Consider the following 144,179-nt stretch of genomic DNA (forward strand, 5'->3'; position numbering starts at 1 on the left):
TGTGGAGCCTCATAAATGTAGCTCTGGCTGTGAGCCCATCACCAAGGTGACCTCCTGACTTCAGCAGATTCTCTTTGATCACAATGTGACAGTAAAGTTCAACTTCCTTTTCCAACTCCTGGATGTCTAAATTATTCTCAATGAATATTAGCCATCACCGTGGTTGAGACCCCGACCTCAGCAGCGACCTTCCTAAACTTCCAGTTCCTGTTTTCCTATTGACCATGTCACCTGGAAGTGTAGAAACCTTAGCACTTACCCTGTGTCAACCCCAAGCGCTGGGAGTTCAGTTCCTGGAAGATTTGGGGGCTCACAGCACATTACTTTGTCATTTCTCCTTTCCTATCCTTCTTGGCCTTCTCTACTTTCAATCCCTCAAAAACCATCTAAGTCCTCTCCTTGTCACATCCATGCAACTTTGGAAACTACTTTGTTTTGAGAATGTCCTTTGAAGTTCTGTCTTCTACCCCAAGCATCAAGTACTTATCAAAATACTTCTACCAAACTAATGGAATGTTCCTCTAAGAAAAATCCTGATTACATTTTCTCCCATATCAGTGTTATTGAAACAATAGCATTGTTATTGTATGCTGTATCAAAAGAGGGAAAATGCCAATGACAGTGCTTGCTCAATGAATGTAAGTTCCTCTCCCCCTTCCTCTCTCTGTTGGTCTAGAAGTGGTGTAATCAGCCCTGGCTGCGCATTACAACGATGTGTGGAGCTTTTAAAATACAGATATCTGGGCCCTACTTTCAGAGAGTTTGATTTAAATGGTGGTGTCCATGCATCAATATTTTCAGCACCCAGGCAATTCATTTGTACACATCAGGGTGGAGTTTCACTGATTTGGAACATGGAATCAATGAAGGTGAAAAATGCCAGAAGGTACCAAATCATCAGAAAGAGGTGCTGAAATATTCTACAGTGAACTAATACACCTGATCACCCACAGATCTTCCGGTACAGCTTTCCTTCCAGGTGCTCAGAAAAGTGTGACAACAGAGTAATTTATCCCTGCTCATGCCCATTGAACTCAAAGCTTGTGAGGATGGGAAAATAAATTAGAACATTTAGGCACTTCCCTTATAGCTGTCATGAATATGATGTCTCAGTTAAAAATGTACAGCCTGGGATGAATACTCACTCAGCTCTTGAAACTATCCTTGTAACTACCTTGAAAAATCCCATCCTGATGGTTTAACTTCAAGGGCCTCTCCTGATACCAAATCTTTTAGCCTGGGCTCCCTTGGAAGCATAGCTTAAAGCAAAGCATTGAGCATAATCCCAGAGATCAGGAGAGAAGGACAAGGAGAAATTAGAAGGGACGTAAGGACAGCCAGTATGAGAATTTGTCAGCAAGCGAACTGCCATTGGTGTGACTAATTGCTCAACTTTGTGGATCTATCCCTAAGAAAACATAACAACTGCGTCTCAGCACTGTCCATTGGTCAAGGGAGAGAAAGCAAATTACCTAGTGGGAAATATTGCATGGATTGCTGATCTAGAGTCTGGAAGCTACAGGATTGGGAAACTAGGGACAAGAAAGTCTGGGGAAGACATGTAGACTAACCTATAGGAGAGGGCACAGTATGCAGATATTATTGCCCACCAGAGAACACCTACTGCAGAGGGGTCTCTTATCAACCAGTGGGAAAGGATGACTTATCCTGTGTACGTCAGCCACGCTTTCTCGTTGACTGCCTCTGTGCTTGACAGTGGGCCCAAGAACAGAGTGGTCATGGGGCAGAGACAGAGGTTTGCATGGGCTCTCCCTGGTCTAGCTAATATTATTTAATCTTCAGTGTCCAACCTGCTATCAGCAGAGACCAAGAAGATCAGCCAGCCTTTGGTAGCAGGTTTATTATAATAAACATCTTCCACTCTGGAGAGACGGACATTTGTCCTTACAGGAATTGATACTTAATCTGAATATGGATTTGCCATATTGTAGAGTTTATACATAGTTATATTGCAACAACTTTGGCCCAACAAAGCCAAGGCAAATAAGGGCTCAGACTCCTCAGGGATGAAGGTCGATGTCACCCCACCAGGACACCAATCTAGACCAGTGTCCTCTTGGACTCTGAAACAAGAGTCATTTTCCTAAAGCACAAATTTGATCATATCATTCACTTGCTTAGATCTTTTTAATGGCTACTTAATCAATTTAATATAAAAGTCCAAATTATTTATCTTAGCTAAGAGACTCTCTAAGATTTAACATCTGCTGCTTTGCATCTTTTATCTTTTGCCACTTCCTCCCTCATAGTTAGCTCCAACAACAGTGAAATACTTGCACGTCCTTAAAGTGGAGCCAGGTCTTTGTATGTGCTGACTCTGAACTTGAAACATCCTCCCCTACTTGGTTAATGCCTTCTCAGCCTTTCACTCTCAGAGGAGACAGCAAGTGTTCTTGGATGTTTTCCTGGACCCTCCAAGATTGAGCTAATAGTGGTCATGCCCACTCACCCTTCTCATTTAACTCTTACTGTAGCGCTCTCTATATCGTCTTTCTTGTCCCTGGATCCCCCATTAGACTACGAGTTTCCCAATACTCTTAACACCTAGCGAAAATTAGGCGCTTGACAAAAATTCATTGAAAGAATAAATAAATCAAGTGTCTTTCTTTTCTTTCTTTTAAGTTGTACACTATCCCTTATAATATCATTTGAAAAGATGAGTGTACATTTTTTTTCTCATTTATTTCTCCAATGTATTTAAGAGTAAAATGAAATGAAATATGAACAGCATGAAATTGTTTGGGAAATTCACCAGGGGTAAAGTTTTTTTTTTATCATCAGGCTTAATCTCTTATAGTCAACATTTAGGAAAAAAATTATTAAATTCTATGTGTAGAATCTCAGCCATTTAGCATTATCCTACATTTTTATATTTAAAACATTCTGTTATATTTTTATCACAATAGCATATTGCAAAGCTGAACACACTGCCCCTTGACCATTTATCTCACCGATGGCTTGAGTTTTATGTGATGTCATAATAATTAGAATGTAGACTTCCTAGTTACAGACAGAGAACAGCAAGTCGATACTGCTGTTCCCTCTCAGCTGTCCACATGTGGTCCTCACGGCTCAGTGGCAGTTCCTCTCCCAGTAAAGTACCTGTATTCTACCTGCAATGTGTACATGGGTATCTCCTGAAATAAGAAAAGCAAGACTCCCTCTGCATCCTAATCCAAGTAAGACCTGTTCCTCAATGGCAATCCATCAGGTTTCACTGTAAGGGAGAAAGAAAGAAAAAAGCCTGCTAGAACAACACAGAAACAGATAATCTACATAGTATGGTGGTTGGGGTCATAGGCTTTGGACTCAGACATTTGGATTCTAATTCTTGTTCTGCTTTTAGCTTTTCTAAGCTTCAGTCCTTTCATGTACAATGGAGACAATCACATCCACTTCCTAAGATTGTTGGGCAAATTAAGTAAAATATCAGATGTAGGGTTCTCAACACACAGCACACTCTCACTGTACTCAGAGCAGCTATCACTGATGAGTTCCCAAGAAACCGGGACAATAAGGGGATCTGATCAAAATAATCTTAGGAACCAGAATATTCAGAGAAGGCTGAGGGTAAGGAGAAAGGGATGAAGGGAGTGTGGCCATTTTCTGTAAAGCAGTTTTTATCAAACCACAGTTTCTAATCTGGTGTTTGGAAATCTAGGCAATCATCCTAGGAACCAGCAGTGCAGAAGTAAATTGTGGCAAACCTAGTTATATTATGGAAAACATTCTCAGCAAACTGCAGGGGAGAGATAGCAGGAGGATCCGTGGCTAATGCACTGCTTTTAAAGGGCTTTCATAACTCACCGGGACACATTAGGGTGCTTTGTGCTTTGTCTACTCATACACAGATAGTAAGCTCAGTGACTCACTTGTCAGGCAGAAAACTTGATTAATTTTTTTTTCAGCAATAAACAGAAACACAGAAAATCATTTCCTTAATGTAAACCTAGAATAAACTGGAGGTTAATTTATCATCGATTCATTTCAAATTGGCATAGCAAAAAATATTGCCACCTATGAGTCAAAGGGGGTTTAAAACTTTTTCTGACATAAAAATTACAGATATTCATACCCATAAATAAAACATATTAGTATATTTCTTAGGCTCACTTATTAAGGTTGAAGTGATTACTATAAATGAATACTTTATCACTCCCCAAGCACTTTTATATCCAATACTTCATATGTCTTGAATAAAGGATAACATTAGAAGGGCACAGGAAATATCTTCATATCAAAGATGAGGAAACTCAGTCTCTGAGAGGTTATCTGATCTGTTCAAGGTCACATAGCTAATAAAGGAAGTAACAAAACCTAGAACAAATTCGGTGACCCCAAGCCAAGAAGAAGGCCCAGCGGACCTCACGGCCACCATTGCATGCATGCTGCCAATCCCATGTGTTTCAGTGGATTTTTATTATAAAGGTTTAGCAGGCAATGTGGCAATAGAGGAATTTAGACAAGGGCGTATATTCAGATATCTGATGGATATTTTCCTTACTTGGCCTGGGAATAGAGTGTAAAATAACTGAGAAATTGAATACTTGTCTGTTTCTCGTCCAGACGCACTCTTCATCCTTCTCCATCCAGCTTTGAGTTCTGCGAGGCTGACCTTATGAACCACGTCCCCTCTGACTTCCTGGCAGTTCATCCAACGGGGAGCCCCTGCAGAAACTTGGAGGGAGGGAGGAGGGGAAGCTTTGAGTGTTTGTCCTTTTCCCCAGCTCCCATACCTCTACTAAAGGTCAGAGCTCCGGTCCAGCTGCCCTCTCCAGACAGTCCTCTGTGCCTCCAGGTTTGGGCACCACTCCCTCTTCTTGCCCCTGCAGGGCCAGGGAGCTCAGATGCTACTCCCCAAGTACTGTACCGTCCCTCTGGTACCCCCATACCCTGCCATTGCCTTTAGAAATATTTCTTTAACCTCTCCCCAGAGTGAGCCCTCTGTTGCTTGCCACGATCCTTCTTGACATTACGTTCCAGAATGAACATTGTGGAAGGTGTCTCTTCTCTATGCAAAGATGTGTAATTTCTCCCCCTTTATGAAATGAAACTAACATTCCTTTCATATAATATGAGAGGCATGTCTGGTGTCACAGGTGTACTTGCACCACACGTCCGGAAAGGACAGTCATAGAAACAGACTCTTTTCCCTCCTTGTTTGGGAACAGCATTCAGATTTTGCTATGAGAAGCCACCATCTCTTCTTGCAGTCTCCATAGTTATGGTGGGACTACCTCACCCTGCAGGTGCAGGCATGGTCTGTGAGAGAACTGAGAACTCTGCACCTCTAACCACGGGGACCGGTTTAAAGTGGGGGACAAGTACAGGGGAACCAGAATTATGACTTTTGCCAAAAGTATCAGAAGAGAGTCTCTCTCTTCCCACTGGGTTTTCTAATCTGTGGAGTCTAAGCCCAGAGATGCTGATAGCCATCTCTGACATGCTCTAAAAGCCAAAATGCAAAAGGTAGACCTGGAAGATGGTGAAATGTCTTTCTGGCAACATGAGCCGAGCATTTAAATTCAGCCATCCCTGAAATTGCCTCTGAATTTTTTTCTTCTCTCTGCCAATAATCCTTTTTTCTCCTCTGACAGTCTGATGAATCATTTGATTGTATCCAGAAGAGTCTGCAGCAAAGGAAAATCTCCTGATCTGGGAGGCTTGAAACTTATTCCAATCTCGGTCATTTAGAAGCTTGTGACCTTTGGTAAATTATTTTACTTCTCTGGACTCAGATTTCTTATTTATGATAGGATGAGTTTGTACTAGATGATCTTCAAATGCCTTTCTAGAGCTGAATATGGAGAAGGAGAAGCAGTGGCCAATCTTCCAACTCAGCTAGAGCTAAGAGGAGAGTAAGTTCATTCTGTTCCCAGCACACTTAGGCTAGCAGACAGGCAGTCTGCTCTCCATCCAATAAAGGCTACTGCCAAGGAAAACCATACCCAGCCCTTTGTCACCCCACTGGTATTCCTAGGAGATGTCACCTCATCTTCCTACTTTAATTTGATCAACGAAGTACAATGGGTAATGATCTCTCTTCCAATCTAATCAGCACATCAAAGGACCAGATAAATATTCAATGTCTACTGTAAGTAAGATGTGGTGCTCGGTATCATGATTACTAGTGTTCTATCTTTATGTGTATCCTCCTCGGAAGGGACTGAATTCATTTTTATCAAATGAATGCCAGAGAAGCAAGTGAGTTTTGAAGTAAAGAGGAGGGACAGTTTAGAAGCGTACTTAAATCTACCCATTACATAATCTACTTATTATCTACCCACCCATTCGTCCAGCATCCAATGACCAAGATACTGTTTCTGGGCTGTTCACGGTAGCTCTATCTTCAGCTATTGTTTTCCAGTAGATAAAACTTTCGCTTAAATAAACTAGGCTTATTTACAAGGAATGTAACAGCATAGCCCTGCCCAATTTGCCAAACATTTGTTGAGTTGTCAGTTCGTATGTTTGCATACTATATTTGGATGTTGGAAAGAAACTATTATCATCTTGCCCTGAAAACCTCATTCCCACTGATGGTGAGAAAAACACTTAAATTTGCGCATAGAAGGTATTTCAGTCTCTGTTGGCTTAAACAGTCTTTTAAAGACTCATTTAGTATCTTTTGGATACTCAGTCCAATTCAAGATTGATGTTTTCTCTTAGGACTCTTCTTAGCTATCCACAAGATGGCTCCTGGGTGGAAAGGAAACTTACCTGTTCTCTTTGTGAGGAAAGGGGTGATGTCTACGTATTGATCCTGGTGCTATCTTCTGAGAAGGACGTCTTTCTGCTAGAGCTGTGGCCCTATGGAGTCGGGGTGTGTCGCCCTCCCAGTGTGGATGTGTTTGCCAACCTTGAAGCTCTCTGAACCCTGTACTTCTGGAATTTTATGAGGCTTCCTCCTGTAGGCGCAATTAGTTGTTAAGTCCGTTCCCAGCCCCTCTCCCATCTTTGGAGGATGGTGAGTGGGGCTAAAAATTCTTTGCTTCTAATCATGGCTATTTCCTTCTAGCCCTCATCCAGAAGCCATCCAGGAGCCCACCCAGTCACCTCATTAAAACAAAAGATACTCCCATCACCCAGGAAATTACAAGGGTTTCAGGAGTCCTGTGTTAGAGATGAGGTGATAGGCCAATTATAAGAACAAGAGATGCTCCTAGTACTCTTATCACTTAGGAAGTTACGAGGGGTTTAGGAACTCTGTGTAAGAAATGGAGATGAATACCAATACATAATTCTTGTAAGTCACAATTTCACAGGGTCCCAGCGGCCCATTTTAATAAACCTTCTAGGTGATGCTGCTGTATGTGAAAGTCTGAGAATCAATGCTCCAGACTCTAAAACCATGCCACTCAGCCCTGGACCCCAGGCCTGGCAGCACAGGCATTACCGGAGAATTAGTTAGAAATGCAGTATCTTGATGTCCACCTCAGATGTGTTGAATAAAAATCTTTTAAACTAAAAGTCCCAGGTGATTCCTACAACACTACAGTTTGAGAACAATTGCACTAGTGAGTGGACCTGTACTTAACCTGGCCTGTAGGTCATAGGTAGACAGGATGATTTTACACCAAGGAATGTTTTCTTCTCTCTGTGTCCCCGTGGGCCACCTCAAAACTTGGACATCTGAGAGACAATGATCACAGTATGACTCAATTGTGCACATGAAAGTGTAGCTTTATTTTTCTGTTACTGGTCTCTTCTTCCTCCTGAGTCACCAACCTGCTGGCTTGCAAAAAAAAAAAAAAAAAATTATTTCACTCGTCAGTTAAAGATGTTTCCCATTCTTTCTGCTTAAACTGTCTCATTGGATTAACTCAGCTACTTGGGGGGTAAATGCTCAATCTTTCAGGTGTATGCCACCTATCCTAGCTCCTCCCATGATAGCTCTGGTGTGCGAGAGGCTTCCACGAGCTTGTGGTGGTGGGAGAAAGCCTGCTGACACGGAAGTTTGTGCAAATTAGAAAGAGAAGTGTCTTCCTTACGACAATTTCCTTCCGGTGTTGGGAAATTGTGATGCTGTTAAAAACTTTGCTGCCATATGCACTAAAACTGCCATAATATACAAATCTGTGATATCTGTGAAATGATTGATGTCCCATGGACATGGATTTCTTCTACAGTATTAAACCTGCACAACTCTATGCTAATCTTTATTTTAGTACCATATTGATGTGCATCAGGATAAAGATGGGGTTTCTCTCACAGGCTTGCAGCTGCGTGCAGGAAAAGGAAATCACTCCCATTGGCTATTCTCCCCACCCACTCTGGATGTTTCTACTGCTCGTCAGGCCATGAAGTTTAACATTAATTAGTCTCTGACATTTTCATTCCAATTCTTCCTTGCCTCCTCCCCACAGTTCACTAGGGTCAGGAGATCAGACTTTTTTATTTTCTTCCATAACAGGAAGTTTGTTTACATCATAACTGCATCCTCACTCCCCTTGACTTACAAAAAATGCAAAATTTACGTCATCCAGGGTTGGTTCTTGATATAAATTGGGAACCTAAGGGATTTTAAAAATTATTTTCTTTCTTCATAATGTCTGGTTCTTGAGACTCTGCTCACTAGTGACTCACAAAAAATGTTGACGTCCTTTTCCTAGTTAAAAATTCCTTTTTTTTTTTTTTCCCCTGAAGCATTGAAACATGCAAAATACTTCAGTGGGATGAGCTTTTTGGGGCAGCAGCATTTTCTAGATTTTAAAATATATCAGGAAAACTCTCACAAAAAATTGTATTATTTTACCTTTATCTTATAGGACCTTATTGAAGTCTATAAAAAGAAGCCCAAAGACTCCAATGTCTTGATTTTTTTCTAACAACTCCCTGACTTGAGAGCCTTGGTAGTAGAGTCCTAGTATATAGTAGGAAACAGTTCAAGCATTTATTTTGCTACCATTTAATATTATAACAAGGGCTGCTAACTTCATAAGCTAGAGATGTCTTCATAGCCTTTCCATCATGCCTCTTCAGCCTATTCAATAATCTAGAGTCTGCAACTTACATCATTCTCACTTCCATGTTCCACATTCCATCAGGACCCTTTGGGGTTCAAGAAAGATAAAAAACAAAAACCTTACTCTGACTGATTTAAAGAACATGGGGCTTTATTTGGTTCATCTAAATGCAATGTGCAGAGACTGATTGTGTCACAGGGTCCAGCTCCAGTGCACTCTGATGCCCTGAGTTCTCCTTTCTTCTATGTGTTGCTTATTTCATAATCACAAGATGGCCACAGAGATTCCAGGCATCTCATCTGCATAGCACATCACCCAGAGCAAAAGAAAGAGCTTTTGTCGCAGCATTCTAAGCAGGTTAGATCACGTGCCCACCACTGAACCAATCAGGAGATTGGACTGCTTTGATTGGCTTAACTTATGTACATGCTCCACTCCTGAAACCGAGAACCACATGAACTTTGAAGGGAATGTCTACCTGATGTACAAGAGTCTGGGTTATTAGCTGGTTTCTACTTACTCTTGTCAATGAGCCATGTGTCCCCAACAGAGTCAGGGAGGCAGCCAAGTAACACTGAGGTTCAAAGGACCACTGACAGCTTAGATAATGTCAATGTCACTGGTGATCACTAGAGACTGGCAATCAAAGGCCACTCCTCCATTTTCTTGGCATTTTGTCAACCTCCCTAATTCGGGTGTGAACCCCAAAGAGGAGGACAGCCCAGTAATGACTGACATGGAATTTCCTGTAGTTTGGCAGTATGTGGGCTGGGAGTTAACAATTAAGTTGACTTAAAGAGCAGCATTATTTTTTTGTAGCACTGAATCAGTTAACAGATTCATGCCACTATGTAGTCTGCAACAAAGTTAAGTCACTTTGTGAATATCTTACTGAAAATGTAAGGAAAGAACATTCTAAAAAAATTTCTCATGAGTGAAAAATGGAATAGGGAAATCAATGTGACTATTTCTGTTTTCACCAATTTAAGATGAATAAAATTGGTAATATCTGTTTTTGTTTTACTTTGACAAATATAAATACTGTTATATTCATAAAGTATATTAAATATAAAATGTATTTATATTCTTAAAAGGAAATTCTTTCTCCTTAATCTTATTTTCCTAGATTATCTTAAAAATTTTCAACTGAAAACACAAGTAGTTCCAAGGGTTTCAGAAACTGAACCTTGGGGTTAGGACAACGTGTAAAATTGTACCCTTCTTAGTTCATTCCATTAATTAACTTATTTATTCACTGAATAAACAATTCTGATTGTCAGTGAGAACAACCTTAACTATTGTCCTTCTAGGAGTCAGAAGAAGATTTGTAGAGCAAGGAGAATCTCTGCTTATTCCAGACCTTGCTTGGCCTCGGCAATCCTTTCATCCAAGAAGGACTGGACAAGCCCTTCCTGTCCCATGGTGCTTTTGTACACGAGGTGTCACACTCTCCCTTCTTGGATGAACTGCCAGAGAAGCATGGAAGGCATTGCCCTGAAGATTCAAAACAGCTTTCTTTAGCATCAGCAAGTGTCATTTCCAAGAGTGGGTGAGTGGCATAAGAGAGTCTATTTCTTTTGTTATATATATATATTTTAAGAAACTAGTAAAACCTACTATAGTCAGCAGCTGTCATGCGCATAGTTCTAAAGGTTCACAGAACACCTCTCTGTGGCATTTCTGGAGGCACTTTGTAGTTCACTATTGCAATCCATTTATTTGATCCATTTAACTGTCAAAAGAATCAGTCTTTCCAAGTCAATCCATTTGTTGGTAAGTTCAATAGTCCTGGATCCAAGGCAAGAAATTTTGCAGTAAATTTGAATGAGATTGTTTTAGAAAATTGATTACAGTTCAATCAAATATCCAAGAATTATCAATGAATGCAGAGAACTGAAATTAATATAATATTTTTCAAAGTATTGGCAAGGCAGGTCATTGGAGGGTACGATTTCTTGATTGTATTTGATTTGAAATTAATTGAGCACACATTTCGTAGATAACAAAATTTATATTTTTATTCTAAAGCTTGTACCGAACAATGACGTGGAGACTGCCATAGCTCATCCCTTTATATGGCTTGCTGTTTGAACACCTAATTGCAACATTATTTGAGGAATTGTAACCTATTTTTTAAATGTGTAAAGAATTCACTGGTGCTTAATAAAGGGCTTAAAAATTATAGGCAGAAGAAAATAGATTATGGACCATTCTATGTAATAATATGCAAATTCTGTTAAATTAGAACATGATTGATTCTCCAAAGAATAGATTTAAACAATTCAAAATAACAGATGCAATTTTTAGTGCTGAGATCTAACAATAATAAATTAGAAATTAATAATACATGTTGAATTATATCTTGACTTTCAAAGATAATTTCATCATAGTAGACAAAATTGCAAATGGTTTATAGCTCAAATGTCTTCCGTTTCTATTTACGTGAAAGGTGGTCAGTATTTTCTTATATGGGTAAGATAACTAAATAAAGGGCAAGTCGCCAATCCTATATCTACAATCTTTCAGAAATTACACAGTGTAGCCTATGTTCTTTTACACGTGGCCTGACTGATTTTAACTGGCTAAAAAAAAAAAATACTGGATGACATGTGGAGTTTAAACCAAGTGAAATTATGTGATGATTACTGAGCTTTCCAGAGAGCAGAAAAATAAATGATACAAACTGAATTTCAGCACTCCCCCCATTCATTTCCAATTCATAGGGGATATTGTTTCTTGAATAGAAAAATGTCACCCTAAGCTACTCTTTGCTTCAAAGTTCCAAGTAGAACGTGATCGACACCTAGTGGCCACCAACAAGTTCCCTGTGTGATTGTTCTCTGCCAGCAACAAATGTTGTAGGAAAAGGCTCTTTGGAGGGAGGAATCTGAACTCCCACATCACGTCCCCCTGACCCAAGTTTGACCTGATTTTGCCACTGTCAGCTTATTCCTGCAAACAAGGGGCATTCAGCTAGTGCAACAAATAACCTAATTACGTTGTACTGCACCTTTAAGCTGTAGGATATACTAAAGAATAAAAAATACTGTGGGCAAAAAAATTTTTTTTACTTCAATCAAATCAGGTATTTATAGTATGAACAAAGAATAATACAAGACATTTCTGCTATTCTTGTAAATTAACCTTCTGTTATTTTCCCCCAAAGGCGTCTACCCAGGAGATGTAAATAAAACCCCTCAGTCAGAACAGGATTTTTCCAGAATAGCAGAGCAATGAAAAAAATGCAGATAGATATTTTTTACCACAGCTTCCTTGGCAGCCTCTTCTGGCTGTGGGAGAAGAGAGGGAGGACGGGTGGGGGCGGGGGGTGGAATCTTAACACTGTCTCTCTGGCTGCTGATTCAGTAAACAAGAGAATGAAAGCACCCACATGGTGCATTATTTCAGAAGTTAAAGAGGTAATGTGTGTTCTGCATTTGGTTGGTATTAGACATCTTACAAAACAGTACAGGCATGTGCTAAGAGAGCCCAGGGATGGTTTTTGTGAGATGGGCAGTTGTTGGTCTGTGTCACGTGAACATTGGTTGTGTCTGTTGGAGGAACAGCCTTCTGATTCATGGCAGGGTCACCTGATGGACCCAGACAAAGAAGTCTATTATCACAAAGGCCTTCCTGGGTCAGGGTGTTGTAGTAGCTGTTGTGTTTCCATAGCAACCTGTGGATGGGCTTAGCGGGAAAAGAACAGGGACCCTGTGCTTAAATGACAGAATGATGACAGAGATGACTGGCAAAAGGAAGCCCAGGGAAAAATAAAAGTGTTGGAAGAAGAAATGTTTCCATGCCATGTATCATACATTCTATTTTAGAATCAGTACATCTGTTTAAAAATAAATAAATTAAGTTCGCAAAGTCAACAGAGGTGGTTGGTGAATAATTGTTTATTTGATCATGACAAAGAAATATCATGTCTCAGGGAGAGCTTTTTGCTTAAATCGAAAAGAGAAAAAGGAAGAGATGAGTTTGGGGAAGCAGATTTGCTCTGGATGCTCATGAGCAGGTGGAGTTATCAATGAGGTGTTCGTTTCGGATGTCTTTCCGGTTCTTTCTCAGCCATGAAGCTTTCCCACTTTTCTTTTTTTACGTAGGGAAAATGGAGGTTTGGAAAACCTGTACACAGTCCCTTCCCTGGCCTATCCAAGATGGCTAATTGGGTTCACTAAGTTAAAAAATAACTCTGTGAATAAGGAAGTAAAAAGCCAAAAAAGTAAGCAGATTGAAAATGGATATCTACTTGTGTGTTTGTGATGTCCTGAGCGTGTGTCTCCCCAGAATTGAGAAGTCCTAGAAGCAGGCACACTGAGAATGTCCCAAGAACCAGGAAGGATGAAGCGCCTTTAGTTACCTTAGTGGGTGCCTTTAACCACCTGGAGGAAGTCACCATCGTGGTGTGAGCTGCAGCCACCTCCCACCAGCTCACGTGGCTATATTCCTACCCCCAGTGTCCCTCCAGGGACTTTTCCATCTCTTGGGAGCAGTCCATTAATCCTGATAAAGATGAGACTGACTGCTAATAATGAACATTTAGAAATCTCATCACAGTTTACAAAGTGTTTTCACATCTACTTGTTAAAAGCAAGTGTTACTATTGTCCCTGCAGTTTATAAAAACTGAGCCGTAGGGAGAACACACAAATTTTTTGAGGTCAAACAGCTGGTAAGTGAATCAGTGGTGTTCCAATCTAGGTCTTCCGACAACAAAGTCCTAGGTAAGAATACTACAAGGTCTTATTCCTTCCAGAAGTACTTTTACTTTAATGGGGAACTTTAACCAAGAGCTGAAAAAAACTTTCAAAGTTGAAGGATTAACTTTCCAACGTTGGGACAGTAGATAAGTTTGGATCATGTCTACAAGTGCTTTGCCCTAAATCATCGGACTATCTTCCCAGCATAGATTCTCCGTGATTGGCCCTACTCTCATGGGAAGGATAGACTGCTTGGAAGTTTGGGCAGCCTGGTTCATTTGGGAATGTATCTCACAGCATCCTAAATTGATGGTTTTGCCGTTAATCAGTAGGTAGAACATTCTTATTAAAGGTGCCACTGTGTAAGTGCACAGCAGAAAGTTCACGAACTTAATTGTCTGACCTTTTTCGTATGGGCATTTGCTACATCTCTTCATATAAGCAGCAGAGATAGTCTTCATCAGTTCTCTGTAATGGATCATTTTAATTACTGTCTATATGATTTATTATATTTCTAGAGGTATTAACTAATGAACTAACTCTCTTTTTGTCTTTTTTCTGGACCAAAATTCAGTGACTCCCCTCAACAGCTCTTCACGCATATGTCTTTAGCATGCCTAAGAAAAAGAAATGGTAGACATGTTGAGAAATAAATAAATAAACAAGAGGGGGAAAGCAACTCTGGAGGGAAGTGAGGCTTCTTGGGAAGTCTTGTGATCTTGGACAACACACTTAATCTGTATCTGAGTTTCCAAATGTGAGCAAAATTGTTTCTGGATCTTTAACTTTTACAAGTATTCAACTCACAGGCTGCCAATAATTTATCAATAATTAATCAAAGAGCCCAAGTTATTTTAGTTACTCTTCATTAAAATGAAGAGCAAACTATTTCTTTCGTCTTTCAGTGTACGTGTTTCTCAGAGTGCCTGGACACGATCTATTAATTCTCTAAAAACTCAGTGACCAGAAAAATGCAAAGAACAGAGAATGCACATATAGCTTCAAAGCAAGGTGGTATTCTCTTATGTACACACCATCACAGAAAACTGTCCTGGAAAATGTAGTCAGTTTGTGCACTCATTGATTTTTCAGTGTGTGTCTAGAAATTCATTATTGAAAGGATATTAGTCTTTCTTATTATCAGGATTTTTTTTGGGGGGGAGTAGAAGAAACAGATAAGAAAGGGAAGGAAGAGGAGAAAAGAAGATCTTAAAAAATACCTTGGTTAGGGAAAATGGTTACCTAATGGTTACCTACTTAAAACTATGCAGAGTAATTCCCATAATGAGAATTCCAAAGAGTACATTACATCAAGATGCTGTAAATATTCTAAGTCCTTCTTTTAAGAAGTCTCTGAATGTAAGATTTACTATGTCTTCTTTTGGTCTATAATGTCTTTTTGTCTTGACATCAAACTTCTGGTAATTGCAGCTATGTTGTACTTAATTGTAAATTTAAAAACATCAAAATAAAACAAAATTATAATTTGAAAGAAAGTATAGGTCTTTACTCTATGGAAAAAGCCTTCAGACTATCACTCTGATCCCACTTACTTTTTACTTTATAGCGGAACTGATGTGAGTTTCATAAAGCTTCATGAGACCATTTTTTGTTACCCCAAAACACAAAACTTAGTACATAGTGTAGGCTCAATAAATACTTAGTAATGAGTGAGAAGATTAGAAGCAGTATTTAGTAGCTGGGGTTGTTGGAGACAGGTACATACAGTTGGGAGAAGTTATAGCTGATAACCTGAAACCTATAGAAAGAGAGAAAAATCATAAAAACCAGACATATAGATCACTGAATTAAAGACACACAGTCCTATTGAGGTGTGATAAAAAAATACTGTGAATGTTTAAATTAAAAAAAATGTATTACAGTAAAAGACACATTGCCGTTAATCCCCCTCAAAATACCAGCCCTCCCTTCGAACACACTATCCCATCGTTCTTATCACTTTCATGGTCAATTTGACTTTGGGGAAGAGCCAGAAGTCGCATGATGCCAGATCGTGGTTACTGCAGCATCACCATAAATTAATTTTAACATTTCATGTGATTCTGTTATACTTCTTTGCAGTTTGAAACAAAATTTCATGCATTGTTCATGATCCATGATTTATGGCACACTTTGAAACATACCTTCTCTCTACTGTAGCTCACACCTGACTGACTGCACCGAACAAGTTGAAACTTGTTTTACACTTTACTAAGGTTTGACGTGCCACTTCCTGTATTGAAGATTGCTACCTTGTGTGGCACTCAGCAGCAGCATTCACCGTGTGTATATCTTATTAACTTCTGAGGGATTGTAGCACAGATACAAAAACAATTGCCATCAACAATAATGATCCCAAGTTGTTAGGAAAATTTTAAGTTTTGCTTAATACTAATTTAATAAAAGTCAGGGAGCTGTACGGTATACTTTAAAAATATTTCCATTGGAGAGGATATTAAAATATTCACTCAATTGGAACACTTAGTTCCCTCCCATGCTAGATTTCCTTTCCAAAGTATAATCTCGATGGTACAATATTGTGTACCGTAAAAATAATGCCTTGGTTCTATTCCAGGATAGCTAACTCCACAGTATCTTTTGTAGACGAAGAAAGTATGTGTTTTCTTTGTCCTTGCGACTTATTAAGCTTTCCCGTACAGAATTTTAATATATTCCACATATCAGACCTTCCTGTTTCAGTTACAAAACAGTACAGAATTGGATCAGCAACACAATTTAAACTTGTTAATGCAACCGTGATTCTATATATTTTATAATTCTGCTTCCCAGACTTATGGTCAAATGTATACTTATTAATGTTTACGTCACGCTCGAAAATGCTGCGAATCAGCAACATCAGATGAAACGGAGTAAAGCACAAGACAAAAGTCAATGTGATAGTAACAAGCAGTTTTATGATTCTTTTCTTCTCAGTCTCTTCCGTGGCCTGATTATGCTGCACAGCTTGGTAGACTCTCTGGTTGCAAACTATCATGATGACCAACGGTATTGCATAGCCTGTGCATGTCCTAAACAAGTTGAACCTAATTTGCCATTTCTCCAAAGGGTATTTGTCATAGCATAGAGTAAAGTTAGACTTTTTGACATTACAGTATTCTATGGCTGTCTCATCTTCCCACAGAATGACAGCATTGAAGACAGTTTCCAATACCCAGATGGATAGGCTGACCACGAATGCAAACCTTCTGGTCCTTAAGAAAGAAAACTTCATAGGGTAGACAACTGCTAAGTACCGATCAACAGCAATGCAGGTGAGGAAAGCTGTGCTGCTGTAAAAGTTCATGTACATGAAGAAAGCAGTCCCTTTGCACAAGGCAGGAGAGAAAGTCCAGTTGTCTTTATTCCAAGTGTAATCAATCCACAGAGGGAGAGTGAATGCATACAGCAGATCTGACAGTGATAGACTGAAGAGGTAAATTCCTAATTCATTTTCCTTCTTTGCTTGAAGAAAAGATACACAGAGAGACCCAATATTGGCTGGAATGCTGACTATTACCACAAAGATGTAAATGATGGGAAACAAATAGTGATCCAGTTCGTGCTGTTCATCAATACATGTGGAGTTCATTTTTTTTTTCTTTTTAAGGTGGCAATTACATTTGTTCTCAGAAGGCAAATAGCAAAGTAAGTCTTGCCTCGTTGCAGTTTGTGTCCAACATCTAATTCTCTTTTACAAGATTTTTTCAATTTTTCTTTGCTTCCAAAAGTTCTGATTAAGTCATCAATGCTTTTAAAGAATGGATGATCACTTTTCACACAGATGTCGATGGTGCGAAGTCAGAATCTGTGCTCCTGGTAGTTAGCTAAGGGGCCAGTTGATTCTAATGAGCAGACATCCATGTGCTCATTTTGACAGAATGCTGATGAAGAATCTTCAAGGATCATCCCCAGTTTGTTTTCCTTCATGAAACTCAGGTGATTGGTACAAGCATGAATACATAAGCTTTGTTTTCACAGAGATTGGCATCTCTTTTTAAAATTCCTTTGTCTCTGAAATGAAAGATGAACTAGAACAGTTTATACGTTTAAAAGATACATCCTGATTTTGAAACAGTCTTCTTCGATTTCATTTATCGAAGGTATCAAAAATGTGTTAAATTACAATGAAGGTGTTTAAAAGGGAAACAGTCTAATTGACTTCGAAAATGAAATCAAGTTGAGATAATTTACCTACTTTAAATAAGAATTATCCAAGGAATGCTAGATTAGAGGGAACTATATTTCTCACTGGACATGATCTAAGAGCACAATACTAAAGTTGAAAAATCATTTTAAGAGGTAATTTAAAAATATATGAAATTCATTGATTTGTTTGTAATCAGTAAATGCTTTGAGTGTATCATAAACTATATGATTATATGATTTCAAATTTTTAATTTCATATGCAAGCTAGGTATAAGGCACTTTCAAAATCAGCTTATTAACCAAGAACATATTGTTACAAGGAATTTGATAAAGTATTTTAAAATATTGCAGCTTGCTGAAGCTTCATAAAGAATTAGATAACACTATCACTTCTGTTTTTTCTTTGCTTCCTTTGTGGGTTAACTCATATTTTATCTTTCTCATCTTCTTGTGAAATAGGGGACAGAATGTTCTCAGTTCTGGGTAAAATTTTGTGATCATCTTGTTTCTACCTTCATACCTGTTTGCTTATTAGTTTAGTTTCTTTTTAAAGGTTTGATGTTACAGTTTCATGCAGTAGGAATAGAGAATCCATCCTTCTCTCCATAGTGGAGTACAGAAACACTTCTGTCTGTATTTCTCTGCTAGTGGGACCCATGGGTGCCTTAGATGACTCATCTGCTGGGGGTATTCACAGAAAGCTCTGTAGAGTCACTATGCAGGGGAAGGAGGATTTGCCTTCTTCCTGTGTGCTGTGGGGCCTAGACGACATCTAAACCACCTCTTGCAAGTGTCAATGAACCCTAAGCACAAAAGAGACCTGCCACCGCAAGGCACAAGGATTCTGATAGTAGAGTAATCTATATCTAGAGTACATGAAACACGCCACTCTCAAAACAAAATAGAGAACTGAAATCTAGTTTTATAACACCTGAAAATAGGAATTGAATGTGAGAAACAGGCCTTTAAATCAATAGGTGAACCTTCCAGAGAGGGGGAAAAAAAGTGCGATGGACAAAACAGGAAGTAGGAGCTGAGATCAGGGAGGTAAGTGAGCAGTAAAGCTCTGGGTCTCCTCGAGGCTCACGTGGAGCTGGAGGAACCAGAGCCTCTGAATGCAGAGCAACTGCAGAGCAGGTTGGGGTGGTCCTGGCCCGTCTCCTGTATGCTGGGATCCGGCAGCCTCTGCCCTCAAGCAAAGGGTGAACTAGAAAATAAACAAAATAAGACAAACTTTACAGATATTGGCAGACAGCTGGGCAAGTTGGCCAGTTCCCCGTCTCGGCTTTCTTTCTGTGAGGAGCTTGAGTATTCATGGCCTCTGGCTGGTCCTCACTTGAGAAAAGTGTCTGAGTCTACACTGTTAGTTTCAGACCAATAATGGATGAATATTGGAGCTTCATTAGTCATCAGGGAAATACAAACTAAAACCACAGTGAGATACAACTACACACTCACCAGAGTAAATAAAATGAAAAAGGCGGAAAATACCAAGTGTTGGTGAGGGTGCAGAGCACCTGGAACTCTTAGACAGTGTTGGTTGGAAAACTATCTGGCACTTGTGCATTCCGTATGGTTCAGCAACTCCACTTCGGGGTATATGCTCAACAGAAATACATGCATATGTTTACCAAAAGGCATGTGGTAGAATTAGAATGTTCACAGCAGCACTGTTTGTAATATGCCGCCCACCCCACCAACTGGAATGCTTATTAGCAGGAGAATAGATAAGTAAATTGTTGTATATTAACACAGTTGAAATCCATACATCAATGGAAATGAACAAATGAGTACGACATGCAATAACATGATTGGAGCTCAGAAACATAACGTAGAGTGATAGGAAAAGGCAGGCCCCAAAGAGTATCTGATTAAAAACCAGATAAAGTTAATTTGTGCTGTTGGAAATCGGTGTAGCGGTTCATTTATTGAGGGCTAGATGTTCTGGGTACCATTTTAAATGGCATGCATAGTTGTTATAATTTATGTTTCACTCCACCTCTGTACTATTTATTATAACAAATGAAGAATTGAGCCACATATTAAGCAATTAGCCCCAAATGACCTATCTGATCTTTGGTAGAACTCAGCCACAATCCTAGATTATAATGCTAGAGCCTCTTAACTATTTTGTCTTTTGCCTTTTATATAAAAATGCTTTAGAAATCTGAAGTATTTCTGCAGCAATACAGACTGGCTTTGTTGAGAAGGAAGACAGTATTTCTTTTTTCACCTAAATATAACACTAACAGATTAGCACAAGTCTTTTAGCTATAACAGTTCTAAATAAAGACAATGACTTGTGAATAATCATTTCTGCAAATAAGATATAAATAAGATGTTTCCTCACGTTTTCTAGAAGACATCACTTTTATGTTCTCTGTAAGACTACATGGGCTTCAAATAAACTTGTAAGAATTACCATCTCACATCATGTCGTCACACTCAGTGACGATGTGTTGTTATGTTTCCATATATCTGTCAACATGTTTTCTTTGAAATGTTAAAAGTGTTTCTTTTCAATAAATTATAATGAATAATGTAATGGTTTTACTTAGACAGGCTTTTCTTTTTCCTGCATTTGATTTTAGAAATAGATGTCTAAAAGGAGAAAATGCACTGTTACCACACTAAGAGAAAACAATGTCCCAATTCTTAGAATCATGAGGCTGAATTTTGAAGTTTATTGTTTACTTTAGGAATCCTCTGTGAGTTGTTTTAAAGTTGAAATTAATTATCTTTCGCCACTCATAATGTGGTAATGAAGAAAACATAAATAAGATCGATTGTGAGATATCTATTATCTATCTATCTTTCAATCATCTGTCATCTATCATCTATCATCTATCACGACAAGTAGGAAGAACCATTGTGCATGTCTCATCCTTCTCAACAAAGCCAATCTGCATTGTTGCAAACAACCATGTAAAGTGTCATATTAAACATTTGTTATAAAACAAAGAGATAAATCAGGTACTAGTTACCTTTGGGGAAGGTCTGGGTAATGACTAGAAGAGGGCACTAGAGGACTTCAGAGAATTTGGTAATGTTCTGTTTCTTGATATGAGTGTTGAATCCTTGCACAGGTCAGTTTGTAAAAATTTATCAAGCTGTACACTTAGGATAAGTACATTTTTCTGCATGTATGTACATTGCAATTAAAAACTTAAAAAGTGGACTCAAAAGGCTATGTGAGATGGAATGTAAAGAATCTTGACAAACAACCAACTTCTGTTTTATCTGCCGATGGAGCATATATGCCTTCCTCAGAAAGGATGTTATTTAACTTCTTTCCTCATCAATAAAAGGTAATTCATAGAAACAAAATAAAACAAACAATAAATAACATAGATAATATGAAAATGAATGCACCAAAGATAAACGTTTATTATATGAACAAATAGATACTCTAGGCACCTGGAAGAAGTAAATACAAATCATCCCTTGAGGAAAGCTCCTCAACCGAGGCTTCAAAGAATTCTAACAAGTTCTAACAAACATGAACTTGTTCACACACACACACACACACACACACATGCACACACAAAAATTAGCCACTATATGTGAGATTCAGCAAAAATAAGACGAGTGCCAGATCCACAAATGTTTTCGAGAGAAAATTAATAGACATAATAACACAAAACAAGTGTGACTGCCAGCTGTGGAGAGCTGATGAAGCACGTGGAATCCTTAGATTTATGAAGCCCAGTGAACCCCAAATAGGATTACAAACAAACAAACAAAGATGGAAATCTACACTGAGAAACATTACAATCAAGCTGCAGATCAACAGAAACTAAGAAAAAAGAGCCAGAGAGAAAAGACAAACTAGCTACAAAGGATAAAATTTAGACTAACAAAAGACTTCTCAACAGCAATAATAAGGGAAACCAAAAGACAGTGGATTGATATTTCCAAATTGCTAAGAAAACATATGACATCCTGTAATTGTGTACCCAACAGAACTAAATTTCAAAAGCAGAGCAAAAATAAGGCCATTTTTAGATAAACCACCACTGAAAAAATTTACCCCTAAAATCCTTATTAAAGAGACATCTAAAGGATGTAAGAGAAGATTGAAAATGACACTAGAAAAAAAGTCTGAGATGTATGAAGGGTTGAAAAAGCTGCTGAGGAGGGACTCTGATGGGTACACGACATCACATCCATTTCTAGGCACACGTGCCTGGGCAAGAACACCTGAACCATGAGAATATCCTTTCTTGGAACCAGGACTGAGAGAACTGGGTGATGGTCAGTGGGTTCCCCTTCCTCCGTTAGCCATGTTACGTAATAAATCTGCATCTTTGCTCTTAGAAAAAAGATATGATGAATAAAGTGGAAAGAATGATGTTAGGAGGACTTCCAAAGTTCTCAGTAGAATATATGACTTTCTGTATAAAAACATTTCCTACCTTAACTAAAACAACCACAAGACCCAATGGTTTGATGAAACAGACACTGGGTATCTTCTCTGCAACACAGACAGTGGTTATGAAGGCTTGTGGGTATGTGTGTGGTGTCTGGAGACTGTCTGAAAAGCTCTCAACAGCTCTGGGGAGATTTGTGACCATATGTGTTTCGCCACTTCTCTAAGTTTTTGCAGATGTAAGATAGCACCCACTTCACAGAGTTGTTGTGAGAATTAAATAATATGATATATGAATTAAAGTACCTAGCACATGGTCAGCCTTCAGTATATTATGTCAGGTAATACTATTGTTTGAATGACAACACCAGTAGTTTATAGGTGACCTTTGTGCTGTCCTCTACATTTCCTAAAAGGAGGTCATCACTGGCCATCTACGCAGAGCAGAGCAGAGAAGCCAGAGGCACTCAAAGTGTAATTTGTACAGTGACATTTCACATATGATACCAGCTCTGCAGATAACAGTTGTTAAATGAATGTATGAATCTGAGATTTTTTTTTATTAGTTTCAGGTGCACAAGACAAAGTAATACTTAGACGTTTATCATTTATCTCCCTCACACTGTGGACCCCCCGCCCCCCATCCACTATCTCTCTGACATCGCACCGAGCCATTCCATTTGAATCTGAGATTTTAATGGAACACATAATTCTTATTATTCATACATCTTTTCAGGTATTATTTTGACTACTTTAATCAAACCTTGAGAAAAATTGTTTTTAAAACCAGTTCTAAACATTTTGGATTTTTAAATTTTTTAATAATTTTTACCAAATGCTAAAAGAAAGCAATCCACAGGATATTAAACTATATCTGTTCTGAACCAGCTCCTAAAATAGCACAAATCATTAATGACAACGATCAAAAGATAAAAAGTGATATAGGAAACATTTACCTTCACTTATCATTTTAATAGCTACTTGTTAAGGCTCTACTATGTGTCAGACACTGTGGTAATCACTTATTCAGTAAGAATTAGTAATCGATATTTATTAATAATGGAAATGTTCTTTCCAATTTTCACATTATTTCTGATGGTATGAAAAGTATCACTAGACCATTGTACTGATGAGGAAATGGTGCCAGCTAGCTCTACAGCCAGGAGCTTTCTTGGCTGTAGAGCTATGTATCTTCCTAACCGCTTAATTCAGTTTGCCAATAAACTGCTTCCTGAAGAGGAAAGAGAGTATAAGCATTCCTCTTTTGTATCGGATAGTTTTACCTATTTCTAAATGCAAACGTTGAAATCCTTTTACCCCTGCTCAAAGTAGAGGAAACCAGGTGTCATCCTCATTTCTCTCACTCTTGTAAGATCTTCATTACCACATTTATACAACCTAGATAAAATGTGGCAAATATTACTGACAATCATGCAAACGTATGTTATCTACTTAAAAGTCTTATTTTATTTTTTAAATTTGATACTTACCCATGTTTCTTGGGGTGACGATTTTGTCAACCGAGGAGCCGGGTAAATCCACTTGCATCAAGAAGAGAAACCAACACTCTTGAAAGGACAGGAAATTGCACTCACATTTCATCATAAACCAATGAGGAAGCAACATCTTAACACGTAGGACGTACATTATCCAAGTTTGAACAAAAAAGTCTCTTAAAGACTTTAAAAGATGTTTTTGTTTATTATTTACTGTAGCAGCATTTTAATAACGCACTTTTCTCTTTGCATCTTAATTACAATTGCATTCTAATACATGTGCTTTAGTAGTATATGTACTAGAATTCATTGATTCACTCACTCATTCATTTATTCTGTCCACACGTGTACCTATCATACTCTTAGGACACTGCTGGGAGATATTTAGGACCTGGCTACAGGCCAGGGGTGTCCAACCGGCGGCCCGCGGGCCAACTGCGCCCACAATCCATTTTCTATTGGCCCGCAGCAAATTCCAAAAATATATTTAGTTTACTTAAATAAACCAGGTGAGGCAATCCGTACGTCACCTCGAGTGAGGGGCCCGGCTGTTTGCGTATTTTACCGCATATGGCCCTTGGTAAAAAACGTTGGAAAAAGTTTGGACACCCCTGGTCTAGGCCATAAGGAGCTTATCACTTAGTGAAGGAGAAAGGCGTATTCAATAGTAACTATAATACAATGACAGATAGGTAAGTATACTCCAAGAGAAGTACAGAAAGACAGGATGAGTCATTGAATGTGTGAGATGGGAGACAATGTTGTAGATGGATTCAGGGTGATTAACTTCTTTGGGAGATAAACAGGAGAGGGAAGATGGGGGCTAGGTGTACAATGAGCATATTTTATTGCTTAATGGATTGCAGGACTAAGGTAGCCAATTTTGTAAAGTCTTTTTTTTTTTTTTTTTTAAAGGGACCAGTTGGATTAGCTATATAGTATTTTATTGTAGAACCATTTTCTCCTTTGATTCTCCCTTTGGAATGGAAGGCAGAGATTGTTAAAACCATGCTAAAATGAGTTTGAATCCTGCCGTCATAAACTTTTATTAAAAATGAAGGGCAGAGTATTACTTGATAAGGACAGAGTTAATCTGAGATGGAAAATTTTAACTTAAAAAACTGTAATCAGGACTATTTGAATATATTTTGGTAAAAGGACATTAGAGGTTGTTGTTGGTAGGGTTTTTATTTTTTCTCCCCAGAGATAGAAAAGATGTCTTGTGATATAACCACGACTCTATCTTGAGGTTATTCAGGATGTAACAGGGACATAAAGATTTTTCCAGTACTTCCTTTGTAGGTCTTTCATTGAGAACAATGAAAGTAATAACTTAATTAATAAAGTACACTCGAGTTTGCAAAGTAATTTAGCATACAGTAATGTGAAAATTCAGAATACTTTATATTTTTACCGAAATAATGAAATATTTAAACATAATGTGGAAAATAAATAATAAAATCCTCAAACCTTTACAAAAATGAAAGTAATGATTTTTCGTTACTTGTGACTTGAATCCAGAATTTTCATTTTTGTTTGGTTTTGCACATCTGCTTATCTGTGGCATCTATACATGGGTATTTCACGATTCTCAACATCTCCTTTTTTACCTCAATAGACTATACTTCTGCTTTTAGGAAAAGGGTATTTTTCATATCAAATATTTATGGTTTTTACTTTTCAAAAAAAGGATGTAGTTAAAACACAAGAAACACAATAAAACTTTCACTTTTGATTAAATAGAAAAACTGGGCTGACATATGCTAAAATATTGCCAGTTCTACACAGTATTAATAACTTTTAATAAATTTCCTTTTTATTTAGCCCAAAATATTTGGCAATACTGTACTTTCAACCACAAGGCTATGTAAAGAAGAGTTGGAAATTTGAGAGCTGTTGAGTCTCTGTGACATTTTAAACTCCAAGGTGAGAAAAAGCCAATTAGAAGTTATTCAAAATACTACTTATAGGGGTTTTGCATTCCTGGTGTGCCAGTTATCTGGTCTTCTGAGGCCACAAAACGTCACCCAACACTGTCCAGTGGCCGGGCACTTGGGCCACCCATGTGGAAAAGAGGAAGAGAATGTGGTTCTTTCCAGTTCCAACTTCTCCATGGGAATGACAGTGCAAGAGCTTAATCTGCTGATGAAGGGTCCTTTGTCAGGCCACACTGTACACTTGGTGCCATTTCACTAGTTAAAGCAGCAACTAAGCATGGCAGGGTATGTTTTGAAATATGGATATATTTCCCCATACATATTTCCTTTTACTCCATTCCCTCCCCTATACAATCAATTAGTCCTTTTGCATTTCTTGCTTCTTAGAAGGACTTCTTGGCAAACAAAGCAGAGGATGGTGGGGAGAAGACATTCCTAGATTTTGATTTTCAAAAGATTTGGGTAATTCAGGAGAAATGAAAGGACTGGGGCACCGACAATATGCTTGAGAGAATACTTATTGAGATAAAGCAAAGCTTCTCACCCCCAAGAACAGAAAAAAGTTTTTTCTGCCTAGTGGAGGTGGGGCTTAGGGCTGTGAGAGAGTTAGTCAGGAGAGCTCAGATGTGGTGGTCTGAGACAGGGACGCTGCATCCTGAATGCTTGCACCCTCTCCCCAGCAAGCTCTGAGGTGGGGGTGGGGTGAAAGTTACCCCACATGAGTTGCATGGTCTGGGGAGGAGAGTGGACCTGTGTCTCATATTCAGGGTGAAGTCCACATAGATGGTGAGATTCAAGAGTACGTGTATGAGAGGCCTGAGACAGCCTCACCAAGTTCACTGAGCCCAGCACAGCGAAGGCAGAGTACAATGGCTTCTGGAAGGCTGAGAGGGGCACACAGAGGTGATGAAAAGCCTCAGGTCACCTCCTGGGGCTCCCAGTGGCCCAGTGCATCATGGAAGCAGCCTTGCTGCCATTGACGGGGGACAACTCAGGTGAGTCCTCCGTAGGCTGACTAATGACGACCAGGGTGAGGGTTTCTCAGGAGGCCAGCGGGGATAGAGGACAGCCTTGGCAACATGCAAACGCCCTGGATCTTATACGAATTTTTCACCCATATCTCTTTGCCAGTACCTCATAATATAACTGTATTTGGAGATAGGGCATTGTAAAAGGTGGCTAAGTTAAAATGAAGCTTTAGCATGGCCCTAGTCCAATCTGACTGATGTCCTTAATAAGAGGAGATTAGACACACAAGGAGACACAGGGATGCACATAGAACACAGAAAAGACCATGTGAGGACACAGAGAGAAGGCATCCACCTGCAACACAAGGAAAGAGGCCTCAGAAGAAACTGCTACACCTTGATCTTGAACTTCCCAGCCTCCAGAACTGATTCTTGTTCAATCACCCAGTCTGTGGTCTTTTATTCTGACAGGCCTGGCACACTAGTATAGGTGAGACCCAGGGGAAAGGTTGTACCCTGAATGGACTGTGATTAAGTTTCCACCACCTTGGCAAACGGGATTGAAATGGAATTTTAGTTGACTTACAGAAAGATAAAGAGTATTCTACTGCTTGCATCTGTGTTTATGTCCTGAGATTGGAATCCACAGCGTTAAGATCACACATCTGATCCAAGGTGTGTAATTCAACAAAAAAGCCTTCGTATAAGAGGCAAAAATATTTTTTTCATTCCTTACCAAGGGCTTAAAACATAACTATTAGAAAATCTTTCTTTTGGATCTTGAAAGTTTTGCCCTCAGGCTTCGTTTCTAAAGATACAGATATTCCTGGGAGGGGTAAAACATGCAGTTGTCAGGTAAAACCCTAGTAGGCTACTACATTATGGCAAAACTCCCCAGGATCCATTTACATTGATTCTCCAAATATGGTTCTTAGAGTAGCAGCATTTATGTCACCTGAGAATGTGTGAGAACTACAATTCTCAGTCTCACCCCAGGTCCAGGGAGTCAGAACTCTGGGGTTGGAGTCCAGCAATGTGTTATAACAAGCCCTCTAAGTGATTCTGATGCTCCAAAGTTTGAAAACAACTGGTGTACAGGATGGATGTCTGGGTAAGAGACTGTGAGGGGTGGGGAAAAACAGAACCTCTGGAAAGGGAGGAGGATGGAAACACTTGCTGTTCAAATTCTTTCATGGTTTGGGTACTTTAATCCTATTGTCCTCTCATCAGTAACTGAATTCCCTTTTGCATCATTGTGCCCTTAATTCATTTGGATCCACCCTTCTAAAAATTTTGGAACTAATACAACCTTTCATTAGAGGCTAGTAAATGTTTTTGACTTCAAGGTTAAGTCAGAGCATGCTTAAGTTAGTAATTGCTAAAATGGAGATGTGTTATCAAACACATCTTTAATAGCCTAAATACCTTTTCAGAAGATATATATTTAATGTTTGTAAATTATAGAAATAAGTTTTAATGCCTTTATCATGCCCACTTATAAAAATAACTTAACCAAATGTTAAGAAGACTATTAACTCCAAACAGTTTCCTCTGATGTATTGTGGGTGTGCAGACTGCTGATTAACTTAATTTGTGAAGTCAAGATAATAAGTTTTTGTGGAAGTGTCTGTTTGTCAAGTTTGTTATGGTGGTGATAGCCAGCTGATAGTTTAAGATTTAAGATCCAAAAAGTGTTTCATGAATTCAGGTTTCACCAAGGCACACCATTAATATTTAAGAAGGTTCAATCCAAAAGACAGGGCAGAAAAGTACAGATGATTGGCAAAATAATTGAGTCAGCTTGGGCAGAGAGACTAGAGACAGACAGGAGGGAAGATATGGAGCCAGCTTGATTGGTGTGGGTTCTATGGCATCGGGACTGGTGAAGGTAAGTTCTATTACCCACAGCTATGGGTAATGCCAAATCCATAGAATGTGCAGAGATTATCATGAAAATCCAAGAGCGAAAGGGATACCTGCAATTTTGGAGAAAATAATGTTAGTTTTTATTCTCCCAACTGCTTTTTTAGAGGATGCTAAATACATATCTTTGCAAATGTGCAGTAATTGAGTAAATTCCTTACGGTGGTTTATAATACCCATTTCTTTCAATAAGCTAACCAAATATTAGTAGCTGCAGTATTTAATACTACATCATACGAGTGATTTGCTAAAATGCATCTTGGGTATGTGCAGTGATTTTAAAATATGTCTGCAAATTCTTTGACACTCTTTCCAACAGGTGAAGCCTTATTTCCCTCGCTTTGAGTGTAGGCTAGACTTACTGCCTCACTCCTACGTAGTGAATAGAATAAAGCAGAAGTGATGGTGTGCTATTTTGGAGAGAGGTCAGAAAAATCCCATGACTTCTTCCTCTTTCTCTCTCTCTGATCATTTGGTATGAGGGAAGCCTGCTGCCATATCATGAGAAAAGGCCCACATGTGATCACCTGCACGATAACTGCCATTTCCCTTCATCTCACATCTTGAGCAAATTTGAGTGCTGTGCTCAGCAGTCCAAGGATCTTTCTTTCTCAGCTTGTATTTCTTGTTTGTTTTTTAATTTTATTTATTTATTTATTTATTTATTTATTTATTTATTTATTTATTTATGTTAGACACTTTCATGCCTAATGGTTTTCTAACCACAGAGTAGATATTTTCTCTGGTAAGTAATTATTTTGGTATAGAAACTAGTAGGAACTAGTGGCATGTCCTGAAGGCAAGACTACATTTTCTGTTAAATATTCTGTTTCCTCTTCTACAGATTTCACACATGGCACAAATATTTGTGCCGTCCAAATATAAGGTGCAGTGATGTGCTACAGCATGACTAATGCTTGGTATGGTTTCAACTTCCTGATTTTCTGAGTATGGTATTTTCCTCTATTATCACCTTGATACTTCCCTTCTGGTCACATTATTATGCATATGTTATATTCTTATCACAGACATAAAATCCCAGGATTGGTAGGAAGCTTAGCATTTACTTGATTTATCATCCATAGCTTGCATCTATTGGTGCTCCAGCTCATACTTAAAATATTCTTAGAATAGATCGATCAGATTGCATTCTGGGAAAATAAATGTATTGAAGTTGGATAGTTATTGACTTGTATCATAGAATGCTGGTGGTAGGGAAGGTAGAGAGTTCGGATATGTGCTGTATGGGGAAAAGAAGAAATGGAAAAAAACAAGTAGTCCATATATAGGGGACTACATAACTTATCATCCAAACTACAACATTTTTGAGGGTGAAAGGGGCACTATTTATAATTATGTTGGGACAATAGTCATAGCTAGGAGTGTCCTTGGGAAACCAGATTAAACCTATAGTAATTTTAGAGAAAGAACAAGTGCAGTTGCTTTTTCTGCAGCTTCTCAGAGTCTCTGTCTTTTGCTCCAATACCAAGGAAACCAGAAATCTCAGACCAATGCTGGATGTGACAGAAATTCCAGAACAATTCACAACTTCCCTACCAATTTAGGGTTATCCGCCTGGAACCATTTCAACTGGCAGTGGAAAGTTGTATATGAAGCTAAAAGCTAAATATATGTAGTTACCAGAATGGAGAACCTTGTCAGCTAATGTTGGCCAAGTGTGTAACACATTCAGCGGAAATTTACCGAGTGCCTATTACCTTACTTGTATTTCATTGAATCATGTCCCCATGATTGATGTCCCCATGTCCCCATGATGATAAGAGTGGCTGCTCTTACTGTTTCATCTTACATGAGAGGAAACTCAGGCTCAGAAAGTTAAGTGACTTGACCAAGGAGACAGCTGAACTGGAGCTTGATTAGGGGCTGCAAGGTGGGTCCTCTTTCTTGTAGTGCCACCGACTTGCACGCGCTACATGTGCCTTGAGATGCTGGGGGACGTGCACTGTAGGCCCCTCGATACCCAGTTCCCTCAGCAGGCCTTGAACATCCATCTGCTCGTCACTAAAGTGCTCCAACAGGGAAGGACGGAGAAGAAGCGAAGTGAGCACACGTGAAGGCGGGGGCCGACCCTGACAAAAATGCGACCAGAAAAGGCTCGCTCCGCCTTCCCAGAACACTACAGCGGCGGTATGGGCTACCTGTAGACCACACTAAAGATGGCGGCAGCCTCCTCAGCTCCTCCTGCCCTTTTCCATTATGGCGGCGACGGGACCCGCCTCCCTGGGCGCCGGAGTCACGTGACCCACACAATGGCTGAAAGCCTACTCCAGGCTTCCCGGCAACGCCGAATGAAAGCCATGACCGCCGCCGCCGGTGCGGCGGGACGAGCCGTAATTCTCCTGCTGCTGTGCGCCCTGCTGGCGCCCGGCGGCGCGTACGTGCTCGATGATTCCGATGGGCTGGGCCGGGAGTTCGACGGCGTCGGCGCGGTCAGCGGCGGCGGGGTGAGTGGCGAACTGTGGGATGCGCGGGGCGCCGCGGTCTCGCCCCACAAGCCCCTGCGGCGCAGCCCCGCGTTCGGACGCCCTCCAGTCGAGGCCCCGCTCCCGGCTGGCGCTTCTCGACCCGTGGTCGCCGCGGGCCGACTGCCGGGCTGGGACCGGCGCTTGCTCGTTTAGGATGAACCTATAGAGGCAGTTAGGTTTTAACAGATGATGACCCCGAGGTCTACCCGTGTAAATGACAGGTCTAGATCCTGGCGAAGCTGGGGCTCGAACCCTCACTGTGGGCAACGGGGCCTGGGCTAGGTTTGCCGCCGAGGGCGCTCCAGGTGTCGCTCCAGAAAAGTCAGGAAGCCGGGGAGCATCTTTCTGGCGAAGAGGATGCTCCATTGGGATGCTTTGGCTCTGCTGCTGCTTTTTTAGGGAGATGCGTCTGGGAGTCGGAAGCTCTGGACGGCTACGGCAGGGTGCGGTTGGGCTCTTTCAGAGGGGCTAGTGCTGAGTAGGTTTTTGTTTGGGGGAATGACAGGTGCTTCGAGGCCTTAGGGAAGGTAAGGGTCCTGGAATTGTCTGGCACTCCCCCCCCCCCCAAAATGGCATGCTATATTAGTGTCAATAGCCTAGGATTATTTACTGTTGGGGCACTGTGTTGCCCGCGGATGGTCAAGGCCCAAGGGAGAGTGAGTTGCCCACTGGACCAGTCAGTGCCTTTGTGCCTCCTTGGTGGCAGTTTTTGTGTGCGAGTAGGGGGAAACATTGGGTCAACAGCCAAGCCAGTGGCTAGTCACCATCAGGGTGCACAGAATCACCTGGTGTACTTGTTCTGGTCCCTTCTCACCCCCATTCTGATTAGTTCTGGAGGGGGCCTGAGAATCTGCATTTTAATAAACACACCATTTGATTCTTATGTTGAGTATTGGGAAACCTTTTTCCTGATTCAAGCATCTCTGGAGCAGGGGATGAATTTTTCTTTTTAAATAAACATTTAATTTTAGAATAGTTTTAGATATGCAGAAAAGATGTCAAGACAGTACAAGATTCTTCTAAACCCTGTAGCAGTTTCTCCTGTTAGTAGCATCCTACATTAGGATGGTACATTTGTCACAACGAATATTGATAATATTAGTGAAAGTCTGTATTTCCCTTCATATTTCCTTAGTTGTTACCTCTTTTCTAGGATCCCAATTACATTTAATTGGCATGTCTGTTTAGTACTCTTTTGGCTCTGACAGTGGGATGAGTTGGTGTTATATGGGCATTCCGTAAAATTTAGGTGAAGGGAGACAGGAAGGCTACTACAACTTTGTGCAGGATTATGTGGGCACAGCTGACCATTTTCTTAGCTCCCTGGTCATGCTGTCAGGTGGCCTTCATACGTTGAAGCTTGCTTCAGTAGCATGATTGTTCTTGGCGTTTGTTGGGTTGAGTCAGAGGGAACTTGTATCCTTAAATACAACTCACAACCGGCCTTAAGTGCTTGCTTGCTGGGTGGATGTTTTGTACAGGTCTCAGCCTATTGATAACCAATGTTGTGGCTGGACTGGTTCTTGTTATGATTGTGGTGCCCTCAGCAATAACAATAACCACCAGGAAACTTGTGTGTGTGTGTGTGGGGGGGGAGATTTATTACTCACAAATTCTGGAAAGTACATACTTGATTGCTCCATATCTCATTGAACACCTGGGGCTACACAGCGAGTTTGCAGGTAGAGGAAGAGAGGGGGTATGGGTCTGGAGGTCTGCTTTTATTGGGGTTGAGGGTGGGGGCCTAGTGTTTTGCAGACTCACTACATTGGTGAATTTAAAACTTAAAAGTGCCCAAATGGTCAGTAATTGAAATTAACCAAAGAAGCCTCAGCTCCTCACCGCCCCTAAACCTGGCCCTTTATCTAGTTGTTGACTGGCAATGTGATTATTAGAGATAGCCATCTTTTAAGTGGATGCCTCTTTGAAGTAAATACCTCAGCAATCAAAGCTTATCAGGCACTTGCAAAAAGAAACAAACTATCAGGGCTTACTATACAATCCACCCTTGATACTGAAGCATCAGAGTGGATGATGAGGACATGAACTGCCTGGGTAGCTGACTTTGTAACCTAGGAAGTACATACACATCTAAGTAGGATGATAGTAGCACTACTATGATTTACAGGCAGTAGTCTCAAGTCCAGTCTAACCGTTGTCCCAAGCTTAAAGGGTCCTGCTACGAAACCAGGTCAGTGATCTAGGGGTTCTAAGAATCTGTTCAATGGTTTTGGTAATATTGTGAAATATTTTAACATCTTGGGCCATCTGGTGTAAGTAGGTTTGAACCTGTCCTGAATTGGTGATTGCTCCATAGCTCATCAAACCAGTCTCTTAGTCCTAAGAATGGATCAGTTCAGTTTAAGGGTTGTCTCTCATTTCAGGAGGTGTTGATGCAGGGGGGGCTCCCAAAGTTAGGCCTATATGACTCATATATTTGCATCAAGTTATTTAATAAGAGGCATTCCTATGGAAACAAAAGAAAAACAATGGTTAATGGTTGGACTATAACTACACTTTGAGTTCTGAGGGTAACCAGTTGACATAAAGCTCAAAGCATCTTCAGATGGAGTGAGGGCTGTCAGTGACAACTGACAGATTTCCTAGTTTGTAATTTGAATGTCTCTGGTGGTCATTCTTACTGGCCTATGAAACAACAGACACAAAGACTATACGTGGAGCTGTTGTGATTTCTCTGAAGTTCATAGGTATCAAGTTGTCCCACTTTAGCTTGCATGGCTTCAGGAAAAGGGCAGTTTTGGTTCTCAGTGATTCCGAGTCAGAAGGATGGGAGAAATATTGGAAACGTTAGTTTGAAGAGTTCTAGCCAGATACTGAAGGAAACAAGAAGAATTCAGTATCCAGCCCAGTCTGCAGGTAGAAAACCTCAAAGACTGGAATCTTATATCCACAAGGGTGTGCTATAGGTTTTCGTTGAAATAAAATTTTTCTCTGTATAGTGACCCCATTATCAGAGATAAAGTGGGACTAATTTGTTTGCAAAATAAGTCTAGTCTCATTAAACTTGTCCTGATTATTTTCATAAGTGCAGCAAGAATCATGATTGACCAAAAAGGTTCTTTTAAGTGTGCTTTGCTAGACCTTTTCACAGGAAACTTAGATTGGACTCTTAAAAGTCTCTCAAAGAGAATAGGGATTTCTGGTCAAGACGGTAGCGTAGGTAAACACTGTGTTGCCTCCTCTCATGACCACATCAAATTTATAACTAAACTACAGAACAGCCATCATTGAGAATCACCTGAAGTCTAGATGAACCAAAGCCCTACCTCTAAGGTATATAGAAGAAGTCACCTCAAGGTTGGTAGGAGGGGCTGAGACGAGGAACAGCCTTGCCCCACACCTGTGTGTGTCTGTTAAAAATTGGGAGGGATATCTCAGCTCCCTGAGGAGCAAGAGGTCCCAGCCCCACACCAGGCTACCCAGCCTAGGGTTCCAGTGCAGGGAAGAGAAGTCCCCACAACTTCTGTCTGTGAAAATCAGTGGAAATTGTGGCTAGGTGAGATGGAGGGTGGCTGGAGTCCCAGGTGATCCTGTTAAAGGGTCCATACATGGAATTACTCGCTGATGGACTCCCTTGCTCTGATCTGTAGCACTGAGACAGGAGCTTGAAAGGCATCAGGTAGATACATACAGGGAGGATCTCAATTGTTTGGCTTCAGGGCAAGGGCTGGAAGGGGCACTTTCTCCCAGATAGAAGTGCTGGTAGAATCCATTGATTCTTTGTTGAGCCCTTCCCCAAGGCATCTCCAAGCCCAGCTTGGTTAGTGGCCTCTTCAGATTGCTTTGTGGCTCATGCCAGGTGGCCCCAGGCAGGACACAGCCTGCAGCTGAACTTGATCTGGCTGGGCCCCTCCCAGGAGTCCCAGGGGTCAGCAGGCCACGTGGCCAGCTTCAGCTGAGCCTGAGCACCACCTGGCCACTTCCAAGAATGACACACCCAAAGGTCACAATGGGCAGGCACCAGAGCCCTGCTAAAGTGAATCCTGCTTGGTAAGGTCAGTGCCAGCACAACAGCTCCTCCACTGTAGTCGTGGCTAGTCCTCACAACTAATGAGCCCTTCCATTGTTGCGTAAACAGCAAAAAGGGTCATTCCCTTCCATTGGTGTGTAAACAGCAACCATAGTTCAACTATTATAGGAGCACACACACAACCCACACAGGACACACCTGGAGCACCTGGCTCAGGTAACCAGAGAGACGTGAGACATTGCACACCTACTACATAAGGCCACTCTACCAAGACCAGGACACAGAGCAGCCCTATCTAGTACATAGAAAACACAGACACACACACACACACACACACACAGGCAGCCAAAATAGGGAGACAAAGAAGCATGTCCCAAATAAAAGAACAGAACAAAACTCCAGAAAAAGAACTAAACAAAACAGAGACAGCAATGTACCAGATGTCGAGTTCAAAACACTAGTTATAAGGATGCTCAATGATCTCAGATCTCAAGGAGAACTTCAACAAAGAGATAGGAAACATAATAATCAAGAAACAGTCAGAAATAATATAAGAACTGAAATGAAGAATACATTAGGGTAATCAACAGTATATTAGATGAAGCAGAGGATTGAATCAGCAATTTAGAAGATTAAAGTAGCAGAAAATACACAATTAGAACAGCAAAAAAGAAAAAGGAATCCAAAAAAATGAGTATGGGTTAAGGGACCTCTGGGACAACATCAAGCATACCAACATTCGCATCATAGGGGTACCAGAAGGAGGAAAGAGAGCAAAGAATTGAAAACCCATTTTAAGAAATAATGACAGAAATCTTACCTGATCTGGCAAAAGAAATAGACATAAAAGTTCAGGAAGTGCAGAGAGTCCCAAACAAGATGAACCCAAACAGGCCCACACCAAGACACATCATAATTAAAATACCAAAGGTTAAAGACAATGTTAAAAGCAGCAACAGAAAAACAGTTACCTACAAGGGAACTCCCATAAGACTATCAGCTGATTTCTCAACAGAAACTTTACAGACCAGAAGGGATTGGCACAAAACATTCAATGTAATGAAAGGAGGACCAACAACCATGATTACCCAGCAAAACTATCATTTAGAATTGAAGGACAGATAAAGAGCTTCCCAGACAAGAAAAAGCTGAAGGAATTCATCACCACAAATCCAGGATTACAAGGAATGTTAGAGGGACTTCTTTAATACAAATTAAAAAAAATCAAAATTATGAATAATAAAATAGCAATAGCTATATATCTATCAATAATGAAATATAAATGGGCTAAATGTTCTAATGAAAAGATCGGGTTGCTGAATGCATAAGAAAACAATACGCTTACATATGCTGCCTACCAGAGATCAGTTCAGATTGAAAGACACACACAGGAAAGAAAAGGGATGGAAAAAGATATTTCATGATAATGGAAACAAAACCAACAACAATAACAACAAAAAACTGGGATAGCAATACTTATACCAGACAAAATAGACTTTAAAGGCTATAACAAGATATAAGGACCCAGTAATCCCACTATCCAAAGAAATCCCAAATGCTACTTCAAGGGAACGTGTGCATCTATATGTTCATTGCAGCACTGTTTAAAATGGCCAAAGTGTGGCAGCAGCCTGGGTGTCTGTCAATGGATGAATGGATAAAGAGGAGGGGATACATGTACCTAATTGACTATTGCTCGGCCATGGAAGGTAATGGGTTCTTGCCATCTGTGGTAGTATGGATGGACCTGGAGGGTATTGTGCTGAGTGGAGTATGTCAGACAGAAAAAGACAGAGGCAGTGTGATTTTGCTTATGTGAGGAATCTAAAGAACAAAATAAACAATATACAAACAAACTCATAGATACAGAGAACATTTTTATGGTTGCCAGATGGGAGGAGGTTTGTTTGGGGAGGTGGGTGAAAAAGGGGAAGGGATTAAGAAGTACAAATTGGTTGTTACAAAATATTCATGGGGATGTAGGGTATAGCATGAGGAATATAGTCAATAATACTGTAATAACTATGCATGGTGTTAGATGGGTACTAGATATATTGGGGTGATAGATGGGAGGGGGTCGGGGGGCTGGGTGAAAAAGGTGAAGGGATTAAGAAGTACAAACTGGTAGTTACAAAATTGTCATAGGGAATATAGCATAGGAAATATAGTCAATAATATGGTAATAACTATGTATAGTGCCAGGTGGGTATGAGACTAGTTAGGGGATCACTTCTTAAATTATTATAAATGTCTAACCACTATGTTGTATACCTGAAATTAATACAAAATTATACTGAACATCAACTGTAAATGAAAAAAATAAAAAGGGGGTGGGGAAAAGGTGATAGGGAATATGAACTTCAAATTTCCATGTATAAAACAAATAAGTCATGGGGATGTAATGTTCAGCATAGGGAATCTAGTCAATATTGTGATACCATGGTACGGTGTCAGATGTTTTGCTGGACTTATCATGGTGATCACAGGTATATAAATTTTGAAGAACTATGGTGTACCCCTGAAAGTAATATAATATTGTATATTAGCTATATTTTAATAAAAATCTTAAAAGCCAAATCTGCCAAGGTTAGGAAGCCAAGCCAAGGACTTGTCATCAGACCGTCTGCAATTTGTATAGATTTGGACAAATTCCTCTTTTTTAAATCTCCAAAATATCATGAGGTTCTTGGGCCTGCAGGAAGTGATCTTCTTTACATGACTGCTGGGAACTCAGTAAACAAGGTACTAGGTTAATTTTTCTAAGAGGCTTTATTGGCTCCATAAGGTCAACCTTAGTTCCTTAAATCTGTCTGGTTATATCTGACTCTATGTACATGTATATCTTTCTCAAATATGGCAGTTCAGTCAAAGCCTTGGTAATATACCCAATGTTGCCAATTGTGTCCTGTTATAAGGAGGACAAATTCTTATTGAACTTATGCAAATAACTATATTGCCAAGAAAATAATAATACTGTTTCCAAATTCTGGAGGGATCAGGTAAGGAGAAAAATTATTTCATCACTGTTTACAAGTATATACCCAATTGCTGTAAGTCATAGATAGCTTAAGAAAAAGGTTTCCTTAAATCTGGAAAAAGCCCAAAACATTGAACCAACAATGTTTCAAATAAAAAATTATAAAAATTATAATCATCATCATCAGTCATTTGGTCCCTGTAATTCTTGTTGATTTTTTGTTAGCAGTTCTATGAATCCTGTTTTACTTTAGGGTTCTGTAAATTCTTACCCAGTTCAGTGGTATGATTTGAAAGTTATCATCACTCTGTACTGAGTCTCCTTGAAGATGAAGCACTTTTGCAGGAACACTGTTGCCAAAGCATCAGAGTAAAACCATAAATGTCTATAAATGACAAAAAGACTTAAAAATGATCATGTTAAAAATCTGATGAGAATTCATTATAACGAAGTCGACAAGGAAATTTGATTGTTTCTGTGACATACACCATTTTAAGATAACTAGAAACACAAGTGACAACTTAATACCAGGACATAGTAGATGTCAAGGAATTTCATATAATATCTGGAACACTTGTGTTAATAACATATATTCATAAAAATATAACTTAAAGGAGATTTAGCATTGCTTCTTATTTGACAAAGTTTCCTATGTAGTTTAATGTATCAAATGAGCCTAGTTAGTTTTGAGGCTCTATTTACAAGGAGAGAAACAGAACAAACTCTTTGAGATGTTCAAGGGCCTCCCTGGAACATCCCAAAGTTAGTGTGAAGCCAAAAGGACTTCATTTAGAATTTGACTGGGGGGAATCTGTCAAAAATATCAACAGGATTTAAAACACGTGATTAAACAGGATCATAGGTTACTGTGAAGTACTACTTACCATATAACAAAAATGACAGTCTTGAATGTGAAAGTTACAATTGTAAAACAAACAAACAAACAAACACCTAGCTCTTTTAATAGAGAAGACTCAGTATTTTAAATTAACCAAAGGCTTGATAAAGACAACCTGAAGAATAGGAAATTATTTTGATAAAACAGAGACGCTTTGTTTCCTTTGTAGATTACTTAAAAGGTAAAGAAAAACCTTCACAATCTTATCAAGAGTAGACCAATAGTCCAAGAAAACTTTGTCCTTTTAGCATATGGAAGAAAATTCTAATTTAAGTTTTAGTTTTATATAAGTACACTATTTATAAAATGTTCTTTAAAAAAATCCTTATAATAAACTTACTTCATTTTTTTAGCCAGCTTGACTACACAAGGTAAAATTCTCTTCCTCTGTATTTCTCTTTCCCCAACTTTCTATATCCATTTAGTTTGTCTACTTTAGACAAACTAAAGTAATTTTGTCTACAAAATTACTTGCATTTCCCTAAACAAAAATACATCTCCAACCTCATACTTTTTCTTATCTAAAATACATCATACTTTCCTTACGTGGAGATGTTTTCCTTATTATTTCAAGTAGTTTTAATTACATTTATTAATTAGAATTCTTAACTTAGAAACCTTGATTTCTAGTGAAAACTAGGAAGTAAGCAATTGTAAACTGTCTTATTATACTAGCATTCTGTAAATTGTCAAATTTATGAATGCATTTCATAATTTCTAGAAGCATGTGCCTCTTCTTTTATAGTACAGTTTTTCAGCGTAGCACAGGATATGTTTCCTAACAGATCCAAATACCTTTAGTTTCTCTGTAATAAGAAACCAAATGTAGATAAACCTATGTTCGCTAATGAATGTTTTAATATTTTGTATTATTTGACAGTGATCTATATATTCAATGAATTTCTATTATTTAACTTTAACTTAGCCAAACTCTAAGGTTTTAGGTTACCAAAAAGATTTGGGTAGCTGTTTTTAAGTAGACATGCCATAAAACATAATTATTGTTGAAAAATGGGATGCCTTGACAATCAAAGCCTAAGCCAGGCACTTGCATTATAAAATGAAAAGGCCAGCTCTCAGGGACTACACCACAGTGGATAACTTGATCTGTAGCCAGATCACAGATCTGACCTTTTGTTGTGGAAAAAAATTGTGTTTTCTCCTAACTCAACAGATTCTTCTTGATTTTTTACACTTTTATTTCCTGATGTGGCAACCTCCCTCACTCATAGGTACTGTCACATTTTTCAAGGTAACCTGTGGACTAACTGGGCTAGTATATTTGCTTTTCACTATCATTCTTTTTATTTTTGTGGTGCAAACCTGGAAGAGCTAGTATTTCATAAAATGCGGACCCCTCTGTGCTAATATCTTTACTTGTGATATTAAACTTGTGTTTAAACTTGCTGAAAAATGGAAGACTTTGGTTCTGTTTATGAATTTGGTTTAAAATTATTACAATGAGAAGAATTGTTTCACAACTCAGAGTAGGTGGATCTTATCTGTTCTGATAGTACCCCTGTGCATAGTGCATTTTTCATCTTAGAAGCTCAAATGCTGATTGAATGAAAATGGTCAAAGCACTGTATTTGCACCCCGCTATAAACTTTGCGGAGTCTCTGGTACCTAGCACAGTTTGTGGCGGTGTTTGGAATGTTCTCATTTAACCTTCACATCTAAAAAGGAAGCCATTATGGTGTAGTAGTTATTAAGAATGTGGATTTAAGAGCAGATTGCCAGGGGTCTGTTCTGGACCCTGCTACTCGCCATACAGCCTTGGTAAGGTTAACCTCTGTGTCTGTTTCTTTTCTGGGGACACAGTGGCACCTGCCTGGTAGGAGCATTGTGAGAATAGATGTAAAGGATGTAGACTGGCATCTGGCACATGACTAATTTTGGTTACTATCATCCTATTTCATAGATTAGGGAGGAGGAAGTTGACCCAAGGACTTCAAATGAAAAACTTGTTCCAATTTGGGTTATAATGCCTGCCATTTACTGAGAGCTTACTATGTACCAGCTACGGTGCTAAGGCTTCTTCCTGGTCTGGTTGTAAATAGTTCCAGGTCTCATTCAGGAGTGTGATTAGTATCTTGGTAATTTGTTATTGCTCGATGGTGCATTTCAACATGTGGCTACACTACTCCTAATTAACTATTGCCATCGACTAATCCTTTTGCATCGGGTGTGACCTTAGGCTTGCAATAGCATAATGATGTGGTAGGTTTGTTTAGAGCTGGCACTTTCGGTGTTAAGGATAGGAGTGCAGAAAGGGCAAAAATGATCCTCCCAAACAGCAAAACACACCGTTCTAACAGCATAATGCAGGGCAGGAAGCATGTTTATTGGGTCGAGGATGGGTTGGTATACATAGACAGCGTTCGTTTACTTAAAGATTACTTTAAAAAATTACAGTGCCCAAAAATCCAAACAAGGACAATTCAGAGGTGAAAGTCAGAAAACCTAAAAAAGCCCACTGTCTTCATTAAAATTTTGACTGCAAGAAACGTAGACCAGGAAAACAGTTTATGGCCTAACGCACTAGTTCTGTGAACAACACATAGAGTGTATCTCCACCAAGTGAAACTTAATCACCTTATTACAATTTAGAGAGGAAAGGCAGCTTTTACTATCATAAGGCATGTATCATCAATGCCATGAAGCTAGTCTGTCAGTTGTAATAGCTTCTATAAAATACCACAGTGAAATTGCAATGAGCTGAGAAAATGGGCTACTTTAGTTTTTGAGCATCCGTTAGTCTGTAAGCTCTTTGAGAACAGTGACTGTATTATTGAAAACAATTTGTATATACAATGCCTGTCAGTTATTGAGAGCCTACTATGTGCCAGCTACTGTGCCAAGTCCTTTGCATCCATCTTATTTTAGTATTAGAACAGCTGAATGAGTAAGATAACTTACTTTACAATAGTTTGCCCTTGATAACATAGCTTGTAAATGATGTAATCAGGATGCAAGCTCCATCTGACTCAAAGCTTCCTATATTATGTTGCCTGTACCAGTGCAACAAATGATAACATAAAAGATAGTACATAAATGTTTATCGAATAAGAGAATAAATAGGGATATGAGCTTAAATAAGACATAATCCCCGTCGTCAGGTAACTTAGACGTGAGACAGAAGAGTAAAGCAGTGATTAGGGCTCAGGGTTAAAAGAGGTCTGGTAGAGATGTAGACCTGGTGCCAAGGGAGACCATGGGAGAGGAACCTAAATGAAACCAGTGGGCAGGAGCAGAAGGCATCCTTCCATGAAGAGGTAGAGTTTGAGCCAAAAGCTGAAGGATAAATTGAAATTGGCTAAAAGAGGAGGTGGAATGCATTCCAGAAAGAAGAAAGAAAAAGTGGTGTGATTTATCTAGATAGAAGGTGTGAAAGTGATAAGGGGTAAAGCGTCAGAATTAGGATCCAAACAATTAAGGGATCTGGGAATAAAACAGAGCAATTTGAACATTATCCTGAAAGCTCTTGGGGGAGGGGAGGTCTTGGTAGGTTTAAAGAGAGTAGTTTCATGATTAGATTTATGTTTTGGGGAAGATTAATCTGGCAAGTATTGTGGAGGCAGATGGGAGAGCCGGAGGCTATGTAGTCTCTGCTAATGATTGAAGAGGGCCTACATGAAGGCAGTGGGATTGAAGAGGAGGACATGGACTTTTTGAGATATTAAGGATGTCTTGGTGACTGAAGAGGGATAGGAAATTTGGTGGAAGGGGGACCCTAAGTTTATGGTTTAGGCAGATTGTTGTTCTTTACTAAGATAGCAAATGCAGGAGAAGGAATAGATTCAAGAAAAAGTGCCACGTTTGGTTGGGGATGTGTTGAGCTTGACATGGCTAGAGAGTATACTGCTCCATGAGTCTGTGACTCAGTGGCAAAGGTCCTGGGTGTGAGGGAAATAGATATGGGCACGACTGAAATGTCAGAGGTAGCATATATGAGAGTACAAAACAAAATGTTGAACTCCATAGAAGTCAAGTGTCTTGCCCTTGTCATACACCTGGCAAGGTGTCAGTGGCTCAGAACCTAGGGCTCATCTGGCTGCTAAGCCTAGTGATATGCCAGTGTTTCATGATAAAATCTATCTCCTTTCTTCCCCTTGTTTATATTGCTCCCCGAAGGATATGTTATTGCTCAATTACTGGTTTTGTGACTTCCTTGTTCCAGTAGTTATCAGCCATGGTTTAGGTGCGATCAGGTGTTGGTCCCTTCATCTCCCATCTCTGTCTTTCCATGCATCCTGATGCTAGTCTGGTGTGAGGTTTTCTTAGTACATTTTGGCCTGGGGATCACTGCATGGTCGTTCTTAACAGTAACAGATAGCATGTATAAATTTCGAATAAAGAAGAGGAGAGGAGTCTTTCCTTTTTTCATTGCTGCTTGTAATAAATATTTTCCTGCAAGAGGTTGAGGGGGAAATTACTTGCGATTCATCTTTCCCACCCTGGCCCCCAGATATGGTATTTGACAAATGGTCTTAAGAGAGAGAACTAGTTTCATTTCTTCTAATAGCTACCCTGAGAGTCAAGGTCCTCAAGATAAATTTGTAATCATGAGGTTCATCAGTAGGCTTAGCAAGCTTACCTCCCAGCCAACCCTCATCTCAGGAGAAGAGAAACTTGTTTGTTGCTTGGAACCTGTGTTTTAGCTGTTGGACAAATAATAGATCTATTTGCCCAATGATGGGCAAAACAGAGATAGGCAAACAAATAACCTGAGACCTTCCACAGCTCAGCTTTGCCTAAAAGCTGGCTAAATATGGGTGTGCTCCGTGGAATACATAAAACACCAAGAAAAAGTATTCATGATTGGATTTGTTTTATTCATACTTTTGAAAACTTTTTTTTAGGCAACTTCCCGACTTCTAGTGAATTACCCAGAGCCTTATCGTTCTCAAATATTGGATTATCTCTTTAAGGTAATGGAAAAAGAGTTATTTAATAGTATCTGTGATATTTTAAAAACTATGGTGAATATCACCCATAGAATTTATCACCTTCAAAATTCTAGGTTTGTTTTTTTCTTAATGGCAATTTACTTTTGGGATAAGTTGCTATTTATTTGAAGTTTTGCTTTGGTTTTCTCATCTGTAAAATCAAAGGCAGCAATTAGTAATTGTCTTGAAGTATATTGTCCTTCATACAATGAATCACAGTGTTAATACTGTTACTTCTTTCTCCAGCCAAACTTCGGTGCTTCTTTGCATATTCTAAAAGTCGAAATAGGTGGTGATGGGCAGACAACAGGTAGGAGTACTTGGGAAATGGACTTTCCCCCTCCCCACCTCCAACATTTGAATCTATGCCTAAACTTATGGACTGTGATTTTGGAATATAAGTGATGCCAACATTTTTGATACTGATTATTGCTTAGTAAATTGTTCCTTATCATTCCTTTTTCACTCTAATTATTTTTAAAAATTGGTATCAAGATACGCATTTTCCCATTAAAAACAGCATTTAGACTTCAGATTGTATATTTAGTTGAAATAATCAGTAGTAAGCAAATCTATAGTTTTCTAAAACCTATATTCACTAGAGAGAGCGTGGGTATAGTTTGGAATTGTACTGAAAAGTTAAAAAAACAAAGCTTTTAATATTGTGTAAACATATAAAGTGTTATTAGCTTTAAATAAAATAGGTGGTAAAAATATAAGTAATCAGTATTTCAGATACATAGCTCTATTTTTTCTTTTAAAAACAAAATTATTTTTAATCACTAAATCTTCAGCCTTCGTTGCCACCATTTTGGTTGGTTTTGTATAATGCATGTAGTCAATTAAAAGTCTTTAGGCCTCTGGTTTCCAAGAAGAAGAAAAAGGAATTTAATTATCTCAGTGATTATATATAGTTTACTATTTATAGGTCAGATTCCATTATAGGGAACTCTAGAGTACCCTATACTCTTGTATTTTTACTCTTGTGTTCCTGTTAGTGATTTGGAAGTAAGTTTTGTTAAACAGATATATCTGTGAGGTGGTGGTAGTGTTTATGTTGAAAGAAAAAATGCAAATTAAAATAAAAGGAAATCCCTTGTGAGAGGACCTGTGTTATATTGTCAGATCCTTTCATGTATAATTGATAATGACCGGCCAGTTTCATGTGCTGAAGCTAAATGACGGGGAGACATACAGACACAGGTAATTCTTGTGAATTCTGATGTTTACCTTTAAGAACTGGGCAAGGGCCACTCTTCTCGTGAGGCCTTCTTATCAAGGTCAGGTGTTTGTGAGGCCTGGTGACACCTGAAGGCTGGTGTCAGCTACCTACCTTGACACACTGTAAAGGCTAGTATAGAATTTTTCTCATAATGGGGATGTGTACTCATTCCTTTTTCCTCAAACCTCTGTGGTCTTGGTATAAAAGGCACAGTATAGGTGCAAGGAATGAAGTATGAGAATTGGGGCCCAGGCGCCCAGGGATTCACGGCTGGGATTGAGAAGCTGAAAGTAGAGGCCATGTGAATTTAAAGTTGAACGTGGAGATTTGAAAACCTCAGAGAGACCAAAAGCCCAGCAGAACGTAGTTCTAGGAGTTTTCTAGTATATGAGGTGATACCACCTCTCTTAACACTGCTTATAAGAGAAAGGTGTGGTTTTATTATTGAAGATGTTTGCACTGTTTAGGATAATGAAAAAAGATGAAATAATGGGCTTTAATCATCCATCCTCAAGTTATGAAAGATGTTCTTATTTGCCCAACTTCAGGATTGGAACTGGAGTACGACTTTTGTGAAACGTGTGTATGTGTGCCAGGGAGAGTGGCCCTACAAAGCACCGTTAATGGGTAGTTTCCTCTTTTCTGCTCTCTCACATTCAGATGGCACCGAGCCGTCCCACATGCACTATGCATTAGATGAGAATTATTTCCGAGGATATGAGTGGTGGTTGATGAAGGAAGCTAAGAAGCGGAATCCTAATATTACACTCATGGGTAAGATGTGAAGTCTGCCATGCTTTTGCAGTCTGTTTTGCTTTAACTTTTTAAATCCTGAATCATGTATGTGGAGTCTCTATTAATACTGAAGTACTAATAATGTTGTTACTACTACCAGTATGCAACTAGCAGCAAGACACAGGCCAGGCACGATCCTCTCTGCCCTTATATAGTACGTCTGATCTTTATTACTCTTCCCATTTTACAGAAGAAGCAGTAGAGGCTCAGAGAGGTTACGCCACTGACTGAAGGTCAGATAATTAGTGAATGGCAAAATCAGACTATTCCATCCTGGTGGGTTTTTTCCTCCTTTTTTTGATGCTAAACTGCTTTGCTCAACATTTCCCATCAAAATCTGTCAAAGGGCAATGCTATTTATAAAATGGTATATTGCATGCAATAGTATATTCCAGCTATTTGCAAAGTTGTATATTACACGTAGCAGCAGACCCCATTTCTAGACGCGGTACATACAAAGGTTCTTTGTTTTGAAACCCACCCCTGTGATTGTCATTGTTCCAGGCACTGGCGATACTGACCAATCCAACCCTCAATAACTGCCCTTGGGCAGCTTAGGTTCTAGTGGCAGAATCATTGGATGATTTGTCAGATGGGACTGTATTCATTTCAGTTCTTCTGTAACAAAGTACAGACTTGTGAAGTATTTCAAACATACACAGTGGTGGCCTATTTCATAATTTGAAATGAATTCGATTTTTTGAAACAGGCTTGCACATTCAGACTAATTTCAGTGAGATTAATGAGATCTATTTTATAAGCTTGATTTCAAGTGATTTTAAAAATCATTTTCAACCGTCGAATTAGAGGACAAGCATGTTTTTCTAAATTAAAAAAAGAATGAGGAATGTTCTTTGTAAATGGACTTTTGTAAGAGATTCCAGAAATGTTTTGAGCAGTGAAAAGCATCATTGACTTCAGTGTGTACTTGCCTATTGGGTGGCTTTCTAGGTCAGTTCTCATTTAAATGTAGAAAATCTGGCATGCTGAACCATGTCCTAACAAAGACGTACACATGGTGGGCCTTCAGAATGTATTTGGCATTTCATTGTTTTAAAATTCTCCATTATTTCAATGTCACATTTCTTGTGTAGATACACTTAGTCTTTCCTCTTGATTTTAGAAAAGTAAGCATGTTGTCATTTTGATTTTGCTACTTTCAGTGGTGAACTAGACTGATAATATATAAACAGTTAAGGAACTTAACTGTTGAGCTTATTTTAATGCATTAGTAACAGAATTAGGATTTATAATAGTAATGAGTGCTTCTCTACTCATTTTTTTTTACTTAAAAATAATAATTAGGGTATTGGAAGAAAGTGGATTATTTAATCTGTATCATTTAGCAAATGAATTTTCCCCTATTGAGTCATTGGCATTTACGTTGCTGTAAGGACAAACTAGTTTTCTAAATTTGATTACCTAATTTATATTTTAAGTGGCCTTAGTAGTTAATGAGGAGTTTGTTTTCTGCTTACCTCATAGGAGTAATTAAGCATAAGCTTTCAGAACTTTTTGATTTGACCTTAGAAAACAGAAATTGGATATTGAACATCCTATAGCAGGTGATGGGATGTTAAGTTAAATTGTATGTTCTTTCTTTCTATTGGTAAGTAAGTATCTTTGAGAGAGGTGTTTGTTGTTTGTTTTTATTTCTTTTTCTTGAGAGAGCGTTTGGAATTATTGACTCTAACTCTAGGGATCAATAAGGAATTCTAACATCTGTCACTGGAAGGCATTTTGAGAATTTGTGCATGGTATGTCATCTTTCCTTTAGTCAGATCTGTATTGGCTTTTTGTTGAGCCTGTGTTCGTTTTGGTTTCTTTTGCTTTGTTTCTAATAGTGTCCGCACTGTTATACCCACTCTACCTTTGTGTCCTCCTTTCTCTCTGCAGGGTTGCCATGGTCATTCCCTGGATGGCTGGGAAACGGTTTCAACTGGCCTTATGAAAACCTGCAGCTGACTGCCTACTACGTCATAACGTGGATTGTGGGTGCTAAGCATTATCATGATTTGGACATTGATTATATCGGGGTTAGTAATGGAGTTAAAATATGCTTCACTTTGGGAAGTTTATTTGTACTTTTTAAAAGTAATTTGTTGCTGTAGCACTTGGTTGACTAACCATTTTGTGTCATGATACTAATTTGTTCTATTGGTGTCTGACAATAACATTAACTGTAATACATGTGACCTTGTGTTCCTCCTCTTTGCCCATTTACAGCCTTCCCACTTTTGAAAAACTGTGCTGTGTTACCCTCTGAACTATTTTTTTTTTTTTAATGTTTGTTTCTGGTACCACCCCAGCTCAAATTCTCCTTCAAAGCTTTTCCTAGTTTTTCTAGTTCTTACAATACTATGTTTACTAGATAGTTTAATGATTAATCCTATTTTGCGGTCTGAGTCTTCTATTCTAAACTAGGGTGGCAGACTTTTCCTTAAAGGATCAGAGAGTAAATGTTTTAGGTTTTGTGGGTGAAAAGGTGTTATTAAGGATATTAAGGAGAAACTTACATAACCATTTAAATTGTAACCTTTAAAAACTGTAAAAACCATTTTTAGCTCTCAGGCTATAAAAATACAAGTAGTGTGCCAGATTTGGCAGGCTGGCTGAAATCTGCGTACCCTTGTCCTAAAATGTTATTTAATGATTTAAAAAATGTAAATTATGATGTTTTTGTCCTTCCAGCAGGTAACTGGTCTGTTGGCAGGTGGGGGCGTGCCTCAGATTGCACTGTATCCTCAGAGCCTCACACACACATACGATGGGTCTCCATGTACTTTTGTTTATTAAATGTGCCATCTGTCAAAACTGATCTTAAAAGTTTTCATGCAATCAGCAAGGCAATTACTGAGCTCCTACTGTGTTTCAGGTACTGTAACTATTATGTTCTAGGGATACGAGGATGTGTAAGCTCTTGAGGAGTTCAGTGAGAGAAGTAGACCCGGCAACAGATAAACGGCAGTGTCATGGGATGACATAGGACATGAGGATGAGCCAAGGGCTGGAAGCCAGAAGCAAGAGTACCCTTGTTGTTACTATCTTTCTCTCTAAATTATGACTGCAAATGTTTGTATTTGAGAAATTTCTTACATGTTAAGGTATTTTTAACCCACAATGAGAGTCACTGTAGGTGTGGGTCGAATAGCATCCTATTATGGTAAAGTCACACTTCGAAGCTGTTTCTGGTCAATAATGGCCGATTCACATCTTGTTTAGACTCTTGATAATTCCACGCTAAGGTGAGGAGCTTCTTTAATAAGAATTCTTCCCTGTATCGCTGGAGTAAAACGAGTTACAGGGCCTGGACTCCAGGCCCTTCCCTGTCATTCACGGTTTTCTCAGCAGCAAAATGAAAATCTTGCACATTCCTTTTCAACTCTAAATCCCCATGCTTCTTGTTTCGAAACCTAAGAGATTTGTGTATGTTCCTTTTATCCTCATTAAGGTTTTGCTTTTGCGCTGTAGCACATCTTTGTGATTCTCTGTGTGTGTTAAAAAAGTCACTTCTGTACGGTGTACACATGAACACCTGGTTTCAGGGGTGTCTGAATTATTAGCGCAACCCCACGTCTGTCAGGTCTCCAGCGCCTCCTGTAGTTCCCGGCACACATTGCATTGTCAGTATTTGTTGACTGAATGAATATTCGATTTTTAGAAATCTCTGCACTAAATGATTCTTTGAAAACACCCACCCAATATTTTAATACTTTTAAAAATAGTATTTTAATTTAAAAAAGTTATGTTGTCTTACAAATATCTTTAAATTCTATAACCAGGACATTCCATAAAGTAAGAAAAAAATGGCTTTCCAGGTGATAGGAAAGACCATGAGAAAAGTGGTGTCTTCACGATGATGTCTACTTTCTGACTCTTAAAAATTTTGAAGTCAGACTTTTCGACTTTTTGTTTTGCAGATTTGGAATGAGAGGTCATTTAACATCAATTATATCAAGGTATGTACAACTTTAAAATCTCTTTAAGTTACTAGTGAATAATTCCTTTATGGTTCCATGGAAATTAGTAGTCGGAACCGTATTTTTTTTAACAGCGGTTATTTGTTTTGCTAGCTGTGACATAAAATTCAAGCAAAATCTTAATATTTATATTCCCTATTAAAGCATATGTAATTCGCTGTAAGCCCCAAATTGCCTCTGTCTGAAGAATTGTGTTGAATTTTCCTATTTTAAAATTTATTATTTGTGGAATTACAATAATCATTATAAAAACAGTTGTATCATTTTAGACTTTTAGGCCCTAAAGAAATATAGTTTTCTTCTTTTATTATCTTACATCAAAATTTCTGGTACATTGTCTCATTCTTATTTTCTTTGGAATGCCTATTATATTGGAATATTACATTTTTCTATTTGTGATTAGCAAATAGGTAGCAACTAACATTTGCAAAGCATATGACTTTGAGCCATTTTCCTAAACATTTATCTCCATTTAACTCTTCCTACCTCCCTTATAAGGTAACTACTATTATTGCTATTTTTCAGGAAAAGGGAAAACTGAGAATGATAACCCCTTCTGTCATTTGAAAACAAGGGCATTTTAACTTTCTGGTGGAGATATTCTCTAGTTTACTTTGCAGTTCCATTTGTCTTGTTTTGTGTGTCTTTTGTCTAAGGAATATAATTTTGTGGTTATATTTTGTTTCAGTTGTTAAAACATTTTCTTTAAATCGAATGTCTTCTGTTTTAAGCACTAAATTTCTTTTATTTTCTCATTTAATTGATCAGCAAGTATTAACTCAACCCCTAATTTGTCAGGCATTGTGCACATACTTGGAATACAAGGATACAAAATACTATTTCTGCCCAAAAGGAGTTCACATTTGGGTGCTACAGAGTCCCATACAGCCAACTAAAAGATCAGGCATAATTCCTCTAGCACAGTGATGCACGTAAAGGATTGTCAGGAGGTAACAGAGAGGAGGTGAGATTTCTGCTTGGGTGGACTAGGGAAGTCTATTGGAGCGGTTGACATGTACTTGGAATCTTCAAGGTAGGATGAATAGGAGCTCCCCAAGTTGCTCAGGCAGGAGCATGACACTGCAAATAAGTGAAGACTGAGAGGTGAAGGGATTTGGGGGAAGGGCAAATGGTGAAGGATGGATTAGAGAAGGGGGAACTGAGGGGGCACTGAGCTATTAGTAGGCCACCATGTTCACTGGAGTAATGGCACATTTGAAATAATCCTTGGTTGTGGGATTTGATAGGATTGAAGCCAGAGCCGGGTAACTCAAGGTCACCTTCAGGCTGCAGGTACTCTAGTGCTGTGGGGGTGGGGTAGTTGTGGGAGGTGTGGCAGTGGAGCTAGTGTAAGACGGAAGCACAAGGTTGTTGGTGGGATGTTGTGTCTGCTTGAGCACAGGTCTGATGAGAGCAACAAGAGCACAGAGCAGAAGCCAACCTGTGCATACGACTGTATAACCCTATAGCCAGGTACGGTGCCACAGCAGGGACATACTAGTGGAAAGTGATGAACTTTTTATTTACCCAAATTTGCCATTTCATAGCCAACTTTTTTCTTCTTCTTGTGTCGCTCTAGTTGTGTTCATTTCATTTGAAGGTAGCATTAAAAGCATTAGAATATGCTTTCCTTTTTTTTTTTTAAACTAATGATCTGCAAGGAGGTTTTATTTTTTTAAACTCTTATGAGTCTGTTCTGATTCCATTGTGTTCTAATTCACCTTACCTAGTTTGAAAGGCTAATTGTCATTTTAAACAGTTCAGATTTCATTTTCTTTTCTTTCAAACTTTAGTTTACTTGCAGAAAAATATTTCAGGACATAAAATCTTTTAGTTTGTAACTGCTATTTTGTAGCAAGATTTTATTGGACTCTGTGTCCTGTGTGTTAACATGTCTATTGAAAAAGTTCAATAATGGCAGTTGAATGTAGGTATTTAGGTTCGATAAGCTTAATGAATGTATATTCCATATAGTGTAGTAAGATGGCCCCTAGAAATAGTAAGGATTTGTTTTTAAGAGTAGAAATCAATATAATACAACAAACAATTTATATAAAGAAGGCAGGGCTATTGTTTCTTTTATTTTTTGTTTTTTGCATTGTATTTATGATTTATTTTAGTTTTCAGTGATGTGGTTTTTAAATTGTGTCTGGAAAATCCCATATGTAGGATCTGAGGGTGGTGGATAGAACTGGATATGTGAGTCCCTGGACTCTCACTGGGTTCAAGCCGAACAGCTTCCCTTTCCTTTATCTTATAAATAGATAACTTTTGTTTTTAGGAGAAAGGGATGGGTTCTACAATGAAAACAACATTGGAAATGTATTAGGTAAAAGTTTGCTTAAAAAAATTCTTCTATTCATGCTGACTTTGGGATGAAAACGTATTTAAAAATACAACTTATAGACTTGTATATTTTGGAGTGTTATTTGTATATACTGTATACAAATGTGAGCAATTTTAGAGATGATGGTCTAGGAATAGCATTAGAGAAACTAGATATATCCATAATGATAAATGCAAACTTGACTAAGTTGCTCTCCCTCCTCTCTGTAAGAATAAGAAAGAATTTCAGGATGATGAAGCTTAAGGTTGGTCTTGTAATAGAGGGATAGAGATTCTCAATCCTACTGAATCTTGAGCGTTGCTCTCTATTTACAATAAGGACCTGTTCATACTACTTCCAGGGTACCCTGGGAAACTTGTTTGAAAGATGAACTTGGATTGCTACTCTAATTCTCACCTTGTTTTTTTTTTTTTTTTTAAACACTATAGTTCATCAGTTCTAAGAAATCATCCATTTAAAGTACAACATAGAATTGACTCGAGCTTTCATCATTTGCTTCCTAAAAGAGCACATTAATTGATTGGAAAATTCCTTAGTTCAGAAAAATTAGAATGTGAAACGAGAGGTTGTGAAACTCTTTGTTGTTTTCTGATCTTAATTAACCCAACTGATATTTATTGAGCACCTGCTACCTACTATGAGCAGGACTGTTCCAAGTGGCACAGTAGTGGGGCTTATTCGTACCCATTCATCAAGAACTACTTCTGTTTTGAAATCTGGTCCTTCTGCTCCCTGGTTAAATGATGTCTCCTCTTCTCTGCTCTTGTTTTACATATGGGCAATCTATACATTTTGTCGTGTACTTATTTTCTGGTACACCTTGTTAGTTTTTGTGTCTTGGTGAGTGTGTTTATTGCCTAAGAATGAGGACTGCATCTTGTGTTTCTTTTAGGGACTCCTGGTGCACAAGCACGTACTGAGTGCCAGTGTTGATTTATTTTCTGTTAGAATTTAGCTTGTTGCTTTTCATTTTCCTGGGTAGAAAGTCCTACAGGTAGGTTTTATTTCCTGTCCTGTCTATACCTGTGAAAGACTTGAGGGTAACGATGGGATATTTCGTATTTCTATTTCTAGTATAATATAAAATATTAAGAACTACGATAGTTTCAGTAATGGCAGAATATTTGAAGACATTGTAAAATAATCAAAATAAAATTATAGATTAGCATTTTACCAAATGATGTTTAGTATGGTCCCGATTTTATTATTGTGTCTACATAAGAAAATTCCTGAAAGGATGCATACCAAAATAATAGTGGTCATTTCTGTGTCGTACTATTATGATTTTTTTTTTTTTTTTTTTTACACTTTCTACCCTCTCACCCTGATTTTCTCTGGTTAACCATTTCATGTCAGAGGGAAAATCCCTCTAAAACATTTTTAGCTCTTGAGTATATTTTATTTTTAAATTCCCACGAAGTAAGTTATCTTAATGAAAATACTTTTATTTTACTATTAATCTTTTACGTACACAGGAGGCACATTTCTCCTGGGAAATAATATTGACTCCATCCTCCAGGGTGCTGGTTTTTGAAGATGCTTTGGCTTTCTTGGTTGTAATTCAACAGGTGAAAACTCATTGGTAACCTTTCCTGTGTTCTGTTTATCTCTCTGAAAGGTTTTAAGACAAATGCTGGACTATCAAGGTCTCCAACATGTGAAAATCATAGCGAGTGATAATCTCTGGGAGCCCATTTCTGCTTCTATGCTGCTTGATTCCGAGCTCTGGAAGGTGATTGATGTTATCGGGTAAGGAGCGTTTTCCTGGGAGAACGAAGTTTCTGGTTGCTTGGGCTGGATACTGACGGTGCCTCTGTTGTTGCCCTTTCTTCCCATTTAATTACATTTTCGGAAAGTAACTGTCCTGTATTTACTTAACTGAAGCCTATGCTTCTGATTATTTCATTCCATTTTCTTGGAAATGTGTGTGACCATGAAATGTATTGGTAACTTTTAAAAAATTACATTAATGTTTGCAGTAATACAACCTGGCTTTGTAAGATGAAAGGGCAGGGTAGTATTTAAATTTTAGAAATTACAAAAAGCAATGTCGTGAAATGAATTCCTAACTCTCAGACTTCCTGTGGTTGGGCGTTCTCTCATGAACACTTACGTACCTGGTGTAGTGTACTGATTATGGCTTTTGTCATGTCTGCTTAGCAGTGTGGCTTTGACCCTGCTCCTTAGTCCAATTCTGCCTTTCAGCCCTTTGCATCTCAGCCTCACTGGGTTCCAGCAAAATATATGTAGTATTTACTCGTGTGTGTGTGTGTGTGTGTGTGTGTGTATGTATAAATATATATGTATGTATGTTTTTGAGAGATTTTTTAATTAAAATTTTTATTTTCAGATAATTGTAAATTTGTTTGTAGTTGTAAAAAATAATACAGAAATATCTCTTGGAACCCTTCCCCAGTAGGATGGTTCATTTTATGTGTCAATTTGACTGGGTTAAGGGATAATAACTTGAAGTTTTCCAAAGGTAGTTTACTCTTTTTATTCAAGAAAAAACTGCGTGGGTTTTTATTTTTTTATTTTTTGTTTTTGTCTGGGAGTAAATGCCTATCTACTGGGTGGGACAAGGGAGGATGTACTATTTTATGTAACATGAGGCCTGACAATTAAGTTCACGAACGTGTTACAACGCTGTTGCTCACCTTTTTTGATATCAAATGGATGATTCATTATGAATTTGTACCAACCGGACAAACAGTTAACCAAGTTTACTATTTGGAAGTGCTGAAAAGGCTGCATGGAAAAGTTAGACGACCTGAACTTTTCACCAACAATACATGGCTCTTGCATCACGACAATGCACCAGCTCACACAGCACTGTCTGTGAGGGAGTTTTTAGCCAGTAAACAAATAACTGCATTGGAACACCCTACCTATTCACCTGATCTGGCCCCCAGTGACTTCTTTCTTTACCTGAAGATAAAGGAAATGTTGAAAGGAAGACATTTTGATGACATTCAGGACATCAAGGGTAATAGGATGACAGCTCTGATGACCACTCCAGAAAAAGAGTTCCAAAATTGCTTTGAAGGGTGGAGTAGGTACTGGCGTCGGTGCATGGCTTCCCAAGGGGAGTACTTCAAAAGTGACCATAGTGATATTCAGCAATGAGGTATGTAGCATGTTTTCTAGGATGAGTTTGTGAACTTAATTGTCCGACCTCAGAGACTCATTAGTCTTATTTTTGACTTCCTTCTTACTCTTTCCTTCCTAGTGTCCTAAGCTCTGTACTTCCCCTGGGAAGTCTGAATCCTGGTCCCACTTTATTCATCTCTTGGAGTGTTCTAGGCCGTGGCATTCTCTGCTACCTCCATCTATTAATATCAACATGCTTCCATACATATTATGGTTTCCAGAAACAGATAGAAATTTCTCATCCATCAGTGATTTTCCTTCCCATTTTGTATATTGTTATAGGTTTATCTCATTTTAAGGGCATCCTGAGACACAACAGTGGGAAGGAGATGCTTACAATCAGTCTGACATCTACCTGGAAGCTGTCCATTGTTCTACAACAGAAAACGTTGGAGAAGACATGTATTTTTAGTCACTCAACAAATACATATAAGCGCCACATTTTGACCTTTTCCCATTTTCTCCCACCTCTTCTTTTCTAGAGCTCATTATCCTGGGACCTATACAGTAAAGGATGCAAAATTGACTAAGAAGAAGCTTTGGTCTTCTGAAGATTTTAGCACTTTCAATAATGATGTGGGTGCAGGCTGCTGGGGTCGCATATTGAATCAGAATTATATCAACGGCAATATGACTTCGTAAGTTATTAAAAACCTTTTAAAGATTTTTATTTTGAAAAATTTCAGAAGCAGAATAAGTAGAAAAAAGTACAATGGACTTTCATATTCTCACAACCTAGATTCAATGATTGTAAACATTTTACCTTATTTGTTTCATCTATACTTATATTTATACCTAAGCTACATATCTATTTTTCATTATTTGAATATAGTCTGTATTGAATAAAGTAACATATATATATATATAAATGAATAATTATGAAGTAAATTACAGATGTCATGACATTTTACCCCTAAGTATTTTAGCATGTGCCTCCAAAATTAAGACTATTCTCCTGCATGATCACAATATCACTTTGATACATAAAAGCATAAAAGCATTTTTAAAAGTATTTCTAATATTCAGTCTATATTCAAATTTAATTGTCTTCAAAAATGTCATTTATAGCTTTTTTTTAAAGCTAAGAGCCAGTCAAGCATCATGCATTGCGTTTAGATGTAATACCCCTAAAATCTTTTAATCTAGAATAGTTTCCTTCTTTCCCCATTTTTTATGATAGTGACCTTTTGAAAAAATAACACAGGCAACTTGTCTTGTGAATTATCCACTTCCCAATCTGCCTGATTGATACCTCATAATATCACATAATTTGTGTAACTTTTTCCGAAACAGGTTCTAAAAAGAGAATACAATTTTTTTTTAAATTTCTCAGGGAAGTATTTCTTAAATGCTTTTGAGGAGCTTTAATTGTAATTTATAGAGTCAAATTAGCTTTCTAAAACAATGATAAATATAACAAAAGCTAACTAATACATTCTTTTGTGATGTTAACGTGGGCTGATGATATATTATTCTGACAGCCATTGTTCCTTTTCTGTTTTTGAAAGAAAAGATGCCTATCATGAAAAGTTTGGTTCTAATAAATTAATTAATTTTGTATTAAGAGGGATACGTACTCATGGCAGCAAATTTAGCAACTGCATTTAAGCACAAAGAAGGAAACAAAATCCCCCATGTTTTTGCTATCCAGAAGTAACTGTTCTTAAAAATTTTTGTGCACATCTACCCATTTATGTGATACACACCAGGGTGCCAAAAAAATGTAATTTTAAAATGTGTAAAGTTAAAAATTTTAAGAGATGTTAACATTTTGGTCAACATTGCTCCAGCAGTAGTTTGCCATAATCAGAAGTGTGTGGACGCTTATGGTAACCACTTTGAGCACCTCTCATAATTGCAAAAGTCAAAAGTGACTTGTACTCACCTTTTGTTATCAGTATATATTAATACAGTTTTTTAAAATGTGTACTCATTTTTTTGGCACCCTCTCTCTATATATAATTTTAATGCAAAATTGAGACCATACTATATAATGTTTAGTAAATAAGCTGCTTTTCACTTAATAAGGCATTATGAACTTTTCCTCATCTTTAAGTGTACTTACACTTCTTCATGTTTAACGTTTATACATGTTCTGTTACATACAGTAGAATTTCCCAGACTTGCCTTGTCTCAAGTGGCAACTGAGTCACTTGTTTATACTGAATCCTTGGTAGCGGCCCAGACCTGCTGAACCCGCATCTCCTGGGAAGCCTCCTGGGACTCTCTGTTGGTCTAGTCAGTGCCCCAGGTGATTCTGATGCCACGCAAGTTTGGAAAACACTGATGCAGAAAATATATTACACCTCATTGATTATTCTCCCCTTCTTAGAAGTGGAAGTTTTTTCTATTTTAGTTAACAGCTTTGTGCGTACTGAAGTGATCAATTGTATACAGATATCTTTATAGACATCTATGATTATTTCCTGAGGGTGTATTCTTAGAAATGGAATCGATGTCTGGGTCAGAGGCATATAGATTTTTCAAAGCTTTTGTATAAATAACAAAGTGCTCTCTAGATGGTTTGTTTTGATTTATATTTCTAGCATGAGCCAGAGCATATACCATGATCATGGGTAAAATCATGAACGCTCTTAAAATTTTAACTGGTAGGAAGGATTTTTGAAAATTGGAAATTATTTCTACTTTGTGTTGACAGAATTAGAAGGCTTTGATTTTGGAAGAATGTCAGTTTGTCATTTTACTATGGGTGAGGACTTGAAAAGAAAAATTCTGTAAGCTCTATTTTTTTTTTTTTTTTTGTGAGAAACCAAGCAGTATCAGGGTCCAGACCTTCTGTTTTGCCCATGGATTTTCCTGAGAACCAGAGTCACAGTCGTAGGGTTTATTTAATACCAGTTGTGGACATCTGAAAGAATGAACCAAATACAGACCAGCAAGCTGACCCAATTAATATGTTTCGATGAAGCAGAATCATAGTGGTGCTACAGCCCAGACCTTTTTCTATACCCTTCATATGTGTTAGGATATTCAATCCTCACAACAGTCCCATGAGCTAGGTACAATTATTATCCTCATTTTACAGATGAGGAAACTGAGGTCCAGAGAGGTTAAGTGGTGGAACCATGATTTGAACCCAGGCAGTCAGACTCTAAGAGTTCTCATTTGTAAAACTTTGCAACAGCTCTGAGTCAAACTCATAAAATTATGTCATGAAACTGGGGCGTTAAGAAGTCTGTCAACAGGAAAGCAGGTATGGATAAAAGCCTTTATATTTACTCAGATTTATGACATGTCTGGCACTGGTAGGGCATAATCCATCTTCTGGTTATACCATTGTTCAGTAAAAATTGCATACCTCATATATATCTATATTGTTTTATTATGCGATTCACCATTAAAATATTTAGATGCATCCAGCACTGGATTTTTCAAAACATGAGTGAATGTAGGCAGCTTATGTTTTCTTTCTTTGGGTGGTCATTTTTTGGTTATTTGTGTATATTTATATAAACTGTGTTAAGGTCTTTTTACTATATAGGCTTCTAGACATTTACATTTTGATCACAAGCTTTTTTGTTGTTTCTCTTTTTATCAAACAAATCTTTTAGAACAATCGCTTGGAATTTGGTGGCTAGTTACTACGAACAGTTGCCATATGGGCGCTGTGGACTGATGACTGCTCAGGAGCCATGGAGTGGGCATTACGTGGTAGAGTCTCCTATCTGGGTATCAGGTGTGGTTCTGACACCATCTGTCACTCCTTAGATTCCTTTCTAACCAATAAAGCAGAAAACACTGAGAGGGGATTGTCAGGGAGGGGGAACATTTTCCCCTAACCCTCTTTGTTCTTTTGGCTGTCTAATAATTAAATAGATAGAAGACAGATTAACAACAGGGAAAAACAGAACACATTTAATTTTGTGCATAGGGAAGTCTCACAAACGTGGGACCTACGAAGTGACCAAAGCAAGCTGTTGATACACATTTTAGACAAAGAAACAAAGAATCTGTGAAGAACTCACAAGGCAACAAAATAGGCCTGCAGTAGTTAGTGAGGAAACTAAGCGGTTCCCTTACACAGCTTTCTGGGCTCTGAGTTTCCTGTCTCAGGCAATAAGGATATCTCTGCCTTTCACAGGGGAGATTTATTTCCTGCTTTTAGGGGACAGAGAGGAGGGTCAGAATGTCCTCGCACTGGCTGTTGCTCAAGTAACTTTAATTAAAAATAATGAATATGTTACTTTGGCGTATATCTTGTTTAAGTCCTTAAATGCTGAAATTGATTTTTTGGGTGGTGGGGTTGGGGCATGGAATATTGCTCAGCACATTTTCAGGGCCAGCTTTGGAAGTGCCTAATAAATATATGTTGTAGAAATAAGCTCATTTGAAACCATAAAGCTTAGTTTTTGAAATGCATTATTAACTTTTTAAACTTTATTTTTTTGTAGTTATATTAGGATTGGTTAAATAGAGGTGAAGAAAGGTTGGGAGGAGATAACTTTATTTTACTCTTGGAAAAAAAGATCATAAATATTCTTGAACTGATAGAGTATGGTTCATTTATTTTTACCAGTCATTCTAAGAATCTTCCCACAATTGTACCATTTAACTGGACTAATTAGTCCAAAGCTGGAACACGGGGTTGGCAAGTATTTTTTCCAGAGTAAATAGCTTTTAGACTTAATCAGACTCAAATCAGTAGACAATGTTTTTGTTTAAAAGAAACCCTGTTATCACCATTGTTAAATCTTATTTGAGTCTTTCTTTGCTTTTCTGTAGCTCATACCACTCAGTTCACTCAACCAGGTTGGTATTACCTGAAGACAGTTGGCCATTTAGAGAAAGGAGGAAGCTACGTAGCTCTGACTGATGGCTTAGGTAACCTTACCATCATCATTGAAACTATGGTAATTCTTTGTTTTTTGTTTTTTGGATTAACTCACTTTGTTAGTATTTCAAAGACAGTATAAAACACGTTGAACACCTTTTTTTAAAAACCAATTTTTAAAGTATAATTGACATATAATAAACAGTATAGGGGATGGGGAAACTTTTTCCTATACCCTCTCAGGTTCAGTAGCTGGGACCCCCACCAATTAAACTGATCAAAGAGTAAAAGGAGAAAACAAAACAGAATTTATTTGTGCATGCAATGGTGGGAGAAACCCAGTGATGAGTAACTCATAGGGGTGATTAGAATTTGGGTTTGTAGACCTAGTTTAATAGATAATGGGGACAGGTCGAAGGGGCACTTATGGAAAATAAATGACTTTGGAAAGAACAATGGGCTTTCAGGAGAACAAAGGGTAAAACAATCGGTTCGAGTGTCCTGAGATGAGTGGTCATTTCCCCTCCTTCAGGGCCACGAAACCGTAGACTTGCTGTAGGTTTTGTTCTTATTCCTCATTTCTGGGGCTAGATCCAGCCTGAAGAGGAATTTATGGCAGTCTTATTCCCTACAGGTTGCTGCTTTTAGTCAGGAAAGGGAAGCTCATGAAGACTCTTTTGTGCATCTGTTCAGTCTGTATATATAATAATTCCTAGAAACAGGTGTCATTAGCCCTCTCTGTTCTTTTTCAGAGTTGTTTTGGCAATTCTAGGTTATTGGCATTGCCATGTGCATTTTAGAATCAGATTGTCAGTTTCTACAAAAAATAAAAAAAGAAAGCCTGCTCAGATTTTGATTGGGATTGCCTTGAATCTCTAGACCAATTTGGGGACAATTGATATCTGAAGAGCATCAAGACTTTCAACCCGTTAACTAGGCATATCCTCAGACTTATTTAAGTTTTCTTTAATTTCTCAACAGTATTTTGTAGTTTTCAGTGTACAGGTCTTGCACATCTTTTGTCAAAATTTTAACTAGTTCACACTTTCAATTCTATTGTAAATAATATTTCTAAAAATTTTAATTTTATTAGTGGCTAATGTATAGTAATACAGGTTTTTGTATAATGATCTTGTTTCCTGCCAACTTGCTAAGCTCATGTATAATTCTAGTAGTTTTTTTGGTAAATTCCATGGGATTTTCTTTGTAGATGATCTGCCAATAAAAATAATTTTACATCTTCCTTTCCAATATGAATATGTTTTATTTCTGTTTCTTGCTTGATTGGACTGGCTACAATCTCCAATACAATGTTGAATGGCAGCAGTGGGAGCAGATATCCCTGTCTTGTCTGATCTTAGGAGAAGAGCATTGAGTCTTTTACCATTAAGTATGATGTTTTCCATACACATCCTTTATCAGGATGAAGTTCTCCTCTATTCCTATCTTTTTGTTTTTTAATCATGAATGGATGTTGGATTTTGTCATGTTTTTCTGTATTTATTGGAAGCATCATATGGTTTTTTGTTTGTTTGCTAAATTAATGAATTATACTAATTAAATTTTAAGTTGAACTTGAATACACATACTATGAAATTCACCCTTTGAAGTGTCCAGTTCAGTGGTTTTTAGTATATTCACAGAGTCGTGCAACTATGTAATTCCAGAACACTTTCGTCACCCCAAAAGATAACCCCAGACTCATTAGCAATCACTTCCCATTCTGTCATCCCCTGGCAACCACTAGTCTACTTTTTTTTTTTAATTGGGGAGTATTGGGGAACAGTGTGTTTCTCCAGGGCCCATTAGCTCCAAGTCATTGTCCTTCAATCTAGTTGTGGAGGGCGCAGCTCATCTCAAAGTCCAGTCGCTGTTTTCAATCTTAGTTGCAGGGGGCACAGCCCACAGTCCCATGCGAGAACTGTACTGGCAACCTTGTTAAGAGCTTGCGCTCTAACCACCTGAGCCATCTGGCCACCCCTCTGGAAGCTCAGGGGCAGCTCGTTGTCTTCAATCTAGTTGTGGATGGTGCAGCTCACTGGCCCATGTGGGAATTGAACCAGCAACTCTGTTGGTCAGAGCTAATGCTCTAACCAACTGAGCCATCTGGCCGCCCCACTACTAGTCTACTTTTTCTCTCTTTGGATTTGACATTTCATATAAATTGAATTGTACAATCTGTGGCTTTTTGTGTCTGGCTTCCTTCACTTAATGTTTTCATAGTTCTATATCAGTATTTCATTATTTTTATGCCTGTATATTTCATTGTATGGATACATGACATTTTGTTTATGCGTTTATCAGTTGATGTATGCTTGAGTTGTTTTCAATTTGTGGGTATTCTGAATAATGCTGAGATTAACATTTGTGTATAAGAGTTTCTGTGGACATGTGCTCTCATTTCTCTTGAGTAAATAAATATTGAGGAGTGGAATTACTGGGTCAGTTGGTAACTCTATATTTAACATTTTGAAGTTTATCTATTTTATTGATTTTCTCAAAGAATCAGCTTTTGGTTTCTTGATTATTCTTTCTTTTTTTCTGTTTTTTTTTTAATTGGTTTGTCCTTTGATTTTTATTATTTTCTTTCTTCTGCTTACTTTGGTTTTAATTTGTTTCTCTTTTCATAGTACCTTAAGGTGGAAGCTGAAGTCTCAAATCCTTCTTCTTTTCTAATCTAGGTGTTTAGTGCTATAAATTTTCTCCTAAGTTCTGCTTTAGTGGCATCCCACAAATGTTGATACATTATTTTTATTTTCATACAGCTCAAAATTCTTTCTAATTTCCCGTTTCATTTTTCCTTTGAGCCATGGATTATTTAGAAATTTGTTGGTTTTAAAATATTTTGGAGTTTTTTCACAGGTTTTTCTGTTACTCGTTTGTGATTTAATTCTATTATGGTTAGAGAACATACTTTGTGTGACTTGAATCTTTCTGAATTTACTGAGACTTCTTTTGTGGGTAAGAATATGATATATCTTTGTAAATGTTCTTTGTGCACTTGAAAGGAATATACATTTTGTTGTTGCTGGATGACATGATCTATAGATATCCATCCAGGTAGACATCTAAGTTACTTGCTTGGTAGGGTTGTCCAAATCGTCTATATTCTTGTTGATTTTCCATCTGGCTGTGTATCAGTTGCTGAGGATAGGGTATTAACATCTCTAATTACAATAATAATTGTAATTTTTTTATTTTCTATGAAGCCTGGCCCAGAACCTTATACTTCTAGTGCTCTGTGATTGTTGAGTCTCTTCGAGTAAGGATTATGGTGCACACTTCTTTTGATTCAAGCCCATAGTAATGACTATTTAGTAAAAAATTATGTTGGAAATGTGAGAACTACTTGTTATATCTATTTAGCTGAACTTGGTTGTGTACTTGAAGGTTGTACTTAGATGAGATGCCTTTTCAGTAAAAGCATCCCAAGCATTGCTTTTTAGTTGATGTATGTTACTTGGAAAATAGTTATAACATAAAAATTAATCTATGTGTGCTGTGAAATGACAGGTATTTAGCTATGAATGAAAAGTTTGACTCAGTCAAAATGCCAATAAGCTTGACTTTGACTAGGCATACACAATAGACATTGAATAAAGGTTATGTTAAAAACTGTCTTTAAAAATTAGAAATAAACTTATTTGTGTGCCATTTCTGTTAATCTTGGGGCACTACATGTTTAATTTTTTCCCTGTAAGATGCTTTGTACATCATTTAGATAACTTAGTGATTTTTTTTTTCTTTCCTCAGAGCCATACACATTCTAAATGTATACGGCCACTTCTTCCTTATTTCAATGTGTCACACCAATTTGCTACCTTCGTCCTTAAGGGTTCTTTTGTAAGTAAATATGTGGGGCATTATTTTCTTTTGAGAATTTATATATTTTATCACAGGCTAGCAGTTCTTAAGTGAAGTCTTATGTTATGGTTATTAAGAGTTTGCATATGAATGGATAAATGCCTGGTGTCTTCTATCTGCTGATTGGTTTTAGTCAAACACTACCAAAGCCACTCAGAGGTAAAACTCCATGGCTTTGAAGAACACTTAACCAAAGTCACTTGTAAGAAAGTCATTCTTATTGGTCGAAGCATCAATTATGTTATCTAAGGAACTTTCAAACATTTATCTTTGCAGTACTCTGTACAAAACACACACACACACACACACACACACACTAAACCAGATTCTACCTATTTCTACCTACTGTTAGATTTAAATACAGTGCACTTCCGGACTACTAATTGCATGAGAATTGTTTTTTAATACCAGAACATTCTTAAAGAGCTTTTAACACAGGTACAATAATGAGTATCTTTGAAGCAAAGACACTAAAATCTTTTTAAACATTTGCCAAAAGTCTGTAGATTTACAGAAAATAAAATATTTGCTTGAATAATACCTTCCTCCTTTCAAAATGTTACTGTTTAAAATTCGAGGTGGGTCTTTTGGTAAATAGAAATAGAGTGCATATTGTCATTAGTTTATTCCTGCTGGTACTGATTTTGGAAATTCTCAAAGAGGGTGATAAACCACTTAACTCTGTCTTTTTGTGTGTTTTCTCCTCAGAGTAAAATACCAGAGCTACAGGTGTGGCATACCAAGCTTGGAAAATCATCTGAGAGATTTCTTTTTAAACAACTGGATTCTCTATGGGTAGATTTAAAATAAATTCCTATATTTTGAACAGTAAAAGGGAAAAGAAATTTGATTAACAATTAAGAATTTTTAAGTTTATAATTGATTTTATAGCTGAAGTGTAATAGAGATAAAGTTGTCCCCAGCAGTTTTTTTTTTTTCATTTTTTAAATAGAAACCTTCTTCATAGCAATATAGAAGATTGTGTTTTATAGGTGTATTTGTTTTTTTAGGTATTTAGTTTGTCTTGGTGAATGGCACCACCATCACTTGCCTACCCAACTCAGAAATTTGAGTCTCATTTGAAACTTTGTCTTTCCCACTCACCCTTTATATGCTACCACTAATCAAGTGTAGTCGATTCTATCATCCACATTTCTCTTACCCATTCCTTATTCTCCATTCCCATTGCTTGCTTCAGTTCCTCATTATCTCTTTCCTGTATTTTGGAAACAACCTCCTGTTTATCTAGCTTCCAATCTGACTCTCTCCGGGCTGTCACACTTTCACTGAAGTGATGTGTCTAAGCTGCAGATCTGATTTTTATCAATCTCTTGCTCAAAGGACCTCAGTGATTTTTCCTCTAAGTTCACACCCCTTAGTGTAGCCCGTGACCCTTGTGATCTTCTCAGGAGGTAAAACACTGCTTTCCTTTCTAGACGCATGTCCTACTAACCTGGCCTCACAGACTAAACTTCTTGCATTTTGCAGAGCATGGCATGCCAATTCAATTACTTCTGTGACTGTGCACATGCTTTTTCTTCCTCTTAGGATGCCTTCTCCACATGTCTTTGACATTCTTCTTCAAGACTCAGCTCAGTTGTCACTTTGGGGCGTTACCACCAGTCTTAGCGCACAGCCACGTAGGAATATGTGCTTATCTAAACACTTTCCCACGACACTGGACCCCTTGAGGACTGAAGCCCGGCCTTATTTAGCTTTTTACCTCAGGTGCCTACTCTAGTGCTTAGTACGTGATGCTTTCTCGGGAAATGTTTCAAAGAGTGAATTGGCCTAGTCAAGTGCATTACTTCACCTAGTGACACAGATCTGCTACTTTTCCTGGTAATCATTAATATTCTGTGAATCCACCAGTCACTGTCAATGGTTGAACACCCATTATATATTACATTCCAAAAAAAGAGAATGGTCTGTACTTTTTATGCAACCAATTGTTAGAAATAACATAATAAAACTGATTCTCCTGATGGGAAAAATAATATAATTTGGGGTTATTTCGGAGCAAGAATATGGTATTAGATATTTTATAGATCTGACCAGTAATTTATTATTAAAGCAAAGATATGGTATAAACTCCTTTAGTTCAAAGTAGAAAAACAAAGCTGCTCAAATTTCATAAAGTGGTCATAATCTAATGCAAATTCCAGTGTCTTAAGAGGTCTACATTTAGCCTAGAACAGGTATGATAGAGGGCGTGTTTCTCGTAGGTCACTCACTGAGCTAAGAGCACTTGATTATATACACTATCTCATTTAATCCTCACTACAGCCCAATGAAGTATGTACGTGCCCCTTCTTTTTGTAGATGAGGAAATTGTGCCTGAAAGGGATTGAGTTGCTAAGATCACAAATATGATATAAACCTAACTTGCTAATGGAAATACATATTGAACATACAATAAGTTGGACATTGTTTTCTTAATAGTAAAAGGTTTTCTGTGGGTAATACCTGGGTCAACAGTGAGATTTTTATGGATTTTTGTACCTTAGTAAAAAAATTAGTAAAGTCCTAAAAAATAAGCAGTTTTCTTATTTATGTGTGTTGAATATATATAAGCTTTAAGGAGCTTACAGTCTAATGGAAAAGAACAGGCCAATAGAAATAGACTTGGGGTTCATCCAGACTCCCTTCTCTCCATGTAGTGAAATGCTTTTAAAATACTTTCCATAAAGTATAATTTTATAAAGTCTTCAAAATAACTTTAAAAATATTCCGAGGGTCTTGATATTGGGTGTGCCCCTTACAAATGGTTAGGATATGTAAACAAAAATGAGTTTGGCTTATCTTTAAGCTTAGTTTTTTAAAAAGCTGTTTTGCCCAAATGAGATGAGCCAAAGCACCTATCCTTGAACCCGACGTTTTCTCTTTCAGCTCCTGGACAGCAATGGCAGTTTCACCCTTGAACTGCAAGAGGACGAGCTATTCACACTCACGACGCTCACCAGTGGTAGCAAAGGCAGCTATCCCCTGCCTCCCAAGTCCCAGCCCTTCCCACGTATCTATAAAGAAGATTTCAATGTCGGTAAGTTTTTTTTCCCCCCACTAAAACTTAACTTGTTTTTCATTTTTAGCAGTAGTGGGAAGATTTATACCTGACAAGCCGGTGCATGACAGAGTGTCTACGAAAAGTACATTCATTTAGCTCTAAATCTCTATGCGGTAAATGAGACTTAACTTTTGTGTTATTTCACGGTAAATCTCAACTTGAGGACCCTGTATTTTTCAGTGCCAGAAAAAACATAGAGGACACTGTAAGAATGAAAGCTATCATTTTAACTTGTTTTGGGGTGAAACTTACGGTTTGTGACACACTGCTAAGCCCTCTTGTCCATATGCCATGAAAGCCGTTATTGACATGGCCCTTTTGTGTGGAGGTTAAGGCACATTAATACATGTCACATACATGTCTTCTCTCAGTGCTAGCAGACTGAGCGCTGATGGGCAGTTCTGTTATCCTTGGGTAATCCAACTCATTGTTTAGCTAGGCTTGGGAGTTTTAAATTTGCTCTCTCCTGGGTTTCTGGGAAGATCTGCCCTGAAGCTATCAGAAAAAGCTTTTGATTATAGGCAATTTAGGAAAACTGTTTGAAGAGTTAGGCAGTGCATTGTGGTTATTTTCCTAGATCACTCAGCAAGCGACAAAACTTGGTGACTCTTAAGTGTCGTTATATAGCATTACGACCTCACAGACAGGGTCAGGTGGCTCTTTTCTCTGCTCCTAGGACCTGTAGGAAAGAAGTAGGGAGGGAGATTGACATTGCTAGAGAGAGTCAAACTGCCTTTTGCCTCAGGGCTGATCGTTCCACCACTGGTGGAGACTCCTACCACCCCCTCCCCGTGGTCACTGCCACAGGGTCTTAGCTCCCCTTCCCAGGAAATGAACTCCTGGTTGAGTGGAGTATAAGGCCCTTTGGACCGGAAACCTCTCAGTTCTTTGGCTAACACAGACAGCAGTGGCCCTCAGGGGAGCTTGGTGCTTTGTTTTCTTACAGCTCTCTGGAATGACTTCTTAAATCAACCCATTAATTTTGTCAACCACGAATGTCCTAGCAATCGGTTGCTCAGTTCTCTGTTAGTAAAGGTAACTCTTCTGCCTTCAGTGGATGAGCGGGAGCTGGCCTAGTTCATGAGATCGAGGAACTTCAGCCAACACCAACACTATGTATTCTGTGACCTGAAGACTGAAGGGCATTTCTAAGCCTTCACATCTACAATGTAATGCATTATTGGCTGCATGATAAACTAAAAACTGAAAATTAAAGGCTTTGGAACTACTTTATATGGTTCTTAACATCTAAAATGATGTGATGAATGTGAAAACCCTTGGAAAATCATGAAGTGCAAAATAGCTATAAGATATTGCGAATAAAATTGCTCTTCTATATCCTTCATCATCATGAGACTATAATTTAATAAAACTAAGAAGAGACTGATAGATAGCTTAGGCTCAAAACCGATTTTTATTCCATTTTAGAAATAGAAGAAAATTTGTAATTTCTAAATTCTGTGTTTGGCATAGTAAGCCTTTTCTAGTGTTTTCTAGCTGTGATGACTGACTAGTGATTTAGAACCTTATTTGACAGATATTAGAAATAACAAAACTATCTCTTACTGAGCCCTTGTTAGGTGCTGGCTTAAATACACACTTATGTACATTCATTTTTTTTTCCAGTGGTTACATGTATTTTGTGAATCCTCCTGATAGCTTATTTTTATTAGCTTCAGGTGCACAAAACAATGTAATAGACATTTATCATTTATATCCCTCACACAGTGATAACTCCCCTCCCCCATCTACTACCCCTCTGACGTCGCACACAGCCGTTACATTTCCACTGCCTCTGTTCCTAATGCTGTTATACCTCCACTTCTTGTAACTATATATACATATATAAAATTGTAGTTGACATTCGTTATCGTTCAGCTTCAGCTTCAGGTGTACAGTGCAGTGATCAGGCATCTACATCATCCCTGAGGTGGTCTCCCTATGTACATTCATTTTTTACTCTTGTCCTCAACCCCACATAGAAATGAGGAAACTTGAGGAAAAAACAGAGCTTTAAGCAACATGCCCAAGGGGAATGACTGAGCTAGAATTTGAACCCAGATCTGCCTTACTCCAGAATTCATGATCTTTCCTCTTAAGCAATTAATTGCACGGATTAAATTAGTAAAGTCTGTGTGTCAAACTGATTTTTATATCATCCTTATTAAATTACCATACAGTATGGTATTTTAATAAGGATGATATAAAAATCAGTATCTCTTTATTAACCTGAACCCTAAACTTTGGTGATAAGTATCATTTACTCATTTAAAACTTTTTAAAGTGTTTCAGAATGTACCGTATAATGTGAGCGAGGAAAGATTCTGTGGGGGTTTGATATTAAACAGAGAATTTATTATGTTCTGAACAGATTACCCGTTTTTTAGTGAAGCTCCTAATTTTGCTGATCAGACTGGCGTGTTTGAATACTTCATGAACTCCGAAGACCCTGGAGAGCACCGCTTCACACTCCGCCAAGTTCTCAATCAGCGCCCCATTACCTGGGCTGCCGACGCGGCCAGCACGATCAGTGTTATAGGAGATTACAAATGGTATGTGAAACTGGTGTTCTGAATGTAGATCTGACTGAAATAACCTTGTAATGTTGTCAGGTACATTCTGAAGCAAAGACTGTTCCACAGCCCTCCTTGTCCAAGAACCTAGGAAGCGTGGGATAAGTATTAAATATCACGGTGGCCACAAACTAGCCAATTGTTTTGCTACTTCAGTTTCCTTTCTCAGATTTGCCCGGTTTAATAGTGATTATTGCAGGAGCAGACTGATTTTAATATAAAAACTGAGGACTTTTGGACCCAATAATAACTGAGTATTTATTTATAAACAGACTTTGTGATTTGCGTGTCGTTTCCGGTTTTTTGTTTTGCTGAAATGTTGATTTGTTGATCTGGTGTTGCCACCTGCTGGATCCACACTGGAATTACAGTATTTTTAGGCTTTGTAGAAAATGTATTTACCAGGTGACAGTAGATGGAAACAGGAAAAACCAATTCCGCTTTTAGTTGGCTAGTGAATTCAACTCTTTTCTGTAGGCATCTGGTAAAGAGACAAATGACATTTATTCTTCAGTTAAAATACAATAACTGAACCAAAATTTTACCTTCTCCTTTAAGTCACCTATGGAATTCCAACGTACTGGCGTATTATACCTGTTTTAGTTGTTTCTTCTCTGCCTTTTCTTTTAGCTAGTATATTTCCCTGTGAAACAGGAAACACAGGCATTCCAGGTTTAGTGATGTAACTATTTATGCCAAACCATCAAACAGCCATATCTGTACCTTGCAAACTGGAAAGGTAAGGGAAGATAATTTTGAAAAGAAGCTTGAACTGTTTATCTATGGAATGCTGCAGAAAGTCTTTATCTCATCTATATTGTCTTACTTCCTTTATAAATCCCAATTCTAGTCCCAAGCTCTGATACAAACTTTCAGCTGTCCAGAGTTTCTGAAAGCCTTACAGCACCATGGAGAGTTATAGGGGCAGAGTGGAGAACTCTTGCCTAATTTATAACTTTGGTGGCTTGTCTTTTTAAACAACAGAAATGCCATTTATCCCATCATCTTTTTAGAGACAGACTACCTGGATTTTCTGGTCATGTCAGTGGGATTCGTGAGTTCCTTATTTGTTACTAATGGTCTGATTGTAAGACAAGTGGCTGGGTTGAAGTGTCTAAGCCACGGGTCCCGTGATTTTGATCAGCAGTTTGGAAGCCAGTCACCACATAAAGCCTTTGAATTTCTGTAACATCCCTTAACCCCCACATCCATGAATACTATGAAGGGCTCTCTCTGAACCCAAGCTCTCTTTATTTCTGGCTGGGGCTCTAGAAAAATTGAGAGACTCTTTAATGATATAGTAATAACTTTGGAGATTTTGCAGTATTTAAATAGCAATGCTCAAGCTTTGCTATTGCAATGGTAAGGACTGGGGGAAGAGGAGGATGGGTAAATGAGGGGACAGAGGGAAAGAGTGACATTCTGAATGAAAAAGAACCAGGGAACAGCAATTATGCACGTCAAGAACGGACTGTTTTCACCTTTCTTAGACCCTGCTTTCGTTGTGTTATTCCATGGATCAGGAACATGCAGTGACCCTCCCCTGCTATCAATCAGATCTCTCTCTACTTATATGCCTGACTTCCAAGACCCTTGAAAATTTGGTCTCATCCTGTTTACTATGTACTGTTTTTCAGTATCTCCTCCTGTGTATGAGGGAGCCAGATCTTTTCAGAGCTTCACACACCTCCTATGTTCACTCTTTTCTCTGGCTGTGATGCCCACTTGTTGTGGGGAAAGGAGGGAATGAAAACTAAGTAATACAAGACATTGGTCTGCGCTTCCCACCTTACAGATTGAGAACCTGAGGCTTCGGAGTAAGCTTTGCCTACAATCCCATGCTTGTGAGTTCCAGAACCAGAGGGAGAGGCCAGGTCTATCTGGTGCTGGAGCCCACGTGCTTTGGACCACACTGCAGAGCCTCATTTTAATCACTGTCTTTCTTCCTAAGAGTAGGAAAGGGAAAATGAGTGTGCTTCCTCTATAGTGCTGTTTTAGTAGACCAGCTCTCAAAGTATGCACAGTGCCCTGGACTGTTAGAATTGTGTTTGGTGTAGAACTTCCTCTCTCACACTTGGATGTAGTTAAGGACCAGCATGGTGCTACAAGGAGACTTGACCAAAGCTCCTTAAGACTTTCCATCTTGTCAGTAAGCTTTGGTTGGGATCTGAAACTCACAAAATTACCGTTCGCTGCCCTTGTCTCAACTCTGCATCCCTTTGATCCAATTTGCTTAATATGTTGGCTGGTTTTTGTTCTCTCAGCACTACTGAGAGATTATGGTTATGGAAGACTAAACCACACTTTTATTCTATTTCACTCATTATCCGTAAAATTGCCTGCAAGTTTGATGCCGGAATCACTTATTCTGGAATGTAATGTAAAAAAATAGAAAAAGGGAAGAAGTTTGATCTTCTTTCACTCTAACTCTACATAGAATACTTTTGTGGTGCTGACCGTATGTGTAGTACTTTCAAACTGCTGATGAACCAGAAAAGAGGTAGGGAAGTAAGGAACAATGTTGGTCCTTAGTAGTTTCAAGGCGGTGATAAGCTACAGAGAGAAACGCTCCCTCTACTGCGGGAAGATATACAAGAGAGACTGGGATGTGATTTTCCTGTAAAGTCGCCCAGCTCTGATTAGAAGATTAAATGTGGATTTCTCTTATTGTTGTGTACCTGTTGCAGGTGCCTCTTTTTTATATTTTCATTTACATGTAAAAGTCCACTGTCCACAATTCACTGATAAGAAGCAACTGAGAACTGTAAAAGCCACATAATCCTAGATCCATTCCCCCGCACCACTTCCAGTATATTTCTTGGTGGTGGTAGTTTTATTTTAGATCAGTTGCTTGCTTTATTACTTGGCTGTGTTCAGGGTTTCTTTCTCATTTGCAGTTAGCTTTTGAGTAGGAGATGAGTTACTTTCAGGGATCATGTTGGTTTATGGTGGTTGTTTCATGCAGGTCTCCGGTAGCATTTATAAAAGGAAGCCTGAGGAGAGCTCACTGTTAGAGCCCTGATGGTTCCTGGTTGGCTGAATCTTTGCCCTCCTTTGATATACTGCTATCAATCAGTGACCCCAGAACTAGGGTTTTACTGCTCTATGTAGACAGAGATGCTCTGCAGGGGGAAATGGACCTCAAAGTGGGATTCCTGGATCAGCGGCCTCGGCATTACCTCGGAGTCTGTTAGACAGCAGGTTCAAGGCGTCCACCCTACACCCACCGAATCACACCCTGTGGGGTGGGGCCAGCACACTGAGTTTAACAAGTCCTCCAGGGGATTTCAATGCTGCTCAAGTTTGAAAACCCTGCTGTAGAGCCAAGATTGAGTTGACTGTGTCTTTGCAGACAAATAATTTTAGGTCTTTCTTCTGGAGTTTTTAAGTCTTATTAGGCTTAAATGTAAAAATTAGCCCCGAAGTCCTTTATGTTCTCCCAGAGTCCCTAGCTTTGTCTTCACTGCTTCTGTTTGCTGATGGAAATGTAATAAACCTATTTGTTCAGAATTGTGTTGACACTTACCTTTTCTGTATTCCTAGAAAAAAAATGGTGCCTTTTAATATTAGGATGAGAAATAGTTTTATTATAGAGAGACAAGAAATGTTTTCTTAAGAAACTTAAAAGCAGTAAATATTATTTGCCAGTAACTCACTAACAGAGGCAATGAAATGACTTGACTCTAGTCATGTAAAACTTAAAACCATCATCCGTGAAGACTCTTGAAACCCATTCCAGCTACAAGCACAGACCTAGCAAATCACATCTTCATCTCAATTAGAAGTTTGGAAACCTGTGGCTGTGAAATGATGACACATTTGTGCTACTCTCGGAATGGCATAATTAAAAGCACTAACCAACAGTTTCATTCTGTAGGTCCAATGTGAGGATCGAGTGTGATGTTTACATAGAGACCCCTGAAAACGGAGGTGTGTTCATTGCCGGAAGAGTAAATAAAGGTGGTATATGGATTAGAAGTGCCAGAGGCGTTTTCTTCTGGATTTTTGCAAATGGCACCTACCGAGTTACAGGTGATCTAGGTAAGTGACTTCTTCTATGGCACCTAACTTGCTAGGTAATGTGTCGCTGGGTGCATCTGCTTGTTACCTATGGGAGTAATAAAAGGTGCTTGGACAGCTAATTGGGAAAAGATTCAACACACATACGCAAATAATAAACAATTCAAAATTATAAGTCAATTAATTAGTGCAGAGAGAGGCAACTCAGTAAAGGAGAAAATGGGACAAAGCTTTCTCGGGTATTGTAGAGTTGAGCCGGGCTGTCAGGGTAGGGTTTGCATAGACTGGGATGAGATGGTGGGAGCAGGGAGAGAATTCTCTGGAAACACTGTAAATAAAAGCAAGACCATGAGAATGCTGTCTCGGTGCTCATGGAAATATAAAAGGGACTGATTTGCTTAAAATGGAGTAATCCTGTTTCTTAATGTAGTTAAAATTTGAAAATAGCTTGACTTTTCTCATTCATCTTCACTGCCCTTGTCTTATGTAGACTAGTATTTTATCCAGAATAGGTGCGTAGACCATGTGCAAGTTGAATCCCATCCACTTCCCTTTGGTTTTGGGAAGCACACTGCTCTGTTGAAACTAGACCTTATTGGTGGTGACTCTTCTTGATTCGCAGTCTCTTGACTTTCCTCTGGCATTAATAAAAACTCTTCTCTCTTATAGTTTGCTACTCTTATTGCCTCTTCCTCAGGTGAAAAGGGCCCCATAAATAGAATAAAAATCAGAGGCAGTGGGTAGTAATTACATTAGAGTAGAAATGACATAATCATGGTGTGACTGATCTAGAAGGTACGTCGTACTTTCCAACCCATAACAGAGAGCCAGAGAGGTTAATTGATTTGCCCAAGGTCTCAAAATGAGCTAGGCAGGATTGGAAGTAGGAATTTAAATCTGTGTCTTCAGCCCCCACGGCTCTGTGTTTTAAACTGCCCACTCGACATCGCTGTGTTTCTCTCTGGCTCTCAAGTATAATACATCCAAAAATTAACTCATTATCTTCTCTCTGTAATTCTCAGTGAATGCTATTACCATGTGATCAATTATTCAAGCTAGAAATCTTATGGGAGTCTTGATACTCCTTATCCTCCATGTTAAGTCCGATCAGGACTTAGAACCAGAGGTGCTAATGCATTATACTGTAGTTGGTTTGTGAGTTGGCTTCACTGGTTCTCTTGTGAGCTCAGTTTAGGAGCTCAACACACGCTTGTTCAATGTGTGCATGAATGAAGGCTGTTTTGTTTTACATCAGGTGCAGATCTGGAAATGCAGGTCTTTATGGAGGCTGACTTTACTGCATACAAATGCCACCTGAGAACCCCCATTGACTTATGTGATTCTGTGATTTAGATTTTAGAAATCTATCAATTAAGATCATCTTTTTGTGTTACAGCTGGATGGATCATCTATGCTTTAGGAAAAGCTGAAATTACAGCACAGGAATGGTATACACTCACTTTAACTATTAACGTAAGTATTGCTGGTCAGAATGCCTGCAGGTAAAATGTTCTTTTCTTGTGCCTTTGTAGCATTTTCTGTTACCAAATGAGAGGGGGAAATTGACAAAATAATGGAAATAGGCAGAGAATTTGCCATGATACCAGCAAACCATTCCTCCCTAGGACGATAGTATGTGTCACAGTAAACCGACATGAGAACCATCAGCAAGTGGTTCTTTATCACCCCAGTATTTTTTAAAGTTTTGTTTTTGTTTTTTAAACTCAGGAGTAATTGGGAGATAAAGTCAACAATTGAACTATTTTTTCAAGTTGCCTGAACCAAGATTATAATTGGAGCTTATAGGTACAAGCAAAGTCACATACATTTATTTTTGATGGTTGAAAATAATTTGGTTTTCGACTGTCAACACAATATTTTAGAAGCTGGTTTCCATGAATATGTTTGTCAGATGAGATACCAGATTAATTTTAGTACCATGGGCACCTAAAAATGTTTGTCAGAATCACTGTTTGATCATGAGTTATTGATTGGCACGCTTCCAAGGGATGCTGTGTGGAGAGATTCTTCTGTATAATATACTGCTCTCTACCAAGATAGTCCTGTCATAATTTTGTTCAGATTATAATAGGGATTAAAAAGGGAATTCAAATAACTTTTTGAACTTGTTCTCTTCTTTTACCCGACCAAAAAAAATGACTATACTAATTCTTTAGGCGGTATCAAAATGTATTGACTATCTGGTTTGGATGTAGCATACTTTATTTAACTATGTCACACTTGATGAGCATACTTTTGTTCCTCGTTCCTCCCTTTTCTAGTGAATTGAGGCAGTAAGGGCTGCCTTTACTGTAGGTAGAGGGGAGGGATCTCTTATGTGCCTCTTGGGGTGCACATATCCTGTTATTTGTTTAGGCAGACGTTGAGAGTGCAATTTAAAGTGCAATTGCATTTTAAATTTTGCTAGCCAAACTCAATTTTTATAGCAGTTACAATAATATTTGATATTATCGAGTTTTAGAGATTTTTTTTCAAACTCACAGACCTGATTTGTATTTCCTTGACAATTAGGGATTTTACAAGTCTTATATTTATTGGCTATTTGTAGTTTCTCTTCTCTGAAATTAATCCATTAACATTCTTTCCTCATTTTCCTATTGTGTTGTCTTTTTCTGATGAATCTGTATGAATTTATTATATATTCTGGGTAGTAACCCATTGTCGGTTATATGTGTCACAAATATTTTCTTCTGTTCTCTCATGATGTGTATTTTAATTTGCTGATGGTATGTTTCATGAATAGAAATTTTAAATTTTGGTGGTGTCAAATATTTCACTTTTTTTTCATTGCTTTTATGTTTTATTTTGGTTTAAGAAGGCTTTCTCCTTTCTTTAGGTTAGGAACATTTTTTCCCCCCAAACTAAACAAAGTTTAGGATTTTATTTTTTTATTTTTTATGTTTAAGTCTTTAATCCTTCTGGAATTTATCTGTGATTTGTAAAGGGAAGAGCCCGATATAATTTTTCTAAAACAAATGGATAGATAGCTATCATCATTTATTAAGACTGTCCTTTTGCCCAGGATTTGAAGGTCACTTTTTTGATGTAACAAACCATCACATGTGCATAGGCTTGTGTTTGAACATTTCTGTGTTCTTTATATTCCTGTTTGTTTATTATTATCCAACATCACACTTTAAATTGTGTTAACTTCTAAAATCTTTGATCACATGGCTCACTCCCTTCCTTCCTTCAGAGCTCTTTCCCAACCACCTTAGGTAAAATAGCACTCATCTCACTCTCTGTCCCTCTTCTTTTGGTTTATTTTTCTCCAAAGCTCTTATTACCTCCTGACATCGCACACATTCTGCTGATTGTGTGTGTCAGTCCTACTCCCTGCACTAGAACACAGCTCCACAATGATAGGCCTCTACCTGCTATAAGCACCACTGGCTCTCCAGCACCTGGAAAGGTGCCTGGCACACCCACTGTCCCACCAGAGCCCAGTGAATACTCGATGACTGAATGTGTGGCTATCTGGTGGGCTAATTCCTCATTCTTGAAAAAAAATTGTTTTTTTCAATTACAGTTGACATTTGATATTATTTTATATTAGTTTCAGGTGTAGCATAGTAGTTAGACATTTATATAATTTATAGAGTGATCCCCACAATTTGTCTAGGACCCACCTCGCACCATACGTTGTTATTACGATATCATTGACTATATTCCCTATGCTGTACCTCATTATTTCTTTTTCAGAATCATCTTTGCTATTCTAGTACATTTGCTTTTCTATTTAATGACTTAAGATAATATTCTCAGGCGTAGGTGTGTTTGGGCCCAGACAGACCAGCATTCTATTTTCTTGCTGACACATCCTGAGACTTCTAGCAAGTTATTTCACCTTTTTTGAGCTTCTGTTAATTTTTATCTGTAAAATGGAAGTATCTTCTGTCAGGCTGCTTTAGGGTTAAATGGTTTTTATTCTTTCATTTAACACATTTTTATTAAGCATTTACTGTGTGCACTTTTCTAAGTGCTAGGGATATAGCAATGAGTGAGACGGACAGGGTTCCTTCTTTCTTAGAGCCTGCGTTCTGCGAGGACAGAGGTTGGCAGACTTTTCTGCAAAGGGCCAGGTAGCAAATGTTTTACACTTTGTGAGCTTTGTGGTCTGTGTTGTAGCTACTCAGCTCTGCCTGTGTAGTGAGCCATAGATAATAGGTAAATGAACGGGTGCAACTGTGTTCCAATGAAATTCTTTTTATAAAAACAGGAGGTGGCTGGCCTCTGGGCCGTAGTTGGCTGACACCCACCTGTCCTAAGACAGTAAACTTGTACATAAATAAATAATTGAAGGAAAAAATGGGGCAATGAGATAAAGTGGCTCCCCTGCCTGGATTCTCTAGATAGAGAGGTCAGGGGGTATGTTTGAACAGAGACCGGAATGATGAGAAGAGCCATCTGAGCAGATGAGGTCCCTGTGACTGGCCTTGTGCGAAGAGCAGCCAGGAGGTTAGGTTGGCTGACACCTGGGGAGCGAGGGGCTGGGGTGGGAGGCGGAGATGAGGTACTGTTACACCAGGTTTGTGCTTAATATGATTTGTGTATATGAGTCCTTGGTTCAGTGTTCGCATTCACTGCTCCCTGAGTGGCAGAAGATGTTCGATCAGCACTTTTAGAGCTGAAGGTAGCTGTGCATGTGTGCAGTGATGCGAATGTACGTGGCTCTGATTTTCAATCTGAAGTCTCAGTATCTCCATCTGTAAAACGCAGTAACTAAGTTAAGGCCCATTGCATTGTACGACTTTAATGCAAATTTTAGTTTGGGTCTTGGCCTAGTGCTGTGGATCTTTAGCTCTTGGTCCTTGGAAATGAGCTCGTTTTAAATGTTTAGCTGTAATTGGCGTGCTGTGAGTGTATGCTCATAGATGTGCTATCATGATAACAAGAGCAAGCTAGCATTTACTGCTTACTTGTGTGCAAAGCACTTAGCCAGGTAGGAATGACAGCCATCTGAAGAGGACATTATTTTGTCTTTCTCTGTCAGTGACCAGTGAGTCCTTTCTATGGATACTTCCCTTCTTACATTCCTCCCTCCCCAGTCCTCACTGATGGTTACTGTTTTTCTAACATAAGGATGGGCTTTTCATATGACTTTGAAGTGATATTTTGTACATGGGGACAAAAGGGCATTAAATCAATGGACGGTTTGGCTCCAGCAGTCATGTCTTAAGAGCTGGTAGCTGTTAGCCACAACTCGTAAATAACAAATTTTTTTTTGTTTGTTTTTTTCTTTTTTTTTATTTTGGTGGACTCCTGTCTAAACTTTTACAATCATGTTTTGAAAAGTTTTACATTTTTGTCACTTTTACAACATTTTGGTGGAGTACAAGGAAATGCTGAGGTATTCCTTGTACCTTGGAAACTATTTACGTAGGTAGATAAGAATTCCTCTGAGAAAATTTTTCCTGTATTTCCAACTTTTGCTCCAACTTGTGGAATTGTGTGTTGCTGTGGTAAGTCTTAAGTGAGAAGGATATTAGCTCCACTAAGTACGTGGGCCATGCGTTATTAGGAACCAGACTTGAGAGAATCCTTTTCAAGCGTCTCCAAGGGATGCCTTTCTCTCTACCCCAGGATCATTTCTCCTCTGGCATGTTGAATGGCAAGCCTCTCTGGACCAACGTCCGTGTGAATTTCCCGAAGAATGGCTGGGCCGCGATTGGAACCCACTCCTTTGAATTCGCACAGTTTGACAACTTCCATGTGGAAGCCCACCCTGATATGCACAGAGCACCATAAGACGCTCTTTGGATTTTCCTTCTTTTGGGTTTTGGTTCAGAGCCAATTCTTGTTTCGATGGATCACTACGTGAGCTGTTTGGAGGCTAAAAATAATGAAGAACAAATGGGGAGAAAAACAACACATTTTTGCTTGATCCTGTGGGAGATTTTTTTTTTTTTAGAACTAATTCCAAGGGGAAACAGGTGAGTCTTTGATGTCCCCTAGCATTCACACTGTGCACTGGTCCGTCCTTAGGGTGGTCCAGACCGCGAAGCCTGTGTTAATGCTGGGTGTAGCTCTCGCCGTCTTATTTGCAAGTGATCATGCAGATGCAAATAACGCGGCATCACAGAGATGCGTGTATTAATGCTGACGTGTGTCTAAGTGAGCTGATTACATTCTCGTCTTCACGTCATGCTGCTGTACCAGGAAGCTGAGGAACACTGGAAGTGCTGCTTTTTGAAAACCACTTCAACATGTTATTCTAAAAATACATTCTAAAAAGTATTTTTTCTTTTCCTTTTTAAGATGATGCTTTTGAACTATAGATATGATGAGTGGGATGATTTGAAAAAATGCCTCATTCATAAACTACCTCTAAAGCTATGTCTGCAATAATAAATACTAGCAGATTAATTGGGCTGTCTGCATTTTTAAATTGTTTTGGATGCAATTTTTAGTATTATAATCCTTCTAACTCTCTATGAACATTCACCCGGGTGGCTGGAAGAAGAAAATCCCATATAGCCAATGCTGTAAGTAGATCTAAAGATGAAATGATAGCAATTTTCTTGTCTCATTTTATTTTACCTTTCATGGTCTGTCTTCTCGTATGTCACTGGTAACAGACTAAAATAGCTAATGAATTCTTTTATCTCCTTGTACGTGGAAGAAGGGGAACACTTAGCTATTTACTAGTTCATAGAATTGGATCATCTAGTATTTGGTTTGGTTAGATGCATTTATTTCATTAAACTACAAATATATTTAAGTATGGGTGAGCATATTTCTCATGCAGTATAATTTATGTTTAAGAATTAGAGTACCTCCTAGAAACAACTCGATGATTCCTGTGGATAAAGTAAATTCTGGAATTCTTTATAATGAAAGTTTAAAACTTCAATGAACTAATTCTTCAATTTTGGAATTTGTAATGGTTTAACATAGGCTAAACTGGTATGAAGTTTTGTATTGCTATTAAACGCTAGAAAGTAAATATTAAAATAAATTAGATTACAGAGAAAAATTTTAAATTAAAACCAAGTCTGAGTGATTTCCAGTTCAGACCCCTACATATATATATTTTTAAATTAACTTTCCTGAAATATAATTTACAACAATAAAGTGTTCTCATTTTAAGTATACAGTTCAATGAGTCTTGATAAGTGGATACATCCATGTAACCAACACTCCAACCAAGATATCAAAAAAAATTTTTTCCATCACTCCAGAAACGTCTGTTGTACACCTGTGCAGTCATTTCCTCTTACCCCCGTCTCAGGCAACCACGGATCTGATTTCTATCACTACTGATAAGTTTTCTTTGTTTCCAAACACTTTAAAAGTGGCATCATAAACTATGTACTTTTTTTGTGTGAATGGTTTCTTTCATTCAGCATCATGCTTTTGAGGTTTGTCTGCGTTGCTGTGTATGTCAATGGTTTGTTGCTTGTTTCAGAGTATTCCATTATATGGATTATACCACAATTTGTTTGTCCCCCCAGTTTTGGTCTTACAAATAAAGCTGTTATGAACATTTGCGTACAAGTCTTTGTGTGGACATATGTTTTCAGTTTTTCCGGGTGAAATACCAAGGAGTAAAATTGCTGGCCCTTTTGGAAAGTAAGTATATGTTCCACCTTATAAGAAACTGCCATACTGTTTTCCAAATGATTGTCTGCTTTTACCCTCCCATCACAATGTTGTAGAGTTTCAGTTGCTGCACATTCTTGTCAATGCTTCATCTTGTTGTTCTTTCTAATTTTAATCCTTCCTTATGGGTGTGTAGCAGGTGCATTTGATGTTGAGCACCTTTTCATGGGCTTATTTGTCATTCATATATTTTTAGTGTGAAATGTCTGTTCATATCTTTTGCTCATTTTAAAAATTGGGTTGTCTTACTAATGAGTTGTAAGAGCTCTTTATATATTCCAGATGTAAGATTCTTTTTTTTAAAATCATGTATACTAGGTCTGACAATTAAGTTCCCAAACTTGTTGCAACCATGTTGCTAACCTTTTTTGATATCAGAGGGATTATTCATTATGAATTTGTACCAACTGGACAAACAGTTAACCAAGTTTACTATTTGGAAGTACTGGAAAGGCTGTGTGAAAAAGCTAGACAACCTGAAATTTTCACCAACAATTCATGGCTCTTGCATCACCACAATGCACCAGCTCACAGGGCACTGTCTGTGAGGGAGTTTTTAGCCAGTAAACAAATAACTATATTGGCTCACCATCCCTACTCACCTGATCTGGCCCCCAATGACTTCTTTCTTTACCCAATGATAAAGGAAATACTGAAAGGAAGACATTTTGATGACATTCAGGACATCAAGGGTAATACTACAATGGCTCTAATAGCCATTCCAGAAAAAGAGTTCCAAAATTGCTTTGAATGGTGGACAGGTGCTGGTGTCGGTGCATAGCTTCCCAAGGGGAGTACTTGGAAGGTGACCGTAGTGATATTCAGCAATAAGGTACGTAGTAGCACTTTTTCTAGGGTGAGTTCGCAAACTTAATTGTCGTACCTCGTATGTTTTGTTAATTGTTCTGTCCAAGTCTGTATCTTTTGAAGAGAGCAAAATTTTAATTTGGCAGTCTAATTTATCTTTTATTCCATTTATAGTAGGTGTTTTTTGGTGTCCTAAGAAATCTTTGTTGATCCCAAATTTACGAAGATTTTTTTCCCTTTGATTTCTTTTAGAAGTGTTATGGTTTTAGCTTTTACATTCAAGTCTGTGATCCATTTTGCATTCATTCTTGTATATAATGAAAGATGAGGATTGAGGCTCATTTTCCCCCCCATATGGATATTCATTATTTCAGCATCATTTGTTGAAAAGCCCATCCTTTGTCAAAAATCAATTGATCATGTGTGTACATCCAGAAATAAACTCCATTCAGTTAACATTTGATATTATTTTGTATTAATTTCAGGTGTACAGCATAGTGGTTAGACATTTGCATGATTTAATAAGTGATCCCCCTGACTAGCCTAGTACCCACCTGGCACTATACATAGCTATTACCATATTATTGACTATATTCTCTATGCTTTACTTTACATCCCCATGACTATTTTATAACTACCAATTTGTACTTCTTAATCCCTTCACCTTTTTCACCCTGTCCCCCAACCCCACTCCCATCTATCACCCTGGTAAATCTAGTACTCATCTGACACCAAGCACAGTTATTACAATATTATTGATTATATTCCCTTTGCTATACACTACATCTCCATGAGTACTGTGTAACAACCAATTTGTACTTCTTAATCCCTTCCAGTTTTTCACCCATTCCTTCAACCCCCCTCCGATTTGGCAACCATCAAAATGTTCCTTGTATCTATGAGTTTGTTTCTGTTTTGTTTGTTTGTTTAATTTTGTTCTTTAGATTCCACATATAAGTGAAATCACATTGCACCTGTCTTTCTCTGTCTGACATACTCCACTCAGCACAGTACCCTCCAGGTACATTCATGCCGCCGCAGATGGCAAGAACCCATTCCCTTTCATGGCCGAGCAATAGTCCATTATATATGTACCATCTCCTCTTTATCCAATCTTCCACTGACAGACACCCAGGCAGCCTCCATATCTTGGCCATGGTAAATAAACAATGCTGCAATGAACATATGGATGCACACGTCCCCTCGGAGTAGCATTTGGGGTCTCGTCAGATAAACACCCAGAGTGGGATTACTGAGTTTTTGTCTCATAGCTTTTGTTTTAAAGTCTATTTTGTCTGGTATAAGTATTGCTACCCCACCTTTTTTTTTCCATTTCCATTGCATGAAAAACCTTTTTCCATCCCTTTACTTTCAGAATGGGTATATCTTTCAGTCTGAAGTGAGTCTGTTGTAGGCAGCATATATAAGGGTTTTTGTTTTTTATCCATTCAGCCCGCCTATATTTTTGATCAAATCATGTAATCCATTGACATTGAAAGTAATCGATAGATATGTAACTATTGCCATTTTATTATTGATAATTTTTATTTTTTTATTTTTTTGTCTTAAAGAAGTTCCTCTAACATTCCTTAGAATATTGTTTTGGTGATGAACTCCTTTAGCTTTTTCTTGTCTGGGAAGTTCTTTATCTGTCCTTTTATTTTAAATAGTAACCTTGCTGGATAAGTCATGGTTGTAGATCCTTGTTTTCATCACTTTGAATATTTCCTGCCAGTCTCTTCTGGCCTGCAAAGTTTCTGTTGAGAAATCAGCTTGCAGTCCTGTGGGAGCTCCCTTACAAGTTACTAGGTGCCTTTTTCTTGCTGCTTTTAGGAGTCTCTCTTTGTCTTTAACCTTTGCCATTCTAATTATAATGTGTCTCTTTTGTGTGCCTGTTTGGGTTCATCTTGTTTGGGACTCTCTGCCCTTCCTGGGCTTGTATGTCTAGCTCCTTTGCCACGTTAGGAAAGTTTTCAGTCCTTATTTCTTCAAATAGGTTCTCAATCCCTTGCTTTCTCTCTTCTATTCTAGTACCCCTATGATGTGAATGTTGTTACACTTGAGATTGTCCCAGAGATTTCTTAAACTATCCTCATGGGGTTTTTTTTTTTTTTTTTTTAATTCTTTTTTTCTTTTGCTATTCCATTCAGGTGTTTTATGCTACCTTATTTTCCAAATCATTGTTTCAATCCTCTACTTCATCTAGTCTGCTGGTGATTTCTTCTAGTGCATTCTTCATTTCAGTTATTGTATTCTTCAGTTCTGCCTGGTTCTATTTTATGGTTTCTATGTCATTTTTTTGTGCTTGTTATCTCTTTGTTGAAGTTCTCACTAAGTTCCTTGAGCATCCTTATAACCAGTGTTTTGAACTCTGTATCTGATAGGTTGCTTGCCTCCATTTCATTTAGTTCTTTTTCTGGAGTTTTTTCCTGTTCTTTCATTTGGGATGCATTTCTTCGTTTTGTCATTTTGGCTGCCTCTATGTTTCTGTGTGTTAGGTAGATCTGCTACGTCTCTTGCTGAGTGATCTTATGTAGCAGGTGCCCTGTAAGGTCCTGAGGCACAGTCTTCCTGGTCACCTATTCTGGGTGCTCCAGGAGTGTCCTTTGTGTGGATTGTGTGTGCCCTCCTGTTATATTTGAGCCTTGGTTGCTATTGGCATGTCAGTAGTGGGATTGACCCTCAGGCTGATTGGCTGTGGAGTTTGCCACATCCACAGCCTGTGCGCTCCTGTATAGGAGGCTTACCCCATGAAGTGGGATTCACCTCAGTGGGCTCTGGTGCCTGTTGGGACTGCCCTTTGTTTGTGCCACTTGTGGGGCTAATTGGGTGGTTCTCTGCTGTGGTCTGAAGTCAACCTCCAAGTATGTTGGTTCTGGGGCCTCTTGGGAGGGGCTCTGGTGCAGCCTCAGGTCAGCCATAGCCTGTGACCGGTCGGGGACTACCTGGTAGGAACTACAGTGTGATCCACAGTTGGTTGCTGCCTGTGTGGGACCTGAAGGCATGTGGGTGAGGCCACACTGTGAACTGAGGATGCCTGCCACCAGTACTGGGCCTGAGGTAGCTCCACAAAAAGCAAGAACACACTGAGGCCTGCTGCCACCTGCTGCTGGTTGCAGGTTCTGATAAGCTTCAGCCTCACGTGGTAGGGAGTTAGGTGTGGCATAATCACAGTGAGTCAGCAGGGAGGAGTTCATCAGGCCAATTAGATTCGTATTTGGCTGTAAGCATAGGGGGTGGGCTCATCAGGAAAGATGGCATCCACCTGCTGGCTAAATGGGAGAAGGACCTCACACAGGGAAAATGCTGACTGTCCTCCAGGCCGCACTCTGAGGCCATATACCTCAGTCTGCCACCCGTATGCCTCTGACACCCCCAGAGTCACCATTCCCTCCGCCAGAACCCAAGGTGAGTGCCTGGAGTGAGTGTGTGCGCAGGCCGTTTAAGAGGAGGTCTGGGTTTCCTGCAGCCTCTGTCCCACCAGGACAGTCGGAATCCCCACTGTTTTTCACAGCCACATGTTGTGGGGCTCCTCTTCCCGGCACCAGTACTCTGGGCTGTGGAGGCCAGTATTGGGCTGGGTTTCTTGCTCTTCTGTGGGGAGCCTCTGTTGCAGAGATATCTCTCCCAATTTTTATCTGCCACATGGAAGTTTGGAGCTGGCCTGTTTTGCGTCTTCGTCTGTCCTATCTGTCTCACAGTGGCGTCTTCCTGATACCCTTAGCTATAAAACTTCCATTCACCTAGACTTCAGATGGTTCTCCAGGTTGATGGTTCTATAATTTAGTTGTAATTTTGTTGTGTTCATGGGATGAGGCAAGCATAGCATTTATCTACTTTGCCTTCTTGGTTCGTTCTCAGTATTTTGTTTTTCTTTTTTGTAGATTTCCTTTATGCAGGAAAAGTTACCTTCTATTTCCAGTTTGCTGAGAATTTTTATTATGAATAAAGATTGAATTTGTTAAATGCTTTTGTACACCTAAGGAGATAGTTGTATGATTTTTCTCCTTTATTTTATAAGGTGGTATACCACATTGTTTGCTTTTTCAAATATTAAAACAACTTTGCATTCCTGACATATGTCACGAGCAAGTGGGGTTTATTACCCTGTTTATATATTGATGTATTCAATTTGCCAATATTTGGTTTAGGGTTTTTGTGTCTATGTTTATATGGAATATTGGTCTAGTTTTTTCTTGTAATTTGTTTGTCTGATTTTGGTAACAGTCTGATGCCTTATGAAATCAGTTGGGAAATGTTCCCTCCTGTCTTCCTTTCTTTTCTTTTCTTTTTGTATTTTTCAGCTATAGTTGCCATTCAGTATTATTTTATATTAGTTGCAGGTATACAGGTGTACAGCATAGCAGTTAGACATTTCTCTTTGTTTTCTGAAAGAGTTTGTGAGGTTCTTAAATCTTAGAATTCATCAGTTACTACGTAGCAATGGGATTAACTACTAAATGATAATGAGAACTCTAAAAAAGACAGAAATAGCAGATATAGAGACCAGCCATTTCCATGGCTGGGGCAGAGTACCAAGGAAGGAGCCCATTTGGAAGAGGGCTTTCTTTCACAAAGCTGAGATTCAACTCTCATTGGAGGTGGTGTGGCTGTGGCACTGTGGTTGGCATAGAAGTTTGCTGAGATGGTGCATGCCGGGACTGGCAAGTAGGAAACTGCCTTCTGGGGTGTGTTTGAGACATGCCGGGAAGTTGCCTTCTGATTGCTGCTGGTGAAACTTTCTGGGAAGCCACCTCACGTTTGCTGAAAACCAATGGAGGGTAAGTATCACTGGTTGTTTCACCCCTCAGTGGAAGGGGTACATCACTGAGTGTCCCAAGTGCTGCGTGCAGCCACTCGCCACAGGAGCAAGAAGAAAAAAGCACATTATGTAGAACAAGGACGATAAGCTCCTTTGTCCTGAAAAGTCCCTGTAGAACCCTCTGTGCTGTCTGGCAAAAGAGATGGGATGCCAGTTCACAAAGCAGGTCATGGAGAGAGTTTGGGGACTGATATGGCCAATTTGTGCATTCTCTCTTTTAATCTGTTAGTAAGAGTTTTGTCAATTTTATTTATCTTTCAAAGAACCACCTAAATTGTTTCTCTATTGTTTCTTTGTTTTCTACTTCATCGATGGTTGCTTGTACCTTTATTTACTTTCTTGGGTATTACTTTGGGTTTAACTTGCTCTTTTTATCGCTGCTTAAGATGTAAGCTAGATCTTTAATTTTAGATCTTTTTTAAAATTACAGACTTTTAGCACTGTAAAATTTTCTCTACACTCTGATTTAGCTGCATCCCACGTTTTGATATATCATGTTTTTATTTTCATTCTTTTCCAAATGTTTTCTAATTTTCCTTCTATTTTTTTTTTTTTACCTTAGTGCTAATTAGAAGCATGGTGTTTAATTTCTAAATATTTGAGGATTTTTCCAGATTTTTTTGTGTGATTGATATTTAACTTAATTCTGTTGTGGTCCAAGAATATGCTCTGTTTGACTTCAGTTATTTTAAATGTGTCTAGACTTGTTTTATAACCCAATTTGTCTTAGTGTACCACACACACACACAAAAAATACACATTCTGCCGTGGTTGGCTGTAATGTTTCACAACTATCTACGAAGTCATGTTGGCTGATTATGTTATTTAAGAATTCTATGTCCTTACTGATTTTCTGTCTACATGTTCTATCAATTGCTGAGAGAGGAGTGTGGAAGTCTCCAAATACAATGGTGTGTCTGCTGTTTTTTCTTTCAGGTCTGACAGTTTGATTTTGGGGGTGCATTGAGGGCTTTGTTAGGGCCACTATAGAGCAGACTTCCCTTTAGGTTGAGAACGGCCCTATTTCTAAGGCATAGAATTCTCTGGGAGCTGAATGAGTTCCCACCATTGTGGTTATTCAGATCTTGAATCTCTCCCAGCCCTGTGAGAATTTTCATAGTTGTTCAGCTAACAGGTCCTTGGTAACTACACTTTCCCCTGTGACTCTTTGCCTGGCCCCTGAAGTGTCACATTCTGAATATGTAGCTTAGTCTAGAGCCAGAGACGCAAATGGATCCCTCTGCAGATTTCTGGGCCTCTTTCTTCATTGCTCTCTTCTCTCAGGTGCCCTGCACTGTGTATCTCGGGTGCCTCAGCCCCCTTGAACTCTGGTCTCTATCTCCATAACTCCACAAGACCCCGTGCTCTGGATGTCCCTTTGCTGTGCTGGAATCTAGTAAATGCCTCCAGACAGAAATTGGAGATCATAGGTTTTGCCTCATTTGTTTCCGCTTTCAGGGATCACAGTCCTGGGAGGCCTGTTTAACTCTGAAGCAGTTGCTTATAGCAGTTCTCATGTCTGGAAGTGAAACTCTCCACCTGTGTGTGTGTGTGTGTGTGTGTGTGTGTGTGTGTGTGTGTGTGTGTAACCTGCACAATGATGTTTATAGCAGCTTTATTTTTTTAATTATTATTTTTTCAGTTACAGTTGACATTCAATATTATTTTATATTAGTTTCAGGTGTATCGCATAGTGTTTAGACATTTATATGATTTATGCAGTGATTCCCCCTGATTAGTCTACTACCCACCTGTGTACTTGAACATTTAGCCTCCATGGATATTTTCCACATCTTTTAACGCTAATAATTTGAACCATGTACCATTATGACTTTGATGCTGTTTCAGGTGGTGGCTTTTAACTATTCGGCTGTAAAGAATGTTCTCACCCTTTTATATTGCCTGCATTGGTGCACACTTACCAGTAGGTGCTCAGCAAGGACTTGATTTCTGATCAGGTTTGATTTCATATGCTGTATTTATATATGGCCACTCATAACCATGAGTTATATTTACTGAAGCTGACCAAGCCAAGCTTCTAGATGAAAGCACTGTACGTTGCCAGTTACATCGTACAGTGTCCTGGTCTGTTCAGGCTACTATAACAAAATATCACAGACTTGACAGCTTATAAACAACAGAAACTTCTCACTGTGTCCTCACCTGGTGGAAGGGGCTAGGGAGCTCTCTGAATTCCCTAAACACTAATCCCATTCATGAGGGCGCCACCCTCATAAGCTAAGCACCTCCCAAAAGACCCCACCTCCTATACCATCACATTGGGCATTAGGATTTCAAGATATGAATTTGGGGGGACACAAGCATTCAGACCACAGCACACATCTAGGAGGAGGACCATGGTAAAAGTATCGAACTTGAGTCCTACAGTCTAGGTTGAATGCTGGCTCTGCTACTTATTTACACGATTTTGGTTCGACCACGTAAGCCTTCTGGACTGAAGCTGCTGCTTCTGTCAAGCCAAGAAGCTAGGCTGGTCGGTCAAGAAGATACTTTCCAGTTCTTACTCTGAAATTCTGTGAATTGTAAACCTGCATTTCTTTAATTCAAATCTTGCTTACCCGAAGAGGTGGTATTTTTCTAAATCAATATGGTTTGCCCCCCATTGTTTCCCGTACTGAAGGTGATCATACTGTGCCTGGTACATTTTTACTCTGGCAAAATGGTTTCATCAAGTGAAATCATTTTACAAATGGTATTTTACTTCATTTTAAAGTAATAGCGGTAAGCCTTATGGTAGATGGCATTCTTCTAGATGTGTGACCTGCTTAAAAAGGACTGTCTTTATCACTCGCACAGAACTGTTACAACATTTTAAACTGTCATGGTGGGGAAACATAGTGACAACTTAGACTAGAATCAAGAGGTAATCGAGAGGCGTGATGTACAAACCACAGTGCTGCACACTTTTTGTTCTTAGGTGCGTACTTCCTAACACTTGTTTTTTTTTGTTTTTTTTTTTTTGTCTTTTACTTGAAAGAAAGGCTGGTTTTATTTGTATGTCAAAAGTAGTATAATTTGATCATATTTTTCTGAAAATAGCTTTTTGCTTAATTGAAGCCCATGGATAAGTGGAAGCTGTTCTAAAATGTGTCCCCCTAACCCCCACCCCCCCGTTTCTTCCTCCTCCTTTCTCTTCCCCTCCCTCTCTCCTCCTCCCTCTCTCCATCCTCCATCTCTCCTTCCTCCCTCTCCCTCTATTTCGTTCCCTCCTCCCTTCCTTCTCGTTCCTTCCACCTTCCTCTTCTCTCCTCCACCTTTCCTTCCTTCACTAATATAATTGAAATTGGTACTCTATAGAATTGATAATTGTTACTCAACTAAGAGAAATGCAAACATTTTGAGGATTGTGGGTGATTGTTGAGCAGGAAATTTGAAGTGATTTTGTTCCAACAGGATATTTATAGTTCTTACATTCAGTAGGGGAGGGAAACATTAAAAAATTAAGTGATCTGAAGATTACAATGAAAAGATAGTTTGCTACTTTCTGCAGCTGTTTAACAGACTGCATTGATTAATGTTTTTGAATTGTATGGTGTATTTAACCAAATGGAGGGAATGTTTTGAAGCCCATGTTAAAGATTTTATATGCAATGTGGTACCATAAGCTCTGGGAATCAGTGTGGACTTTGGCCTCTGTGATTTTGCTGCAGTGGATTACTGCTCTATTTAGCAACAAACAGCCAGTCAATTGGAAGGGCCCCACTGGACCCAGGCAGAGGATACAACTTTCCATAATGTAAGTGAGTGATATGAAAACTTACCTGTGTATTGATGGCTTTTCAGTATGAGGGACACAATAGTATTCTCCCAGGGGGGTCTGCACAGTGTCTGGCACCGAAGCCACACAGGGTTTCTCAGCTGCTTGTGATACTGTCCGATGGGGTTGAACCATGTCAGGTTGTTTACAAATGGGAGGATTCAGGGAATCTCCACCCTCTCGCCTCTTTCCAACTGCTTTGGGGACTAGATACGTTCCTGGCTACTCCCTATGTGTAACTGGCAACAATCCCAGAATAATGTGAAAGTTTACTGCAAGACTAGGTGAGTCGAAGGTCAGGTTTTCAGGTATAGCCTCCTCCTGTAGGTCGAAGCACAGAGCCTTCAGAGGTCTCTTCCTACACATCCTTCTCGGACAGATTTACACGAACTATGATGATCTTTGCGAGTACGTACGGTTTGTAAATAAGACTAAGACACTGATTTTATGTGTCAACTTGACTAGGTCGTGGGACCCAGATATTTGTTTAAACATTCTAGATGTTACTGTGAAGATATTCTTGTTTGTTTGTTAGTTTTTTTTTTTTTTTTAAGATGAGTCTAACATTAAATCAGGAAACAGTGTAAAGCAGATTACCCTCCATAATGTGGGTGGGCCTCATCCAATCAGTTGAAGGCCTTAATTAAAAAAATCCCCAAAACAAAAAAACTGACTTCCTTGAAAGAAGAGGGAATTCTGCTAGCAGACTGCCTTTGGACTCAAATGGCAACTCTGTCCTGGGTCTCCAGCCTGCCAGCCTGCTCTGCAGATCTTGAAATTGCAAAGCATCCATGATGGCCTTAGCCAATTCCTTGAAGTAAATCTCTCTATGTGTGTACTTCCTGGTGTTCCTGTTTCTCTGGAGAACCCTGACTAATACCAATACCTTTATCCTAGAAGTGCTTCTTGGAATTTCTCCTGAAAGTACATAAAATTTTCTATTTAGAGTATTGCATTACAGTTTCTAATAAAAATGTAACTTAGAAGATTTATGTAAGATTTTGTAAGATTTGGGGGCTGTTTCTCATAGAGGATAGAAGAGTGCATGGGAAATCTTGAACATTCAGAAATATTTGTGAATGAATGTTGAATGAAAAACTTACAATTAGTCTAACTGTAAAGACTCCCCCCTACTTTACTTTAAGTGGTGTAAAGGGTATAAGGACCACTCATTTAATCCTCTCAAGAGCATGCAGAGGGCTTCCTGGGTCACGGTGATGTTGAAGTAAAACTTTCGTTTAAAAAAATGACTTTTGAAAATTCCTCCTTTGCATGGTTCAGTAGCATTTTACTTCCAATATATTCCTTTTTGTTGTTGTTGTTGTTGTTGTTTTAAACTACTATTCACAAGTGGGAAAAGGGCCTGAACCTTCCCATTTAAGAAAATGTGCTAGAAAGACCAATTTACATGTCATTGACTGGAATTTAGTAAAATTCCAGCCAGAGTCACAGGAGAGGCTGGAAAATAAGGTCTTTTCTGGGCTCCTGGGCACTTCAGGTAAAATTAGGTTCAGTTACTAAGGAGGAGAAGACAGTGAATGTTGGAGCAGGCAACAGCCTCTGTCACAGGGTTCCCGTTTTTTAAATGTTATTTAAAATTTCCATCTGTGGAAAGGCATTTTATTCAGTTATTTTCAGTACGACACTATTAAAGCTGGCAGATCTGAATCATCATGATTTTTAGGGGGGAAAAATCCACACACTGAAAATGATTGTAAACTGTTGGAGCTGGCATAGTTCTTAGATGTCATCTGGCAGAGCTTCTTCAGTTTTCCGAGGAAGAAACTAAAACCCACAGAGGTGCAGTGACGTAAGCAGACGTTCTAATGCATGGGGAAGACTTCTTGGGAACAGGAAGCTGGTCATTTCAGCCTGTGTCTACACACCCTAATCCCTGTCATTTCAAGTTCAGTCAAAGTCAAAACGTTATCCCGCCCTTCAGTGCTGCGTTGTTTTCTTTCCATGAAACTTTAACTGTACAAATACCGGCCATTTGGGAATCGGCAAGTGCCAGAAAAAGGTTGCAAATTCTTGCTGTCCCACTCACACTTTATTTTTAGCAGTAAAAGGATCATTCCTGTTCTTAGCATCTTGAAACAATAACGGCCGCATCTATTGAGAGTTCGTTTGTTAGCTCCATGGAAGCAGGGATCAAGTCTGATTTTACACCCCACTGCGTCCGTAGTGCCTACGCTGGTCCTTCATGCATAATATATAATACGACAAATAAATAGCTATTGGATGAGTGCGCGTCGTGTTTATGAGGTGGCAGACACTGTGTTAAGCACTTTTCATGAGTTATCTCATTCCTTCCTCATAATAATCCCACGAGGTAGATAATATTTGAAACTAAAACTTGAAAACGTGCCCAAGGATATAAACAGAGTGAGTGTTGGGACCTGGACCCGTCAGTCTGACTCCATCCTGAATTACCAGGGAAGCTGGAGGTTTTGGGTTTGCCACTGATTATCATATGAAATGTATAAAGCTAGTCTTAGATTAAATATGGGGAATTTTAAAAGCCCAACTAGCTGACATTGTTATCCCTCACTGAAAATTAGTGACTTAGCCTTACCAAAAATGGAAGAATAAAATAGGACAAAACTGACCTGTTGGGTTGGCTAAAGATAGTTGGGTAATTTGGGGAGTAGGATGAGGTTAAGTGAAGAGTAGTTATTTCAGTGAAGTTTCACCCCTATTTCGTTTGAGATGTCCAGCGACTTTCGTCTGAGCCATACGTTCAATTTGAAAAGGCCACCTGACTGAAAGTCTGTCTGACTGCAGATTATCTTGTAACAAATGGAACAGGCTAAATGAATGCTTTTCTAAGACAAGGCTTTAATAAAACTGACTCAAGAGGAACTAAAAAAGAAAAGAAAATGACCAATTATCATGGAAGAAATTGAGCCATTTGTTATAAAACATTAGGCGTAAACAGTTTCCAGTTGGATAATTTTAAATTATTGAGGATCAGATGGTTCTTAGGCTGTTCAAAAGTGTTCTAGAACAGAGAAAAAGAAGTATGTCTTCCTAATTATCTTTATGAAGCAAGCACAACATTGGTATAAAATAATGGGTGAGGGTAGCACTTAAAAACAATTAGCTAAGCAACCTAATCTTTCTTAAGAACATCGATGTGAAAATCCCACATAAAGTATCAGCAAATAGAATCGAGCAATGCATAAAAGGACAGCACCATGGCCAAGTGAAGTTCATTTTAACAAATCAAAGAGGGATTGTGGGGACAGAGCCAGGAGTGCAGTTTCCAGGCTCTCAGCCTCACATGGAAAGATGCTGGCCATCAACTGTGATTGCATGGCCATCAGCTGTGGCTAGTTGGCCGTCAGCTATAACCAGTGAGCTATTGGCCTCTAATATAACTGCTGTGGCTATGCTAGCAGAAAAATGGGGGCTAGCAAGAAGATGGTGGCTGAGCTAGCAAGAGCGGATTGCAGAGAGGTGGATGCCGCCAAGTGAGAATATAGTGGTATCTGTGGCTCCCTGGGTGTTCCTTTTTGGCCTCACCATATCCTGAGTTCTTATGTGGGGAGCGGGACCAGAGACCCCGCGTGACTCCCTGCATGACGGATCCATAGTGGAAATTTGCTAATGTAATTCTCTATTTTGATGGGTAATGGAGGGGAAATTATGTTGATTTCAATGGATGTGGCATAGTCATTTGATAAAAGTCAGTATATGTTCTGGATAAAACAGTAAAATAGTAGCAGATCATATTAGGGAGATTTCCATGAGTTATTTTCATTATGCTTAATGGTGAAACACTAGAACCAAGTTTTCAATTTAGAAATAAATGGGATGTCCACAGCAATAATCATTATGATTTGACAAATGTAACAAGTTTAGAGCACCAAGTGAACAGTGCTTCTATGTCCCAGGCAAATCATTTAATCCTCCCAAAATCCAGCAAAAGAGATGCTATTATTCCCATTTTACTGATAAGAAAATAAAAGCACAGGGAAATAAAACTTGCCCAAAGTCACACTGCCGGTAAGTGGCATAGCTGGGATTAGAATCTGTGTTTATACCGCCCCTCTAGGAAGAAAATTCTTGATAATAGGAGAACTTGAATAAATGGAGATTGGAAGATAATTTTGAAAAGATGGCATTCCCTCTAAATTTATTACTGAATTAAGTTATATTCCAATTGTAATGCCAATAATATTTTTTTAACTTGAAAAAATGTTTCTAAAGTTCCTCCAGAGGAATACATATTCAAGAACAGGCCGGAAAAAATCTGTATAAAAGTATAATGAGAAAGGACTTCAAGTTGCAGTAATGCAGTGAGCATGGTAATGGCCCAGGAATAAACACCTGGAAGACATAGAAAGGGATCAGCAAACTAAGGCTAGCAGGCCAATTAAAGCCTTGCCTTTCCATTTATTTATTATCTATGGCTACTTCTGTGGTACACCAGCAGAGTTGAATAGTTGCAACAGAGACTCTATGGCTAGTAAAGCCAAAAGTATGTACTGTCTGTTCCTTTACAGAAAAAGTTTACCAATCCCTGGCATGGAATAAAGTCCACATTCAAATGTCTGTAGATGCCATTTGAAAATCAGTGGGACTATTTGATTATAGAAGTTGTCTTGTCCTTTACCCCATGCATACATACACATTGCAGATAATAAGTAATAATTGTACTGAAAGAAAGTAAGGCTTTTATCAATTAGTGGTGAAAGAAGTTTTTCCAGGGTTGCTATTAACAAGGAAAAAGAAAGTACTAAAATATGACCACAAACAAAAGCATATATTTAAATTGCGGGGGAACAGTGGAAACAATATTTGAAGTCAAATGGCTAATGTGGAAAAATATTCCTAAAACGTGTTTAACATATTTTAACATTTAGGGATCAGGGTTCAGTTGCAGATTACAGAACCCAATCTGGCTCTTTAAGTAGTAAGAGATTTAATACAAGGAATTAAGTGGTTACTGAATCCTTGGAGGGGCTGAAGGAGGAAATCCAGGAGCAACTGCTCCTGGGCAACTGCTGCTGGGGTTCACCCAGGAAGCTGCCAAGGAAGCTGCTGTCTCCTCTGCTGGTTATCGGGTCCCAGGATCACAGCTATGAGCCTAAAATAGGAAGCTGCAGCTAGAACTGTTGGCTGACAAGTTCCACTGAGCCCAATGACCCCACAAGCAGCTAATGTGAATGCCAAATGTGCCTTGTGTGCTGACTCAGTTTCTCACTCAAATTCCTTTCAGTACATCCCAGTGGTAGAATGACATCACATTTGAAAACTTAGCTGCAAGGGAGTCTGGAAAGTGTAGTTTTTAGCACTCCGGGAACAGGAGGAGGTTCAGGCAGATGCTGAAGGAGCCAATCTACTTTACAGCTCACAGTGATACACCTCGGTGTGTACATAGGGAGAACTGTGAAAAACTAACAAGAAAAGGATGAGTGCCCTAATTTAAAAAAACAGACACAGGAGGACAGGTAACTCAAAAGAAGAAAGTCAAAAGATCATACAAAATGAAAGTCTGTTCAAACTTATTATAATCAAGAGCTGCAACTGAAATCACCGATGATAAACTTGATATTGTCAAGGATGTGAGGGGAGGAGGCACCCTCCTGCCACTACAGGAACAGAAGAGCTTTTCAAAGGGTAGAGTCAACCCCTTGATTTAACAATCCTGCTGCCAGGAGTACCTGCCAAGGAAGGAGATAATCTCATGAAGTTAACAAGAGACATATATCCAAGCATCATAATATTGCTCTCAGAGTATTGCTCTTAATGGCAAGGCACTGCAAACCATCTAAATGCCCATCAAAAGGGGACTGAGGAAATAAACGATGGCAGGTTTTCACCACAAAAATACCATTACTTCCTTTGAAAAAGAAGCATTGCTCAGGGATGACATCATGTGGCAATTAAGTGCCCAGGCTTTGGAAGTAGAGTGCCTGAATTTGAACCCTGATTCTACCACTTACTTGCTGTGTGATCTTGGAACGTAATTTATCTTGCCACTTGTAAAATAGAGGCAATAACAGCAAAGTAGGCCTGATAACAGATAATAACCTTCTTGGCTGAGTTTTATGAAAATTAAATGAGTTAATGTGATGCCTCTTTTTTAGGTCTCAATGAATATTAGGTGAACATTGATCTCAATGAACATTGATCTTTGTTGCTCGAGATCAATGACCACAGCATGACATTATAAGTGATAAATTACAGTTTCAAGTACATTATGATTCATTTTATAAAAAAGCAATGTACATGTGAGCACACACATATAAATGATAGAGGCAACAATAGAATTTTCCAAAGTGTGTTCAAGATATTAGAAGAGGTCCTCTTTGAATGGGATTTTGGTTGATTTTACTTTATTTGCACTGTCTTGTATTTGTGCGTGTTTATGTATGTGTGTTTATAATGTGCCATGTACCATTTTAAAAAAGTTATTAAAAATAAAAAATAACAAAAGGAGGGTTTAAATTCCCTTATATTATTTTGACTCATATAAGACACACAACCCACTACTGGCAGACATGGCCCCAAGGTCCCTGAGGAGAAGCTGGGAGTGTCAGCCATCCTTGGGAACACACTGGACCTCAGCAGGGATCTGGGGCCTCCAAGCAGGAGTCAGGCACCAGCTCAGATCGCTATGGCAACCACAGTGGAAAGTTTAAAAAAAGTGGTTTTGAGGAAAGAAAGTGCATCTCTTTATCATTAGGGTCATAGACATAAGAAGCTTGAACAAGAATTCCAGTCCTTAGGCCAGAGGTTCAGACAACTAATGAATGATTTGGCGTATAAGCTCTTTTCATAAACAGCAGATGTTTCCTCTCCTGATGACCTATGGAATCCCAAGATTATTGTTTAATAAACATATGGGAAATGAGGTATGCAAACGAGTGATGCCCTCTTCAGAACAGAATTAGCAAATCCTTGAGTTCTTTGGAAAGTTCTGCAGAGCCTGGGTGAGAGGGGAGCCCCTACTTCTGTGGCTCTGACCCTTGCTTCTAATTCTAGATCAGAATCAACTTTGAGAAAGTTGAAACTCTTACCCCCATTCAAAGCCCTTCAAATAGATAAAGGTCGCTATTTTGGAAAGTGGCACTTATTGTCTGCGGTAGGGAATTTCAAGAGTTAGGTCTTAGGGTGCAAAGATAGAGTGACACACCATTTTATAGTCTTGTTTGAAAAGCTGATGATTTTCTCCTCTTCTTCCCATAACATTTTCCTTTGGATGTAGTCGTGTTTCCCAAATCAGGACAAATGTCATGTCTCTGAGAAGAATTTCTGGTTCTCTTGAGGGTCGTGGGCCTCTGTTGCTGCTCCTTTCCCCTGTGGGGAGGGGGTTTGTTTTCAGATCCATCTTCTCCCTGAGACTGACAGTCACTCCGAGGTTGGGTGGTGGAGGCCGGCAGAGGGATGCTGTGCATTTCTGATACCCAAGTGCCCGTCCTGCTCTGGGACTTGATGATAAATATCGCATGCTCAGTGTGGCTGGCACCGAGGACAGGGAGCAGGCCCCCCACGTCTGGTGCCCCCGCTCATTTAGCCTAAGATGACATTCCTTTTCTGCTCTGCTAGTTGTTAGTGAGTGTGTGATTCAGCTGCTGACAGACCAGTTGTCCTCTTTCACCAACTGAGATGTCACAGAGCTTCGAGAGCCCCAACCCGGGAAGCAGAGGGTCTTCCCTTGGGCTTTACCCATCCTCTCAGTGTGATATTTTAGAATTTTGATGCTCTCACCCTGTTTGGTCTTGAGCTGTGAAAACGGGTTAACAGGCTGGTGTCTGTGGAGTGACATGTATGTCTCCCTAGAGAAGCCTGCAAAGCCCCACAGCTACCCAAAGAATCTCAGGACCCCAGTTCAGAGAGCTGCCAGCATTAGGGGCCCAGCCCCTCTCAGTAGGGCTTTCTGAGGGAACACTAGTAGAAAACTAGTTGCCCCAGCTCTCCGCTGATGGAAGAGGGCTGGGGGCAAGGGAGAGAAGTAGCCTCTGGGGGTGTGTTTGTGTGTGTGCATTGTTGGTGAAGAGAGACTATTCCTTCTGCTCTCCTCTCCAAATAAGGGATGGGAGGCTCCCAAATCTACTGAGGGAGCCTGAACCATCCCTCTTTCCACTAGTCTGGAAACGGGTGGTCACAGTGTCTCCTCCGCCTGAGCTCTCGTGCTGCTGGAGTATGGGGACACAGACTGGAGAGAGAAGGTGGGGACCTTCCTTACCACCTCCGTGGGCCTGGCAGGGACATCTGTGCATCCTGTGTTTCTCCGGCATGCCCCAGGAGGGGTGGCTGGCTGCCTTACAGGTCTCTCTACAAGAGAGTTGCCTACTGGGATAGGGGTCCCTTCAGTCTCCTCTGGGGTGCTGAGGGAGGCAGGTAGAGGCTAGACACAGGAGGACCTCCTGTGGGAGGGGCCTGATGACCACACTCTCTCACAAGAATCAACATATTTGCTCTTGAGAGTCTATTTTGAGCCCTACCCCATGGAGGAGACTGCTGTCCGGTCAGAGTTAGACAAAGAAACAGGCTTCCAAAAGGAAGGGGCTGGCACTTGGCCACAGGCAGCTGGGCCGGTGGGTGCCTGGGCCTCCACTCTGTCTTCCTGCCCCGGCACCTCAGCAGCAGGAACTGGAAAGAGAGACGGGGAATTTGGGAGAGCCCCAGGGCCGCAAGTCTAGCCTGCCTGTGGGAAGGGTTTTGAACCAAATATGAGTTTGAAGAGTTAAAATGAAGAACAGGTCTTCACACACTGGAATTATACTGTTCGAATAATTGAAATTGACCCAGAAGTGACGGAACAGGGTTGAGATATTGCAAAAATCCCCTTCTCTCCAGGGAGGTGTTCGCAGAGCAGAGTCTTTCAGGCAGGCAGTTACTGGGGAAAATAAGTTCATTCCATGTTTATAGCACCAGCAAATGAGAGCACCTGTGAATCAGCTTCTTTGGGTACATTTGTAAACAACTGATGAGCCCATGGAACTGTACCACCGTGGAAGCTGCTGGGAACCTGGGTCACCTTCCCTGTTTCAGACAATCACCTGGAAGTCACCTGGGCTGGCGAATGTGTGAAGAGAAAGTTCTCTCCTTACTTTAGGTGTGTGTGTGGAACAGACCTGTGGGCCTGCAATGAGTCGGGTCCTTTTCCTCACCTTGAAAAGATGGAGATTCCTTAGAAGAGTAAGAGTTACCCAGTCAACCAGCTATGAATGAGGCATGACCTTAGACCAGGAAATAATGGATTGGATGAAATTTGGAGTGTGGGAAGTTAGAAAGCCTGTCCGTCCATCCATCCATCCATCCATCCATGCATCCATCCATCCATGCATCCATCCATCCATCCATCCATCCATCCATCCATCCATCCATCCATCCATTGATTCCTCCATCCATCTGTCCCCTCCTTGTGTTTCTCTTTTGTAAACTTTGTATCAAGTGTATAAATATTTATTTGAATTTCTGTTTATTGTCTGCCTCCTCCACTAGACTATACACTTCTGAGAACACAGCCATGTCTGTTGGGCTCACCATTCTATCTACATTACCAGGCCAGTGATGGCACATGGCAGGCACTCAATCAATATTTATTAAGTAAATGAATACATGAACACTCAATGACAGTCATTAAAATAATGTTCTTTAAATTGCTGATTTTACTGTAAGCTAAATGTCCTGGTCTCACGAGGCTGTGATCCAAAACAAGATCACATTTCTGTTTTAAAAATTAACATTGTAATGTTCGGCACTATTGTGACGGTAAGAGTCCCCTCCCCAGGGGAATTCTGGGAGTTGTCTGAGGGGCTGTCTCTCAACAGTGCTCAGGAGACTGTTCTCTCTGTCCCCAGCCCTCACTTCTGCCCCAGCTCCTGGTGACCCTTGGAGGGTGGCTTTCCAGTGGGCATGGCTCCCTTGGCTGGTGTCCCTGTCTAGCACCCCATTCTGGCTTCAAGGGAGCATACACTTCCCTCTCCCCTTTGCTCTTCCATGCGAACCTTGGCTAAACTCTCCCAGAAGCACAGGAGAGACCCTGAAACCACAGAGAATAACTTAAAAGCACCACTACTTTCAGTACCAACAAACTACCGAGCCCAGACCTGACCTCAGACAGTCCATCTCAGAGCCACTTCCCTGCCTACCTCCCGGCCAGCCACCAGGCCGCAAGGGGCAGCCCCTCACCCAGCACTGGGAAGGTGCTGGGCAAACTTCCCTTAGCATCTGAAGAGAAGGGGGGTTGTTGGCTTGTTTGTTTGCCTTACCTTTATTTAAAGCCCGTACCTCTGCTGAAAGACACATCTATTTGCATTATTAAATGAAACAGTCTGGGACATCAACATTCAGGTGACTCCATGGCACTTAGGTCTTCCCCAGGACCGACAGGAGGGAATGTACTCATAAATATTTTCCTAAACCAAAATACAGTCTTTCCTATAGATAAATTCAAGACTCCTCCTGTAGGAGGCAGAAACCATTTGCAACATCCACTAATTTTGGATCTATTCTCAGTGAGGTCTTCCCCCAGTATCTTATTATTACAATTTTTGGTCTTTTACAGAACAGCACTCATTTGGATGCCACTTTCTGATACCTTTGTTTGAAACCTAATCACTCCTTTGCACTAATTCTTGTTTATTATTTCTTTAACACATATTTATTGAAGGTTTACAAAATCCCTGTTTCCAGGGAACTTATATTCGTCGAGCAGGTATCAGCAAATTTTTTTTCTGTGAATGGTCAGATAGTAAGTATTTTAGGCTTTGCGGGCCACAGGCCTCTGTTGTACAGATACTCAACTCTGCCATTTTAGCACTAAAGCAGCTGTAAACAAGATATAAACGAATGGACGTGACTGGCTCCAATAGAACTTTATTTACAAAACAGATGGCTGGCCTGGGTGTTGGAGTTTGTTGACTTCTGTTTTAGACAATAAAACAGATATATGGTATGATGAAATGCTAAGAATAGAAATAAGACATGAATCGCAGGGGATCAAGCGTGTCGGAATTTATGCTGATTGAGATTGGAAATCCTTGGAAGATTTGAAGAGGGAAATGGTCTGATCTGACTCTCAGTTCCTGTGCAGCACATTGCAGAGAGGATGGAAAGTTGGAACCAGTTGGAATTTGCAATGGTTATTGCAATGTTCCAGATGCAAAGGGATGGTGGTTGGTACCAGAATAGGAGTGATGAGGTGGTAAGACTTGCTTGCATTCTAAGTAGATTTCGGTCTAACCAATAGGCTTTGCTGATGGTCTATATAAAAAGCATATAAGAAAGAGGAAAAGTTCAAGGATGCCTCTAAGATCTTAATGTGAGCAGTTGGAAGAATGGCTTTCCCATCCACTGAGATGAATAAGAGAGAAGGAGGAATAGGTTTGAGGCAGAAGACAAAGAGTTATGTTTGGGATATATTAAGTTCAAGATGCTTGTCAGACAAGCAAGTAAAGGTGTTGAGTAGGTAGCTGTATATATGAGTCTGAGATTAAGGGGAGCTGTCTGGTGTTAGAAATTTGAGAGTCATCAGCATGTGGATGGTCCTTGCAGTATGGATGAGATCAGCTAGAAGGTGAGAATTAATGCAGAAGAGAGGCCCAAGGATGGAGACTGGCATGTTCTGGTGTCTGAGGGTTTGGAGGCAGAGACCAGGGAGAGCAGAAACCAGCCGAGGATATTGAGAAGGAGTGGCCAACATGGTAGGAGAGATGCAAGGGCGAGTGGGTTCAGGGTGGAGAGTGGGCTAGGCGAGCCTGATGCTTGTGGGTAACTCAGGAGAGGCTGAGAATGTCTTCTGAAACCGTGGACCAGGGCTTCCCATGATTAGACAGGAGAGCTCAGCAGGAGACCTCTTTGCATTTCCTCTTGGACCCTGCATTTCATTTTCCTCTGTGGTTCCCTGCTGCTGCTTTCAGTGAAGTCCCAGGCCATCACTCTTGCCTGATCCCTTTATCACCAGACAAGTTGCATTTCTTTGTGACTTGGCAACTTGGCAGGGAAATTGTACCTCCCAAATTGTTCATAATCCTTGGCTAAACTGCTCCCTTTGTATTGAGAAAAGAAGCCAGCAGAGGCAGAGAATGATTTCTGGAATGAAGAGGGAAATTTTCTGACAAAAATACAGGCACATCATACGCCACCTCCGCCCCCCTTGCCTTGTTCCCTGGGGCAGGGTAAACTCTCCTTGCCAAGATAACAGTTTTCCTCATTCACACAGGGTGAAAGTGCAGCTACCCCTGAGAGGTGTGGGAAGCACTCTGGCTTTCCCATGGAGGCAAAGCAACAGGAATGGTCTTTCATGAGTGGGTGAATGTGTGTGTATGAGGATAAAGGTGAGTGAGGAGGAGGCTGGGCAGAGAGGTAAGAGAGAACAGCCTGAGGGCGGGAGAAGGCTGGCGAAAGGAGAAAACCAATGCAGAAATGGTGGTAATGGGGGTGGCAGGATTTTGTGTGTGTGTATCATTTGAGTGTCTTTGACCTAGAATCGACCCCATGTTTAAGTTCACGGATCCAGGAAATCGGTCTCCTCCTCCTTCTCTCTTTCAGCAAAGATGACACCTGGCACCCTGAGCTCATATCTGCTCGTGCCTTTGCTCTGTTTTTTTTTCTTACTCTGTTCAATGTGGGTGTTTGGCATGTTGGACTGAGGTTTGACAGTGACACTCCATCCAGCTGTCCCCGCCATGCTACTCTACTGAATTATCTTGAAATCTGTCCTGCTTGCATGGCTCTCTTTAATTCCCGCCAACCAGAGTCTTGGACAGGCCTGTTGTGACATGGAATCATGCATTTGGCACCTTCCCTGCTAACAATCTTCTTGGATTATTGAACATCTATCTTTTAGGCTTCAACTCTTGTGGTTGATGGACAATCAGCTGTCCCTGAATAAAGCTGAGAGCCATGGACTTGATGGGACCTGTGGTGGTTTGCGTCCCAAGTCAAGGACTATCCAGGTACACCCTGTGTTTAACACGGGTCAGGCCATGTAAGTCCTTTAGATTAGTGGGATACCCAGAAAGATGGAATGAATGGTTTTAAATTGATTTAATGATTCTTTTTGTTACTGGGCTTTATCAAATCCAGAATACAGTGTTTGTTTTTGTTTCGTTTTGTTTTGTCCTGGCTACCAGGTAGCAAATCACAAAAAAAATTAGACAGTGAAGAAAGAAGCATGGAGGTGGTAGAAGACTGTATTATTTTAACATTTGCTACCAGAAATATTCCCAGGAAGGGAGCTGTTTCAGGAAAGTATCTTGACAAGATACATTTGGGGATGAAAGGGGGAGCACTGAGGGTTTCCAGGAGTCGAAACAACCCAAGGGATTTTGAGAGTGCTGTGCACATATATTAAGATCTGGGGAGAAGAAGATAGGAAAGAGCTAGAGGGGGCCCCCCCGGTGTGCAGCACCTCTATTCTATTAGTCAGGGTTCTCCTGAGAAACAGAACGAATAGGATATAAATATATATTCATATGTATATGTATATCGTGTTTCCCCGAAAATAAGACCTAGCCAGACAATCAGCTCTAATGCGTCTTTTGGAGCAAAAATTAACGTAAGACCTGGTCTTATATTATGTTATGTTAGATAAGACCTGGTCTTATATTAATTTTTGCTCCAAAAGACGCATTAGAGCTGATTGTCCGGCTAGGTCTCATTTTCGGGGAAACACGGTATGTATGTGTATGCATATGTATATATGTATACATATGTGCATATGTACATGTATAAAGAGATTTATTGTAAGGAAGTGGCTCACACAATTATGGAGGTTGAGAAATCTCATTATCTACTGTCAGCAAGCTGGAAATTTCAGCCCAGGTCTGAAGGCCTGAGAAGCAGGAACGCCAAAAACAAAAGACAAAGGTCCCGGCTCAAATAGGCTGAGTGAATTCAACCTTCCTCCCTCTTTTCTATTCAGGCCCTCAACAAGTTGGGTGATGCCACCCACAGTGGCGAGAGCCACCTGCCTTACTCAGTCGGCCAATTCAAATGTTAATCTCTTAGGGAACCCCTCACAGACACACCCAGAAATAACATTTAACCAGGTATCTGGGCATCCTGTGGCCCAGTCAAGTTGACACACAAAATTAACCATCACAGTGGCCCCGTTGGTAAAGAACTCAAAGAGATTTTAAGCACAGAGACAACAAGTACTCAGTATGAAGGGGCTGCACGTTAGTAAGTAACTCCTGCCTCTCCCAGTTTGCTGAAATCTTTAGTCAAGTGTGCACATTTTCTAAGTGGTGTGTTTGTGTAAATGTATGTGTGCATGGATGCGTATGTGTGGGTATGTATTACATATGTAAGCTCACGTGTGTGTGCTTGTGTGTGTGTGTGTGTGTGTGTATGTGTGTGTGTGTGTGTGAGAGAGAGAAAGAGAGAGAGAGAGAGAGAGAGAGAGAGAGAGAGAGAGAGAGAGAGAAATACAGTGAGACAGAGACAGGGTTGGTGGTTTGTGCAGGCGGAAGGGACTGGGATTGCCCCCACCCCCCACCCGCACAAGGGCTGTTGCAGTGCAGGGCAGGGACTGGATGAGGGGTAATCCAGAAATTTAGCAAATTCAGCAGAAGCAGGACTCTGAATAAGAGCTGATGGAAAGGCATGAATGCACAGAAATCTTGTGGATGGCTGAAATGAAGTGGGAGTTGCAGCCTCTTTTCTAGATTATGAGACATGCATGGTGACGCCAGTGATGTGTTCTCTACGTGCTGTGGAGGCTCCATTAACTCCTGGTAAAATAACTCCCGAGACTAATCGACGTTCAATCCGACCATAACTGCCCTTCCCTCTCGACAAAGCAAATATTCTGGATTTTTCCTCTACCTTTATATTTCTCTGCAGCTATCATTTAACAACTTCCCATCTCCTCTTTTATCAAAGGCACTTTAACCTAATTTTAGCAGACAAAATTGCTGTGGGTGAGGGTATAATTTTCTGCAGTGGCTCGGCATGTAGGACCCTGTCAATTTTTATTCAAGGCCTTAGTATAATTCAATAAAAGCAACTTGGTTTATATAGAACTTCAGGGTACCAGTTGTATAAGATGAATTAGATTTTCATGCAAGCTACCGAATGACCAAATGACAAAATGTGAGTACAGTGTTTTCCTGAAATCTGGAATGGCTGTGCAGATGAGACTTAATCTGTCACATCACAAATCCTCTTTGGAGTCGGTCAACACTCCCCCTTCCCTATCCCACTGTACTGTACAGATCATTTATATGTGTCAGCTTCTGAGCTTGAGTCATCACATACTAATCAGATGAGAAATGTGTTAGTGAGGAATCATATAAATTTTATTTTCAGAGTGAAAATAAAGGCAGTGCACATTTACAATTCACAGTGAAGCTATCGCAGCTTTTTAGGATGCAGTAAAAGTCCGTTTTAATAAATATCACGTAGTTTACCTGTAGCCTATGAGGTACATTTTGGAGATAGGCAGAGTGAAAAGTGTAATCTGCTTTTAAGCATTTTCCACTAATATAAACTACTCAAATTAAGTATTTGGGCATGCTTGCACTGCTAAATGAGGCAGAAAACATTACCAAACTTTTATGTTACTAAGACTCCTTAGGTGCTTGGCTGTGTTAGGAATGAGTCATGCAATGTACGTGAAAAACCCTCCACAGTAGATTTCATAGGCCAAAGAGGCCTCCTTCCCCTCTGCCTCTTGTTCTCTGATCTTGGGACTGCAGGCACCTTACGTGTAAAACTAGGTGAATTAATCCTATGAGTGTTGTTATTCAGGTTAAATGAGATAATGCATGCAAGCCTGGCATACACTAAGTATCCAATGATACTAAATGATACTAAATGATACCTATTATTATTATCATTATTATTATTAGCCTGCAGTATTTAACTCAACACTTATTTTTAACCAGATGTTCTATTTATTAACATTTTAACATATTTTAAGATGGAAATTTTACATAAGTTCCTGTCGGTTAGGCTGAATTTTATTTGCTATAAGAACATATTATATCAAGGAAAAGTAGATGTTTAAAAAGTAAAGTAGTTTAGTCATAATATTTATATCCTACAAAACAGTTTTCCTCTCTCTGGATTCCCTTGTCCACGAATAGGCACATTCTGACATCACTGTTCATAGCATTATTCTAAGGTCTGCGTGGTCACAAAATGTCCTGTAAATATATTCTATGCTCTCCATGATTGTATTTTCTAGTGGCCATGTAACATTTGGTTGAGGTTGTGGACCCTAATTTAACTAGCAGTCCCTGATTTTAGTCATTTTGATTGCTTATGTTTTTTACATACATTGCAGGGATGAATATCTTTTGTAGAGGGAGTCAAAGGATTCTAGATTTCGAGAATTGGAAGAGGTGGGTCCTTTGCTTGGGGCTGGGGGTGGGGGCTTTGTAGCTGAGACGTTTGGGGTAGAAGACTGGGGCTCTCGCGTGCTTCTAGACAACCAGCAGCAGTGGGGATGAGGCTGGGGCATCCCAAAGGAGAAGACACTACCCGACTGGCTACAAGGCTGACTCAGGCTGTATGGAGAAAGGCAGAGGGGACCTTGAGGTTGCCTTCTGGGTTGAAATGCTCAGTCTAGCAGGGAAGGGAGGGACTTGGGGAACAGTAGAAGAGGGGTCAGCATCTTAGAGGTAAACTGTGCTTCTGCTGCTTTCCAAGTAGGAAGTCATTTAACCTTATAAAGTACTGTTTACTATATGAAGTCAGTAATACCCCAGATAAACAGATGGGGAAACTGAGGCATAGAGAGGTGGCAAAAGTTGCCCAAGTCAACAGCTGGCAACTTTGGGGGCTTGTCCAGCTCCTCAGGACTTCCCTGAGCAGACAGCTGTGGAACCCTAAGGAGCACCCACCTGGGTGTCTCTGGGAAGTATGCTAACAGTCTTAGGCCAGTAGAGGGCATGTGAAACAGCCCTACCCTTGAGGACCTCTGGAAAGCCTGGAGGAGCCATAGAGAATGCACTTTTCAGCAGCTGGTGGTAAGAAAAGCCATCTAAGCTGCTATTCCTCAGCAATGACTGAGTCGACTAAATTGTTTGGGTGATTACTATTTTGGAGTTACGTTGCTCTAGTTGATATGCAATATTATGAAAATGTATAATTAAAAATAACAAAAAGCATTTTTTTGGCTTGCATATTGGCAAATATATCTATACTGGGGGTGCCAAAAAAATGCATACAAGTGGACACTTTGGTCAATGTTTCTCAAGCAGTAGTTTGTCGTAATCAGAAGTGTCTGGACGCTGATGGTAACCACTTTGAGCATCTCTTGTAATTGCAGAAGTTAAATGTGATTTGTGTTCATCTTTTGTAATCGTTACATATTGAATATTACAATTTTAATACAGTTTTCCATTTTTAAAATGTATATACATTTTTTTGGCACCCTCTGTATTCCAGTATACTGTTAGTGTATGTATTTGTATATATAGATATGTATGTATATAGATATGTATATATACAAATAAATATATGTGAATATATATTATATGTTATTTGATGTATAAGTAATGTATAAAACAATATGTTATGTGTTATATATTTATAAATATTGCATACATTTCTATATTTATATATGTTTAAACATATAGCTATAGGTATAAACATGTGTGTAAGGATGTTTATTACATGTCTCTTTATAATAGCGAAAAATTGGAAATTAGTTAAATGTTCCATGGTAGTAGAATAGATAAAGAAATTATACCTACCTATGCTGGGGAATAGAAGCCTTAAAAAAAAAAAAAACATGCTTGCAAGAATATTTAGTGACAGGGAACCTGCTTATGATGTAATATTAAGTTTTTAAAAGGCAGTATATAAAATAGAAGTTACATTATATTTTGCAAAGAAAATTAAAAAGTATTCGTAAAAAAACAACTGGAAAAAATGAACGGAAATATCAAAATGAAAATGGTGATTATTTCTGGGAGGTCAGAACAGGGGGTTTTATTTTCTTCTTTGTATTTTACTGTAAAGTGTTCACGGTTTCTTCCGTGAGCACCACAAATATACATAGAAACCACTTCTTCTACATTTAAGTAGAGAAAAACCACACCTTTTACATTTTCCCATTTTATCCCAGTTTCCAAAATCTGTCCTATTGTCAGATTGTGTAATTTCACTTTAGCTTGAGAAATAAGATGCTGTAGGACTTTGAGGACAAGAAAAGTCAAGATTTTTCTAAATTTGGTTTCTAAGGAGAGTTAGCAGATGAATCGCTTTATAAAGTAATACTCTAGGTCTGTCAGCTAGACTGTAGAGGGAGGCTGAGGCACCATGGAGGAAGGCTGCCTCTGCCATCCACGAGCTGAGGGACCAGGACTTTGTACGGTGTACGAACTGGATGGGCCAAGATTTAAGTCCACGTGGAAAGTTACCTATGTTGGCTTCATCTCGTGAAATCTCAACATAGTGGTAAAATGACCACCTTGTTGGGTTGTTTGAAGAGTTATGACATAATGCACATAAACATGGGAGCAAGGAATCGAGGGCGTGTAACCCATATCCAGTTCTGGATCTTTCCTGGTTTACATCTTTGCCTGTCAAATCAAGGAATTGGAATAGACGATCTCTAAATTCCCGTTTCTCTTTAAACCTTAACCTATGGTACTCAAAAAGCCTTGAGCAAGGAGAATTTAATATCCCCTTAGCTTTTATTTATCCTTCTTTGGCAAAGAATGAGTTATCACAGCACATGCGTATACATTAAGGAACCAAGTAGCGGGGTTTGAAATTCATCACTGTGAGCAGAGGGGCTTACAGGAAGCCAGAGTGGGCCACAGTTCTGAAGGTGAGAGATGATGAGGAACGAGGTGACAGGGTACAGGTGCCTTGGTCTACTGCCCTTTCCTGGAAAGACTCAGTTCATTATCCAAGGGCTCTGTGTTTTATTTTCTCTAGTGCAGTGGTTCTCACGCTTTATAGCAAATTACAATCACCAGGAGAGCTTTAAGACCATCCCAGGTCTCAGAAGCACCCCATGCCAATTAAATTTTGGTTAAGGCTCCCCAGATGGTTCCACTGTACACCCAGAGTGAAGATCCATGTGCTGCAGTGAAACGAGGGCTCAGATACAACTGTGAATCGCAAATGTCAATTCTATTCCATTGAGTGGATAGAAACAACTCCTCTCTCCCAGTCTTTCCTGATCACAGTGAGGGCTGGCTATCATCTGAGGAGGGTGAAATGCAGAAAATTCTGCGCTTGTTTTGTTTACAATCCTGGCATATCCTGGCCTTGCTCATAGGATGGTTAAACTCACATGTATAGATGTACCTGAATGGGGCTTTGTGGGAGGAGGCATTTTAATGCCACTGGTCATTTGGCAGGCGGAGAAGCAGGCTCAGAGATATGAAATGCCTCATTCAGGCCCCATAGCTGAGCAAGGAGCCCAGACTCTCTGCTTTCTCATTTGTTTCCTTTATGCTCTTTAGTGCAACCTCAGCAGTGCACCGGTGCATGTGAAGGAGCTAAAGTAAAATGTCCCCTTACAAATAGTAGCATGTTTGTCACACAACAGCGTTCGCGTCTTAGGACACAACAATAACTAAAAAGAGACTGATCTGTCAGTGTTTTTGTTTGAGGTCTTATTTCTTGAAGACAAACCATGGAGCTCAAGAAAAGGCAGGCGACTGCCAATCTAGTGGTGCTTCTTTCCATGGGGACACATTTTCTCTTGTGAGAAACTTCTTGTTTTTAGACAAAAGCAGGTAAAGAGAAATTCTGTTCTGGTTCATCGAGTGTGACTGACACATTTCAAAAGATTTTTCTACTGAGGCAGGAGAAAGGGATAGTGTGAAAATACTACAATATACACGCAGAGAAATCTATAGAGGAAATTCCAAAAATTAGTCTCCTAAAGAAAAATACATGTCTTAGGACTTCTAATACATTCTTGACAATTTCCAGGAAACAGAAAAACCTCAGTTCTAAGAGATGTCCACTAGATGGCAGCATGACTACGGTTAAAGCGTTCTATTGGCTTGCTTTGGCATAAAAAAGGGACTTTTTAAAATACTGAACCGAGATTGGTTCAGTATTAAACTCAAAAGGTTTTATGGATGTGAATATACTGTTAAAGCATTCTAAATTATAGACTATATATAATATATAATTCATACTGTTGTTATGTAAAATATCATATAGATATCCTTACTTTAAGTCTTGCTATCATTACTTATGTGTGATTTAAGCAGGTTTAGTGTTATGGCTAAAAGTCCTTTGCTGGCTACCACCACCTTTCTTGGCTACTTCCAGCTTTTGCCTGGCTAAAACTACATTCTTCAAAGGGCAAGGATGTTTATTTATTAAATGGCTGTGGGCTACAGCATTAGCCACACAGCTGTGATCCTGCTAATTACTGATCTGTCATGATTTTCACTCAGTTGTATGATGTAGTCATTTGCTTCTTTTTCTACCATGATTTAACATGAACTACAACCTGAATTGTGATATTTCATGGATGCAATATGTTCAACCATTATGCTTTGACTGAGAGCCAGGCTGTGTGTGAGCTGTCGGCCATGCAGAACTTGACTTTGGTGGAGGTTTACATGCTAGCGGAATATACCACGACACATACGTAAAGTACACACTTTAGTTCAAAGTAAATTCTTTTGTGCAAGTTCTTTTAAGATTTAAATCCTTATTCTGTTGATTATGGAAAGTTCTTTTGGAAAGAGCTGGGTGATTAGAAAAAGGGTTTGGACCTGAAAGTATCAGAAGTGACTTTCCAAATTTAAGGATTATTGGAGGACCGATGCCAGACATGTTTGCGTGGACGAGCCCCATGCTGCAGCTGTCCATTGTTGTCACCATCTGTCATTTTTAGGACACATCCTCATGGCCCAGGCAAAGTCAGTTAGAAGTACGCAGACAGTCTGGTTATTTAGTGAGTGAAATACATGAGACTGGTGAACGTGTAGAACAAGTCGCTGTGCCAGCAAAGTTAATTCTTTCCTTTTTAAAGCGCTTGATGGTTGATAAAGTGTGTTCAAGCATTTCACGTGGTAGTTTAACTACCTTGTGCCCAGAAAACGTGGCAATCTGCCCCAGCTCCCTTAAGTAGCCAGGGAGAGAGGATCCAGAAGTAGAATGAGGAAACATGTCACGTGCACACTGGATGTACCCGGTAAGTTGTTATTTTCCTCTGCCCAGTGTTTACTAGATGCCTCACCCTGGGTTCCCAGACTCTTTGCGGTTCAATAATTTATGACTTGAGGTCTCCACATGATTCTCTGAGCAACTGCTTTGACTATGTGTGTGCGACTGACCTCCAAATTCTGCTCCTGGGGTCTTTGTGCATCTGCGTGCGTCTGCCTGGCTTGTGTTTTAGTAACTGGTGGAAGAAGAGGGCGTGCCCTGTTGGTCGGTGGTTGGCAGGACCACAAACCAAACCAGCATCGTTCCTGGGCAGCGTGTAAAGTAAGCGACATGACTCTGCAAAGATGGAATGGGGAAAGATGGAACCGCACGCGATCATCCTGGAAACGGCTTTCCTTGCTGCCATGAGTGGAACTTGAGAGTTGTGCTCATTTATGACGTGGGCAACAGGAGACCTGCCGGAGCAGTGGCTGGTGAAGAATATTACAATGTGAAAGAGAAAGGCTGTTGTCCATAACCTCATAAAATGGGCTTTCTGTTTCCAACACCAAAAAAACCAAGCAGACAAATAGGGAAAGAAAACGGCAAAAAAAATAAGAACCGCAAAATGATGGAAGAGTGTGAGTCAGGATGGAGGAAAGGTGCCAGGGTTTCCAGGGCCTTGAATGCTCTATAAAGAAACAAATATATTTAGAAAGTGGCTGCACCTTTTGACATTTGCTAAGTGATTTTGGTGATTGACTTTCCAATTGAGTTTCTGTAGTAAGCAAAGGAGGGGTGTGAGGAAAAAGCAATTTTCCCAATGGGAGTATAAAATCCTCAGCCTAATGAAATGTTTTCTCTGGTTTAGAGATAACAACGCACTTTTGGGTTTTATGCCTGATATTGATTCTTTGTGTATTTTTTATAGAAGCCTTGATGAAATTCAGTTAATTGTATTTTATAAGACTGAGAGATTGTCTTTTTTAATATTCTCCAATCCTCCTCACTCATGGCTCTTCATTCCTTTTCCCTGCTCCCTATCAATAGTTTAACTTTGATGGATGGTTTGTGGCAGTTAAAAAAAAAAAAATCAAACTCTCGCCCTACCTTTTTGATCTGCTTCCAGTTTGCACAATTGCAAAAGCGCTAAAAAAGCCAAGTTCCTTTAAGCAGTAAGATGTTGAAATATGGTCATTAAATCCTGATGGGTTTTTTATTCTGTATCCCATAATTTTAAGGAGAACCACTTTCCGAGATGGTTGGATAAATGCAGAAAATATATTAAGGTGAAAGTGAGGTCCCAAGGCAGCTTTTCAATCTGAGGGGCCCTGAGTTTATTTACAAACACCAGAAGAACTCGTAAACACTGGAAGAACTTGTACATTACCAGGGCCTGCTTCTCTAACCAAAGATGACCCAGAAAGAAAACATGGCAGGTTCGGGGCATCAGCAGCTTGGGGACTAGAGGTAGGGGCTGCTGTGTTTTCCATCTTTTTATGTCTTTGGTGTTTTATCTAGTGAAGGCATTGTCTTGAGAGAACTCCTTTGCTGTTGGGCAATAAGATGACTTACTTCTTGGGTTAAAGGGTCTCATAAAAGAATTTGGACAAGAAGACTTAGTGGTTTATAGAAACTGTAATCTTTACTGACTGAGTGGGATGGAAACAGGAAGAGGAATTAAATTTAGAATTGCGTAAAGGACGAAAAGATTGATTTAAACCCAAATAATAATGAAAATGAAAGGTGATAGAAAGGCGTGCCCATAGTTGTGTCCTAGTATTTAGGAGACTTGGATTTTAGCCTGGGTTTTGTGACTTAGGAGCTGTATGTCCTAGGGTAAATCACTTAACCTCTCTGAGCTTCAGTTTTCTTACCTGTAAAATAGGGTTTTCTGGGGCCTTATTATGGGCTGGGTGAAGAACTTCACGTGTTAATCTAATTTAACCATCTCAAGACCGTTATGAGGCAGGAACTATTATTATTATTATTATTATTCCTATTATACAGATGAGCAAACCAAAGCACGTGGAAGGTTGGTAACTTTCCTGAGCCAGTGACAGGGGCATGATTTGGCCATAGACAGTCTAAGGCTGGTGTCTGAAACCACTGTATGTGTGCTACCATGGTCGAGCCACTCTGGAGATGCAATCCTTGCCTCGCCTACATGATTGTGGTATGATCAGATAAGTTAATACTGGTGAAAAGTGTTCTATCAAATAATAGCTCAGGTGCACATGCAAAGTGTTGTTTTCAATTTATTAATAGCCTTCCTGATGTTAGATGTGGTGCATGTGTCTACCTAAGACTGTAGAATCAAGTGTTATGAGGCTGCTTCTCATCATGAGCATGCTAGTTTCCTAGGGTTTCTGAAGCAAGCACCACAAACTGGGAGGCTTAGAGCAACCCAATTTTATCGTCCCATAGTTCCGAGTGCCGGAAGTTCAAAATCGAGGTGTTGGCAGGGCCATGTATGACTGAAGGCTTCAGCATCTTAGCTCCTGGTAGCCCCCGGCCTTCCTTGACTCGCAGACGGCTCTCTTTGCCCTGTGTCACTTCATACATTCTCCCTCTGGTTCTCTCTGTATCCAAATTCCTCCTTTTATAAGGACACTAATCTAGTGGGTCAAGGCCCACCCTAATGAGCTCATCTTAAGTTGATCATCTGCAAAGCCCTCATTTCTAATGACGGTCACATTTACAGATACTGGGGATTACAACTGCAGCATTATTATTGTTATTTTTTTTCAGGGAGGGGACACGTAATTCATCCCATAACAGTGAGAAAGCATGGGGATGAAATTTGGAGTCAGGCACACCAGAGTTCAAATCCAGCCTCCACCGTTTACTGTGGCTGTATTAGTTTTCTATTGCAGTTGTAACGAAATACAGTTAGTGGCTTAAAACAATGCAAACTTACTATTTTCTAGATATTTCCAGAGGTCTGAAGTCCAAAATGGGTCATACTGGCTGAAATCAAGGTTGTCAGGACTATGTGCCTGGTGGAGGTTCAGAGGGAGAATCCATTTCCTGCCTTTTCCAGCTTCTAGGGGCTGCCTGCATTCTTTGGCTGGGGCCCCCGTCCTCCATCTTCAAAGCCAGTGATGTAATATCTTCAAACCTCTCCCAATTTGACTTTGACCTTCTGCCTCCCTCTTCTATCTTTTAAGTATCCTTATGATTCCACTGTGATTTTAAGGATCCTTGTGATTACTACCTGGATAATGTCATATCATCTCCCCATATCAAGTGCCTGAACTCAACCTCACCTGCAAAGTCTTTTTGCCTGGAAGGAACTCGTAAGTTCCTAGGGGGGCATTATTCTGCCTATCCCAGTGATTCTCCTAAGCCCTCCCTGTAACTCGGGCCTCCTCCTGGTTCTGCTTTAGAGCATTGTTGAGAAGATTGAAGCATGTCATTCTTGTGAAGCATTCCAGCCAGTGCCCGACACAGAGCAGCGACTCACGACCTGCTAACTGCTGAGATCATTATCCTTTCCATCCATGTACCGTTGTCATGGAAAGGTTTCTCTTTAAGTCCTTTCAAGTGGTGGGAAAAGCTGTGCAAATCTTTCTGATGTTTGTATAAATCCAAAGCGAAGCCTAGATGTTCTAGTCTCCAAACAATCAGTAAAGCCCCACGTACCTAACAGAGGGGAGCTCGACCGTCATTTGTGTTGCCTTCGTTTCAGTCCCTTTGGTTCACTACTCAATCAAGTGGCAATTGCTAGAGAGCATGCTTGGGAAAAGAGCCAGTTTAATTTGGCGATCTTAACACAGTTAAACATTCAATTTTTAGGCACCTTAATGTTTAAGACATTTTAATGGCCACGGTAACACTCTATCACCTCCCAATCCCCAGCCTCAGTTTAAATCATTGTGGAGTGTTTAATGTATCTTGTAGAAGCAGCCGAAAGCCACACCGATGGAATGGAATAATACAAATTATTGTTTTTTATAACTACAATAACAATATAAATAATTGAAGAATACTTTATAGTTTTACAAGAGGCTTTCTCACAGACTATCAAATAAATGACTGATTTGATGGTTACACAAGCATTCCAGTGTGGAGACAGAGCTGGGAGCGCTGTCCTCTGAATCAGACCGACCTGCTTTTGAATCCCATCCTTGCTGCGTATAAATTCTGTGATCCCAGCCAAGTCACAGACCCTCTCTGAGTCTCAGTTTCTTCATTTGTCAAATGAGGGGAAGCTCATAGGCTCCTCACAGGGTGGTAGTGAGGATTCAGTAAGAGAATACCCACACTCAGGACAGTGCCCGGCACATCTCAGGGACCAATCCATATTGGCTGCCACTGTTACCATTGTTATCACATTGTAAAGAGGTATGAAAAGGAAGGTCTACCAGTACCCATTTCAGCTGTGCATTAAGTGAACAGAGACTATAGTCTAAAATGAGGTGGAAAACCACAAGTAAGACTTGTAAAAGGAGGCGAACAAAACTTGGGTCTGACCAGCTCCTGACCACTCACCTCCAGCCTCAAAGAGGTGGGGACAATGGACAGAAGGGTGGGAGGTTGGAAAGGGCATGATGGATGGAGTGGTTGGTGGGGTGAGTTGCTCTCATGAGAGAGAAGCATGGAATGCTTCAGGTCCAGAGAGAGAGGCTGTAAAGAGTCTACCTGGAGAGCCTCATACGTGCTTCCAGCAGTTTGGTCAGCAGCACAGACTGGTGTGTGACTCCCCTACAAAATCCCAAGTGGGAGAGACTGACTGGCCATTGCTCGGGGAATGGAGTGAAGGAGAGATTACTGCTGCCTCGGGGTTGACTGTACTTTCAGTGTTTTTGTAGGCAGAGGCAGTGTGTCCTGTGGAGCAGACAGAGGCCGTGCTTGTGAGCAGGTATGGGGCTGTCTTAGATCCTGGACCCCAGCAGGGATAAGGTGTCTTCCACTAGGGAGAAGTGGAGTTCTGGAATTCCAGGGGTTGAAGAAGGATCCATAAGTGTCAGCTGGAAGGGAGGCATTTCCCCCTGTTAACAGAACTACGGGAGAGAAACCCTCAGCTATGGGGAGAGGAAGGGCATATTTCAGAGACTCAGGGAAAAGCCCCAGGAGGTCACCTCGAGATGAGACTGCTTTTCTTCTCACCCTTCCTCACACTCTGATCCACAATCAACAAATTTGAGAAGGGATGAATGAAGTGGGAAATAGAAGTCAAACACCGCCTTCTTCCAGGAAGGCAGCCAGACTGCTCAGCTGATTGTGAACATGGAGAAGCTGTGGATGAGAACAAAGAAGTGAATATTTTATGGTTCCTTTAGCCCAGAAGATATGCATTACCCAATCAAAACTTCTTTGATTATTTTAAAGTGTCTGGCACAATCATGAGACTTGACCTAAATCTGATACAGGAGTAAGGAAAAAACAGTCAATGGAGTGAATGGAGAGAGAGAGAGAGGGAGAGGGAGAGAGAGAGAATTGAATGTGTTCCCTGATCACATCCCATGAGTTTTGAGTTTCACTTGTACAACGTAGCGGTTTCCTCATTATTTCTCACAATAACTCCAGGAGGTAAGTATTGTGAAAAGTAATAGTGATTCCACAGATGAAGTAACTAAAGCCCAGAAGGGTAAGGGGTTTGTGCAAAACCCCACACTGAAAATAAGCAGAAGCAGGATTTGAACCCTGGGTTCCTGATGCTACTTGCTCCCCGAGACCATGCAGCTCTATCCTGGTCAGAAATGGCCGCGGCACCAGAATTCACGAGGACGTGGATCCCAAAGTCTACTGTCAAAAAGGCAGAGATTTCTCATCAGGATCCTGGCATCTGGCTTGCAACATGGCACATTTCATTCTGGGTCAATATGTGTTTTATTAGGTTGTTTTTTTGTAGACTACAGATCAAGTGTATGTGCTCTCTTTTCTTTTAGCACAAATATGTTGTAGGAGATTTTGGCGACGAGGAGGTTGTGAGGACTTTCTGCTGTGCCATCTTCCTTAGAGACGATGACTATGAGTCATTTATTTTCTGAAATACCTCCATTTTATTGCTGTGTGACTCAGTCCAGCCTAAATAGCATTACGTAGAGGAGAAGCAAGGTGGTAAAAATGGAAATTGCCACAGAACGTTTCTACCTGGGGAGGAAATGGAAGGGGATCCTCCTCCACGGCTCTGAAATAGTATCCACGGAGGTGGCTGTGGGGAGAAGGTCACCACTATGTGTAAATGAGCAGTGCCAGCTGAGGGGGCCACAACTGCCCTTCCTTCAAATCATCACTCCCTTGGCCAAGCGCTGGAAGCAGTGACCGGAAGAGCTAAATATTACACTGCACTGTCTTGAATAGTAACTAAAGGGAAATACAAACAAAATCTCCTCCCATTCCTGTCTCTCCATGTCCTGAGGTATCCACCCTCCTGAGATGACATAACTGAAATCAAGGCCACGGCCAGTTAGAGAGTCGCTTCTGACTTTGGCAGATTCTAACGCAGAAACTTTGTCTCATTGAGGGTGACTGAAGAAGAGGAATATGTTTAGCTCAGAAACAGCCGGAAACTTGGAGAGGCATGAAAGGTCCATTGGCTGGAGAGAGAAGAGGCTTGTTCTCTGTGACTCCAGAGGTGAGATCCAGAGAAGGTGGCTGAAGGTCCCCTGCAAACAGACTTGGGCACAATGAGATGAACAGTGTTCCAGCTGAAGGTGTCTCATGACTAGAAGTCACCTTGTTCTTTGCAGAGCCCCCCAAAACAACGGATTAAGCAGTTTTCTCACTTTGCTTCACATCTTTCCCCAGAGCTAGTTGTTATGCTACCTCTGAGATGAGTCACAGGGACGCAGGATGGGGTGGAATGTTCTGGATGACATATTTTGGGGTGGGGGGAAGCTGGGTGGAGTTTGATAGTTTTCTTCCCTCTCAGTGGGGTTACAGAAAAGAGTGTGATTTTGGAATCAGACTGCCATTAGTTCCAAGTGTGGCTCTCTGCTCATGATTTGGGTGACTTCAGGCAAGTTATTTAAACTCTCCAAGCCTTAGTGTCCTTGTTTGTAAAATGGGGAAAATAAAAATCACTGGCATCATAGTGCATTTGTGAGAATGAAGTGCAGTCCTGGCCTGGCCCCTGACTATAATAACGGGTGCTGATACACACACAGTGATCTCACAGGCACTCGGTATTTGTTTCCAGCTCACAGTGCTTCGAAATATTAAATATAACGAAATGGTACATTCCATAAAGCAAGATAACATTACAATGACAAGTATAAGTAAGCGACTCGTTTTCAAATGAGCCATTTGATCTCAGGTATTGATGATGCTAAGTTTTGCTGCTAATACTGGGTTTTCCTAGTTCTCTTGTGTGGTCTTCCGCTAGTACGTGGCAACTGACAAGTGACAGAGTTCATAAGTATAAGAAAAACCTCTGAGAAAAACCCCAAGTTTTACATATTTTTATATGTTGAATTCAGTGTGCTTAGTTTTGGACTCAAACTGGGTTTGAATTCCCATTTGGCTACTTAATTACTTTATGGCTTTGGACAAATTACTTAAACCTGTTTGCTCATCTATAAAAAGATAATTGTTGTGAGGATTATATTTATTGCAATTATATAGGGAAACGTTTAATGGTTGCTATGGTTTGGATGTGTCTCCTTAAAATTACTATGTTGAAATCCTAACCCCCCAAAAGTGAGGGTGTTCGTAGGTTGGTTCTTTGGGAGGGTCTTGTGTCATGAGGGTGGAGCTCTTATGAATGGGATTAGTGCCTAATAAAGGTTTCAGAGAGAGTCCTGCCCTCCTCTCCCCAGCAAGGACACAGTGAGAAGGAGCCAGCCATGAACCAGGAAGGGGACCTCGCCGGAAGGTGACCATGCTGGTACCTTGATGTTGGATTTTCCAGCCTCCAGAACTGTGAGAAACAAATTTCTGTGTTTGATAAGGGACTCCGTCGGTGGAATTTTGTTATAGCAGCTTGAACGAACTAAGACAATGGTACTCTGTTTTGTTTTGTTTATTTAAATTGATGACCATTCGTATTCTTCCTACAATACCTTTATTCAGTATTCAATTTTAGCTATGGAGTGTCTGGGTTACGAAGCACGTTGCAGCACGTCGCAGGTGCAGAGTCAGAGAACCACTGCGTCAATGTGATCCCAATGACACTCTGGTCTGTGATAATTTCCTGTTGCTGCTCTAACAAGTTACTACAAACTTGGTGGCTTACCACAGATTTATTCCCTTAAGAGTTCTGGAATCCAGAGATCTGGAATCAGTCTCACTGGGTTAAAGGCAAGGTGTTGGCAGGGCTGGTTCCTTCTGGAGAATCTAGGGGAGAATTGTTTTCTTGCCTTTTGTAGCTTCTGGGGGCCACCTGCATTCACTGGCTTGTGATCCCTTTCTCCCATCACTCCGCCCTCTTGCTTTCATCATCAAATCTCCTATTTCTGTAGTCAAATCTTTCTCTTATAAGGATGCTTGTGATTACTCTGAGCCTACCTGCATAATACAGGATAATCTCCTCCTCTCAACATCCTTAAATTAATCACAGCTGCAAAGTCTTTTTTGCCATATGAAGTAATGTTCATAGGTTCTGGGGATTTGGATGTGGACGTCTTGCGGGGCATGGTAGAGGGTGCTTCTTGCACTGGCTGGAAGCTTATTTAGAAGGGACCTGTGGGCACTTAGAATATGTGATTGTAAATGAAAGACAGTAGGGAAAATTGTGCCACCCCCAAATTTCTCTTTTCTTCTCTGCCCTGTGCAGTAATGTTTTACCCTCAGCAAAGCTTTTATCCATAAATGCATTTTCTTGGGGTTATGCTTCATTGAATTTGTACTAATCCACAGGCAAGTTGAGACCCTCTCCTACTCTTTTTGGGGTTCCCCCACTCTTCTGACACTCCCGTATTTTGTACTCTCTTGCCAAAACCGACAAGGTTATCACATTTATATAGCACCTTTATACCAGCACTGTACCAAACACTTTAAATACATTCACTGATTTAGTGTTCAAAATATTCAAGGATGGATGTATTCCCAAGGCACTGAGAAATGCGACTTGCTCACAGTCTCAAGTGAGTGTTCAAAGCGTGTCTGGCTACAGAGCCCACACTTTTAACCACTATACTCCATCACCTCTCTGTAAGAAGTCCTCAGTAAAGGGTCACTATTACTGTTTTTATAGCACCCAGAAATAAACATTTTAGAGCCTGACTCCTGTACTTCTGCTCTGCTTTCTGTCAGAAAGAGAGATAGAGAATTTCTTATGGATCTAGAAGTCACACCTGTCCCATGGACGAGCAACATGCATGTGGGTGACACCACAAGTAAGTAATTAACAGATTTTGTAGTCTGGCATTTAAGCTCGTGCCAAGCAGATGTTGATAGAAAGATTTCAGAGAAACATCATAAAATGATGATTAAGCTAAAAAGAATTTGAATGGTAAAAACAGTCTTAAATCTGTAAATTTATGACTACTCTGTGCATTTGTGTAACAATTTGGTCTTAAATCTGTAGCTGTGCTGAGAATTTGGAAAGGCTGCGAGCGGGTGGGTGGAGTGGCGAGAGGCGGTCGTGCCCATCTTCTCCTTGGCAGACCTCCGCTCTGCTCACAGATGGGACACGCAAGATGGCAAACGGCATGATTAACAATCCAGATTCTGGGGCCCGATGGTCTGGGTTCAAATTTCAACACCACCATTGACTAGCTGTGCAACCCTGACCAAGCTCACTTCACCTTTCTATGCCTTAGTTTCCTCAGGAGAAAATCAGTATCATGGTGACACCTACCACATAGGGATTTTTTCAGTGGGTTAATACCCGCAAGGCTATTTCCCTCTCACGTAAGTGTTCAGTACATGCTGGTTGTTATTCTTATCCCCTTATCATATCTAGTGAGTTTGGAAGATCACCATACATTTGGGAAGAGGAAGATGTTTCCCTTTAGGTGAAAATTATAAGGGAGTCACTCATTGTTTGAGGGAGGAAAAGGGACAGATAATAAGCTGTCTTCGGATTGCTATGACAAAATACCACACTGGTGTTTATTTGTCACTGTTCTGACGGAGCTAGAAGCCTGTGATTGGTATCAGCCTTGTGGGTTCCGGTGAGGGCCCTCTTCCTGGCTTGCAGATGGCTGTGCTGTCACTGTGCCCTCACACGGCACACAGAGAGCGATGGTCTTTCTCTCTCTTCTTATAAGGACCCAAACCCCATCGTTATAGGGGTCCCACCCTCAAGAGCTCCTCTAAATCTAATTCCTTCTCAAAGGCCCCACCTCCTCATATTATCACATTGGGGGTTGGGGCTTCAATATACAAATTTGGGGGTATCACTATCATTCAGTCCCATATTAGCACACAGAAAAGTTAAGAAAATGATTTCAGATTGTAATAAATGCCATGAAGACAGTGTTTCATAAGCATGGGCTCATTTGTGTGTGGGATTTGGGTGGGACAGGGGAACCTCCTCCACTTGGGTGGTCAGGGTGGGCCTCTTTGGGCTGGGACCTAAGGGGGAGCACAGATCTGGGAGCAGGAGGGCAAAGGCCCTGAGATGGGAAAGAGCTTGGGGTGTTGGGGAAACAAGGGCAGAAGAAGGAAATGCAGGAAGAGGCGAGTGGTGGGAGAGGACATTTGGGAGATGAGCAGCAGCTGGAGGGTGAGTGACGGGGAGGAGATTTTCTTCTAAGTGCAGTGAAGCCACTGGAGAATTCTAGCCAAGTGGAGACGTGCCCTGATCGGTATTTCAGACTTGACATTGTTGTGCTTTCTAAGTGCTGTAATTTATGATCTGCACTATTACGATGGATAGATGCATTTATTAAGTACTTACTGTGTGCCAGGCATGTGCTAACCAGTCTGCACACATGTACTAGGGAGTAAACTGGAAATGTCAAAAGAGGCATCAGGATACTATAGATATAAATTCCAAAGTGAGATGCCAGAACAAATGCGGATTTTCAAAGGAGCAGGGGTACCATTGTGTGAGAAGCCATCTGTAGGATATAAAACATAGAAAGAATGGATTTGTGAAGAGGACTTCTTTGGAAACAGCTCATACCAAGTTTCTCCCTTTTCTCCCCTGAAGTGAGGGGCTTCGATGAGACCACTTGGAGAGTGGATTGTTTGTGCTGGAATTCTGGGGGCCTGTTGAGTCTGGTTCTGACGTGGGAGAATGGACATGAGGGAGGAGAGGGTGGAGGAAGTAGGGAAGTAGGCTAGAGGTTCAGGAGTGTTGTATCAGAGCTGCAGACTGGTTGGCACATTGGATGGAGGGTCATTTAAAAGGAGTCTCCCAAGAGTAACACCTAGAGTGACCAAGTTCTTTGTGGAGTGGACACTGGCTTGGGTAGGGGAGAAGATTCGAAGACAAATCAAATATGATTATTGTTTCGAACTAGACCTTTTAATTTCTGAACTGAGACTGTATGGGAGATGCAATTGCAGGATGTTTTATTATCTAGGGGCCATATGTCATGCACCATGCTTCGGACAGTCTTCCACCAAGGGCAAAGAAAAAACTTGCCCCCTGAATACATTTGAAAGGGAAATATTGATTATAATCTCTGAACCACTCTTCTTTGAACATTACTGGTTATATATGGTATTTTATGTCACCCTCTCTGAGGTGGGTAATCTTATCCCCATTGTGAAGATGATGAAGTTACGGCTTGGAGAGTTTCCACTGACCAGCATGAAGTCACAAAACTACTAGGGAGTCAAACAGGTTTAAACCCTAAGCATCTCTTAGCCCGGGTGCCATGCTACTGAGGAAGCGATAATGGACCTGGGCGTTGGACAGTTTGACAATGAACTGTTGGAAATAGCTCAAGGGTCATGGGTTTTGATTGTTTTAAGAAGGAAGGATGTTAGCCAATGTACCAAGCTTAATTCTCCCTCTGCCAATTGAGGACAACTTGAAAAGCTCCTCGGAACGAAATGAGACATTGTCTCCATGACTCATGGCATTTTCTTTGGCACATTCCAATAGGGCAGAGCTTGGCCTTCAGGGAGATGAGGGGAGATGGGGTGCTGCTTTCTCCCTACCCCCCTGTGGCCCTCTTTCCCCTTTGGTGTATGCTCCCCACTGCTGGGAGGACCCAGAATTGTCAGCTCATTGCCAGGCCTGTGGGTCTTCATCTTGTGTCCAGTTTGCTGAGCTTTGCAGGCCTGGGAGTGGTTCTTACAGCTGCAGAGCCACGCTGGAGAGGTGAGGAATTACATTTTTCAGAGGGGCTCTCAGGTACCCCTGACACACAGCCTCTCAAACTCTCCCTGCTACTCTGCTACCTTTCTCAGGAGCATCCCGAAACTAGCTTCATTTGTCTGTGCCAACCTCTCCAGTGTAAAGCCATTGTTTAAACACCCGTCGTTAGGATCACAACTATCAGATAAATAAAATACTGCTCTATATTCAAGCATGGCCTTTACAGCATGATATTAAAACAATAAATCAAGTATCACAGACTCAGCGTTCGAGCCCGCTTTTATTGCATTATTCCATTCTCTCCATTATCCAGCTTTAAAATCCCTCCCCTTGCATTTATGATTTTGAAACATTACATCAGTTATGTCCCCATGGCACTTTAATCTAATCCAACACTTTAAGGGGGTAGGTAAGTGTTTAGGACACTGGGCCAGGTTCTGATCATTTTATGAAACTGTTGTTTTATAGAAGAACATTACCTTTATTACCAGATTCCATGGTGTGGGTGGGGGGACAATCTGGTTATAATTACAAATAGCATTTCTTACAAGCTGCAGTAGAAAGCTCAGCCATTTGAAGATGAGATACGGCTTCCTCGATGGGTTGTAGCATATTTGTTCAAGATGTCAAAAGGAAGCATGTCAGTGATCAGCCTGGTGCTTCTTCTTGGGGATTTTATGTTAACTAAGAGAGCAGGTGGTTCCAATGGAGACCTGGACTTGACTCTGTGCCCTGAAGTTGTGTTACTTACTCACAGCACAATTGTCACCTGTATCAGAGGAGAGCCTTTATGTACTGGCTCATGCAGTTTGTTAAATTCACCCCAGACGAACTGGATGCCATTAAACCTTTAGTGCCGTGGGTTCTTTCTCATGAGATGGGAGGTCAGGCTCCTGGAGGAGGGACTGCCTTCTACAGCGCTGCCTCTCCATCTCTCGGGGCAGAAATGGACGTCTGTCTCCATCAACCTTTAAGCAGCTGCCAGTGTCTGTGTGTTTGGGTCCTCAATATCCATTTCTTTTATTTTACTTATATTGGGGGAATAGTGCATAGGTAAGAGTATTTTTAAGCAATAACCTAAACTATGTCGGTAGGATACTGTTTAAAATTCAGGTGGCCTGTCTTTCACATACTGTGAGCCTCCAGGAAGCCAATAAATGTCAAAGAAATGTCAAAGCATGTATGTATTTATTGGGTCCACAGTGCATTTCTAAGGAAGCCTTGTGACATTTGGTCATCACATTCTTTGAAGCTGTCACACAAAGGAGGTGCCATAAATACATCAAATGGATTTCAGATCACCTCTGCACAGCCAACAGTCCAGCATTGGAGGGTGTTTAAGGCGCTTCCCTCCTGGGGGTTTGCTTCACTAGATCCTACTTTAGATGTCAAAGTAGGTGGGTAGACATGTCCCAACAGTCAGAGAAGGCCCAAGTTTGGATGGTCTCTGATGTTTCTAGCCCTTTTGGTGGAAGCCTTTTAATGTTACACGGGAATAAGCCGTTCGGGGTTTTTAGCAGTCACTGTGGGGTGAAGGAAAGTAAACTGGGAGGGAGGTGCCATGGAAGGAAAGGAAAAGAACATTGACCTTGGCAGCTGGTATTAGCAAGGGCTTTCCAAGATCACTGGCATGTACCTAGGAGGACATGTGCACCTTTTACCCTGTTTCTAGTATAGAAAGAGCCCTGAGGTGCCCATGACCTGCAGGGACTGAGCTGAGTTGAGCTGAATTTAGAGGCAGCCAATTTAAATATCTGTCTTCCTTCTCTTTATTGACACCAAAAATAAATGTGTCCAACGTTTTATAAAAAACACAACAAAATCCTGCATCAGTATGAGAAAGTATTTATTTTCGTTTTGATTTCTCTTCCTCCAGCCATTCTCTCAAACTACCTGAATTCTGCAGCCCAGATTTTTTCTTTTCTAATATGAAGAAGCCAACACTTACACAGTGTTTATTATGTGATAGGCATTGTGCTTAGCCATTTATGTTTTCATTATCTCTACATACGTCTGGAAGGCATGTGGAATTGTCCCCATTTTACTGGTGGTGAAAATGAGGCTCTGATCACCTAAGTAACTTACCCTGCTCAGCACCAAAGCCAGTGTTCGAACACCCAGCCCCCTTTCTGCTCATCACCTCAGGAGGATGCCTAGGAAATGCCTGTGTCTGAATTTTGGGAAGCTTTTTGAAAAAATATAAATATCTGTGCAATATATTCAGAGCTATTCAGCTCTCAGTTCCATCCAGAAGCAGAATCGTTGCAGAAGGCTTCAAACCCTACCCCTTGTTTACCCAGCAATTTTTCATACGAAATGGAATTCCAGTCTCTTTGCCAACACATTATGGGTTAATCATTAATCAATGTAGTTCAAGGCAAAAAGGATGAATAATGGGATAAGCTGAAACTGAGAAGAGTGTGACTAACTATAGTGATTATGTTATACGTTATTTATTTGAAGCGTTTTTAAAAACAGTCTTGAATGGAAATGATTGGCTCTCAAGGAAAAGCATTAAGCATGGTGATGCAGAAAAGGAAGACTAGACATGTCCTGTATGTAAAATGCACTAAAAGATTTCAAAAAATTTTTTATTTAACCATCTCTCTGGTAATAAAATGGAGGAGACCTTACACTATACATGAACAAAGACATGTTTGTGTAAGAACTTTGGAATTTTACAAAGAAAACTTCTTTGGAAGGAGACTCCATCAATCTCGTCTTATTGTTAGAATAACTCTTCACTCCCTGTTTGATAAACCACCTTAATTTGTTCTGTTTCTCTGGAGCCTATCACAAGACAGCTTTGCACTCAAATCAACCTGCAAATTGTTCTCAGCTTGGCCTTGCATGAGACTCAGACTCTGATCCAGCAGGCATTTATTCAGGTCCTGCACTAGACATTTGCTTATATGTCCTTCTGAAATATTCCTCCTCTCAAGAATTCTATTGACTACACTAAAAGGAACATCCCTCACCGTGAGAGACAAAGGGATATGTTTTCTGGCCTCTTCTCTGGAATTGCACTAATGGGAAGTATTGTGTCTTAAAAAAAGAAAAAGAAGTCCAGATGCCCAGTGAAATTGTTAGACAAACCTACCTTTACCCTCCTTAGAAGAACACCATGATTGAGAACTCACTAATATAGAATCTGCTCTAAGTCAGACATACACTTGAAAAATTACATTCATTAGTAATGAAAACTAGGCTGCATGATACATGCTTGACTTCCCCTGAGAATATGTTATTTGAAAGTCCATTCCGTACCTATTTCCATATCAATAATCAATTGCTGTTTACTGTTCATTTAAATTTGATTATTAAAGCAGATCCAGAAGGAAATTGACTTGCTAATTCATAGTGATCCTGTTTGGGCTAATATATGTAGCTGTACTTAATAAGCTTGTATATCTTTGAATATCCAATAATTCAGGATTTTTATTTTCTCTGATCTTGGGCAGAATCCATTTAATTAATGAGATTTTTCTGTATTTCAGTGTTGACAGCTTTCTTTTTACATGTTTAAATTTTACATTCAGCAATTTTTATTCCTAGAAATAAAAACACATTACACAGGGGTTTTGGAAATATTAATAAATGGCAACTATATAAAGGTTTTGTTAAGGGAGTTGGAGATGCTTTAAAACTCATTTCTTAACCTTGACTGGCATCACAGGTTGGTGATGGTTGATTTTATGAGTCAACTTGGCTGGGCCGTGTTGCCTAGATATTTGGTCAAACACTATTCTGGATGTTTCTATGAGATTAACATTTAGATCATCGGATTTTGAGTAAAACAGATTATCTCCCCTAATGTGGGTGGGGCTCATTCAATCAGTTGAAGACCTTAATGGAAGAAAGACTGATCTCTCCTTAGCAGCCAATGGCCTTTGAACTGGACTCCAACTCTTCCTGCGTCTCCAGCCGGCTGGCCTCCCCTGTAGATTTTGTACTTGACCTTCACAATTGTATGAGCAAATTCCTTCAAATAAATTATACATCATCTATTATATCTATCTATGCATCCATCCCTTCCCTATATCTATATCTATCAATCATCTATCATCTGTCTGTCTGTCTATCCATCTATCACCTATTTATCTATTATCAATCTATCCATTATCTATCTATCTATCTATCTATCTATCTATCTATCTATCTATCTATCTATCTATCCATCTATCTATCTATGTATCTATCTATCTATGTATCCTCCTGTTGTTTCTCAAGATGACCCTAATACAACAGGCTTCTCAGAATATTAACAGAGAAAGCACCTAACACCATGCTGGGCACGTTTTAAAAAATGATGTTTTTAAAAGTTTTCTAAGCGTAGTGAGTTGGCCAGCTTTTAGGTCTGATGCACAATGACATTTAATAAAGTTTATTTGTCTCATTTTTAGTTTGATGTTTGTGTAGTATTTAGCACAATGGTCATGGTTAGTAAACATATGTTTATGTAAAATGAGAATTTTGTAGAATACCTGGACAAGAGAGAGCAAGGCAGTCCAATGACATAAAACCAGAGGGAAAATATACTTTTATTTTTTGGCCGGATTCCATTCTCTGAAATGGTTTTACGCAGTTTCTAAATGTCAGGCTTAAACTAGCATATGTGAAAAGTGGAAGAGAATAGGATGTTGAATTTAAATAGGAAAAATGTAACTTTTTATGTGTTTTAGAGAACTTTTAAGTATTTAAACAAGCACAATTGGCCTCCACTGTATAGTTCAGATAGTAAAAGAAATGCCGGTTTCTGTGCAATCAACTGATAAAAAATGTACATAGTATTCATTTCATGAAATATTTTTTCCTTCATAAAAGTGATGCAGAGAAAAATATAGACAATTTGAAAAATATAGAAAGATAGAAAGTAGGGTGGAATCATTTTTAAAAGATGATTATTATAAACATTTTGGAGTAGTCTCTTTCAGTCATTTTTTATTCTATGCCTTTTTTAGCTTTTAGATCTCACATAGTTGTATTACATGGTAATACACAAAATGATTTGTATTATTCTTTTTTTTGTTTATGTAAAATGAGTACTTATTGCAAATTTATGGAAGTGTGGCCAAATTGTCCAAGGAGAGGATCTAATTTCCCTGAAAATTAGAGCAAAAGACTGTACAAAGAAAGAAAAAAACAAAAACCCAAAACCCTGTTATTACTGTTAGAACAGTTTTTTCCTTCCCCATTGGTTGTTAGTTTCTCTGTGAGTCTCTCTGGATTATAAAACCACAGCGGTATTTCAAAGGTGAAGAGTCTAGACTGGTGGTCAAGTGGTGGTCAGACGGCCTAGTTCAAATCCCAGCACTGCTGCTCACCTGTAGGCTTGGGCAACTTGCCTCATCTGTAAAGGTGGGTCCATAAAACTCCCTCTCACAACAGTTGCAGGGAGAAAACACTTAGAAGAGTGTTTAGAACGTCACAAGCTGTTAATCAATTATAGCAATTAGAGACTGCTTCCAATCACACCATTCATATAATTTGCAAAGACAATAATAAGCCCCCAGTTAGCGAGTGCAATGTATTAAGAGCTTTATATATGTATCTTATTAGTACATTGGTTCATTACAACAGTTTGTGATGTAGGCAATCCCCTTTTGAAGATGAGGAAATGGGCTTGGGGAAATTGCATAGCTTTCCCAAAGTCTCCCTGCTGGTAAGTGGGAAGACAAGTCACTGTTCAGGATCTCCTTGTGGCCTTTAAAACAAGTAAAGCCCAGGTGTCTTGGGTCTCACCTGTGCAGATGTGGGAGCAGCTGAAACTGGAGAAGAAAGGGGAAGGGAGAAAGAAAAGGGGGATTTTAAACAAGTTTGCTGTGATCTACAAAGGGTCAAGAAATTCACATAAAGAAGGAGAGCTATTTTGAAATCTCTTTTTCTTGGCTGCACTCATTCTTTCAGCCCTGATACTCCAGGACTAGACCATCTGAGTTACAACTTTTGATCATTGTGTTCAAAATCCTTTTTGTTAAAAATTAAAAACAGCAACAACAGCAAAAAAGAGAATAACTGTTTTCCATGAGGAATCACACAAAAGGAAGACGTGCATTTTCCTTTTTCAATTTTCTCTAGGAAATAAGTTGGATTTGAGAATGGTAGCTGAGAATGTGAGTCTGTTTTTATGCATGATTATGTCATCGACAAACAGGTTTTGAAAGAAACACCCAGGGTAATTTATCAAGGAAACTGCTTTTGACTCTATTCTTTTCCCTGGGGTTTATGAAACTTTAGCAGGTGGCAGTTTGGTGTTTAGCATGACAAGCTTGTGAAATTGCAACAGCTCTGCAAGGAGAGGGGCACATTGATTTGGCTTCTTTCATATATAAAATAGAAAGGGGAAAAGAAACTACAGGCAGTGAGCCTTTTGAATGTACCAGGTCCTGGGCTGGGGGCTTTCACAGACATCTAATTTACATCTAATTTCACACACATCTAATTTAATTGGCACAGAATTCCTTTATTCATTGCACTAATAGTTATTGAGTGCCTGCCACAGAGCAGATACTAGGTAAGGTGCTGGGTTTGCAAGGTGAGCAGGTAGAACTGGTGAGGAAGATAGACACTTGGATCTAAAGGTGCCATGCGGCAGAGGGAGAGGGGGTTGTCGGAAGGAACAGCAGGAGCCCCTCCCCTAATAGGGTTTGCAGTTGAGAAAATTGGGTTGTTAAAATGATTGTGCTGACTGGTAAGTACAGTAATGAATTCAGGATTCCGTTCCGTCTGTGTGAGTCCTTCAAAGCCACTGTTGCACATCATTTCTCAGGGAAGCTCTAAGGGAATCCATGTAAAATGCTGTGTTCCCTAACTCTCTTCCTCATGCTCATAAGTGATCTGCCCCCATTTCTGAAGTATGACCATGTCTCTTCTTATCTGGTACATTTTCCTCATGAGCTCGCTGCTCCTTCTTCTTCCTCCCTCTCTTAATGGTTTCTATAGCACTGAAGATATGGTAATAACCATTAAGGTAGCATAAATGATCCTAACAATAAAATAAAGAGCACATAACCACTGTTTACAGGTCTTCAGGTAGTCTTGCCTGCCTGTAAGCTCCAGCAGTGCGCATGCCTGGCTTCTAGATCTTCTTCCCTCAGATTTTATGGTGGGAGCCGTAGTGGTTCCCTGTTGCAAATCTTTCCTACACAAATAGGTGGTGTGATAAGAGGCTGTAAGTGGGTGTCTGCAATTTTTTTCCATAAAAGGCCAGAAAGTAAACTCTTAGGCTTTAAGGAACTTATGGTGTCCGCCACAACTACTCTGCTCAGATTTTGCCGCACAAAAGCAGCCATAGACTGTACACCAGGAAGGTTAATGATGAGCTGCTTTGGGTTGAGGACTCCCTGCTGGTCTGGTTGAAACCTTTCACAACTGCATTGCAGTGTGAGACTTCCTTTTCAAACCCCTCCTTTCCTCTCTCCTTCACAGGGCCAGACCTGCACTGGGGTCTGATGGCTTTCCCCACCTTCTCTAGTTCCCTCTCCATTTTCCTCACAGGCATTTTCCTCAACAAATCTATTGCACATCTAATCCTATCTTGGCATGTACTTATTGGAAACCTGAATCAACACGATTGGTGCCAGGCATGGTCCCAGGAAGTAGGCAGTAAGATGGGGTTCTGGGACTGGCTCACTCACCACCTGGTAGCAAACAGGAGTCTGACTGGATTGTAGGCTGCAGATGGTCCGTGGTACAAGGTGGTAGACTGCTATGGGCTGTCTTGTGTTCTCCCCAAATTCATATGTTGAAGCCCTAACTCCCAATGCGACTGAATTTGGAGATAGGGCTTTTAGGAGGTAACTAAGCATCAATGAGAATAAGGGTGGGATCTTAATCCCATAGGATTGGTGGCCTTGTAAAAAGAGGACAATAAAGAGATTTTTTTTTTTTCCAGTAACTGATGTGGCAGGTTTCTTCAGTTTGAGGCTCTTCAGTGTTTTCTGTGAAAAGTGCTTTCATCACCAACTGAAAGCATACCATACACTGGGGAAAGGGGACATTTTGAGGATGCTCAGATATAGGGTCTGAGTCGACATTGCTGCTAAGACACCCAAAGCATCATCATGGCCTCTGCTACACGGAGGGCCTAAGGGGGCAGGTCATAAATGATGTCCTGGATAAATTCTGGCGCACAGTGTGCTCACAAGCTCCATGGACTCCTTCAGCGGTCATTTCCACAGGTTTTTCCTGGGCTGTTCCAGCCAGTGACTGAGCACAGTGGGGACACAGATGCAGTCCCATTTCTGTAAGATGCAAGATTCCTCTGGTGGACTCTCTGACCACCTGCTAGAACTTTCCTTAACTGCATGGCAGGTGAGGACATTTCACCCGGACTTTCTTCCTTCCCTCTCTCCTTCAACAGGTCAGACCTGCATTGTGTTCTGACGATTCTCCCAGTTTTATCTGCTCCCTCTCCATTTTCCTTCCTTGGCAGTTAATCTCTTGCATGTCTAATCCCACTTTAACATCTACGTCTTAGAGAACCCAAACTAACACAATAGCCATTGTAGGCAGGGCTTTGTTTGTGCACATGGCTGAAACTGTTGTTCAGTTGGAGTCTTGTTTTAATACCATGTTTCCCCGAAAATAAGACCTAGCCGGACAATCAGCTTTCATGTGTCTTTTGGAGCAAAAATTAATATAAGACTCAGTATTATATTATATTATACCTGGTATTATATTATATTGTATTATATTGTATAAGACCCACTTTTATATTATATTATATTATATTATATTATATTATATTATATTATATTATATTCCCGGTCTTATATAAGACCCGGTATTATATTATATTATACTCAGTATTATATATTATATTATATTATATTATATTATATTATATTATATTATATTATATTATATTATATAAGACCCTGTCTTATTTTATTATAAGGCTGAGTCTTATATTAATTTTTGCTCCAAAAGACGCATGAGAGCTGATTGTCCAGCTAGGTCTTATTTTAGGGGAAACACAGTAGCGGGTAGGTCAAAATCACTAGTTCATTCAATTAATAGAAAACATCAGAGTGAAATGTGTTCATTTGCTGGTAGGGCTGTGGTCGTCTCAGAAGGTGATAAAATACCACATTGTCCTCTCAAATATTTTCTTGATAGCAGCTAGCTCAAGGATTCGAGACCGCTCTTCATCCTTGTGGCTTTTCCCAAAGAAGGCCTGTTAATATCTAGGAATATCAACTCCTCACTAGGGCATTTCTTTTTGTGAACATGCAACAAATCAGACAGTTTTCCCAGGGACTCAGCATTGATCTGTTTCCTTTCGAAGCAATCTGTGGTCCTTCTCTGTCCTCCTGACAATTGTGACTCCAAGTGCAGAGTTCATAAACTAGTTTATAAAGAGACTAGCTCCATCTGTTGCCCAAAGTGATTTCTCTAACTTCAGAACACAGAGCTGTTATTACCTGGGCCACTAGCTCGGCTCTTACCACCAACTCTTCTCTTTAATGATAGCCATTGTACTATTGTTTTTGTTATTATAGTTGTTTTTTTAAAATGCATAGAAGGAATTACAAAGAAAAGGGTTAAGAGAAAGTGGGCCTACAGGGTTAGAGTGGCATTCTGGTATTTTGGGATCACATCGGTTCCAATTCCAGCTCAGATATCCACTAACCATAGTCCCTTTGGTGAGTTTTGTAATGTCTATGCACCTTAGTTTTCTCATCTTGAAAAGGGAATGGTTCTGGGGAAACCATTTATGTAGAAGCTCCATTTATGAAGGAGCCCTAACATAATAGAGGTCAAGGAACAAGGGCTTAACACACTGGAAACCAGAGGCTAAAATGACCATGATAGTTGGTGAGACCCAAGGGACAGCCAGGTTGGCTTGACCTGCATAGAGTTTGTAGCAGGTATTAAATAAATGGGAGCTAAGATTTAGACTCTGTATGAGTACTATGAGCCATAAGTTTAGAATTACATTATAGACTCCTAAAGGGCAGGGCAGGTGGGAATCGCTGTGCCGAGGAGAGGCCTTGTCCAGGAGGTGCATCGAACATACTAAATGGATGAATAATGACTAGGAGGATGAGCGGAACTCTACCTAGCAACTCAGGATGGGTAGGCGATCACCAGTGCAAGAATATATCTTAGCTCTTCTCTCCCTAAATCTGTATTGTTTTTCCCAAAACATGAGCAAGCGGAGGAAAGAGGTGGCTTTGAGAGGAAACTGGATACCCATTTAGCAAGCATTTATTGAGCATTCTCTATGTGCCAGCCTCTAGGCTTGGTGTGCAGATGTAAAAATGGAAAAAGACTCACTCCATGTCTTCAAGGAGCTATCAGTCCAGTAATGGAAGGAGGTTATGACAGGTCGCTATGGAAACCTACCCAGAGTAAGGAAGGGCTGGCACAGAAGCCTCCGGGGAGGAAATGCCACTGGAATTTAGTCTGTGAGTCAAGGAGGTGAAAGCAGGTAGTTTAAACAGAGAGCCCAGCGGTTTGAGGTTGCAAAAGAGCCTGGTTGTTGAGGTGACCAGGGAAGTTTTCATAAGCTGTTTGTCAGCAGAAGTCAGAAAGTCAGATGTCTCCCAAGTGAAGGAGATAAATGTTGCTGGGACTGCAGCTCGGGCATGAATATTATTACTTTCACCAACGAAATCGTAGATAAAATGTTTACTTTGGGGATATATCATGTGGAGTACGAGTTTGCACACCCATATGTCTAAAGCAATAAACACTTGGCAGAGTGGAGCCAGTGTCTTTGATGTGACTTTTAGAGACAGACATGGTTTATCTCCAAAGCATCTCTTCCAGGAGAAGGAGGTGAGATATATGGGAGGACACGCAGAGAAGAGCATGCCAGAGCTCTCGCAAGCCATTGACAGATGGTTGGGATCTATGCAGTTTATTTCTCTGCAGGATTGTGGGTTACATTCCCCAGTTTCATAGCAGGCAGGTGTGTAAGAAACTGCTGGAAGGAGCCATTTAGCGTCTCTGAGCAGTTGGCCTCATGCCCTTTTCCAGCCGTCAAGTAGCTTCGCTCTCATAAAGGTATCCGTGCCCGCACGTGCCTCTTCTGGGTCACGCCAGGAATCTGATTTCTGCATTTCCAACAACGTGTGCATGAGTGAGCTCCGTTTGATTTCCCATCTTGCCCGCCATTGCATTAAGAAAACCATGACTGAGTTTTCACATCGTGTTTGGAGGCAGCCTATCCAATGTACTTCATTGTCGCAGCCTGCCCTTTCCTCCACCTCATTCTACAAACCCTCTTTGGCTGAAATATCCTTCTTTCTTCCTTAATGCATCCTCATCTCCATCTCTCTGAGTTGTTTTTTTACTTAGCTTGTAATCATTTTCTCCAACAGTTAATAAAGTCTGCTTTCTTTTTTTCTCTGTTCAGTGGGTAATGAGGTTTCAAAGCACTTTCTGTCATTCTCCTAAAAACTGTCAGTAAGCTGTGTAGGAAGTGTCACTACTCTGAGGGCACGTGCTTCAGGCCACGGAGAAGGCTCTGCCTGGGTTCCACAGGATCTCCCTATCATCTGCTTCTTACTTGTTCACACGGAGTAAGCGGCGGAATTCGAGCTCTCTTAAAATTCAGCAACGAAACTTGCTGCCTTCAGGCATGGCTGGATCTGGTTGCACATGCCCCATTCTCATCTTTAGCTGATTCTCAGGTAATAACTTGAAGACAGTCAGGCTGCCGGGCTCCAGTGGCTGTGGGCTTCCTTTTCAAGGGCATCTTTAGCGTACCTTGGAGAAAATGGCCAAGCCGACCCATTGAGAATCACAATGCATTTTTTTTCACTGCCGCCCTTTGGCCTGGAGTTGAATTACAGTCAGATGTCAACCTGTGGCCCCCACACACCTTATTGTGGACTCATCACTGTGTCCCTTACCCTTGTTCCATCTATTCATTTCTCCTGAGTGTTTTCTATCTAACATTTTCCAAAAGTACAAAGTAAACTTTTTTCTAATATTCAAGGCAGTATATGTGTCATATAAAAATTATGATGCAGATAATAAAAAAATACACCTTAATCCCACAATCCAGAGATAACAACCTTGGTATTTAATCATATCTACAAATACAGACATACACACAAGGACACATAACTGTGGTGTGTGTGTGTGTGTGTGTGTGTGTGTGTGTTATACACTTTAAAAAAACTTAGAATCATCATGCCTAAAATTTTGTAGCATGCTTAATACATCATGAACTTTTTTTATGCCAATGCATATTTATCTGTTTTAGTTTTAATAACTAAATATTATGATATCATGTCACATCAGTGTAAAAACATTTTTCTTAACTGATTTCTTTTTTTTAAAGATTCTTATTAAAAATATAGTTAAGATACAATATTAAGATTAGTTTAAGGGGTACACCACAGTCATTCAACATTTATTTACCTAAAGAAGTGATCGCTGTGATAAGTCCAGCAACCATCTGACACTGTAACATGCTATCACAATATTATTGACTATATTCCCTATGTTGTACGCTACATCCCCATGACTTATTTGTTTTATACCTGGACATTTGATTATCATATTCCCCTTCACCTTTCCCACTCTTTTTAAATTTTTCAATTATAGTTGACATTCAATATTATTTTATATTAACTTCAGGTGTAGCATAGTGGTTAGACATTTGTGTAATTTAAGAAATTATCCCCCCTGATTAGTCAAGTACCCACTCGGCACTATATGTAGTTATTCCCTTATCACTGACTGTATTCCCTATGCTGTACTTTACATCCCCATGACTATTTTGTAACTACCAATTTGTACTTCTTAATCCCTTCTCCTTTTTTTAACCTCAACCCTCAACCCCTTTCCCATTTGGCAACCACCAAAATCTTTTCTGTGTCTATGAGTTTGTTTCTGTGTTGTTTGTTAATTTTGTTCTTTAGATTCCACATATAAGTGAAATCATATTACATCTGTCTTTCTCTGTCTGACATACTCCACTCAGCACCATTTCCTTCAAGGTGCATTCATGCTGCCCTTGATGGCAAGAACCCTGTCCCTTCCCTGGCTGAGCAATGTTCCATTGTACTGCCTTCTCTTTATCCATTCTTCCATTGACAGAGACCCAGGCGGCCTCCACATCTTGGCCATTGTAAACAAGCTCCAATGAACATATGGATGCACATTTCCCCTCAAAGTAGCATTTTTGGTTTCTTCGGGTAAATACGCAGAAGTGGGATTACTGGGTCCTTCATTGTCTCTTCATATAGCCTTTGTTTTAAAGTATATTTTGTCTGGTATAAATATTGCTAACCCAGCTTTTTTAAATTTACATTTTCATGAAATATGTATCTTTTTCCATCCCTTTAATTCTATCTGTGTGTGTCTTTCAATCTGAAGTAAGTCTCGTATAGACAGCATATGTAAGGGTCTTGTTTTCTTACCCATTCAGCCCTCTTATATCTTTTGATTGGAGCATTTAATCCATTAACATTAAAAGTAATTGTTGATAGATATGTATCTATTGACATTTTATTGTTCACAATTTTGATTTTTTTTTTTCCACCTTAAAGAAGTCCCTCTAAAATTTGTTGTAATAATGCTGGTTTGGTGGTGATGAACTTCTTTAGCTTTTTCTTGTCTGGGAAGCTCTTTATCTGTCCTTTGATTTTAAATGATAGCCTTGCTGGATAGAGTAGTCTTGGTCATAGGTCCTGACTTTTCATCAAGTTGAATATTTTGTGCCAATCCCTTCTGACCTGCAAAGTTTCTGTTGAGAAATTAGCTTTACAGTCCTGTGGGAGCTCCCTTATAAATTACTAGTTGCCTTTCTCTTCTTGCTTTGAGGATTCTCTTTGTCTTTAACCTTTGCCATTTTAATTATAATGTGTCTTGGTGTGGACCTGTTTGGGTTCATCCTGTTTGGGACTCTGTGCTTCCTGGACGTGTATGTGTATTTCCTTTGCCAGGTTAGGAAAGTTTTCAGTCATTTTATTTCTTCAAATAGGTTTTCAATCTTTGCTTTTTCTCTTCTCTTTCTGTTTCCTCTATGGTGCTAATTTTGTTACATTTGATGTTTTTCCAGAGGTCTCTTAAACTATCCTCTTAAACATGTTTTTGGATTCTCTTTTTTTTTGCTGTTCCAGTCAGGTGTTTTCTGCTACCTTGCCTTCCAAATTTATCTTTCAATCCTCTGCTTCATCTAGTCTGCTTGTTATTCCTTCTAGTGCATTCTTCATTTCAGTTATTGTATTCACTTCTGACTGGTTCTTTTTTATGGTTTTTATGTCCTTTTTTATGCTTGCAATCTCTTTTTAGAAGTTCTCACTAAGTTCCTTGAGCATCCTTATAACCAGTGTTTTGAACTCTGTATCTGGTAGGTTACTTGCCTCCATTTTGTTTAGTTTAGTTTTCTTTTTTCTGGATTTTTCTCCTGTTCTTTCATTTGGGATGCATTTCTTTGTTTCCTCACTTTGGCTGCTTCTCAATGTTTGTTTCTATGTATTAGGTAAATCTGCTATGTATCCCAGTTTTGGCTGGGTGGCTTTATGTAGTAGGTGCCCTGTAGAGCCCTGGCATAGTCTCCCTGGTCACCTATTCCAGGGACTCCAGGACTGTCCCTTGTGTGGGTTGTGTGTGCCTTTTTCTTATAGTTGAGCCTTGATTGCTATTGGCACATCAGTGAGTGGGATTGGCTCTCGGGCTGATTGACTGGGGGTTTGGCCACATCCACAGCTTACAGGCTGCTGTGGGGGGGCTTACACCATGTAGCAGGATTCACCCCAGTGAGCTCTGGTGCCTGTTGAGACCACCTTTTTTATGTGCCACTTGTGGGGCTAATTGGGTGGTGATTTGTTGTGGTCTGAAGCCAGCCTCCAAGTATGTTGGTTATGGGCGTCTTGGGAGAAGCTTCAGTGCAGGCCCAGCTCAGCCACTGCTTGTGATTGGCTTGTGGCTGCCTGGTAGGAGCTAAAAAGTGATCTGCAGTTGTTCACTGCCTGAGCTAAACCTGGAGGCATGTGGGAGAATCCACACAGTGAACCGAGGGTGTGTGTCACCAGTACTGGGCCTGGGGTAGCTCCACAAAAAGCCAGGACACCCCGAGGCCTGCTGCCACCTGCCAGATCTCCTAAGGTTCAGCCTCCGATAGAGCCTTGTGAGGTACGCAAGTTGGGTGAGGCAGGGTCTCAGAGGGAATCACTAGAGTGGGAAGAGTTATGGTCATCAGGTTAATATAAATTCTGTTTTGGTGCCAGTGCTGAGCCGGGAGGCACTCAGCAAAAGTCCTAGAGCACACTGAGGCCAGTCACCACCTGCCTGAGTCTACTGGACTTCAATAGTTTTCCAAGAAAGAATGCAATGTGGGCAAGGCTGCCTGCTCATGGAGAAAGTGCCTCTGGCTTTGCAGAAGTTGGGTGGGAAGGGGTCCCAGTGGAGTTCACCAAACCAATCAGACTCAGATTTGGCCTGTGGGGGAAGGTTTAACATAGAAAAGATGGCCCCCACCTGTTGGCTGCATGGGAGGAGGACTCCTCACAGGGAAAATGTTGACTGTCTCCTAGCCCTCCTCCCAAAGTCACAGACTTCAGTCTGCGCCCTGTATGCCTCTGATACTTCCTTAGTCACCGGCCCTCTACTGAAGCCCAGAGTGAGTGTCTGCGAGCAAGTCTGTGTGTGAGCCATTTAAGAGGATGTCTGGGTTTCCTGCAGCCTTCCGTCCCACCCAGATGGTCAGAATACCCACTGTTTTTCACAGCCAAATATTGTAGGGGCTCCTCTTCCCGGCACCAGCACTCTTGGCTGGGGAGCCTGGTGGAGGCCTGGGGTACCTTGCTCCTCCATGGGGAACCTCTGTGGCTGAGATATCCCTCCCAATTTTCATCTGCCAGCCTGTTTTGTGTCTCCGTTCTTCCTGCCAGTCTCGATATGGCTTCTTCTTTATATCCTTAGTTACAATACTTCTATTCAGCTAGACTTCACATGGTTCTCCAGGTTGATTGTTCTATAATTTAGTTGTAATTTTGATGCATTCATGGAAGGATGCAGGCACAATGTTTATCTAATCTGCCATCTTGGATCTCTCCCTTTCTACTGATTTCTGTTCTGGGTTATTTAGTTGCTTCAAACTTTCCATAATTATACAAAAATACACATAGCTAAATCTTTATGCACAACCTTATTTTTTCCTTAGCATAAATTCTTCCATGTAGAATTATTGAGTCAGAAGGCACATTTTTGAGGTTTGGAAAACATATGCCAAATTACTCTTCCCCAACCTCTGGTTAATATTTGCCAGTATACACAGTCCCCATTAGTTGGAGTGTGCCCATTTCTGTTCACCCTGAGATTTTTGGGTAGGTAGAAATTTTGTGGTCCTGGACAGTCTCTTAGAAAGACAGTTAACAGGTGTATAGGATCTGGACGTTGGCATCTAGCTCTGTGGGACTATGGGTAGATCACACCTCTATAATGCAGAGTTTGGAAGCACCCAAATTGTGCTTGGAACCCCACCAGCAGAGCACTGTGCATTCTTGTGAGTTCACCCACTTTGCCAGGCTTTTGATGCCATTCATATTAACTCCTTCTGTCATTACCACTTTTATGTCTACTATACATCCCTCTGCATGATCCCCAGTACCGGATTCTGTGCTATCTCTTTTGGTCTCTTTTGGTTTTCATGTGTGTAATTTCTGCTTCTTCACCCTGACTTAACTTCTTGAGGGAGAAGAATATTCGAGTTTCTTCCATAAATTCAACCTTGCCTGGCACCTGACAATGCATACAGTAGGTGATAAATACCTGCTGATCCAGCTGACTTTCAGACTAGACTACAGCCTTATCCTGGAGCTATTGCTTAGTGGGCATTTCTAGGAAGTTGCATAAGTCATAGAAAAATAGTGGTTTGTATAGAAAGAGTGTTTTCTTTACAATTTCTAGAAAATAAAACCATATACTGTGCTGAGGGAACCTTTTTCTAAGCCTTCAGAGAAATGCATCATGTTCTTTATTATCCCCTCAAGGAATAATATAGCTTGCTATTTTCAAGCTGTGTTACATGGAAAATCGAGGCTTAAATCAAGTATGCCTCTTGTTGTTCCTCTGTTCCAGTCTTTTGATTTCATTTCCTGAGCCGAAATTTGTAGGAGGAAAGGCACGTGCATAGACTGAGTGGACAATAAGCTGATTACCCCAGGGTAACTGATGCCCAACGAGGGCTTTCCTTCTTCCCAACACTCTTTCCCCTCCCAATTTAGAGTATTTCCCCACAACTTTTGGGCAGACTACAGCAGAGGCAATTTCCCTTAACTTTAATGCTAATTCTCAGATCACTTGGAATTCTGTTCAAATAGTTTCTTCAACCTTTTCTAACAGTGACTTACTATGTCTCTCTGAGTATTGACATTATTGGGTTGGGTTGAGAAAATAGAGTTGTGGATGATAATAAAAGACATTGTTAAATTAGGATCATGGTTATCATTTGGTAATAATTTGATGTATTAACAACACCATGAGAATCATATGTGTGTGTGTGTGTGTGTGTGTGTGTGTGTGTGTGTGTATAAAATCTCATATTATATATCGAAAGAAAGCAGAGAGCATGAGTTATGGGACACCTATACTTTCTCCACAGTCCAATTGCCTGTGAGGTTTGGGACTGTGTGGTAAGGTGGGGACAGAGTAGAAAAAGGGAGGGGCATGGCAACCCCTCAGGTCAGGCTTTAGAATCAACAGATTAGCCAAGGTTTGTGATTTATTAGTTGGGAATAGCCACACTCAAGCGCTTAGCATTGATGGATATTTTTCTCATTACATTTCAAACATAGAAAATGGTTCTTTCTGAATGAGAAATCTGGGGCCATTTTAGTCATTAGTCATTTGAAACTTTCTCTGCTGGTGTTACATAGAGAAAAAAATGACAAGAACTAAAACACATTCCTTGGTCTGAATTGCTTATGTAGAACAAAATGAAATGCGTAAGTTCAGTAACTCTATTAGCCTGGTGGTTTGCTTCTTTATCTGTTTTCTATTTTTATTTTAGTAGTCTTGTTGTATTCAAATCTTTTGTTATGTGGGAACTAAGAATAATTAAATGCATACTGTGCAGGGTATGTATGCATATAGATTAACTCTTCAGCTGGTCCCTGTGGCACCTATAATAAAATCTAACTCCCTACCATGGTTCAAGGGAAGTGCTCAGTTCACATTCGATTATTGAACTGAGTGGGCTCAAATAATGAAACCTCAATTCACACGAATGGAAGCAGATATTCTGAAAATCCTGGGGAATTTCAAAATGTTGGTTTATCTTTAGATATGTCTGTGTCAGACGGCTATAACTACCAGGTAGCCTGGTGATAACCTCAGCCTAATTTGAGGCTACTGTCCGCAGCCAACTATGTACAGTTGGGTGATCTGCAGAGAGCCATTGTCCTTGAATAAAACCAGAATATGTCACCCCCAAATATGCCACTTTGGCATAAGGAAGTATTGTGAGCTAAAGGCAATTGAGAAGAAGCAGATACGAGAAAAGCTCCCTGCCCTCCCCTTTGTTGCCTAAAAGCAAGACATAAAATTTCGAAGGTGTCCCTCTTCCCTTCTCTACCAGGAAGAACAAAAGTTAATTTAAGACAACTTTAGATTCTTATTTGCCTGTAAATGAAACCAGAGGAAGCTACATAATAAACTTTACTAATGAGCCTTTATCTACCATTAGTTTCTCTTATATTTACCTTCCCACAGTTTGCCACCCTTGGAAGCCTAAGATAACTTTCCTTTGTTCTATCATTTTTCTATAAATGTATTGTTCTTTGTTGTAAACGCTATATAAGCCTGAATTCTAAGCCACTTCTTTGAGTTACTTGTCTTTGGGATTCCTCATGTGTTACCTGTGCAACACATATGTTAATAAACTTATTTTTCTCTTGTGAATCTATCTTTCATTTCAGAGCCCCAGCTGAGAACCGAAGATGGGTAGCAAAAATGTTTTCCTTCCCTACTTTCTCTTGTTTTGACAGCATATGTCAGACTGTAGGGGTCCCAGGAATTTCCAGTGGATTTGCGCAGTTGCCGGTTGCATTGACTCTAGGATATTTGGCAGCTCATGCAAATGGGCTCAAGTTAGGATCATCTGGGCTAATTCAGATCGTGTTATCAAGGGTCACAATGGCTCCTATTATCATAGTTGTAGTATCAGAGATAGTGGTAGTCGTCATGGTAACTCATAGCTTGTAAAAGTGGTAGATATATATATAGCAGTTACAGACCGGCGTTTACACAAGCTTGCTTCTGCTGAACAACCACAGGAGGTAGGCGTTAATTTTTCACTTCAAATAAGGAAATCGAGGCTCCGATAGGTCAAAGGACATATTTAAGTCCACTCAGGAAAGTGTGCTGTAAACTGACTGTGGAATTTTGGCCTCACATACTAGTTCTGGGACAAAGTAGGAAGTTGGTGAATGAATGGCAAGCTTCAGGGAGCAGGTCTATTAAATAGACATGTATGTCTTTGGGTTGGATGTCAGCATATCTGAGGTATAAACTGCTCGCTGTAAAAGGGATTTGGAATCATTAAAATCTCAGGAAATATCCACAAATGAAACTACCTTTAAAACACAGGCAGACACACACACACACACACACACACACACTTACACACACACTCACAAACACTCATCACCTCTTAAAGGCACAACACAACACAAACAACTTATTTAAGCATCAAAAGTTATATTAACCATTTTTTTGATGGAAATGTTTATTAAATGAGGTGAACATTCTCCTGACTTGTTAAACAGAGTATATAAAATTAGTCCTAAAATTTATGGGGGCAGGAATCGTGTCTGTTTCCCTTACGTTACATCTTTAGCAGCTAGCTCTGTATCTAGCACAGAGTAGGTGATCCAGACATATTTGTTGAATGAATCAATGAATAAACCAAAAAACACATCTAAATAGAACATAATGAAGTTTAAAGAAGCTAGCATGTTTTTGGTGGTGATCTCATTTCAAGTCAATGGAGAACTTCAGGTGTTGTGGTCCATCCTGCACCTTCATTTATATTTGATTTTAAAAACTCATCACTTTGCTCTGGATGTGCATGGAAGCATTTACTCAGCCGTAAATTCACAGTTGCTAAACTCGGCTAGAACCAAGTCAAGTTTTACCTCAACTCCATCTGATTTGTGTGGCCTACTGCACCTTAGATTACTTTTCTAAATAAAAGAAAACCGTTTGCTTGCTGATGATCCACTAATTTAAATATACCTTCAGGTATTGATTTTCCATAAACCTGGTAAGTAAAAGCCACCCTTCTTGGCTTTTAATTCTGAAATTTATTAGCCATTTGCAGATACAAGCTCATTCTTAATTG

The 144,179-nt window shown here is 39.8% G+C and overlaps 2 protein-coding genes across 6 annotated transcripts; one reads left to right on the forward strand and one right to left on the reverse strand.

Moving 5' to 3' along the window:
- Positions 1-15,846: 15,846 nt before the first annotated feature.
- GPR65 (G protein-coupled receptor 65) lies at positions 15,847-23,790 on the reverse strand. 4 transcript variants are annotated; one of them, XM_033107981.1, is made up of 3 exons: positions 23,695-23,769; positions 18,923-19,042; positions 15,847-17,700 (listed from the first exon to the last, which is right to left on the reverse strand). In XM_033107981.1, exon 3 carries the CDS (start codon positions 17,276-17,278, stop codon positions 16,256-16,258), a length of 1,023 nt encoding a protein of 340 aa, XP_032963872.1. In that variant the 5' UTR covers positions 17,279-17,700; positions 18,923-19,042; positions 23,695-23,769; the 3' UTR covers positions 15,847-16,255. The 4 variants fall into 4 exon arrangements, with proteins under 4 accessions (XP_032963872.1, XP_032963870.1, XP_032963869.1 ...); XM_033107979.1 differs by having other exon boundaries at positions 18,767-19,042; XM_033107978.1 differs by lacking the exon at positions 18,923-19,042 and having other exon boundaries at positions 23,695-23,790.
- A 6,996-nt stretch (positions 23,791-30,786) lies between these two features.
- Positions 30,787-80,835, forward strand: GALC (galactosylceramidase). 2 transcript variants are annotated; one of them, XM_033109610.1, is made up of 17 exons: positions 30,787-30,993; positions 43,743-43,811; positions 44,076-44,139; positions 45,712-45,825; positions 47,743-47,882; positions 49,767-49,805; positions 53,792-53,922; positions 55,806-55,961; positions 58,896-59,020; positions 60,067-60,194; positions 63,869-63,958; positions 64,688-64,774; positions 66,869-67,019; positions 69,415-69,595; positions 73,494-73,657; positions 75,033-75,109; positions 79,241-80,835. In XM_033109610.1, exons 1-17 carry the CDS (start codon positions 30,799-30,801, stop codon positions 79,403-79,405), a joined length of 2,076 nt encoding a protein of 691 aa, XP_032965501.1. In that variant the 5' UTR covers positions 30,787-30,798; the 3' UTR covers positions 79,406-80,835. The 2 variants fall into 2 exon arrangements, with proteins under 2 accessions (XP_032965501.1, XP_032965503.1); XM_033109612.1 differs by lacking the exons at positions 43,743-43,811; positions 44,076-44,139 and having other exon boundaries at positions 30,867-30,993.
- The last annotated feature ends 63,344 nt before the right edge of the window (positions 80,836-144,179 follow it).

This window comes from Rhinolophus ferrumequinum, chromosome 6 (assembly GCF_004115265.2).
Source record: "Rhinolophus ferrumequinum isolate MPI-CBG mRhiFer1 chromosome 6, mRhiFer1_v1.p, whole genome shotgun sequence".
Taxonomy (NCBI): Eukaryota; Metazoa; Chordata; class Mammalia; order Chiroptera; family Rhinolophidae; genus Rhinolophus; species Rhinolophus ferrumequinum.

What these genes read in the sequence shown, in the direction of transcription:
- GPR65 (XM_033107978.1), bottom strand. Translation starts at nt 17,278, where the DNA reads ATGAACTCCACATGTATTGATGAACAGCACGAACTGGATCACTATTTG.
- GALC (XM_033109610.1), top strand. Translation starts at nt 30,799, where the DNA reads ATGGCTGAAAGCCTACTCCAGGCTTCCCGGCAACGCCGAATGAAAGCC. An exon ending in TGGTGATGGGCAGACAACAG is followed by an intron (nt 44,140 to 45,711) that starts GTAGGAGTACTT and finishes TCTCACATTCAG; the next exon opens with ATGGCACCGAGCCGTCCCAC. An exon ending in TAAAGAAGATTTCAATGTCG is followed by an intron (nt 67,020 to 69,414) that starts GTAAGTTTTTTT and finishes TGTTCTGAACAG; the next exon opens with ATTACCCGTTTTTTAGTGAA.